We start from the raw sequence: 107,541 nt of genomic DNA on the forward strand, positions 1-107,541 counted from the left end.
TGTGCACGCGGAGCAAAGAGTACAGCATCCAGCCGGCTGCTGTGTCAGTGAAGTGAGAATCACTAAGCCCCGCCCATGAAAGGCCCACTAAGCCCCCCCCCCCCCCGAAGGCCCGCTAAGTCCCGCCCACCACTTCCGGGACGAACAGCAGCACCAGCGCTACTATGAAGATGAGAAAGGTAAGTATGATGCCTTCCCCCCTCCCCTATACTATCTAAAACCGGCAGTCATGCTGACGCTCTGCTAAGGAAGTGCCGGCATGACTGCCGGTTGTCATAAGACGTCCCCCGAAAATAAGATAGGTCCTATATTTAGGACAACAATTTAATATAAGACACTGTCTTATTTTTGGGGGAAAACTGTAGATTTCGCCCCTGACTGCCACCCAGCTCCACCTCCATTATTTGAGAAACATCGCCCACTCTGTCTGCAGTTAGGAGTTGTTATCTGGGGCAGGGGGCAAACCCCTCGCAGGAAAAGAAAAGCCTCTAAACTCCTTTTAAGATAATTTTTATAAGAATAAAATCCTAATTTTCATAAAAATGGAGCTGCAATGCAGAATAAGAAAAGCATTACGAGAAGCCCCAGGGATTGAGAAGTGAGTATTGATTTATGGCTCTGTTCCCTGATCCAGGAAGAGAAGAGAGTGTGGAGGAAAGCCAAGAATAATGAATCACTGCTTACCGCTTGCTCCCAAGAGTGTAACGACACTGAGGGGTCATTATCCTGTGTGAGAGCACTGAAGGGGGCATTATATTGTATGGGAACACTAAGGGGAGCATTTTCTTGTGCAGACACACTGAAGGGAGTATATTAATGCGTGGGGCACTGAAGGGGACATTATTTTGTGTTGGGGCTCTAAAGGGGGCATTATCCTGTGTAGGACCAACAATGGGGGTTTTATACTATGTGAGGCTACCTTAGGGGACATTATACTATCCAGAGGAGCTATGAGGGCATTATACTGTGTAAAGTAGTATATTTTGGGGTGCAGCATAAGGAACATGGCATTTTACCAAGCTAAACGTACATCATATTACACTATTTTGTCAAGATTTCTTGATCTCTAAGTAGTGGGTATTGCTTGTAAACTGGTGTGTAGTATGTAAATAAGTGGTTTGGTATGTAAAAAGTGTGTGTCCTAAAACATTTACAGTGTGCTCTACTTCATTTACTGTCCATACCAATTGTATATTTTGTGACATCCTGCCTACTTGAAGACACATTGCCTGAAACCATGGCCATTGTCTATAGAAACAATTTTCAACAGTTTGACGCTATGAATTTGTGCTGTAGTGGACTTCACAAGATCATACTGTATCTTAGTTGTCCGCAAACAAAAGTTTGGGATCCACATGTGGCTCGTGACCCCATCCGTGTGGTTTACCATGGAAGCCACCAGTTATGGCAATAAGCACTGGTTACAATATGGCATAAATACTGACAATATTGAGCATGTAGCCCAACCTCTTGGAAGTGCCAATTTAGATGGTATAATACCACTAGTATACTTAAAGTAAAATATTTGCAATTTCAAAATTTATTTCTTGAATATATTTGAATATAGCAGTGGGGTACATAAACCTTGCATACCCTATGTTCTGGAAGCGTGAAAGGCAGGGTGATCACATCAATTACCTAGGTCATGCGTGTCAGACAGAAAGTAACAATTGTTTCAGGACTGTGTCAGTGTTTTTTGGCCGAATACCTTGTTTTCTTCTGCTGCCAAGAATAAAGGAGGAAACGTAACAAATGTTTATTTCTGCAATTAATCAGACCGGTGAGATATTTCTGCACTTTTATTTTTGTAATTGGCCATTCCATTCATTTTCCTGATATTAGATCTCAGTCCAAGAGGGCCCTTATGGTTTGGGCACAGTGGTCTAAGCAGGTGTGAAGTGGCCGCTGCACATATGTAGAAAGAGGGATCAAACCTTTCACACTGCAGTTGTGATGAGAGCTCCGCATAGTCTATATTCAGTAAGGATTTATTTTGGTAACCTAACTTATGTTCTAATAGGGTGAAATGTTGGTTGACTTGCCTTCAACATCACTTACCAGTTGTTGTAACCACAAAGTGAATAACAGAATGAAAAAAAAATACAAGATGGCATCTTTTACAGACAGAAAACAGATTAAAAAACCTGTTTAAAGGCATAATTGAATCCAATAAAGATTTAATTGCAATAACGCACCATACAGAGGAAATATGTGCCTGACTATTAACTATTTAGTGTAAATGGCACAAGTGAGACCCAAGGTGATCAGCCGATTGGCAGGATGGCCCTTTAGGATTATTCTAGTCTGAATCATCTCCTTTGTGTTCTTTCCGCTTTACCTTGTTCATTATTCACTGTGTTTTTCTCCTGTATACAACAGGGCAGATTTATTATGACTGGCGTTTTGTACTCCTGTCTTAAAGGGATTCAATCATTAAAAAGCTATTTTTTTCCCTAACATGTAGGAATAGCCTTAAGAAAAGCTATTCTTCTCCTACCTTTAGATGTCTTCTCCGCGCCGCCATTTGGTAGAAATCCCGATTTTCTTCTGTATACAAATGAATTCTCTTGCAGCACTGGGGGCGTCCCCATTGCTGCAAAAGAAATCTCCAGCGCCGCCTCTATCTTCACCTGGAATGGCCTCTACCTGCGTCGGCTTCAAACTTCTAGGTATGCACAGTCGGCTCTGCCATCAGGCCTCAGACAGAGCCGACTACGCATGCCCACAGCAAGTTTCCATTGGCCGTTTACACAGCCATTTGTGGCTGCTTACACAGTAAGCTGGAGTAAGCGGCCACGAGAAAATGGCCACGGGCATACGCAGTCGGCTCTGCCCAAGGCTCAACGGCAGAGCCAACAGCGCATGCCCAGTGGTTTGAAGCCAGCGCTGGAAGAAGATGCAGGGAGTGGCCGTTCCAGGTGAAGATAGAGGCGGCGCTGGAGATTTCTCTCGTAGAATTCGGGATACCCCCAGTGCTGTTTGAGCACTGGGGACCGCCCCCAGTGCTGCAAGAGAACTTATTTGCATACAGAAGAAAACTCAGATTTCTACCAAACGAGAGCGCAGAGAAGACTTCTAAAGGTAGGAGAAGAATAGCCTTTCTTAAGGCTATTCCCACATGTTAGGGACAAAAAAATAGTTTTTTAATGATTGAATCCCTTTAATAAAGATCCCAACAGGCACAGAGTACAACTGATTTATGAAGAGGCTCCGGTGTCTTCATAAATCAGATGCACCCCCAAGCTCCAAAATGGAGACAGCTGGTGTGAGTTATAATAGATATAATGGGAACTCCCACCATGGCCTGCCCCTTTCACATTTGCACAATGTGGCAAGTGAGGCGCAAATCAGGAGTTATGGCACCCCACCATTATTGTATTCACTATTCCTGATCCCCTGGTAGCTTTTCCCACTCCCATAATTAAAATGTAACTGCACTTAGATCATTTACTTGTTGCCAAATCCACTGACTTTGGTGAGAACAGAAGACCAGCTAGTATGTATGGGGGTATCCTGACTTTCTACTGACAACAGCTGTCTAGAGAGAACATGGATGGGGCATGTTAGGTTTCAGTCTGTAACATCCTTTTGCTCCCATGGGAATTAAGACATGAGCATTGGTTCCTTCTTTCTATTGTTGGGAGAAATAGTCATTGACCAACAACTATGAAATGTGTATAGCCACCTTTATATAGTGGAGTGGGTGGATAGCTTCATCATCATTATGTATTTACATATTTTCATAACCTAGCAAATATTCTGTCAAATGTAACAAAATGGTGCTTATGGCACATTATATTTGGCACCACTATGTTATATAGATTTCCCCTTCCTAACATCACTACATGAAAAAATGGTGCATGAGGTTTAATTTGGTGTATTTTATGACCCCTCTTAGGGTCCCTTCACACGGAGTATACGCTGGCTGATTCTGAACGTGTAAACGTTCCAAATCAGCGGCATTTAAAACAGATCCCATTGCTTTCTATGGCAGCCGACATATGTGCGCTCCCCATAGAAATGAATGGAAAAAAGCAGCCCATTCATTTCTATGGGGAGTGCATGTATGCCGGCTCCCAAGAGAAAGCAATGGGATCTATTTTAAACGCCGCTGATTCGGAATGTTTACACGTTCAGAATCAGCCAGCGTATACTCCGTGTAAAGGGGCCCTTAGACCTCATTCACTTGGTTGTATCTATGGTATGTGTGTACAATGAGCTGCACATAGACAGCTCAAGAACCCATAGTAGAGGATGCTGCAATGTACTCTAACATTTTTACTCTACCAAGTAAGTGGCCATTTTCTTGTGGACTGTGGGCATGCACAGTCGGCTCTGCCCGAGGCCTAGAAGTTTGACATGTGAAGAGGCCGTTCCTGAAGAAGATGGAGGCTGCGCTTGAGATTTCTCTCGCAGCATTGGGGATGTGCCCAGTGCTGTTTGAGCACTGAGGACCGCCCCCAGTGCTGCAAGAGAATTCATTTGCATACTGACAAAAACCGGCATGTCTACCGAACGGCAAGAAGACATCTAAAGGTAGGAGAAGGATAGCCTTTCTTAAGGCTATTCCTACGTGTTAGTGAGAAAAAAAATGATTTTAATAGTAGAATCCCTTTAAAGAGTGAGAAAAGTGTGTGAGAGCTGTACATGGGAGAAGGAAGAAGAGTGGGACTTATATGGATGGTGTGCACTGGTGGGAAAGATGGAGGGGGAAGTCTGCAGGAAGACAATTGCTAAGATAGTAAGCTCCATGATACCATGTGTTAAAGCTTGTTGTTTTAGGTTGACATGTACTGGGTGTTTTTCCATGGTTTGCCTGTTTTGTGCCCTGTTTAAGTGCCATGTGTAACTGCACTTTGGTTTATCTGCACTTCGATTAAGATGGATGCTGCATTGGAAATGCTTCTCCCATTAACTGTATCTACTTATATAGAGAAGCAGAGCTTTAGAACTGGCACTAATTTAAGTCGTTAACTAATTAATCTACAAAGTGTGACACATGAGGAGACTGGGCTGTGTGGATCCAAATAAACAATGATCAGAAACAGTCATAAAATCAGTGGGCATCAAAAGGCTGACACTAGTACAGATAAGAACATATGGAAATGCATAAATACAGCCTGGATGAAATGCTAGGATAGGATTCAGTAATCAGTCAGGGCTCGTTCACATCTGCGTCCTGGCCTCCGTTCATGCAGGTTTCCGTTTCCTACACAAAGCAGAGCAGGAGACGGAAACCTGCAGGACTCTTTCAAACCCATTCAATTGAATGGGTTTGAAAGATGTCTGGCCGTGAGCGTTTTATGCTCTCCGTCGCGAAACCGTTTTTTTTTAAAATCGGACACAGAGTCGGACATGCAGTACTCTGTGTCCGGTTTAAAAAAAACGGTTTCGCGGCGGAGAGCATAAAACGCTCACCGGTGCACATTGCCGGACTCGGTCTGAGCTTTACGACTTCTGCATGCAGAAGACAGAAAGCTCAGAACGGACTCCGGGCGCTAGTGTGAACCTAGCGTCAGAGTTGGGTGGAATAGAGGATCATACACCATTCACTGTTACATCAGGAGTTGAATGGAGATGCACAACAGCAAGCAGAGTTGGGTGGAATAGAGGAGAATATGTCTGTGTGATGAGAAGAAGAGTGAAGCTCATATCATGCTGTGTGTAAATGCACTTTGGTTAATCTGCATTTCGGTTAAAATGGATGCTGCATAAGGAAATGCCCCCTGCATTGGAAAAATGTAGATTAGAATACACTTGAATGTAGATTATAATACAGTTGTATATAGAATACAGTAATGTACAATGCTCCATGTATATAGATTATAATACACTTGTATATAGACTGCAGTCATGTACAATGCTCCTGTATATAGATTATAATACACTTGTATATAGACTACAGTAATGTACAATGCTCCTGTATATAGATTATAATACACTTGTATATAGACTACAGTAATGTACAATGCTCCTGTATATAGATTATAATACATTTGTATATAGACTACAGTCATGCACAAAGCTCCATGCAGTGTGTCACTATTACATCTTCCCCCGACCCTGACAGGACTGACACAGTACAGAATGGACTAATCCTGTCACGGTCAGCAGCAGCCCAGGTCTCATTGTTGCTAGTGAGTGGCGACCTCTGCACAGCCATCCTCGGGCTCCTTCCTATACATGGCAAAGGCCTACAGCCAATTGTTAAGAGTACTAGCCACCTTGGGCTAGAACTAAGAGCTGCTGGAGCTGCTGCGAGTGCTCTATAGTGTGGTGTTGGAAGGCGGCAGGGCGAGGGTTAGGGAGAAAGAAAGTGAAAGCAAGTAGTTTCGTAGCTGCTGGCAGGGCTCCATGAGGACTTCCCCGCCCAGCGCTGCATTGTTACTAGTGAGTGCACAGCCGGCCCCGAGCGTCTGCCTATGTATTCGTGTCAGTGCTGTGCACAGCGGACTCATCAGCGCCACCTGTGGCCGTGCTCCGCAGCTGTTCTCCTCCTGTCCCTGCTCTTAGGACTGTGCTCGGCTCCAGCTCCGCTCCGTCTCAGCCATGGCATCAGGCAACAGGGGATGGGACAAGGAAGATGACCTGCCAGTGTACCTAGCCCGCCCGGGCACGGCAGACCAGGTTCCCCGGGTCAAGTATGGGGGCATGTTCTGTAATGTGGAGGGCGCCTATGAGAGTAAGACTATAGACTTTGACTCCCTCAATGTGGGGCAGAGAGGGGGTAGAAAGAGCAACTCTGCCCGCCAAGGGGCAAACAACCAGACTTCGGAGAAGGTGACCGGCAACAAAGAAATGGAGAATCACGGAGTGGAGATTAAGACTTCTGCTGGGAAGGAGCTGCTGCAGAACCTCAGCGAGGACAAGGTAAGCCGGCTGTGCCCAGCAGTGTGCCCAGGATTGTGTCCTGTCTAGACATTAGAGTTTCTAGCAGTGTACTTAGGACAATCCTGGTTATTGTTATACATGAATGATGTGCCCCCTATGGCTCAGGGATGGAGAGCAAACTTTCTGCTCTGTGGATTCCTTCTGCAGGCAGCTCTGTGCTCGAAGCTTCACTCCTACCATGGTCACTGAGCTGCTACACAGTCTTAAAGGGGAGATTCACTAAAATCTTAGCACATGCCCCATAACTATCATGACCCCCCCATGGATGCCCAGAGTGCAGACCCATAACTCTCATCATCTTCCTGAATCCCTAGTGCATGCCACTTGTACAAAGAGATGCCACATCTAGCACCTGGCACCCAGCATCCTGTGGTCCACATACTCCTACATTGGCAGCGCCCTGAGGAAGCAGGGTGTGCGAAACACATGTCTGAGTGGTGGTCGCAGCGGTGGGCATCTATGTTAGTATTATGCTTGGTATCATTTGGGTCGTTGCGTATTGCTCTATGACTTACTAACATGACAGGTATGAAATTATCAGGCCTTTTATGAGTTATCCTATGTATGTTGTGGTACTGTTGTGACGTATGAATCATGGTAATGACTCCTTTTATTTAATAGTCACTCCCTCTGGGTGGTCACAATTACATTTCTATATAGTATTTTACTTAACCTGCCTATTTACTGGCTTCATAGCTTTATTATATACCATATAGGATCATTGTATCGTTTGATCATGGAGAGTATATAGTGACCATGAATTGTATATTACAGCACATCTATAGTGTTAACCATGGATTTATGTTGTATATTGTTCCGATGCTACACTGTGACCTCCACTCTCCCAGTCGTTTGTATGTTTTTACTTGATTTTATTGTATGTTTTTTTCTTGTTTTCTCTCTATCTATATGTCATGTAATAAAAATTATATTTTGAGATAATATTGATGTGCATTTTTTGTTAATTACCTTTGAGTACTGATACCAGATAGGATTATTAAAAATTTAGGTAAGTTTGGGAATGTCACCGATCATACCCATGTATGGGAATGTCAGCTATCCTATCCATCTATGAATGAATGGTCATCTGATAGTCTGTTTAACGTGTAAGGTTCTTTTATCACAGCTTCTGACATGTCACTCAGCATCATGTCCCCTTACTCTTGAAGACCTATCATAGACTATCATGCTAATTTATGTCTTCCCTTCATGTCTCGGAAATAAAATGAAGAGAAAGATGCATGTCACTCAATATAGCATCATAGCTCCTATAGACTAGCCATTGATGGGGGTCTTACATCGTAGACATGTGACATGTCGAAAGTAATGGGAAATACAGGGGCAACACAGTGGCTCAGTGATTAGCACTTCAGACTTGCAGCGCTGGAGTCCTGGGTTCAAATCCCGCCAAGGACAACATCTGCAAGGAGTTTGTATGTTCTCCCCATGTTTCCGTGGAATTCCTCCCATATTCCAAAAACATACTGATAGGGAAATATGTACATTGTGAGCTCTATATGGGGCTCACAATCTACATTAAAAAAAGGGTTATGGGAAATATAATTTCCCTTTAAGACTGACACTTACTAAACACTGTAGCTGGTAAGCCTAATAATAACCAGATTGATCATATTATTTCATTAGATTTTGTCTCCTGCATCATCTTTTCTTACTTGAGGCTCAGGCCACATTTTCCGAAAACACAGTATTTTTGGGTGTTGCTGAAATGTGGTGAAAAATATGCAGCATTTTGCAGTCCCATCAAAATGAATGAGATTTAAAGTGGTTCTCCAGGATTTAGGTTTTTATGGCCTATCCTTTTCTGATAAGTGGGCCCTGCACTGATCAACTGTGTAGGGCAACTTCCAATACCCATACTATACAAAATATGGGCTCCTTTTGACTTCAGTGGTAGCTGAGTTGCAGTACTGGCACCCAGCCACTATATAAGGAGAGAAGCTATCTGCTTCAAGCCCCATGTTGTGTATAGTACAGGTGTCACAAGGGGTTGTGTATAGCTGATTGATTTAGGACCACTTTACAAGCCCCCAACAGATCAGATATGGCCTATCCCAAGTAAGTCCAGGGTGCCACGGGACGTAAACGCTGCGATTTGCCCGCAGCGGAGACGCTGCGGGAAAAATCACAGTGTTTTACAGTGCAAGCAAAGGGGATGGGGTTCATGGGAATCCCATGCCCACTGTGCGGAAAAAAATGCAGTACAGACACGCTGCGATTTGCAAAGCCGTTGCGGCTTTGCAAATCGCAGCATGTCAATTATATCTACGGAAACACCGGCGGCTTTCCCATAGATATAATGGGAAGAGAAAGTCCGCGGAGGAAAACTCTGTGACCTTTCTCTTCAAAGCGCTGCGATTACGACCCATGGGGCCTTAGCCTAAAGTAGGAAAGCAAGCGTGTGTGTTTTTTTTTTTTTTGCATTTTTCCCTGCTGCCTTTTACCTTTCCTTCAGAGAGATCCTAAATATTTAAAGAGGACCTTTTATCAGATCGGGCACATGCAGTTTTATATACTGCTGGAAAGCTGACAGTTCGCTGAATTCAGCACACTATCGGCTTTCCCGATACTGTGGAGCGGGGAGGAACTCCCCCTCCCGCTCCTGATAATACTCGTCTATGGACGAGCTGTGTGAGCAGAGGGAGGGGGCGTTCCTCCCCACTCACACAGTACAGCGCGATAGGCGCTGCTGGGCAGAAGGGCGTCCGTGGCTAAGTGTCAGAAACGCCCTTCTGACTGTAAAGCCCTACGGTACCGGGACCGATAGCGCTTTACCCGGGGCACAGATCAGGAAAAGCGATAGTGCGCTGAATTCAGTGCACTGTCAGCTTTCCAGCAGTATATAACACTGCATGTGCCCGATCTGATGAAAAGTCCTCTTTAATCAGTGTTGATCCAGCATCTGGCACCACCATCAATAAGTCAACAGCAGGAGCTGTGGTGATGGAGGTAGCGTACCATGTGGAGCTGGAACAGAACAACTTCACCCACTATATTGTGGCTGTGTTTGGTTACTGCAGGTCAACTCCAATTCACTCAAATGTGAACTGAGCTGCAGTAACCCAGCACAGTAGTCACAAGTGCACGGGAGCTGTGCAGCAGTAATCTGACCACTACTTAGTGGATGGAGTTGTATTGGCCTGGCTCTGTTCACTGTGCTGAGTCTGGTATAATAGCTCAAGCTGTTGAATGTTGGTCCAGGTTTTGAATTCCCACTGATCTGATATTGATGACCTATCCTAAGTAGTCTTGGAAAACCCCTTGAATTGAACTATAAAAAATGAGATGGCTTCTTCACGTTCGTCTGGCTTTGTAGTCTAGCATTTTCTTAACTACCTTTTAACAGCAGCGAGGGTCGAAACAGACTACAGATTTAGACTTATATCTAACAACCACCTCATGTCTTATTTTACCTAGCAGGAGACGAACAATGTTCAAAACTAATGAAAAAATATTATTAATTGGTTTAATCGTCAGTTAAAGAGGACTTTTCACCTCCTGGGGCACATGCGGTTTAATACACTGCTAGAAAGCCGACAGTGGGCTGAATTCAGTGCACTATTGGCTTTCTCATCCTGTGCCCTGGGTGAAGAGCTATAGGTGCCGATACCGTAGCTCTTCACTGTCAGAAGGGCGTTTCATACAGTCAGTCAGGAACACCCTTCCTCACAGCAGTGTCTTTAGCTCTGTACTGTAAGAGGGGGCGTTGCTTACCTACCACCTAGCGATGATGCTAAGCGCTCTCACAGTACAGCGCAATAGACGCTGCCGTAAGGAAGGGCGTTCCTGGCTGACTGTCAGAAACGCCCTTCTGACAGTGAAGAGCTACGGTAACGGCACCTATAGCTCTTCACCCAGGGCACAGGACGAGAAAGCCGATAGTGCGCTGAATTCAGCGCACTGTCGGCTTTCTAGCGGTGTATTAATCCGAATGTACCTCAGATGGTGAAAGGTCCTCTTTAAAGGGGATCAAGAATTCAAGTGTTGGATCCCATGTGAGTCTGACTAAATCATGGTTTTGGTATACTTTTAGAGCCCATTCACCAGCACAGAGTCATAAAGCCTGTGTTCAATCTGTCAAATGTAATAAACAAAATGGACTGGCATGATCTTCCATTCATCAACAGTGGTCAGTATTATAACTGCTTCCATCTGATGTCCATACTGTACATGTTAAAGGGGTTGTCCAAGCCTATCATACTGAGCTCTACTGCCTCTTCTCACGAAGTGATATCTCGTACATGGCCATGCTGAAGCTCAATTCCATTTGACATGAGGTCACTTCCTGAGAAGAGGTAGTTGATCTTAGTATGATAGTCTTGGACAACCCTTTTAACATGTAGAATATAGATATTAGATGTAAGGAACCTAGACAACCCCTTTGTTTAGCAGCTAATGGAGAAACAGGATGCCCATAGAACTTTTGGGACAATAGCTTAGGCTACACCATCAGTTGAATATGGCTAATAAAGTCATATTTAAACACACTTTTACAGACAGTTTTTTTAACCTCTTAGCGACCCTTGACGTAACTGTACGTCATGGGTCGCATGGGGATGTATAGAGCGAGCTCACACGCTGAGCTCGCTCCATACACGGCAGATGCCGGCTGTATAATACAGCCAGGACCTGCCAATAACAGCAGCGGTCGGTGCCCGAGCCGATCGCTGCTGTTAACCCTTTACACACTGCGGTCAAACGCGACCGCAGCGTGTAAACAGCGCAGGCGGCATGGACGCCGCCATGTTTCCCCGATCGCCGCCCTCCTGAACGTCACATGAGGGCGGTGATCGGTTGCTATGACAGCCGGAAGCCTATTGAAGGCTTCCAGGCTTGTCTCTGCCCGAGATCTATTAGACGATGCCAGAGGCATCGTCTAATACAAGTGCTGGGATTCTGCTATTCATTGCAGTACTGTAGTATTGCAGTGAATAGTATGAGCGATCAGACCCCCTAGGTTTCAAGGTACCTAAGGGGTCTGATCATAAATGTAACAGAAGAAAAAAAAAAGTTTTTAAAAGTATTAAAAAAATAAAAAAAATATAAAAGTTCAAATCACCCCCCTTTCCCTAGATCAGCTATAAAAGTAATTAAAGAACATTAAACATAAACATATTAGGTATCCCCGCGCTCCAAAATGCCCGAACTATTAGAATATTAAAACATTTATCCCGTACTGCGAACGGCGTAGCGGCAAAAAAAATAAAAACAGCCAAAAAGCGTTTTTTTCAACACTTTGCCTCCTATAAAAAATTGAATAAAAAGTGATCAAACCATCAGATCTTTCCCCAAATGGTATCAATAGAAACGTCATCTTGTCCCGCATAAAAAGACACCACAACCAGCTCCATAGAAGGAAATATGAAAAAGTTACAGGTGTTAGAACATGATGACACATAAATTTTTTTCTATTTTGTAAAGTTTATCATTTTTTTAAAAGTATCAAAACATTTCAAATACTATATAAATTTGGTATCACCGCGTTCGTACTGACACGTAGAACACAGGTAACATGTCATTTGTACCAAACAGTGAACGCTGTAAAAATTAAACCCATAAGAAAATGGCGCAAATGCATTTTTTCTCCAATTGCACCTCATTCTGAATTTTTTTCCAGCTTCCCAGTACATTGCACAGCATATTGAATGATGCCATTACAAAGTACAATTTGTCCCGCAAACAATAAGCCATCATGTGACTCTGTGAACTGAAAAATGAAAAAGTTATGGCTCTTGAAATGTGAGGAGGGAAAAACGAAAATGCGAAACCAAAAAATGGCCTGGTCCTTAAGGGGTTAAATCCAATTTTACAGGATTTCTAGGACTTTGATATAGCTGTCCTTAGGATAGGTCATCAGTTACTACAGGAGATACTACTATAGTATGACAAACAGTTTGTTACTGGCCTAGTAAGCACATAACAGGTGATAACATCTGAATAAGATCCTGTTGCTCCCCTAACCCAATGTTCTCCAACCTGTGGCTCTCCAGTTTTTACAAAACTACAACTCCCAGCATGCTTTGACAAAACACTGCCCTCAACTATATCCCCCAGAATGGAAGCAATACCATTGGGTAGCTGGCATAAACTATAGCAAATTTGCTAGGCTGATGGGCCCTTGCCTTAGCCTAAAAAGTAAAAGGTCACAAATCTGTTAATTTACTGGCAGAAAAACGGTGTTGTCATCTTAAATTCCCCCCAGTGTGTCTTGGAGTAACTTTCCCAAACTCTAAGTTTATTTAAAAGGGTTGTCTCATGCTGTATTAGGGCACATGGACATCATGGAGTGAGGTACCTTTCTCAAGAATTCCCTTTATGAGTCAAAACAGAGCTTTCCACAAGAAGATGCTACTACTGTATACCAGATCTGTTCTTGTATTTGATGGATGGCTATCCACCTATATGGCCATTAAATAATACAGACCCTATAGCACTCAGGGAGTTCTTATCAGGTATACAAGCACTCTGAGGACATCTCTGGAGTTTAGCCATATATGCTCTTTATATACTGCTATTATATTCTGTGGATAGGAAAAAATGAATTTTTAAGGACATGACTTCTTTAGCCACAAACCTCAATTATAGGGCCAAGCAGTTCTAAACATGCAGTTCCTCTACAAGATAATGCAGATGTATGAATACACTACAGCATAGTACACAAAGTACATGAAGGCTGTGCATAGAAGTGACAAATACATTAGCCTAAAATTAATTTTACAATTGTTAAAAAAAAAACCCACAAAAACATTGCAAAGTTGTAGTTTAGTGAGAACTTTTGACCGCACTGTATTGTGGATAAGTTTAATACTGGAGTTCACATACTGTGACAAAATGAAATACATTAGATTATACGGCCAATAGAATCTAATTTAGATCAACCCAAAGGCCTCAAGGTGCATGGCTGCCATCAGAAATTTTGGGGCCCTATAAAAGCAAAAAAAACCCACACATTAAAATAACACTATGTTCAGTCATGGTCAACCCTTTGGTTCATTAGTAAGGTGATTAACTCAGCTGGTTTAACACAGGATACTACTGAATATGGCTTCATCTACTTTGCTGTCAATGGCCTTTATAGATCCTAAATAAATAGAAAAGGTCATGTTACCCAAAAAGAATGGCAAGCACTTCCACTCATCTTTCTACCATATGCAATTCAAAGAAAGGAAGGAAGATTTGCGGACCTTCTGCACAACATACTTTAAGAGGCCATCAATCAACAATCACCACATTCTGAGCTCATATTTAGAAAAAGAAAACTTTTAGCCCCATGGATCTTTCTAAACTTCTTTATTAAAAACTGATGTTATTTGCTTGGTAATAGAAGCTGTATTGAAGGTGTACACAGTGTTATAGATGTGTACTCTCTACTTCATATATGACCCTATGATATTCTGATGATAGTGGAGATTATAATGTATGTGGGGTATACACTCACTGGCCACTTTATTAGGTACACCATGCTAGTAACGGATTGGACCCCCTTTTGCCTTCAGAACTGCCTCAATTCTTCGTGGCATAGATACAACAAGGTGCTGGAAGCATTCCTCAGAGATTTTGGTCCATATTGACATGATGGCATCACACAGTTGCCGCAGATTTGTCAGCTGCACATCCATGATGCGAATCTCCCGTTCCACCACATCCCAAAGATGCTCTATTGGATTGAGATCTGGTGACTGTGGAGGCCATTGGAGTACAGTGAACTCATTGTCATGTTCAAGAAACCAGTCTGAGATGATTCCAGCTTTATGACATGGCGCATTATCCTGCTGAAAGTAGCCATCAGATGTTGGGTACATTGTGGTCATAAAGGGATGGACATGGTCAGCAACAATACTCAGGTAGGCTTTGGCGTTGCAACGATGCTCAATTGGTACCAAGGGGCCCAAAGAGTGCCAAGAAAATATTCCCCACACCATGACACCACCACCACCAGCCTGAACCGTTGATACAAGGCAGGATGGATCCATGCTTTCATGTTGTTGACGCCAAATTCTGACCCTACCATCCGAATGTCGCAGCAGAAATCAAGACTCATCAGACCAGGCAACGTTTTTCCAATCTTCAATTGTCCAATTTCGATGAGCTTGTGCAAATTGTAGCCTCAGTTTCCTGTTCTTAGCTGAAAGGAGTGGCACCCGGTGTGGTCTTCTGCTGCTGTAGCCCATCTGCCTCAAAGTTCGACGTACTGTGCATTCAGAGATGCTCTTCTGGCTACCTTGGTTGTAACGGGTGGCTATTTGAGTCACTGTTGCCTTTCTATCAGCTCGAACCAGTCTGGCCATTCTCCTCTGACATCAACAACGCATTTCCGCCCACAGAACTGCCGCTCACTGGATGTTTTTTCTTTTTCGGACCATTCTCTGTAAACCCTAGAGATGGTTGTGCGTGAAAATCCCAGTAGATCAGTAGTTTCTGAAATACTCAGACCAGCCCTTCTGGCACCAACAACCATGCCACGTTCAAAGGCACTCAAATCACCTTTCTTCCCCATACTGATGCTCGGTTTGAACTGCAGGAGATTGTCTTGACCATGTCTACATGCCTAAATGCACTGAGTTGCCGCCATGTGATTGGCTGATTAGAAATTAAGTGTTAACGAGCAGTTGGACAGGTGTACCTAATAAAGTGGCCGGTGAGTGTACTCTATACTTTATATATGACCCTTTGATATTCTGATGATAGTGGATATTATAATATGTATGGGGTATACTCTCTACTACACATACCTGTACAATACTATGATAGTCTGATGAGAGTGGAGATTATAACATATGTGGGGCATATTCTCTACTACATATAATCTCCACTATCATCAGACTATCACAGTATTGTATAATATGTATGGGGTATACTCTCTACTTTACAGTCCTATGAAAAAGTTTGGGCACCCCTATTAATCTTAATCATTTTTAGTTCTAAATATTTTGGTATTTGCAACAGCCATTTCAGTTTGATATATCTAATAACTGATGGACACAGTAATATTTCAGGATTGAAATGAGGTTTATTGTACTAACAGAAAATGCGCAATATGCATTAAACCAAAATTTGACCGGTGCAAAAGTATGGGCACCTCAACAGAAAAGTGACATTAATATTTAGTACATCCTCCTTTTGCAAAGATAACAGCCTCTAGTCGCTTCCTGTAGCTTTTAATCAGTTCCTGGATCCTGGATAAAGGTATTTTGGACAAACAATTCAAGTTCAGTTAAGTTAGATGGTCGCCGAGCATGGACAGCCCGCTTCAAATCATCCCACAGATGTTCAATGATATTCAGGTCTGGGGACTGGGATGGCCATTCCAGAACATTGTAATTGTTCCTCTGCATGAATGCCTGAGGATTTGGAGCGGTGTTTTGGATCATTGTCTTGCTGAAATATCCATCCCCGGCGTAACTTCAACTTCGTCACTGATTCTTGAACATTATTCTCAAGAATCTGCTGATACTGAGTGGAATCCATGCGACTCAACTTTAACAAGATTCCCGATGCCGGCATTGGCCACACAGCCCCAAAGCATGATGGAACCTCCACCAAATTTTACAGTGGGTAGCATGTGTTTTTCTTGGAATGCTGTTTCTTTTTGGACGCCATGCATAACGCCTTTTTTTATAACCAAACAACTCAATTTTTGTTTCCAAAATGAAGCTGCCTTGTCCAAATGTGCTTTTTCATACCTCAGGCAACTCTATTTGTGGCGTACGTGCAGAAACGGCTTCTTTCTCATCACTCTCCCATACAGCTTCTATTTGTGCAAAGTGCGCTGTATAGTTGACCGATGCACAGTGACACCATCTGCAGCAAGATGATGCTGCAGCTCTTTGGAGGTGGTCTGTGGATTGTCCTTGACTGTTCTCACCATTCTTCTTCTCTGCCTTTCTGATATTTTTCTTGGCCTGCCACTTCTGGGCTTAACAAGAACTGTCCCTGTGGTCTTCCATTTCCTTACTATGTTCCTCACAGTGGAAACTGACAGGTTAAATCTCTGAGACAACGTTTTGTATCCTTCCCCTGAACAACTATGTTGAACAATCTTTGTTTTCAGATCATTTGAGAGCGGGCTGTCCATGTTCGGCGACCATCAAACTTAACTGAACTTGAATTGTTTTGTAGAAAGAAATGGTCCAAAATACCTTCATCCAGGATCCAGGAACTGATTAAAAGCTACAGGAAGCGACTAGAGGCTGTTATCTTTGCAAAAGGAGGATCTACTAAATATTAATGTCACTTTTCTGTTGAGGTGCCCATATTTTTGCACCGGTCAAATTTTGGTTTAATGCATATTGCGCATTTTCTGTTAGTACAATAAACCTCATTTCAATCCTGAAATATTACTGTGTCCATCAGTTATTAGATATATCAAACTGAAATGGCTGTTGCAAACACCAAAATATTTAGAACTAAAAATGATTAAGATTAATAGGGGTGCCCAAACTTTTTCATAGGACTGTATATATGACCCTATGATATTCTGATGATAGTGAAGATTATAATATGTATGGGGTATACTCTTTACTTTATATATGGCCCTTTGATATTCTGATGATAGTGTAGATTATAATATGTGTGGGGCATACTCTCTACTACATATACAATACTGTGATAGTCTGATGATAGTGGAGATTATAATTTGTATGGGGTATACTCTCTATTTTATATATGACCCTATGATATTCTGATGATAGTGAAGATTATAATATGTGTGGGGTATACTCTCTATTTTATATATGACCCTTTGATATTCTGATGAGAGTGGAGATTATAATATATGTGGGGCATACTCTTTACTACACATACAATACTATGATAGTCTGATGAGAGTGTAGATTATAATATGTATGGGGTATACTCTCTACTGCATATACATCCTTACGATTGTCTGATGATAGTAGAGATTATAATATATGTGGGGCATACTCTCTACTGCATATACAATACTATGATATTCTGATGACAGTGGAGATTATAATATGTATGGGGTATACTCTCTACTGCATATACAATACTATGATAGTCTGATGAGAGTGTAGATTATAATATGTGTGGGGCATTGGCGTAACTAGGAATGGTGGGGCCCCGTGGCGAACTTTTGACATGGGGCCCCCCCCGACCGACACCGAAGACCTCGACCGACTCCCTCCTCCGCATTCCTGCGCGCTGTCCCTTAGTGGCCCCTGCACACAGTATTATGTCCCTTAGTGGCCCCTACACACAGTATTATGTCCCTTAGTGGCCCCTGCACTCAGTATTATGTCCCTTAGTGGCCCCTGCACACAGTATTATGTCCCTTAGTGGCCCGATAACTGAAAAGTACCTTTATTTTATTTTTTTTTTAATTCCCCCCAGGGACTTGAACCTGCAATCATTTGATTGCAAGTCCCATAGACGGCAATACAAGTGTATTGTCGTCTATGGGAGATTCTATACATTACTATTGCAGATGGTCATAGAGACCAGCCGCAATAGTAATATAGCGATGACAGGCCTGGGAGCCTTCATTATCATCTGAACAGGTCGGCTCCTGCAAGCTCGTCGCGCAGGAGCCGGCCTGCAACTTTAAAGGTACGGGGCCGGGGGCTAACTTGACCCTTTTTTTTGGGGGGGGGAAGGGGAAGAGAGAAGACATCTCCTGAGGCCAGGTCATCTCCGCTGTTAACTCTTACACTGGAGATGCCGAAGCTCGCTATTACATACCCGGCATCCGGACCCTCCGATGCATTATACAGGGGCAGGTCATGCTCGTCACGCTCCTGGCAGAGTACTGGAAAGTGAACACGGGGTGTTCGCTTTCCAGTACTCTGCCTCTGACTCGGATGATCCGGATGCCGGGTATGTAACAGCGAGCTTCGGCATCTCCGCTTTAAGAGTTAACAGCGGAGATGCCCTGGCCTCAGGAGATGTCCCCCCACCCCCCCCCACCCCCCGAAAAAAAGTTTCAAGGTAGCCCCTGGCTAACTTCTTACAGAAGTTAAAAAAAAAGAAAAATTCAAATTGACACGTCGGGGGCCCAGGCCTCCTGACGTGTCGGGCCCTGTGGCAGCTGCCTCTGCTGCCTCAGCGGTAGTTACGCCACTGATGTGGGGTATACTCTCTACTACATATACATCCTTTTTTATACAGAAGATGTGTATAGGAGCCATGCTGCTCAGTGATCTATCACAATTCCTGTAGTAGGTGCCAGGGTGTTTTCCACGTTGCTAGTTCTAGTTTTTCAACAAGTTTGATTTATTCTATTCTCTATTTCTTTGCTAGTAAAGTACAATAAAGAGGTTGGAGCTTTATGATGGGGCTCCAAATGGCATTTGGCCAGTGTTCCAGTAAAATTAGAGGTTGTGTGAAATATTTCCTTATTAGGGACTTTAGTTGTTTCTTGTCTCCACTATATGACTGAAGAATAGCACTGGTAAATGTTTAAGCAATGAGCAATATTCTATGTATTGTTTCCAGAACTACTATGAATGTCGTCTGCTTACTGTTACAATAGGATGTTATTTAAAGTTACACCTTTCAGCCCAGTTGAAGCCATATCACCAATTCTGTAATATATCTGCTGTGTACATTGTTCACCTCACAGACACAACCGAGTTTAAGGGGTTGTTCAGTGTTTTTATTTTTTTTAGCAAATACCCAATCCATTTTGAGCCATGGTTGCTCCCATTTTGAAACTTGATTCCTGCTGGTGTCTACTTCTTGGTCCGTCTCAACACACAGGAAGTGACCACTCAGCCAATCACTGGCCTCAGACGTGAATTAACTCAACCATTGATTGGTTGCGCAGCATTGCCTGAGTGTTGCGAGGGACCAAGGTACACAACAGGGGACCTAGGAGTAGAGATGAGTGAACACTGTTCGGATCAGCCGATCCGAACAGCACGCTCCCATAGAAATGAATGGAAGCACCTGTGACGCTGACTTTGCCGGCAGCCGGCGTCACAGGTGCTTCCATTCATTTCTATGGGAGCGTGCTGTTCGGATCGGCTGATCCGAACAGTTTTCGCTCATCTCTACCTAGAAGGCATCAGAACAGGCTGGGGGGGTATCTGTGAGGTACATATTGCCTCTTTCATTAGGGTCCATTCACATGGAGGAAAATGGTGCTTTATTTGGCGCTGAATTTTCCACGGTGAAAAAAAAGCCTCCCATTGAAGGGGTTCCGCTAGCTTTTTTTTTCCACTAGCAGAATACTCTTTGTAGTGTGTCTGGACAGCTCTTCTTCAACTGTATACAAACTATAAGGTGTTTATATGTATCTGCATGTGTTCTATTATATAATAATGAATAAAAAGAAACAATGTCAAAATGTTTCAATATAAAGTTTTACATAAACAAACAATCAAAGGAAATGAAGTCAAAAGGCCACAAGACTATACATAAGGGGACCCAGTAATACATTACAAAGTGAAGGGCGACCACAGACTGGGACCATTTACTCAATGATAAATTTAATAGGTTTTTTTTTGCATATTTTTGCCTTTAACTGCTTAATGACCAGGTCTGTTTGGTGCTTAATAACCATTTTTTTAAAATTTTTTTGCCTCTTCACATTTCATAAGTTATTTTTCATTGGCATGACAGGCTATGTTATGCATAAGGAAGTTGTTTGGGGTACATATAAATGACTGTCATTTGTAGAGTTTAGTGTTTTATGTCACATACAGCAGAATTACTGAACGGACAGCCCTGGAGTCCTTTGTAGGTCTGCATTGGGGTTCCTCAGCTTTGCTTAGAGCAGGAGCACTTACTTCTTTGCTAAAGCCATGTCATAAGATGTTGCTGCATTCTGAGAATCTTCATAGCCAGCTGGCAAGATGCAGCAGGCAATGTCTAAGGGGAAAGGGTGGCCTCTCATTACTGTTATTAATGTCCATTGCTCTCATCCGTCATAGGACGGGAGTAATGGACATTAATGACTAATGCAGATATAATAACCATCTGCACTCACTCTCATGTAAAAAAAAAAATAACAATAATAAAATAAATGACAAGACGGTGTGAACATGCCCTTAGAATGACTGATTGAAACAACTTAGAATGCTAGAAATAAGTAAAATAATCCTGCTAACCTCAGCCATCCCCAGTTGCTTTTGTTCTGATGTCTCCCAGGTCCAGGCTATAGTATACAATATTTCCTTCTATGACTGGCTACAGAGGGGACCTGAGTTGTATTTCCTGAGTGTCAAGAAGACCTGGAAGTAGAAACTGGTAGGAACCTGGAGAGTGTCAGAGTGGGAGCAGTGGAGGATCTATGAGAGGAGTATTATATAAAATATACACACGTTACACATATGTATATATATATATATATATATATATATATATATATAGATAGATATATATCTCAACAGCATTCTGTTCGAAAGAACGTTTCAATCTCATTCTATTCCATGAGCCTTTTCCAAATATTGTTGGATGTGTTTACAGCACCATTGTCATTGATATTGTAACTTCAGGTCTGTTTTATTGTAAAATTCTATAATCTAATAAGAGTTTTACATGTTTACACTTTCTCTATATGTCGAAATGAGCTAAATAAAAAGTTTATCTGATCTTTTTGAGACAAGTCCCTACCATTTAATAGGGGGAACACTGGCAAGAAGTCTCCTTTAGTGTCTATAAAGAATGATTAGAGTGCATTCACACAGAGGAAAATGGCGCAGAACTTGGTGTGGAATCCGTGTCAGATTCAGCGCTGAAAAAAAGCCTCCCATTGACTTCAATGGGTTCCTTTTTCTGCTAGGAACCCACTGACGTCAATGGGAGGCTTTTTTTTCAGCGCTGAATCTGATGCGGATTCCACACCAAATTCAGCAACATTTCCTCCGTGTGAATGCACCCTTATAATGGAAAACCACCCCTTTTCTCAGTTTCCTTGTATTTTGGTATCGTCATCACGTTGACTGGTATTTTTTATGTATAATCGGGTTTTATTGAAATTTTTACAGTTGAACAGAATAAGATACAAGAAAAAAAACAAGGGTTGACAAATCAGGCACGCAGGCCCCAAACAGTATAAATGGGGAGGGGGGGGAGGCCCCCAGCCCCGCAACTTGAAAGACCACATGGGCCGCGTGATCACAAAAATAAGGGAAACAAAGTAACAAAAACAGGCCAAATCCAGGCCACATGTAGAAGAGCAAAAAAGAGAAAAGAGGTGGAGAGGGAAAAGCAGCGATAACCGCTATATGGGAACAGAAACGACATACACAATGACGAGACAGCCACAGAAGGGAGGGAAAAAGCAGACACGAAAGGAAGGAAGGGTAGTCAAGAAGAGGGAGGGGGAAAGAAAGGAAAGAGCAGCCAGAGACTAGTCAAGGAAGAAAGACGAGAAGGCAGAAGATTCCTGAAAGATCATCCAGGGCCGCCAGAGCCGGTCGAACCGGGAGGAGTCGGGAGAGTCCTCCGCAACCAGAGCCTCCATTCTCCGCATGAGGAGAAGCTCCTGAAGGAATTCAAGCATCGAGGGCGGCGTAGAGCTCCGCCAATGTCGCGGGATTGACAGCTCTGGCGGCCATGAGGAAATGGCCCAATAAGTTCTTTTTAATCCGGGAGAGCTTACCAGGTTTGACTGGTATTTTTAACAGCAATTCTTGCTGTAATCCTATTCTGTAGACTTTGTTGTCTGCACAGATGACAGACTAGTCATGAAGACGAACAATTGTACCAGGCTCCTTTATAGACCTATCTATGGCCATACCTATGGAAGACTTCAGAACAGTTGTTGTACATGATACTGCTGATAACTATGAACATGTATAGAGATGTATTAGTAAGAAGAACGGTCGAATAAGTCACAACTAATAATTTAATAAGAAACACAGACAATTTATTGTTGGCTTTTGCTATTTGGGAAAAAAAAAAACAACGGGGAAGATTTATTAATATTGGCTTAAATAAAGAGTCTAAATCTAGAAAGGCTAAAGATGGGCCAAGTATAGCACTGAAGTACACACTGTTTGATAGATTTGGAGCAACATTGTACATACTAGACTCCCATTTAGGTAGTACATCTGAGACCAGTATTTTGCAATAAAAAACTTGTACACACATTGATAATTCCTGTACATTTTACCACTAGATGCAACATGTTCAATGTTTTTAACGTGCAAAGGTTTGATAATTGTTCAAAAATCTGGCACATCACCAGCATCAGAATTGGGGCACAAAATCATTGTAGAAATGACCGAATAAAAAATAAATAAAGGCCTTTACCCAGTAAATCTGTGGATAGGGAAAAAGTGTCTCTCATCAATGGGCGGTCCAATCTCTGGGATCCCCAGGTATTAGGAGAACAGCCACTGCTCCATTCCCTTTTGTGGGACGTGTGGCATAGCCATCTCCTGCAGTCCTATAGCAGGCACATCGCTGGTTTATTCACATGGGGCACTTGTGAGCCCCTGATATCTGGGATCCCAGCAGTTGGACTCCCAGCATTCAGACACTTTTCCGCTACAATGGATATGTACCTATAGTGGGAAAACTCCTTGAGACTAAGGCCTCATGGGACGTCCCACAGCAATACAGCGCTGCGGAAAAACTGTTGCGGGAACGTATCACGGTTCTTTTCGCAGCACTTTAAACAGAAAGTTTGCAGAAAGTTTCCCTCCACGCACTTTCTGTTCCAATTATATCTATGGGAAAACCGCCAGCGTTTCCATAGATATAATTGACATGCCGCAATTTCCAAAACTGCGCTGGTTTTGGAAATTGCTCCATGTCCACACAGTGGTTTTTACTGTAAAGTGGGCATGGGATTCGCTACAATCCCATCCATTTTGCACTTACTGTAAAATGTGATTTTTCCCTTAAGCCAGGCGCCACGGGTTGGAAATGCCGTGATTTGCCAGAGAAGAAAACGCCATGGGAAAAATCGCAGTGTTTTACTTTAACTGCAAAATGGATGGGGTTCTTGCAAATTCCATGCCCACTTTGCGGTAAAAACTGTGGCACAGACATGTAACGACTTCCAAAACCAGCGCAGTTTGGAAATTGCAGCATGTCAATTATATCTACGGAAACGCCAGCGGTTTCCACATAAGGATAATTGTAACAGAAAGTCTGCAGAGGAAATCTGCAAATTTTTTGTCTCAAGCACTGCGGGAAGAACGGCAATGAGTTGCCGCAGCGGTTTTTCCCGCAGCGCTTTATTACTGCAGGACATCCTGTGGGACTTTAGCCTTAAGTTAAAAAACGAAGATTTTATCCATCATACATTTGGAATATTTCAGGGCAGCTCTCACACTCTTTCATATGTTTTACATTTCATGTGTTATCAATTCATTGGCTCCATTTATATCACTTGTCATCATTAAAGCATGAAAGAAAAAATTGTAATATATAATAAAGTAGGTTTCCATGTCTGGTTTACATCAATGTAGAAAACCATATAACAAGGAGCTGCTGTGAAACATGGAGGCTAGTTCACACTATTGAAATGCAAATAATCCTATCTGACATGTTAATAGGTATTTGCATATCCATTGCTTATTTGACAGTCCTGGGGTAGACGGAGTCCCCTTGGGGTGGAAAACAGTTGAAAATAAATGTCCGGTCTTTGCATCGCCCTAAATGATGTCTATTCTCTGTGCATTTGGAAGCAGTTAATCTGAACCCTGAGCTTTTACTGAGCAGAAGAATATGGAAAGCAAAGCTTTGTCTGGGCAACTTCTCATGACCTGTAGTCATTTTGTGTTCTTTCTTCGTCCGTGACTTCTTACATGATACATTAGGTAATAGTAACAATATTTATCTGCGATTGTGAAGATCCCTTTGAATGGCGAACAGCTTGTACATTGTTCCTATCCCTGATGTATGTTGTCAATGAGTGACATAGTAAATGCAGGCATGGATTTATCATGTTAATATTATTATCTTGTTTCTTCTTCATGCTTGCAATATAGATGGTCTCCAGGCCAAACAGGCCAGGTTAAAAACCAGTAGTAAACGCAAAAATACATTCTGGTAAATACACCCATTGGGAAAACATATTGAAGTTTACAGAATGGTAGATTTTATGTAGTCTGTAAAAGCTGTCAAGTGACAATAAGTGAAGATAATTTCTTGGAGTTCCAGATGTCTAACAGTAAGGGTGCATTCACACAGAGGAAAATGGTGAGGAATTTGGTGTGGAATTTCAGTGCTGAAAAAAAGCCTTCCATTAACTTCAATAGGTTCCTTTTTCTGCTAGAGAAAAAGGAACCCATTGAAGTCAATGGCAGGCTTTTTTTTCAGCGTTGAAATTCCACACCAAATTCCTCACCATTTTCCTCCATGCGAATGGACCCTAATGGTTAAAAATTGTTGGACACTAATGAACTTCAGAAATGGTAGTTTCTCAACCCAGAATACACACTAAAGCCCATGTCCGTGGGTCCCATGTGTAAACAATGCCCGTCTCCAAAGATGGCATCAGTCAAATGGGTAGTAAGAGAACTGTGTCCACTTGTGCACCAGCATTAAAAGAATTTACTACCTGCGCAGATATAGGCAACATAATCTGTATCTGCGAATGCACTATATACAGTACATTTAATGCTAACACTGAAAAGTATAAAGCCAGGGTGGTGGTCATGTGGGTAAATCACCTGTTGCCATTTTGACAGCTATAGATCCATGCAGCAATTGACCTATGGTGTGAGTTTTAAATCCACAGCTTGTCAATTCTATGGGACTGATTTTCACACTGGATTTCTCTCTTTAGCTCAGGACGAAGATAATGACAAATCTGCATACGAAAAGTGAATTTTTCAGGTATTCTGATAGTGAATCCATATCAGCTTTCCTCAAGGGTGGGTGTACAATAAGACTGGATTTAAACAATGTAAGGCCGATTTATCATGCGGGGATATATCACTTCCCATGCCAATCCCTTTCTAGAGTGAGGGCGGGTTCACACCTGCACCCAGTCTCCGCTTTGCAGGTTTCCGTCTTCTGCCCGAGAAACTGGACAGGAGACGGAAACATGGCAGTCAGTTGTTTTCTAACCCATTCATTTGAATGAATTTGCAAAGAGTCCACCCGTGAGCGTCTTCTGCCTCACCGCGGGGAAATCGTTTTTTTTTAACCAGACACAAGATCGGACATGCAAGACTTTATGTCCAGTTTAAAAAAAGACGGTTTCGCCGTAGAGACCAGAAGACACTCACGGGCGCTCATGGGCGGACACTTAGCAAGTTTTTTTTTTACATGAGTTTTCATATAAAGTAATTTTCCCTCTCCTCAATTACTTCTCGGTTATTGTTCATGCTTTCATGCTGCTAGAAGTTCTTTGTTTAATGAAAAATGTAATAAAACTGACAGCCGGAAAAAGAAAGGAATTTTCCTTGAGATGTTCATTTCTACAGAAGATGCCGCTATGACGATTTTTATGTGGCCTGTCGTTGTGAGAAACATTTCACCTAGACTCAAGCAGGCTTCTGTATTTTTCGCTATGCATGGGCCCGTCATAGTAGCTCAGGGGTTAAAAGGGTTGTCCATGCATGGATTCTGATGGCCTATTATTAGGATAGATCTTCACTATAAGGGTCCATTGAAGGTCCATTCACATGGAGGAAAATGGTGAGGAATTTGGTGTGGAATTTCAGCGCTGAAAAAAAAGCCTCCCATTGACTTCAATGGGTTCCTTTTTCTGCTAGCTTTGAAGTCAATGGGAGGCTTTTTTTTTTCAGCGCTGAAATTCCACACCAAATTCCTCACCATTTTCCTCCGTGTGAATGGACCCTTAGATTGGTAGGGGTTTGACACCTCCAGCATCAGCATAGTGTACAGAGCTGGAAGCAGACGGCTCTATACACTACATAAATAAATAAATAAAAGTCCTTCTTTAATATCAAAAATTGACTCAAAAACCTGCTTCAAAAACTGGGTCAAAAACGTACAATACTGTAAACATTCTGTTTCAAGGCTTAGAAGAGAAAGCTGAAATAGTCACTGTCAGTGGTCTATATACACAGGCAAACATACTGTAATACATACTGTAAGGGTAAGTTCACACGTTCACAGTCCCGCGTGGGGTTTGACACAGAGAGAGACGCGGCGAGCTTTCCCCTCCTATGTCTGCTCAAATGAACGATCCGACACAGGAGGGTGCTGCCGCTAGGCGGAAGCCGCGGTCCAGCGCACCGCTGTTTCCGCCTGAAGAAAGGACATGTCGCTTGTTTTCTCTGCTAGCAGCAGCCCGCCGCTAGCGGAAAAAAGAGGCCCGGCGGTCTGCATAGACCACCATTGTAAAGGGGCGGATTTTGAAGCGAAATCCGCTGTCAAAATCCGCCCCTTTGCCCACGTGTGAATGAGCCCTAAGACAGGGACCCTACAAATCATACCCTCACACAGATTCCATGGGAATTTTGTCACTGAATTCTTAGTTTATTAAAAAATTCACCCGCTATTATAAGATCCGCCGGGAACAAGTAATATTAACCACTGAATATTAAGTAGACTTTGGAATGGGATGATGGGGCCGTCTTTTAACCACATTCTAGAAATTTAGTGGTGGGTGAAAAGGAGGATAATTGATACATTATGCAGATAAAGAGAATGATCTGCTCAGCTGGCATCTAAGTCCGATGGTGAATCACACCCTTCTAGACACTGCTGTGGTTTGGGATTACTAATTCTTCTTTCTTGGTAGGATATATATACTGGACCTCAATGGGATTTACTGGCTACGTTAATCATAAAAAAGTTTGTGTATGGAATACTAAAGAACAAAACTACTTTTTATAGGGTGGATAAATTTACACCGAGAGCCAAGAGGAAGATCATCTTGAATTCCTTGCACTGCGTGTGCTTTATTTTAGTCTTTGTTACATGGAGTTACATTTTACTTCCATTGATCCCCTCCCTTCCCACTTTAGCCAACATCAGTAGGAATGTAGAAGTTGGCTCACATACAGTATATACAGCAGAGTTGATCTTTGGGAACCTGAGTGAACCATCATGTACCAAAAAGATCTGGCTTTTTTTTTTTTTGCTACATTATAAAATAAATATATATCTTAGAACTTCATCTTCACATATGTTGGTCTTACAGCTAAATAAAAATATATTTAGAACCTAACATTAAAATGGTACTTATCGATCCCAATGCTATTTTGAAGCTACTGTGGTCTCTACTTTCTAGCATCTGGATACCTACCAAGTCCTTGGCAATGCCCTCTTAGCAGCCAGTGGTACAGTAGTAGCCCATTTGGCTAAGCAGGAATTGCTTGTGTTTTGAGAGGAATGAGGAAATAAAGATCAGATGGTACCCAGGAATAATATATATTTCTTTAGCTGGAATAACCGTATTAAAGGGATTCTACCATTTAAACACTTTTCTTTGCCGTTCACATGTCGGAAAAGCCTTAAGAAAGGCTATTCGTCTCTTACCTTTATAAGTCGTCTCTGGCCTGCCGTTTGGTGAAAAATCCGTTTTTTGTCAGTATGCAAATGAGTTCTCTTACAGCACTGGGGGCAGGCATCAGCGCTCAAACACCACTAGGGGTGTCACCAATGCTGCCAGAGAACTCTCCAGCGCCACCCCCATCTTCTTCTGGAACGAGGTCTTCACTGCGTCTTCTTCTGGTGGTGTCTTCTAACTTCTAGGGCAAGCTGACTGCGCATGCTCACGGCCACAAGAAAAATGGCCACTTACACAGTATTGGAAGCGGCCATTTTCTCATGGCCGGTGGGCATGTGCAGTTGGCTTGCCCTAGGCCCGAGGCCTAAAAGTTAGACGCTACCACCGGAAGAAGACGCAGTGAAGACCTTGTTCCAAAAGAAGATGGAGACGGCGCTGGAGAGTTCTCTGGCAGCATTGGCTGTAGGAGACGAATAGCCTATCTTAAGGCTATTCCGACATGTGAACAACAAAAAAAGGTGTTTAAATGGTAGATTCCCTTTTAATATTTAATTTCAAAATCATGTTTTAATATTGAAAGTTCAGTGGGGTTATTTCCGTACCATGTTAGTGTCTGTCTGTGGAGATGACATTAGATGGAGATTCCTCATTTTCGGTTTATAACATTGATATGTTGGATTCAGATGATGCACAACCTGTAATTCAAGGCTCAGTATTATAGTACCCAGTAGTTATTCCCGCACATGCAATATGCAGAAAGTGTTACAAGAGGCTTTTTTTTTTTTTTTTAAATGACCACTATGTGGCACCCTATTGCATCACATGTTGTACCCAGGCATTTTTACTAGAAATAAATATGGATCAACAGAAAGGAAACAGACATGCATAATAATATGTAATGTGCAGTGTAAAGAATTACAGGAAGCTTTATAATAAATGTAGAGAAATGATCAACTCAGTATGAAGAATGCCAGCTGATGTAACTGCATTTACATATTCCTGTGACCATGAAGACATGGCAGTTTTGGAACATAGATTAAAGAGTAGTCATCCTACACTGCACTGCACTGCACTCCAGCTGCTGCAAAACTACAACTCCCAACATGCTACATTCACTTCCATGGGAGTTCCAAGAACAGCAGAGCAAGTATGCATGCTGGGAGTTGTAGTTTGACAACAACTGGCATGCCGAAGGATGCCTACCTCTAGAGCAGGGGTAGGGAACTTACGGCTCTCCAGCTGTTGCAAAACTACAACTCCCAGCATGCATACTTGCTCTGCTGTTCTTGGAACTGCCATGGAAGCGAATGGAGCATGTTGGGAGTTGTAGTTTCACAGCAGCTGGAGAGCCAAAGGTTCCCTACTAGAGATGACCAAGTACTATTCGAAACGGCCGTTTCGAATAGCACACACCCATCCATTCATTCCTATGGGTGCGTGCTATTCGAAACTGGAGATACGAATAGTACTCGCTCATCTCTATTCCGTACCCCTGCCCTAGAGTATATTACAGCTGACCCTCTGCTGCAAGGCTTCGCTGATCCTGGCTATTTATTCATCTAGATAGTGTAGTCAATAGTGACCTTGGTTAGGGTTCTAAGAGGCTGGACAGAGTGGGGAGGCTCCCAAAACCTCACCCTGACCCCACACAGATCACCTGTTCTGGTACCCTGTAGGCGCCAGAGGTTACAGCAGTGGTTGTAGAACATGTGCAGGCTAATCCTGTTCTATTAATATTCATGTACTATTATTTGGATAGGAGACCCTGCACGTGCTCCCCATCCACTGCTATAACTTTCGGTGGCTGGAAGTTGTCAGAATAGCTGATTTGTGTGGGGCCCTGGTGTCAGATCTCCATAGATCACATATCAATATTCCTATGGCTAGGTCACCAGTATGAAAAATCCTTCACAGATCTACACAATTTGTGCCATGTTCCTTCCAATTTTCTCAGATAAAATATGAGAATACTCCTGAAATATACATTACATTAATGACTGCTGAACCTGCCAGCCTTCGCGAGACCCTCCCTTCTCCATTAATGGCAGATGTTGGGGAGAGAAGAATCAAGCAGTGATCCTTTCATCTAGGGAAGATAAATTGCGGATATACAATAAAACCTTGGTATTTACATCTAAAAAAAAAATCTCATGCAGTTATGAAGACATGCAGCCCATAGAGAAGGAATCCCTTGCTCAGGACCCCCCTGTATGAGCATTAGAGAAGGTCACGTCCATGACGTTGCAGACCTATATGGGTTGTTGGTACAGTATGTACTACTACACTTCAGATACAGCGGCAGAAACTGATGGTAGTTGGTTTTTAGAGAAGTGATTATGACGGTGACTTGGGTGCACAGACTCCCTCCATTCTCTGTAAGCAAACAAAGCAGATGAGAGCGAAGGAGTATAGTACTGATCAGTGGGGAGAGAAAGCAGACCCCCATGTCATCTGACATGTTACCATGACAACAGTAATGGCGATTTATTGTATAAAAGTCACTTTTTGTAATTTTGTACAGCCAATTCTCAATAACTTCTCCCAGACATGTTCTCTAACCTAATTGTCAGACATGAGATATATTTCTCTTGTACTGTGTATAGTTTTCTATATGATAAAACTAAAGCTAATAGAATAATGCATGTGCAGTTAATAGAAATGTCTGTCCAGAAATATACCGGTAAGCAAGCTCATTCTGGAGCACAGATTTTCACTGCAGATTACAGATTATAGGGTTAATGCATAGGGTGAAACGTGGATTTTACAGAGATTTGCCGCAGATTTGGAAAAATTTCCAGTATGTCTTAAGAGTTCTTTGTATTTGAGAACAGAACAATGGTAGTACAGTTGCTGTTTTTGGTGTGACAAATATAAAACTTGCTTGAAAGCCAATTTCCACCAGTTATCAATGTGTTATAAGCTAATAAGAAACTAAGTTTTTAGTGACAGGCACTTTGTTATTTTGATACAGAACACAAAACCTTCTACATTGACATTGAGTTAAAATGGATCATCCTGCCTGATACTAGAGGGACTTCCTTGAGTGTGTTGAATAGGGTATGCAGTAAGCGCCCTCTACTGGTGGCTATGGACATCCAAAAAATTTTCTTGCAAATTTTAAATCTGTACAGTGGATTTCGGTCTCATTCTCTTTATTATAAATAAATAATAATTATAACTTTCAATGGCCAGTAGTCAATGGATATCTGATTCTTAGCCACTGACTTCTTGGTGTGATTGTGCTTATTATAAACATCAGCAAAGCACAGCTTCAGTGTAAAGCATGGAGGCTGTACATTGTTCATAGACCAGGCTAGACACTGTAGGGGATAAATAATAAAGAGGCAGAGTGACATCCATTAACAATGTTAGAAAATAGCACAATGAATGAATGGAGACTGAATATTGTCAGATGTTATAAACAGCAGGTGGCTTCTAGTTTACAGTGTTTTCGGCTTTTCCAGCTTAAGTCACATAATAAATGTGGTATTTACAGATATGCTATACTTTACCAATTACATGTTCTATAAAGAAGGCTTGAGAACCGTCTCGGCACATCTTTGTGTCCCTCTTTGGAGAAGATTAATGAAAATGACATCTGTCTCTCGGTAGGGGCTCAGTATAATTCTTTTGTTCCCTATGCTAATGTTCTTAAGTGACTGCTTTCCAGTAGGTTTCTCCAAAGGAAATGCCCATGGCTGTAAGTTTTCTTTTAAGTGTGCATTCACGCGGAGGCAAAAACTGAGGATGACACCCAAGTGTAGAAGTGTCCTGTCCTGCTAGTATGCATTCAATAATTCATCTTCTATGGCCCCTCAGATCTTACAATGCACTTCTTGTTGTCATCATAAGAAGATAACATCACTTGCTCAAGGACACAAGATGTTGTCTGGCACTAGCAGATGAAATTGGGTCCTGTTTTTCCAAGACTTGGGCACTTCTTTGTAGGCCAGCTGTTCTTCCTAAGTATTAATCTTATAATCTGCTAATTCTGCTAAATAACATATGTGTTTGTTGATGTCCAGAAGCAAGTGCTAGTTTCTCTATGTCTGTTTAAAATGGAAGAAAATGGAAAACTTGACTGATGGAAAACCAGCACAAGCAGCTGCTACTGTGGAGATTTCTAGACCTTCGATTCCATCTCTTCACTAGACACATGTCCTACAGTCTGCATTATTAGGCTGGAGACCCGTGAGGTGAAATACAGCTAAAAAGTGCTGCGATAAAAGTAATTCAGTGAGAGTGTGCTGCTTTGTATAGCGCAATTTATTTTGTTGAATTTTTGTGCATTTTTCCTTTCCCTATTAATTATATGGGGAAGATGCTGGAAATGTCACTGCTAAAATTAAGGGCCCATTCACACGGAGGAAAATGGTGAGGAATTTGGTGTGGAATTTCAATGCTGAAAAAAAAAACTCCCATTGGGAGGCTTTTTTTTCAGCGCTGAAATTCCACACCAAATTCCTCACTATTAGGGTCCGTGTGAATGGACCCTAACACGCTGCATTTTTCAAAACCACACATGTTCTTAAACCCACCAAAAAAACAGACAGTATAATATATACATTAGTATCAGTTAGGGCGGGTTCGCACCTGCGCTCGGTCTCCGCTTTGCAGGTTTCCATCTTCTGCCCGACAAACTGGACAGGAGACGGAAACCGGCAGTCACTTTTCAAATCCATTCATTTGAATGGGTTTGCAAAGTGTCCCCACATAAGCATCTTCTGCCTCTCCGTGGCGAAACCGGGTTTTTTAACCGGACACAAAGTGGGACATGCAGGACTTTGTGTCCGGTTAAATAAACTGGTTTCATCGTGGAGACCAGAAGACGCTCAGGGGCGGACACTGACTGACGGGTTTCCGTCTCCTGTCCAGGTTCTCAGGCAGAAGACGGAAACCTGCAAAGCGGAGACCGGGCGCAGGTGTGAACCCGCCCTAACTGATACTAATGTATCTGTTTTTGTAATTGATTCATTAAATGGATCAGTTAAAAAACGGACATATTGACATTAGTTAGTGTCCGTTAATGTCTGTTATGGTAAATGTCCGTCTTTTTTTTTTTTTTAACAGACACTATCATAACGGATATACAATGGTGGTGTGAATCCGTCATTACAGTACTGTCATCTCCCCACAGAAAACATGCATGCTAAAACAAATCATGCGGGGACGCTCACAAGGAAAAGCTGTTAGCTATGCCTATTGGGTCATCAAAAACAGATCCATCACACTAATATAACTGTATACTTATTATGGATACACAAGAAAATGATACATCTCTTTTTGTGGTGCATTTTTTTCCCCTAAAAAGTTATATTTGATAAAGAACACAAATATGGTGAGAACTTAGCTCAATGCAGTAGGATAGATGTAAGATTTGTCTTTGTCTAGCACGGAGCAAGTTATCCGGCTCATTTCTAGTGTTATACCTGTCAGTGCTGTGTTTATACATGGAGAGTGTATTACCATTCATTTTCATCTGCTTTGCATTTGCTCAGGATCTGTTCGCTAAAGTTTCCTGTTATGTTTCTATTGCTCCTGTAGTTATGTTGCCTTCAGTTTATGTTACAGTTGCTGACTCCAGTATCCATTAAAGAAATACTCCAGATTAATTTTTCCCCATAGTAAGTCCCATGCTTCCAATATCCAAATGGAAAGTTGCCCGGATTCTGACGTGGAACCTGTGTTTGCAGAAATCAAAGCATATCCAGTCAAAATTACTAATACCCTGCCGCACATCAAGATTTCCAGTTTGCTATGTTTTTTTCTTGCAGTAGAGGGGGCCTAAAGAATAAGATTTATACTTTTCATGAAGGCATAAAAAAAACAAAACAACTTGTTTCAAATGCAAAGTGTGGACTGGTCCTAATATGCATAGAAAAAATAAGGTACACTGCACATACAACCCACCGGTAAACAATATATTACTACAGTGTGATGTCTAGCAGGGGGCGCTGGAACTACAGTGTATGGTCAAGGATTCAGTCCAGTCCAGACAGTAAGTGTATATACAGAACTATTCCTAAGATACTGAGTGATGTATGCAGAGAAGCTGAACAGTATGTGCCAGCAATACCAAGAACTACAGGAGTGGAACCAGAGCCTATCAGAGACTGGTGATTCAAGCGGTGGTCAGTGCCGGACTGAAGTGTCAAATAGGGTCTGGAAAGATCACCTGATGCCTGGAACATAATGGAAGCTCCTTAGCAGTGGCATAACTAGGAATGGTGGGGCTCCGTGACAAACTTTTGACATGGAGCCCCCTCCAAGAGGGGTACATGGGCGTGCAGGCTGTTTGTGAATAAGAGGATGACGTGGCGTGCAGGGTGTGTATAAGGAAGAGGGGAAATGGGGGTGCAAGCTGTGTGTGAGCAAGAGGGTGATCTGGAGGGGGGAACCCCCCCATTCCACCACACTCTTGCTCACCCACAGCCTGAACCCCCATTCCCCCTTCTTTCTCACACACAGCCTGCACCCCCAGGTCACCCTCTTTGCTCACACAGCCTGCATGCCCATGTACCCCTCTTGCTCACACACAGCCTACACCACCCATTCCCTCCTCTTGTTCAATTAGGGCAGAATGGGGGGTGTAGACTGTGAGTAGGAGGGGTACATAGGTGTGCAGGCTGTATGTGAGAAAGTAAGGAATGGGGGTGCAGACTTTCTCACACACAGCCTGCACACCCATGTACCCCTCTTCCTCACAGCTTATAACCCATTCCCCCCATTGTACATTGACCTGTACAATCCGGGAAGCTGGGCCCACAAAAGACACTGAGTCTATGTTAGTAGGTTAAAGGACCTTTGATGATGTCATGTCTCAGGTCCTTCAATCTACTAGTATAGATGCCGGCACAGGGCCTGGGGACAGCGAGCAGGAGATAGAAGTTTCTCTTGCCCGCTGTCACTATGCAAGTTCCGGGAGGCAGGGGCCCGGACAGTAGGCAGCCCCTACTTGGGTGCAGTAGTAAAGGCAGCAATTGCTGACTTTACTATTGTTAAAAGATGGACTGTGGAGGAGGCAGCTCCTCTCCATCTTCAGGCAGCCCCCGCCACTGCAGTAAATAGGACCCTTTACATGCGGGAGTTACTCCAGCAGGTACCAGCCTATTTAAAAAAAAAAATAAAAATCTACAGCAGTAGCAGCTGTCACCAGGCCCCCTAGTGTCCCGGGCCCTGTGGCAGCTGCCTCCGCTGCTACCATGGTAGTTACGCCCCTGCTCCTTAGGAACCCGCTACGGATGGCCAAACTTTGTGCCTTATAGGTGTGGCGTTGGATAGATAGGTTGGTCATGCGCTTTGTATTAACAATTAGTGTGTATGGTGTTATCCGAGATCCATGGGCAGCGACCACTGGCTTCTTGACTCAGCAGAGTCGATGGAACGCAGACTGTAATTTTAGGGAATTGGATTCCCAAAATTCAAACCAGAATGTGCGCTCTCTCTTGGTACAGTAGGATGCGGTACACACAAGTGGTAATGATGACACGTTTATTGGTATAAGATAACGCGTTTTGGGGTGTTCGGTGTTATACACAACACCACCTCTTCATCCGATCTAATACAATGAGACAATACAATTAAATAAATACATATAAAATTTAAAAGGAAAGTTTAGGAAAGTCAGTGAAAACTCCCAGCAACTATGATGCAAGAGGTATGAATTTACAATGTAAGTTCAAAAACAAAGTTCACATATAAATTGGGTAAAAAGGAATGGAGAGGTTATACAGTAGGTGTTTAAAAATTCATATTGACGCTTATTTTGTATTTATTTATTTGTATTGTTTCATTGTATTAGATCTGATGTATTTATTTTATTTTATTGTTTCTTTGTACAGGGTTAGGCAGGGAGGTATGATGATTTGAACGGGGTGCCACGCAAGGTGGGGATAACCTTGGTGGATAAAGAATTGGGGTATCTGCTCATCAGGAGCTGCCATTTTCAGTAGAAATGGAGACGTGGTCGTTATTGAAACGACCGTTCTGTTATTCAAACACATAGACGTTTCCAGAATCATTTCAACGTTGGCCGTCATGGTGGTGTTCCGAAGTTTGACACAATAATGAAGTGGGTGAATCACTTTCAACGAACAGGTTGAGACCCGGAACTGCACGAGGAGGTGACCGAACGGTACAGACCCCGTAAAACATTGAAAGGGTGCGTCAAGCAGTTGAAGCCAGCCCTCGACGTTTGGCCGTAATCAATTTTTTAATTTCTTTTTTTCTTTTGTTTTTCTTTGATTTTTGTAATAGCAACATCCAAGCAACACATTGAAAAAATAAAATTTGAGTTTCATTGAAAAATGAGTGTGTAACTGTTATTTCAAATCATCCATACCTCCCTGGCTAACCCTGTATTAGATCTGATGAAGGGGTGGTGTTGTGTATACACCGAACACCCTGAAACGCGTTATCGTTTATCAATAAACTTCTCATCATTACCACTTCTTGTGTGTACCGTATCCTACTGTACCAAGAGAGAGCGTGCATTCTGTTTTGAATTTTGGGAATCCAATTCCCTAACACCACAGTCTGCATTATTTTGAGTGAAGAAAGAGTTAATAGCATCATTTCTGGTCCAAGTCCCATTTGTTGTCCATCACCCACACCTTACAAACACCATACTTGTCTCTGCATTAGCTTTGATAAACACGTGAGGACAGACAAGCAGTAGGTGATATCCAGACATTCGGGCATTTGCTTATCAGAGATGAGGTCACCCTCCTAACCATGTAACATGTATGTGCTACAGCTGTTGCTAAGGGTGCTAAGGCTGGGGAAATAAACACATCACAAGCTGATTTCCTGGAGACAGACAACATCCAAAATATAATGTGTAATGAAAATCCTGTTCCAGGCTGACAGGGCAAGGACTTCATATCCGGACTCATTTTCCAGGGATGATTGAATCCCTTGGGCTGCAGAAAGTGATCATCAGAGAGAACAAGCTGCGTTTGCACTCTGTGGTTTTCATAGGATGCTTAACATTTCTTAGACCGTTACAGAATATGGGCTTTTACGAAATCCTTGTACTGTATAAATGCCGAGGATTTAGGATAATTTAGCTGGCAGAGCTGTGCTTACAGCAATAAGTATCTTGTGCTTCTATCCAGCCATGCCACACCTTCATTATCAAAAGCCAGAACATTTTCTAATGTTTAATACTGGAAAGTGTAAAATATTTAAGATACAAAATAATTAAGATGCTACATTGTATAAGGAAAAATATATCTTACACCTCTGTATTTCACACTGGTTTACCTCTCATCTTTACTGTATATTTATCTGTACGGTCAATGTCAACTATCAGGGGTTGACCAATATAGTATTTACATATGCCAATGGATGTGACTATGATCCTGCTCATACAAGGTTACATTTCCCTTCATTGAAGCTCACATTTATTGTTTTGTAATTGGAACTATTGTTATAACCAGATTGTTGTTAAATCTCTTGTCCACCAGAGTTTTTACCAGAAGTGATGACTTTCCGTTCTGTAGTGCAGCGACCCTGCTGCAGTAGTGGATCATAATATGGCCATATTGGGTGGCCGTCTGGGGTCTGGTCCATGGCCACCCAGATCTCACCAGCTTTAACAAATGTATGCCACTTAGAAGTGGCCTGTGGTGGCATGTATCTCTAAATACATGCATGACGGCAACTAGTCCCATTAGCAGGACTACTAGCATAGCAAAGTAGCCTGTTGCTTTTTCAGAGTGAAGGACTTGCTCTCTTACCCTGTGGGCAGTCAAAATAAAATTTTCTTCAGCTATGTTTATCTGCTCCCTGGGTTTGGCAGCATCCCGGGTACATGTTGTACACATTGCATGCAGAGTGTATAAACCCAACCTAATATTGGCCATGAAAACGTTAGATTGGTGGGGTGCCCCCAATCTTCAGCCTATGGCAGTCTTAATCCACCCTGCACTTGCTAACGGAACGTCATCAGTAATGCCTAATTCAGGGGCAGCCCACTCATTTCTGACACTGATCCCCCAAACCAAGAATCAATCATGATGTTCTTTCATTGCACTTCTCCTATATATTCTAGAATTGATTGCCCCATCCACATTGTTTACACATACGCAACACCATGCATATACTTCTACTACTGAACGCCAATGACGTGCATACTAAGCTACAGTACAGGTCTTAGCCAAAACTGTATGAATGACACTGTGCTTGGGTGAACAATTGTAAGCCAATCATCAGTGGCAGTAGTCAAAATACATTTAGGTTTAGATGTATTAATGTCACAGAAAACTCCTTTTAAGGCCAGGGCCTAATGTGAAGTAAATGTAGAAAAAAAAAAAACGACGCTTTAAAGTTGTTGCAAGTTGGATATCCCTAACCAATGGATCCTTCCCCTCCGTCTTCAAGCATGCTACCATCACAACTATACTAAAGAAACCATCCCTCGACCCGTCATCTCCAGCCAACTATCGCCCCATCTCACTGCTCCTGTACGTCTCAAAACTGCTTGAGCAACACGTCCACTCCGAACTATCCTGCTATCTCGTCCAACTTACTCTTTGACAGACTATAGTCAGGCTTCAGACCCCGTCACTCCACAGAAACTGCCCTTACCAAAGTAACTAATGACCTATTAACTACCAAAGCCAAGCGTCATTACTCTGTCCTCCTCTCCTTGACCTCTCCTCTGCCTTTGACACAGTCAACCACTCCCTCTTGTTAGAAACTCTCTCATCCCTTGGTATCTCAGACCTGGCCCTTTTCCTGGATCTCCTCATACCTCACCAACTGCAAATTCAGCGTCTCCAGCTCGCGCACCACGTCTTCAGCACCCCCTCTTTCTTTAGGTTTCCTGCAAGGCTCTGTCCTAGGACCCCTTCTGTTCTCCATCTACACCCTCGGCCTGGGCTAATTCATAGAATTCAATAACATTGCTATGCCAATGACACCCAAATATATCTCTCTGGACCAGACATTACCTCTCTGTTGGCCAGAGTTCCAGAGTGTCTAGCGGCCGTAGCCTCCTTCCTCTGTCCTCCTGCTTTCTCAATCTCTACATGGAGAAAACAGAGTTCATCATCTTCGCCCCACCTCGTATGGCCCCTCTACTTGACCGATCTATCAAAGTTAATGGAACCACACTTGCCCCATCTCATGGGTCCGTTGCCTTGGGATAACCCGGGACTCCGACCTATTATTTAAATCGCACATACAACCCCTCAACACCTCCAGCTGCCTCCAACTCAAGAACATCCATCGAATTTGTTCTTTCCTCACACCTGAAACTACAAAGATGCTAGTCCATACCCTTATAATCTCCCGCTTAGATTACTGTAACACCATTCTCCATGGCCTCCAAGCGAATACTCTCACCCCCCTCCAGTCCACCTTAACCTGTGCTGCTCACTTATTACACCTATCCCACCATTCTTCATCAATATATACACTCACCGGCCACTTTATTAGGTACACCATGCTAGTAACGGGTTGGACCCCCTTTTGCCTTCAGAACTGCCTCAATTCTTCGTGGCATAGATTCAACAAGGTGCTGGAAGCATTCCTCAGAGATTTTGGTCCATATTGACATGATGGCATCACACAGTTGCCGCAGATTTGTCGGCTGCACATCCATGATGCGAATCTCCCGTTCCACCACATCCCAAAGATGCTCTATTGGATTGAGATCTGGTGACTGTGGAGGCCATTGGAGTACAGTGAACTCATTGTCATGTTCAAGAAACCAGTCTGAGATGATTCCAGCTTTATGACATGGCGCATTATCCTGCTGAAAGTGGCCATCAGATGTTGGGTACATTGTGGTCATAAAGGGATGGACATGGTCAGCAACAATACTCAGGTAGGCTTTGGCGTTGCAACGATGCTCAATTGGTACCAAGGGGCCCAAAGAGTGCCAAGAAAATATTCCCCACACCATGACACCACCACCACCAGCCTGAACCGTTGATACAAGGCAGGATGGATCCATGCTTTCATGTTGTTGACGCCAAATTCTGACCCTACTATCCGAATGTCGCAGCAGAAATCGAGACTCATCAGACCAGGCAACGTTTTTCCAATCTTCAATTGTCCAATTTCGATGAGCTTGTGCAAATTGTAGCCTCAGTTTCCTGTTCTTAGCTGAAAGGAGTGGCACCCGGTGTGGTCTTCTGCTGCTGTAGCCCATCTGCCTCAAAGTTTGACGTACTGTGCATTCAGAGATGCTCTTCTGGCTACCTTGGTTGTAACGGGTGGCTATTTGAGTCACTGTTGCCTTTCTATCAGCTCGAACCAGTCTGGCCATTCTCCTCTGACCTCTGGCATCAACAACGCATTTCCGCCCACAGAACTGCCGCTCACTGGATGTTTTTTCTTTTTCGGACCATTCTCTGTAAACCCTAGAGATGGTTGTGCGTGAAAATCCCAGTAGATCAGCAGTTTCTGAAATACTCAGACCAGCCCTTCTGGCACCAACAACCATGCCACGTTCAAAGGCACTCAAATCACCTTTCTTTCCCATACTGATGCTCGGTTTGAACTGCAGGAGATTGTCTTGACCATGTCTACATGCCTAAATGCACTGAGTTGCCGCCATTTGATTGACTGATTAGAAATTAAGTGTTAACGAGCAGTTGGACAGGTGTACCTAATAAAGTGGCCGGTGAGTGTATATATGTGCACTGAGCTGATCTTTGACAGATGGTATGGCTATTACCATAAAAAGGTCAGGTTCTTTAGAGCAGCAGTTCTACTCACTACCCCAATTAAAGGGAAGTGTATAATAAGGAATACAACCAATGGGATCACACTTGAGATAAAGATAGATCCAAACTGAGAGACTGCGCTGAACCAAAATGTAAAATCTCCATTATAATAAAGCTTGGAGATTTTGCATTTTGGTTCAGCGCAGTCTCTCAGTTTGGATCTATCTTCATCTCAAGTCTGATCCCATTGGTTGTATTCCTTACCATTCTTCATCAGTCGCTCCCCTCTGCTAATCCCTTCTCTGGCTACCCGTTGCCCAGTGAATAGAGTTCAAAATACTAACGCTGACATACAAAGCCATCCACAACCTGTCCCCTCCATATATTTCTGACCTAATCTCTCACTGCCTGCCCACATGTAATCTCCGATCCTCACGCCACACCACCACCTGAACAGTCTCTCCCCTCACCTTCTGTCTCTATCCCTCCTTCCTCATAGATTATAAGCCATTGCAGACTGTGCCAGTCGGTCATTGTTAGTATTATATTTGTTTTGTATATTTTGTGTACCATATGCAAATCCTCAAATGTAAAGCACCATGGAATTAATATAATAATGTAAAGCACCATGGAATTAATGGTGCTATATAAATAAACAATAGGATTTTAGTGAATCCCATCCACCCTTGTGGAAAAATCCGCGCAGCAGACATGCGTGATTGCCAAAACTGACATAGTGTCAATTATACCTACGGAAACACCGGTGGTTTCCTTATAGGTATAATGGAAACGGAAAGTAAGCAGGGGAAACCCACAGTTTTTCCAGCAGCCCGCTACGTGGGGCCGTAGCCTAGCTCTAATTTCTAATTTTCTGCACCTGGTAGTGGTAACCAAACTAAACTTGGGGGGTAGATCCTTAAGGAATTAAATCTTACTTTGTTCTTACTTAAGGAACCACAGGTGTACATCTTGAAGATTCCACTAGCCTGTGCTGCATTTGAAGACACTTGGTTAGATTGTGTAACAAAGCTGTCAGACTTGCTATGTCTTTTAGAGAAATATTCACATTAGATCCCATTTCAGTTCTAGACATTCCCTTTCCTAAATCTCCTTTACTTAAAGGGGTAGTGTTAGAGACTTTGTTGTCTGATGCACAGACTTCACCCTTTTCAAGCCTGGGCAGAGAATAGGGTCTACACTTTTGCATTGACATAACTGACGACATGGCATTTTATACCCAAAGGCAGGAAATAGTCACCTTTATGAGTCTTTAGAAGTCTTCAGAATGTTTATGGGATATTTGGATCTGCAGAAGTCAATATATTCCAATGGTAGATCTGTATCCCAATTTAAATGTCCCCTGCCTTCGGCCCTCAAGATCTGTCTTAGGGCCCATTCCTACGAAGTAACATAACCACGTGTCAGAGTGAGCACTTTAAAGGGGCTCTATCACTGGGAAAAGTCATTTTTAACTAAACACATCATTGCATAGGCTTTAGAAAGGCTATTCCACACTTACCTATAGTATGTAGATTGCTTCAGTGGTCTCTGAATAAGTCCGTTTTTATTCATATGCTAATGAGCCTCCAGCCAGCTCAGGAAGTTCCCAGCAGCCTCCTCTCTCCTATTATCTTCTATGTGTGTGAAGCAAACAGGAAGCGAGTCATCAGCAGCAGCAGGAGCCGTCTCCCATAGAAGACAATAGGAGAGGTGTGCACCTTCTATCGTGCACTAGTCTAATTAGCATATGAATATAAACGGACTTATTCAGAAACCACTGAGGCAATCTACATACAAAAGGTAGGTGTGAAATAGACTTTCTAAGGGCTATGCAAAGGTGTGATTAGCTAAAAATGACTTTTCCTAGTGATAGAGCCCCTTTAAAACAGAATCCCATTGACTTCAATGGGTGCTGTCTTACGCGCGCTACATATTGAAATCAATGGGTTAAAAAGCCTCCCATTGATTCCAATGTGTAGCGCACGTAAGACGGCACCCATTGAAGTCAATGGGATTCTGTTTTGAATCACCTCACTCTGACATGTGTTTACTTCGTGGGAACGGGCCCTTAAGTTAGAAAATCTCTGGATGGTGCAGCAGTGAACACTTATATCCTGATGCCTCATTCAAGCTAGGTGGGTGCAAAACACCCAAGTTTTCATGATCATTGGATAGAGGGAAATAGCCATATAGCTATAAACTCTCCAGAACATTTCTCCATTCTCATCTACAGTATCTTTCTTCCATTGCAGCACATTTCATGCATCTAATTTATATTATTTATCCTCTGCAGCAGATCTCATCCCTCTAATACACAGTACCTCTCCTCCTCTGCAACACACCTTCTATTTTCACCCAAACAAACTATGTGCTTGAAGAGTTCCCTCCTTGCAGCAGTAAGCCAAGAAGAGCCATTCCCATTCCTCTGCTGTTCTTCTGTCTAGCTGCTGGTGTGATATAAGTGATATCACTACATCACACTCACTACTACCGGAGCAGAGACAAGAGAGGAATGGTGAAGCAGGCAGCAGGCGGCTGCCTGCTTCACCATTGTATTTTAATCTGGACACAGATGAGTTAAAGCCGGAACATATCTCTCATTGACCGGGATGGTGGAACGGCACTTGGAATCTGGGACTGTCCAACGGAATCCGTAACGGAAGGTATGCTTATATAGAGTATGCTAAAAACTGATGACAATGGTCATCCAAATTGCAGGTTTCAGTTTTTCAGCAGCACCCAGACAATGTGGGGGGATTAAAATGTATTTAACTTATACTGTACTTGCCAACTCTTTCAAAATGTCTGGGATGCCCCTCAAAATACATACCTCCCAACTTTTGGAGAACAGAAAGAGGGACAAAATGTGTGGCGCGAATAGCGCTACATGGCAAATTTAGCTCCGACCACTTTATGTTGAAACCGCCCATTCCCGCTCATTTTCCATGTGCCGTGACACAATATAACCCTCCTACATTCACCCGTATATGCCCCCAAATTGTAATGTTCCCTTCCAACTGCCCCAAGTCTCTCTCCTGGTGTCCCAGTTTAAACATTAAACTGGAGCAGCTGAAGGGGGACATTAGCAGTAAGGGTAGTTGGAGGGGGACAATAAATTAATGACAGATGAAGTGGGACATTAAACGGGGACAACTAGAAGCAGACATTAAACCGTAGGGGTAGCTGTAGGGGGACATTAAACTGGGGGCAACTAGAGGCAGACAGGTCCCCCTCCAGCTACTCCCACGGTTTAATGCTCCCCTCCAATTGTCTCCAGTTTAATGTCCCCCCAGTTTAAGTGCCCCACTTCATCTGCCCCATTTCATGTCCCCTCTTCCATCTCTGCCCCCATTTTCATGCCCCTCTCATCTCTGCCCCCAGGTTCATGTCCCCCCTCCATCTCTCCCCCAGTTTCATGTCTCCCCACCATCTCTGCCCCCAGTATAATGACACAAACACACACTCTCTCTCTCTCCACCCTGCATCTCACAACCCCCTCCCTTCTCAGTACCTTACATGCATCTCTTCATCTCTTCACTGCACTGGACACTGACACGCCCACCTAGTCATGTGACCGTGTGATGTCACACAAGGTCCTTGAACCATAGTGAAGTGTTCCAACGATCACCAGAGCCTTTCATCTGTTATAAGAGCAGGCGGTGATCGGAGGAATGATTGTTCAGTAAAGCATTAAAGGGGCATAGCGGGACATGCAGGGAGCTGCGTGGGACCACGGGAAAGGGGTAGGAAAGCAGGACTTTCACACTAAATGTGGGACGGTTGGGAGCTATGAAAATGGGACCTCATGATATCCCGGAGGAGTGGGCCGCCAGGACTCCCATGGTCATAGTATGTGACATAGGTGGCATTTATGTGCTGGTCACATCACAAAAAAAGGGGCGTGACTGGCACATTTCATGACCAATGGGGTTTCACGCTCCAAATAGTTACGTGACACAATTCCAAAGGAGTGAGGCTTCAGTAAATGGGTTATGGTCATGCAAAAATTTTAGCAACATGCTCCAGGAGCTGGAACTCCCAAATCTGGGTCAACAAAAGTTGTCAAGTATGTTTTTACTTGGGATACATTTGTGGCACAACATTATGTGCAATAACATCAGCAACATGTAGAATGCAAGAGATACTGTATATGCATATACTCATATACTAGAGATGCTGCATACAAACACAGCGCCATCTGCTGTCAGCTCAGTGTACTGCCTCCAGTTTTAAGCTGCAGCTGTTGCTGCATACTCATAAACCCCTTGTCAACTGCTAAGGCTTAAAGGGGTTTTCCCACAAAAAGAAATGATCCCCTATCAATAGGATAGCAATGAACTGCTCAGACCCCCACTGATCAAGAGAACGAGGGACTTACATCCCCCTTTCTGAGTGGAGGGGTAGTCAGGCAGCACACGCGTTGTTCCATTCATTTTAATGGGAGTGTCTGACCACCTTCTCCATTTGTTCAGGAGACATACAGATAGTCTGAGTTTTCTGTTCTGGTCTTGATTCCAGTGATATCATCACTGTACAATGTAAAAGAATTGTTCATAAGGAAGTAATGTAAACTAACCATGTGTTTTATGGGTGAGGTAAGGTCCTGGCTGTGATTATTTAACAAAATAATGTATGTAGACAGAGGAAAGAAATGGCTCCGTCTAAGAAGCAGGCAGCCGCAGCCGTCAGTCCACATGTATACTACACATGTTCACCTAAGATCAGAAAAAGCAAAAAAAGGCTGAGGAAACACATTGTGCTTTTTCTGTAGCATTTTTCTTTGGTGTTACCGCAGGTAAAATTGCTAAGTAATCATATATCTTATAGTGTTTTACAGTGATATATATTGGCCCATCACACATTAACCTGTTCCTCCAGTGGATCCTCAGACATGAACCTGTCACCCCAAGAGGCCTCCTAGACTTTATATCATAATGTCCCACTCCAGTTGGCCCAGTTACCCCTTAGTTTGTTGTACCCTTTAGTATATATTGTCCTCCTTGTCCTCCTCCAGTTGCCCCTACAGTACATATTGTTCCCTTCCAGTTGCCCCCCACTGTTTGGTGTCCCCCTCAGTATATATTGTTCTCCTCTAGTTGCCCTCACAGTATATTTTGTCCACCTCCAGTTGCACACACTATACATTGTCCACCTCCAGTTGTCTCCAGTACAATGGATCAAACAAAGAAAAAAAAAAAAAAATTCAACCTTTGCACGTCTTTCTGTCCTCTTCTGTTTCTGGCCCATTCCAGAGTTTTCAGGGAGCAACAGACATGATGTAAGTGATATTACCACATCGTGCCTATTGCTCCAGAGACAAGTGCCAAATAGTGAACAGGGAGGGGACAGCTCCCTACTTCACCGCTTTCTTTGGAGTTGAATGAGTTGGAGTCGGGGCAGCCTGGACCCACTGCAAAGGACAGCAGTCTAAAAGGAGGAATGTCCTGCTCTTACCATAGAGTCAACGGTGCAAATAAATCTGCCCTGCTGTATGTGGTGACAAAGTATACAATAAACAGAAAATTGCGACAAATGTATACGATAATAAATTGTATACTAAGAATACCATATGCCAGTAAGAGATACAGGGTGTAACTAAAGGCTCACAGACCCTGAGTGCTAAAGCTCAGCTTGGGCCTCATATATGACTTCTCCTCACTACCATCATCCGTGTCCCTTTAACTTTACCTTCTCTATCTGACCCCAGACTGCCGTGCACATCTGTGTATACAAGTTTCCTATTATTCCCATCCACTGTCAGTGTTACGCACATGGTCATTGTGCTCCTATTTGTGTCACAGACTTGAATCACTCCTTGACCATATGCTGACCAACTGCTTATTGTCATTAAAAAGTTATTTTTCTCTTTTCTGACAGTGGAAGACTGGGTGTCATAAATCTTAACAGAAGGCATCTTCATACCATAATAAATTGTATACTATGAATACCATATGCAAGTATGAGGTGCAAGGGTGTAATTAAAGGCTCACACGTCCTGGTGCAAAAGCTCAGATAAGGCCTCCTGTGCAGGGTCTAGCCATCCAGCCAAGGGAATCCGGAAAGAAGTTTAAACAACCTTAGTTTTTGTTTGTTTGTTTGTTTGTTTGTTTGTTTGTTTTTGCCACAGCATTTCTGCAGCTGTAAAAATGCTGCATTTTTGCAACATGGGGCTTCAGCCTAAGGGAGTCTTCACACGGAGTTACGCTCCGCTCTTCTAAACGTAAAACTTGTTCAGAATGAGCGCGTAAAAACCAGATATCATTGATTTCTATGGGTGCTGGCATACGCACGCTACCCAATGAAATCAATGGGAGGCTTTTTTACCTATTGCTTTCAATGTGATACGCGCGTATGCCAGCACCCATAGAAATCTGTGGGATCTGGTTTTTACGCGCTCATTCGGAACGAGTTTTACGTTCAGAATGAGCGGAGCGTAACTCAGTGTGAAGGCTCCCTTAGGGTGAAGCCCCATGTTTCAAAAATGCTGCATTTTTGCAGCTGCAGAAATGCTGTGGCAAAAAAAAAATGCTGTGTTTTACAGTACCTGTAAAGTGAAATGAATTCTGGTTAATCCCATCCACACTTTGCAGAAAAAAAATCGCTGACATTTTTGAATATTGCAGCATGATACCTGCGGACATGCTAGCATTTACCATATATTAATAATATGGGTAGAAAGTCCACAGAGGACAACTCTGCAAAACACAATAAAAAATGCTGTGGGGAAAAATCTGATGGGTGTCTGCTGTTTTTTGTTTTTTTTCCCCCTGCAGTGGTTTTTTTTTTTTGCTGCGTTTCTCTATGTGGGGCCTTAGCCTTAGTGTGATCATGGTGACCCCTGGCTTCTGTGTCCAGTTGCACCTACGACTCCTATAGTTACGCCAGTGATGGGGTGTGGTGTGAATTTTACTGTATTTATGGACATACATATCTTACAACATGTTACTGAACACATTTTTCCTGTTCACTCCCTGCTGGACTCTTTCGGTAAGGAAGTTGCATATTCAGAAGCTTGTAAGAGGATTTCACTGGATACCCTATCCGAGCCCTAGTTATGGGATTAATATTTTAACAGTGTCATGTATATATAATGTAATGACCATAAAGCTGTTGCCTTCTGATCAGTGGCTGCACTTTGTTCGCTGTCTTAATAGCCGATTACAATGTGTATCTGTTAATGTGTTTTCGGCGAAGAGCTGCAAATCCGTAGGTTGAATTTTAAGCAGCACATTGAAATAATGCAAGTGTTTTCTTGGCTCCAGGCGCTACATCTGTCAGCCCTTCCTATTGTTTTCACAAGCAAAACCCTGGAGTGCATTTCAGAGGAAAAGTATGCGGAGCTTCTAAGGGCAGTCAATGTTTTTGGCAAATCACCCATGTGTGTCTGGATAAGAGGGTCCCTTTAGCGGCTGAGCATTATGGTATTATGGTATGGTATTTTGTACAATATATTATCACAATCTATTCACTAGTGGGATAGAAGACGTATGACCCACAACCCCACCATATATGGACTCATAATGTATGGTAAAATATACATATATTACAAATATAACAAGACAACACACAATTGTATTATCTGTGATTTAGTATCAGCAGATGGGGCTGGAAGATGTAGTCACGTGTATCAACTAAATTATATATATGTTATGGGGCCTGTATCTTGGCCGCCCTTCTTGCCTCTTTATTTGTTTTTTGGATGCTGCACGGTTTACCCTCTGTCTGTATGTCATAATTTTTGAAAAATCTTCAATAAAACCCTTTTATACATAAAATATATATATTACACACACGCACACACACATACACTCACCGGCCACTTTATTAGGTACACCTGTCCAACTGCTCGTTAACACTTAATTTCTAATCAGCCAATCACATGGCGGCAACTCAGTGCATTTAGGCATGTAGACATGGTCAAGACAATCTCCTGCAGTTCAAACCGAGCATCAGTATGGGGAAGAAAGGTGATTTGAGTGCCTTTGAACGTGGCATGGTTGTTGGTGCCAGAAGGGCTGGTCTGAGTATTTCAGAAACTGCTGATCTACTGGGATTTTCACGCACAACCATCTCTAGGGTTTACAGAGAATGGTCCGAAAAAGAAAAAACATCCAGTGAGTGGCAGTTCTGTGGGCGGAAATGCGTTGTTGATGCCAGAGGTCAGAGGAGAATGGCCAGACTGGTTCGAGCTGATAGAAAGGCAACAGTGACTCAAATAGCCACCCGTTACAACCAAGGTAGCCAGAAGAGCATCTCTGAACGCACAGTACGTCGAACTTTGAGGCAGATGGGCTACAGCAGCAGAAGACCACACCGGGTGCCACTCCTTTCAGCTAAGAACAGGAAACTGAGGCTACAATTTGCACAAGCTCATCGAAATTGGACAATTGAAGATTGGAAAAACGTTGCCTGGTCTGATGAGTCTCGATTTCTGCTGCGACATTCGGATGGTAGGGTCAGAATTTGGCGTCAACAACATGAAAGCATGGATCCATCCTGCCTTGTATCAACGGTTCAGGCTGGTGGTGGTGGTGTCATGGTGTGGGGAATATTTTCTTGGCACTCTTTGGGCCCCTTGGTACCAATTGAGCATCGTTGCAACGCCAAAGCCTACCTGAGTATTGTTGCTGACCATGTCCATCCCGTTATGACCACAATGTACCCAACATCTGATGGCTACTTTCAGCAGGATAATGCGCCATGTCATAAAGCTGGAATCATCTCAGACTGGTTTCTTGAACATGACAATGAGTTCACTGTACTCCAATGGCCTCCACAGTCACCAGATCTCAATCCAATAGAGCATCTTTGGGATGTGGTGGAATGGGAGATTCGCATCATGGATGTGCAGCCGACAAATCTGCGGCAACTGTGTGATGCCATCATGTCAATATGGACCAAAATCTCTGAGGAATGCTTCCAGCACCTTGTTGAATCTATGCCACGAAGAATTGAGGCAGTTCTGAAGGCAAAAGGGGGTCCAATCCGTTACTAGCATGGTGTACCTAATAAAGTGGCCGGTGAGTGTATATTACATCACATTATTTACATATTTATTACATAGAGAAGATGTCCGACTTCTCAAGCGGACAGAAAAACCCTGCATGCAGGGTTCCTCTGTCCGCTTGAGAAGTCGGACATCTTCACTTGCGGACAGGAAAGGACGGGCACGGAGTGCAAAAGTACGCACCCGATGCCCATTGAAATAAATGACAGGTGTCACGGACACAGCTAGTGTCCGTGACAGATTTTGAGCGGACACTAGGAGCGGACACTACCTGTCGGACACCGACGGTAGTGTGAACGCTCCCTAACTTGTGCGCCACTCTGAGTTATAGGCTTGGTAGCTGTAACCTCTATAGTTACTTCATGTAAGTATTCCTTGTCTTCTTCCATATATCTTCCTATAACTTTCCTGTATCATGACAGTTTTCTGACAGCTTTAAGCCCACCATTTTGTTTATGACCCGATGGTTCAAGAAATCTTAAGCCAGTGTTCCAAGAAGTAGACTGTGGGGATGCACATTACTCCGTTCTCATTGTGTGTGTTACCCTGCCACTGTTTGCCCGTAGCTGTGCCTGTGCCCCTTTTTTGGTACTATACAGAGCCATAACATGGATGACCTTCTTAATTAGGCCTTGAAAAGACTTGGTCAAGTCCAAAATGTCACCCAAACCAATAACAGTGCTGTGTAGGGGTCTCCTCTAGATTAAGAAAACCTCTTTGTTTTTGGTTTTGTTTTTGACCAAAACATACAACTCCTGAACAGAGGATCATCCTCTATCAGCTTATAGGTTTTCTAAATCTTCCAAGTGATGTGTTTTATCAGTGACGTAACTACTGGGGAAGCAGCGGAGGTAGCCGCTACAGGGCACGGGACATTAGGGGGCCCGGAGACAGCCACTGCATTTTAGTTTTTTTTTAATAGGCCGTTACTGGCTGGAGTTACTCCAGCCGGTAATGGACCCTACTTACTGATCCTGGCAAGGGCCGGGATCGGTAAGTGACAGCGCGGGCCCCGCAAACATCATTATTATACTCAGGGGTCTTTTCAACCCCCCGAGTATACTGATCGGAGGCCCGGGAGAGGTATGCGAACATAACAAACAGTGTTACTTACCTCTCCACGCTCCGCGAAGGCTTCGGGGCCTACTTGTGTGACATCTCAGACGTCACATGACCGGAGCCTGCGTCATTATGCGTTGCGACGCAGGCCCCAGGTCACATGATGTTCCTGACATCATTGAAGATAGCTGACAGCGAGGAGCGCAGGGATAGGTAAGTAACAGTGTTTATGTTTGTATCCCCCTCATGGTCTCCGATTATTATACTCTGGGGTCTGAAAAGACCCCAGAGTATAATAATTGTTAATGGGTGTCCACAATGGAGCATAATACTGGGTGATGAGGCCACTATGGGGCATAATACTGGGTGATGGGGCCCCTATGGGGCATAATACTGAGTGAAGGGGCCACTATGGGTTATAATGCTGTGTGCAGGGGCAACTAAGGGGCATAATACTGAGTGAAGGGGCCACTATGGGTTATAATGCTGTGTGCAGGGGCAACTAAGGGGCATAATACTGGGTGAAGGGGTCACTATGGGGTATAATGCTGTGTGCAGGGGCAACTAAGGGGCATAATACTGGGTGAAGGGGTCACTATGGGGTATAATGCTGTGTGCAGGGGCAACTATGGGGCATAATAAATAGAAGGCGAAAAATCATCCAGCAGCGAGATAAGGAAGTATAATATAAATCTTCTTTATTTCATGTTTCGCAGTAAAAATTCAAACAGCACGCAATGCACAGGAAAAAAGCTTTGCGTCAGACAGACGCGTTTCAGATAACGATCCTTCCTCAGTGTCTGAGCGCTACTGAGGAGTTTGTCTCTATTTGTAGCCACTTCAAGCAGTAGGGTAATTATGTGTAGATTCACAACACATGATGATCTAACACCGAATGTGGACTACAAATGATATCAAAATCCCCTATACTAAACATACAACACAATAATTTAAAATTGAGAGTTTCTCAAAAGTACATAGAATGACACACATTATAAAAACAATACCCAAATATTGAACTATAAAAAAGACATGACATATGTATCTTCCCAATATTAATTATATTCCTATTTAGCCGATCCGTATATCCGTATGCCTGCAGGATACAAACTACAACTCCTAATATCAAATGTAAACACTGGACAAGAACCTTACACAGATACCCACGCAACAATAGTGTAATATATTCTATATCAACTGTCCTACACCTAGCTCAAAAGTTCTTATATGCCCATGTAACAATTTATTATATGCACATAACAGAAGAAAAGCTTTCTTTCGGACTCCGGTCACGTGGTGTAGTCCTTATCATTCATTGGTTGACTACGCAGGTTCTTGCCCTTAATAAAGATGGAACTCCATGTTTCAAATCTGTATATGCGCATGCTCCAAATTTGATCACAAGTCAACATTCTAAACCTCTCATTGGTTAGAAGTATGCCTGTCGTTCTTTCACTAGAAGATAAGTAAGGTAAGAATATATGAGTTATGTAAGAATGACAAATACATTGTTGACACATTCATCTAGCCATACTATCCACACTAATACACTAACCATATAGTTTTTTCACTTTTTTATGTTAAAGATGATATATATATGAAACATCATTCCTCTGATTTAACCCTTTGGGGAACCGAGTATCCACATTCCAAATCCAATAGACCTCCCTAATTCTAAGTTGATGTTCCCAATTCCCCCCTCTCTGGGGTCTATTAACCTCCTCTATACCTTTGAAGCTGAAACTGGTTATATTACCGGCATGTTTCTCTTTGAAATGTCGAGATACACCCGTACTCCTGAGACTATTCTCATTCACTATATCCTGTATATGTTCAGAAATACGGGCTTTCAGCGTTCTAACAGTACTGCCTATGTAATGCAGTTTGCATGATTCACACGTAATCATATATATTACATGATTGCTCATGCAATTAATAAAGGTCTTAATATTATGTTTACGTGTTAAATCAACATTTTCAAAGAAGGTAGATTTTTTTTGCCCATTTACAAACACCACATCTCTTAAATCCACATTTGTGAAAACCTGCCAGCTGACTCCATGTGTCAGATTTAACTTTTTTATCATCCATAATAAGACTTGGTGATATATAGTTACCTATAGTTTTACCCCGTAATGAGGCAAAACTACACCCCTCTCTTATTATATCTTTCAAAATAGGATCCTGATTCAGGATCGGTAAGTTGTTTTTAATTATGTTGACAATTTTTTCGTATTCCAGACTATACTTGGTGGTAAAATGTATATCTGTTCTTTGTTTTCGTTCTTTATCTCGAGTCTGATATAGTAGTGTCTCCCTGCTGGTATTTTCAACTATATTTCGTGCTCTTTTAATAGACCAACCTGGATAATCTCTCTGTTTTAATCTTTCCGACACTACTGCTGCTTCTCTATTATATGTATCCAAAGTTGTACAATTTCTTTTCACTCTCATAAATTCGCCAACTGGCAGAGACTTTTTAGTATGTTTAGAGTGCATACTGTTGGCATGCAAAAGGGTGTTACCGGCTTGCGGTTTTCTATAATTGTCGCAAAAGACCTTTTTATTCATGATGTCTCCTCTCAAGGTGATGTCCAGAAAGTTGATAGTATCTTTTCCGACATTGAACGTGAATTTTAGATTATATTCATTCATGTTTATGTAGTCTATAAACTTTTGGACATCGATGACATCTCCTATCCATATGAGGAGACAGTCATCTATATACCGTCCGTACCAGTGTATTCTCTCTCTAAACGGATTTCCACAATGGTATAGGTGCTTCTCCTCCCACCATGCCATGGTGATATTAGCTAAAGATGGGGAGAAACATGCCCCCATTGGTGCCCCTTTGATTTGTAAGTAATACCGTTCCATAAACATGAAGTAATTGTGGCACAATAAATATTGCACCACTGAAATCACATACTCATTAAAATCAGGGCTAAAGTCTGAGTAGGTATATAAAAAATATGCCAACGCATTAAGTGCTACATCGTGGGGGATTGACGAATAAAGGGCTTCTACATCACAACTAACCCATGAGAAATCCCCCCTCCACTGAAACCCATCAAAGGTTTTTAAGACCTCTTTGGTGTCTTTTAAATAACTCGGTGTATTTCTAACCAGGGGTTGTAACAGCTGGTCTACCCAGATGCACAATCTTTCATTTAATGAATTAACCCCTGAAATGATGGGTCTCAGTGGAGGGGGGACAACCCCCTTGTGAACTTTCGGCAACCCGTAAAAAACGGGAGTCACTGGATGTTGTACTAAAAGGTACTTGTGTTCCTTTTCTGAAAAGATACCTTGACTTACTCCCTCCATTAAGATTTTATCCAATTTTTTGGAGAACACACTGGTAGGGTCTTCATTTAAAGGTCTATAAGTTTCCAAATCATTAAGAATAGAAAAAACGGAGTCTACATAATCTTTTCTGTTTAGAACAACCACACTTCCTCCCTTATCTGCTGATTTAACTATTAAATTGTTGTTCTCCTTTAACTCCTTTAACACAGCTCTCTCATTTTTACTCAAATTGTCCAAAACAGGTTCATCTCCATGTATCCAATACAACTCCACAATGTCTCTTTCCACTGCTGTCTGAAACAAATCAATAATAGGAACTCTAGATTTCAGAGGATAAAATTGTGGATTCTTTATATCAACTTTAGAATTCAAACCCTCTACTTTTAGACCGTCTTTCTCATTAAGACTGGCTAATTCCAGAAGACTACATTGTTCTGGGTGATGGGGCCACTATGGGGCATAATACTGAGTGAAGGGGCCACTATGGGTTATAATGCTGTGTGCAGGGGCAACTAAGGGGCATAATACTGGGTGAAGGGGTCACTATGGGGCATAATACTGAGTGAAGGGGCCACTATGGGTTATAATGCTGTGTGCAGGGGCAACTAAGGGGCATAATACTGGGTGAAGGGGTCACTATGGGGTATAATGCTGTGTGCAGGGGCAACTATGGGGCATAATAGTTTGCGCAGGAATGCGGGGGGGGTGTTGGTCGGGGTCTCCGGCGTCCGTCGGGGGGGGGAGCATGTCAAAGGTTTGCCACGGGGCCCCGCCATTCCTAGTTACACCACTGTGTTCTATGTTGCCATTTTTATTGACATATTATAAATGCATATGGTATAAAAACTCCTTTACACACTTCAGTTCTCCAAGAGACTGTTTAGGTTTTACTATCCACTGTGGTTCTTATTTCTACTTCAATCCCATATTTTATTTCCATTGCTGCCTCTGGATGATCTTATGTGGTTAGTTTATAAGAACCAGAAGCTGCTATTAAAATCCTAGCAACTGCCTGGGGTTATGGTGATGAGCAGAGGGGGCGCTGTGTTATATACAGTGTGTATTGTTTGCTATCAACACTGTGGTCACTTTGTAGTGTAGTGAAGTTGTTGCAGCCAGACTGTGAATTGCCTAACTTCAGTAAAGGGTTTGTACATATACAGTATATCTACAAAGATCGTTATAGAGATTGATATATATGAAAAAGACTTCATTTACATGCTCATTATGGGGCTGAATTTTAACATCCATATTGCAGGAAAAAAAAAAGAGGACAACATTAACAACAACGTAGGGCTTAGACTTGCTGCCTGCTGTTAGTTAGGATCATTAGACCTAAGGCACCAAACACAGTTTTCTGAATGAGTGATCTATCCATTGATAAAAATGTAAGGTGGTGGAAACCACCAACTTTAGAAAATTCGGCCTTAGGTGGGAGACTTTGACTGGTTTCTCACGATGAGGTAAGGAGACCGCATATACGTCTTATATGCTGGTTATGTTTTGTTGGTATATTGTACCTGGTAAGTATTGTACTGAGCACACTGTGTTTGCAGATCTGCTTCATACTATGATTAATGAACTAGGTATTTTGAGCCATTGCACCTTGTTTAATTTAGAATTTTCTGGACTTCCATTTTTTTTAATTCAAGTTTTCACCATTGTGGCCACTTCTTAGTGTGTACAGTGGCACAAACACACCTTAAATAGATGGCTGCCTGCCAAATGCTATACACTGTATAGCAGGGGTGCTCACACTTTTTCAGCATGTGAGCTACTTTATAAACTGACCAAGGCAAAAGATCTACTACCCACTTATTGTGGGCGGGACCGGGGCGTGTCTGTGAGCGGGGTGTGTCTGCGGGCGGGGCATGTGGGCGGGGTCGGGCGGAGCGTGAGAGCAGGAGACAGCGGCGTTCTGTGGCCGCCCAGGGATCCCCGGTGTCTGCTTGTTCAGAGCGCAGGCTGAGAGTTATCTCTGGACACTGGCAGGCTGAGTCCAGAGATGACTCTCAGCCTGCACTGTGAACAAGCAGCACCCCGGCTCCCTCCATCCCTAAGAGCGGGGAGGCGTCATCCCCCGCAGCTTCTGCTGCCCGGCCTGCAAGTGTCCGGAGTGCTTGTTCACAGCGCAGGCTGAGAGTCGACTCTCAGCCTGCACTGTGAACAAGCAGACACCATGGATCCCTGGCTGCATCCCGCAATCGACCCATACGTCCTTTGCAATCAACCGGTAGATCGCAATCGACGTATTGGGCACCCCTGCTGTATAGCATTTGGCAAATCAATGCTGGATTTGCAGCAGGCTCGTTCTTGCTAGTCGGGAGAGCTGTCAGCTTGCGGTTATGTGGGAGCTGACTTTTTCTCATAGGAATGCATTGATTGGCCAAATGCTATACAGTGTACAGCATTCGGCCAATCAGTGCTGGTTCTGCCGGAGGCTCGTTTGTGAGGAGGCAGAGTCTAAGATTGGACCAAATGGAGACTGCTGTGGTCCGATCTTAGACTCCGCCTCCTCACAGACGAGCCTCCGGCAGAACCAGCGTTGAACGACCGAATGCGGTACACTGTATAGCATTCGGCCAATCAACGCTGGTCAATGCATTCCTATGAGAAAAAGTCAGCTCCCGCATAAATACAAGCTGCCAGTTCTCCCCACTAGCAAGGAGGAGCCTGCTGCAGAACCAGCGTTGATTTGCCGAAGGCCAATCAATGCTGGTTCTGCAGAACGAGTAAGGGCCGATTCACATTAGTGCTTGCCTCCTGTCCGGAAGGAGTCTGCAGGAGGACCCCTCGAACGGAATATCAGCGCAACTGCAAGTGCTGTGCAGTTAAAGCGCACGGACCCCTTAGACTATAATGGGGTCCGTGCGCTTTAACTGCACAGCATTCCTCCTAAACACTCCTCTTGCTACTCGTGGACTTGGTGACTCTCCTTTAGTCGAATAGTGGTTTCCCCTGTGTGAAGGATCATGCCTCGCCATAGGCAAGAGAGACCTTAGTCCAAGGGATTAGTTTCCACAGTATCACAGCACATTGAGACACATCCTAGCAGTCCAGGAAGAACAACAAGAACCTGGGGTCTTGTCATGTGTGACAATATATATCCACTCAGCCCCCTCCCACGATGAAGTCAGCAAGGTGGGCTGCTGTCCCCCTCACCTTGTACCAGTATGACTATATATGGTCATAACACTTTGAAAGTCTCCTATGGAGTCAGCTTGTCTGCTAAAAGGTGATAGCAAGGCTCTCAGTCCACTGATCCCAGACACCCCCTGCTAAGAATAACGAAGTTAGCACAACAATGACAATGCTGTGCCCAGGTTGAGACAAAGGGATGAGCCAAGCTACCTCCAGGGAGGAATTAGGCTTGGACAATTGGACACTACCTCTGGCATCTTGCTAATAAGGTTGAGTAAATTAACAGGGCAAAAGGAAAATATATCTGAGAAGGCAGTGAAAAAACCCCATAACTCTGGGCCATTCATCACACCCTGAAATGAGCATTTTTCCCATAGACTATAATGTAATTCGATATTTGATCGAGTAGTCGAATGTTGAGGCTCTCCTAGAAACGAATGTCGAATATTTCACTACTCGCTCATCTCTAGTGGCTTGCTATTTGGAGGTCTGCATGTAAGGCCTGGTCAGGTTTGGGTGAGGAGGCACATCGGTGACCCTGACAAGTCAGCTGGTTCCTGGAACTGGGGCACCAATCGCACTCTACTTTGCAGTGACAAGGGTTATTGCACCCCAGCTAGCGGAACTGCCATGTCTGTTGCTGGGACTGAGAGAACTGCTTGCTACTGTCCAATACAGAACCCTGTAGTGATGTCTCTTTTGTGTTAAATGTCTGTCTTCCATTCTTTGCTGGGAAACAGCTTTGGGAATGAACCTGCAGAGGGGCAGTGTGGCTGGGCGGCTGCTCTATGTGAGCCAAACAGGGAAGTGACAAACGGTCTGCTGGAGACCACCTAGATGGTCACAACCATATGAGTGCCATATTACTCACCATCTTATCGATGCAGTTGGCAAATAAGTACAGAGTAGAGGTAACTTTATCCAAGTGCATCTAGATTTATCCAAAAGTCAGTGTTGGGAACCTTGCTGTGCATCTAGTTAAGCGGAACCCATATGAGCTGAGATCAACACCCGTGTGAACAGGGAGAGTACTATGTGTGGCCATGGGACTTCATCTCTCACACTGTTACAACGTTGATAAACACTGATATTTCTTTTTTGTACAGAGACAACCCCTTGAAATATTGAAAAATTATTGACATTTTAGAGCATGCCCAGACATACCATAACTATATGTTAGTGTTTAGAGATGAGCGAGTAGTACTCGATCGAGTAGGTATTCGATCGAATACTACAGTGTTCGAAATACTCGTACTCGATTGAGTACCACTCGCTGTTCGAATGTAAAAGTTCGATGCAGAACCAGCATTGATTGGCCGAATGCTATACAGTCGGCCAATCAATGCTGGTTCTTCTCCTACCTTTAGAAGTCTTCTCCGTGCAGCTTCCCCGCGGCGTCTTCCGGCTCTTCATTCACTCTGCCAGGTATTGGGCCTGGGCAGAGCCGACTGCGCATGTCCACTTGTAGTGCGGGCATGCGCAGTCGGCTCTGCCCAGGCCCGATGCCTGGCAGAGTGAATGAAGAGCCAGAAGATGCCGTGGGGACGCTGCATGGAGAAGGCTTCTCGGAGGATCCAGCCCGACCCTCACTCATGGACTTGGTAAGTATAATTTGATCAAACGTTGCCTACCCCTGAAACGAGCATTTTCCCCCCTTAGTCTATAATAGGGTTCGATATTAGATTCGAGTAGTCAAATATTGAGGGGCTACTCGAAACGAATATCGTACCTCGAACATTTTACTGTTCGCTCATCTCTATTAGTGTTGGTTTCAGCCTTATATAGCAGCGTGAGACCATATAAGTCAAGACCTTGAGTCATCACCGTGTCCTGAAAAATCATTCCAGAATTCTCCCATATGGTGTAGGTGACTCCTCAGAAAATATGACACCCATGTCTTCCCTCTCCAAATATTTTAATATTTTGTCTGACCAGTTTATTCTGAAAATGAAAAGAAAGGGACTTTACAATGAGACAGTCCTGAAACATTGAACATCTTGTTCTTCACCGCATCCTTCGGCAGATGTTTATTTGTGGTGGAAAAGCCATGTCTAGTCTGACAAAGACTCAGCAATGAAAAACACATTTTGTAAAAGTGATAATGGGAGCATCCACGTGGTGGCAAAGAGGAGCCACATCTTGGGTTCTTTTAGGTGACACATGCAGAAAACTAGACTATAAAGAAAGAAGCCAGTCTAACATATTTCAAGGAACACGCCATAAAAAAACTCCATGTCTGGATGGTAGCCGAGGCAGATGCTTGTGATACGCACCAGGATTAGCCGTAATTTATCTAAACATTGTGATGAAAGAACACCGCCATTCATTGTGCTGCTTACACATATATGAAAAATTACAAGCTTAAATCCAAACCTGAGTTATGTGCGTGGCATCCAAAGTGCTCATGGGCACTGGTGTACGAGCAAGAGGTCGCTGTAAACACTCACATATTTGCGGCTTGTATGTATCTTGTACCTTATTTGTACATACCAAGAATAATTAATTTTATGCTCTTGTGTACACTAAAACGCTTTAGACTTTATTACAACTAAGGGATAAAGTTCCCATACAAAAGGCCAGTTGGCAGCATGGTTGAGTGGAGGAGCCAAAAAACACGACTTGTTTTCAGCCTAGAACCACATTTAAGCACTGATCCATTCGGAAACATTTAGCCACATTTGCTTATTTTATTATGGGTTTTTTTTTTTAGTAATAATTGGAGCCATAAGGCATGTAAAGTACAAGGCATGAAGTGAAAACTGTGGGAAAAGTTGGAAAATAGCTCATTAAAGTAGAATTAGAGCCATATATACAAATAAACAGTGAGTCTGATCTAGTAATAAGCACTTCACATCAGATCTCCTTACTTGGAAAGATTGCAGCTGATGTACAAGTCATTGGAGTTGTGCAGGTAGATGGGTGCTGGACTACGGGGGTCTTCACATATAGGAATTTGAAGCAGATTTTGTCTTTTTGCCAAAAACTGATAAGGATTTTGACGCTGTATTTGAAACTCATTTTGACTCTGAATTGGAACGCAAAGTGCCACTGTATTTTGCTTTTATCGTGCAGGGCCAAATTCCTCATTCGTATTTTGAGAAATTCAGCGTCAAATTCTACATTCAATTCAGCGCCGCCAGAAAAGGTGCAATTTCTGCCTTCCATTAATTTCAAACGGCGTTCTCAAGCGAGATCCACATGAATAACAAGCTAGATCCTTAGGGTCCATTCACATGGAGGAAAATGGTGAGGAATTTGGTGTGGAATTTCAGCGCTGAAAAAAAAAGCCTCCCATTTACTTCAATGGCTGCACCTAGCTTTTTTTTCCACTAGCCAAAAATTCCGCTAGTGGAAAAAAAATCTAGTGGAACCCACTGAAATCCTCACCATTTTCCTCTGTGTGAATGGACTCAAAGGGCCCCTTCACATGGCGTATACGCTGATTCGGAACGTGTAAACGTGAATCAGCGGCGTTTAAAACAGATCCCATTGCTTTCTATGGGAGCAGCCCATTCATTTCTATGGGGAGCGCACGTATGCCGGCTCCCATAGAAAGCAATGGGATCTGTTTTAAACACCGCTGATTCGGAACGTTTACACGTTCCGAATCAGCCAGCGTATACTCCGTGTGAAGGGGCCCTAAGGGTCAGTGCACACATAGTTTTTTGGCGCTGATTTTGATGCTGAATCAACCTCAAAATCAGCTTCCAAAAAAACATTTATGCCACATGTCTAAATAATAACTTACTTTTTAACATTGGACTGTAGGTCGAAAGTTTTTTTGTTTTTTTTCTCCTTTTCCTCTACACTCTTCATATAACCAGCACCACCGTTGATCCCAGATTTTGCAGTGTTTTTTTTTATTTTGTTTTGTTATTTAAATGCTAATTTTTCATGAAAAACATCATATCTCCTGTAATTCTACACCTAGCTGTTACATCCAATTGTATAAAGAAATATACTAAGGGCTCGTTCACATGGAGTAAACGCGTGTGTATTTTGGCAACATACACATGTAAAAATAAGACTCCTATAAACTTCAATGACATTTTTTTTTACACATGTAAAAAAAATATGTCAAATACACATCAAAATACATGTCAAAATACACGTGTAAAATGTCATTGAAGTCAATGGGAGTCTTATTTTTACACGTGTATTTTTTACACATGTATTTTGCCAAAATACATGCGCATTTACTCTGTGCAAACGGGCCCTAAGATGCACTACAATAAAAGAAAAGAACCCTATAAACACTGTTAAAATGCCACAATTTTTTTTTTCCATTCTGAAAAAGTTGTGTTCAGAGAGCCCCGTGTGAGGCTTCAAGCATATAATAGAGTTCCATCAATATTCTGTACTACAAAGATAAGGTATATATTCGAATAAGCCAGGTGCTTGCCAGAAGGCTGCCCCTATAACATACTTAGGGCCCGTGCACACGATGTAACGCGGCACCAATTCTGACACGTAAACTTGTGTCAGAGTCAGCGCTTCAAAACAGAATCCCATTGACTTCAATGGGTTCCGTCTAACGCGCGCTACACATTGAAATCAATGGGAGGCTTTTTAACCCATTGATTTCAATGTGTTACGTGCATTAAATGGAACCCATTGAAGTCAATGGGATTCTGATGAGCGCCGCGTTACATCGTGGGAACGAGCCCTTAGGCTGCTGGACAGTAGTGGCGGACAATGGAACCGTCTTCTTCAGGATTTCCGGAATTTGTGGATAACCCCTTTAAAAACCAGTCCAAATTAAAACACACAGGTGCATGGCTCGTTACAGTCATAGCACAGTAACGAGCTGTGCACCTGTGTATTCATCACATGACCATGGACTTTTCAATATACAAACAATAACATTTCTTTGATGAAACTAGACAACCTCTTTAAGGCTAAGGCCCCACGTAGCGTCTCACAGCAAAAAAGCGCTGCAGGAAAACCTGTGACAGTTCTGGAAATCGCAGCATGTCCGGTGTGTATTTTTCTACAAGATGGGGGTAGGATTTGCTAGAATCCAAGCCACATTGTAGTGACTGTAAGCCCTGGGCCCCATGTGGTTTAAATGCACTGATCTGACCGCAATGGAAACATCACAGGAAAAAACGTGATTTCCAAAACCGGCGCAGTTTTGTGAATCGCAGCATGTCAATCATACTTACGGAAAAGCCAGCGGTTTCCCCATAGGTATAACTGAAACAGAAAGTCCGCAGAGGAAACCTCTGCAAACTTTCTGTCTAAAGTGCTGCGGAAAGAACTACAATGCGTTGCCACTGTGGTTTTTCCCGCAGCGCTTTTTTGCTATAGGACATCACGTGGGACCTTAGCCTAAAACGCGGGGCTGTTTACCATATGTGGGGCTCCTTATGTGTATGTGCGGTTCCTACACCCTTTATGCACCAGAAGCTAGTGAAGTGGAGGGAGAACATGTGCAGGATGCTCTTTTGCAAGTAATAGGAGGAGCCCTGTCCTCTGTATAGGATAGATAGATAGATAGATAGATAGATAGATAGATAGATAGATAGATAGATAGATAGATAGATAGATAGATAGATCAGTGGATCTGGAGGATTGCTTTCCCTCTCCTCTCACCTGCATAAGAGCAGCTGCACACACCCCATCCACTGCACCAGCTGCTGCCCCCTGCAGGCTGATCTGTGTGTTGTTCACCATTGCTGTGCCTATGTCGCCCCTCCATTCTCTACCCTCCACCCTGTGACTACCCTGTTCATCAATAGGAAAGCTCCACTTGGGGTCAGAGAATCCCCTTGTTCGTGCTGTAATATATATAATAGTATACAGATGCAGTGTGCTGTATACAGTGGTCCTGCAGAATGTGGCGCTGTGACTCTAGTCCCAGATAGATCTACACTACAGCAATTCCCAGGCAGGAAGGCTTTCTCTCTTGGTGTTCCTATCATTCCCATATTAATAAAGGGGATCGCACCGGTGACACCAGGGATCGGGCCATGTTCACATCGCATCGTCCTGGGGTTTGTTTCCTGAAAAGATGACATGAAATGCTTTCTAGTTTTTTGATTCGGCGGTGAAGTCTGCAGTGTCTCTGGCGCCCTCTGCTGCCTGTAGAGCAGCGGTGCAGATGCAGAGCTGAGGAGTGGGTGAGGCCAGTGCCTAGCAAGTCCTAGTGAGGGAGGAGCCGGATCAGCTCGTTCTCTCTCCTTCTCAGAGTCCCAGCTGGCACTGCAAAAAGGGATTTACTATTGTCTAAGGCAGCTAAGAAAAAAATAACAACACAAAATCCCCTTACCTGATCTGCTGTAACACAAAGGGAGCAGGCTGCAGAGGCAAGAGCATGAGCATCATGTCTTACCAGGGCAAGAAGAACATTCCTAGGATAACAGTGAGTCTATGCATCTCTTGTATATTCTTAGCTGTCATGTCTGGGAGCCTGGCCACTGTGCTGGGGCTCTCACCGTATACATCCTTTACGGTCTGTATACTGTCATGGACACTTTATTTTAATAGTCCCTCTGTGTCCAGGATTAGCCTAAGAAGGTGAAATTGACCTGAGTGTGTAAGGATCAGTCCAAGGGTTTATCATGCCCTTACTATAATCTGGCACAGACTCCCTGACAGGTGGACGCCTCTATCAGTGTGTGTCTTAGAACTACATGCACCTTGTAGACCTGTCATACATTGTATATTCGGCACTTGACATTACATAGTTTAGTAGTGATTTCTTATTATTGCAGGGGTTCTTACATCAAAGCTAAAGGATGACACCCTATTTAGGGGTGGTCCTAACTGCACCACCCAAATGTACACAGGAATGGACTTCCATGTCCTTATCTATCACTATTTGCAATTACCGGTCATTGTACTATATATAGTATGGAGCCTACTATTAGATATGACCTAGAAATGTATGAGGCTCCGGTCATATGAGCAGATTTCAGGGCAGTATATTGTTGTGAACCCTTTATATTTTCTAGCACTTAATAATAATTTGCCTTTAATTTAGCATCTGTACAGGTTTTTATGTGCAAAATGTGGCTAGACATAGGATTGGGAATGGCTAGGAGCCCACACATGTATGTGCTCAATATGGTCGAACAACCATGTGTATGTGCAGACGTCTTCATCTTCTCCAGATCTTTGGACATTTCAGCCATTTGTCGCAGGTGCAATGCAATGCTCTGCAGACAATCCTCGGCCTCCTTCTGCTCAGTAGCAGGCCTGCCCTTCATTGTCAGATTGTAGATGTGCAGCTGGGCTTTGTCTGTGCTGAATTTAATTAGACCTTTGGTGGGGTGATGGGTGGGGGATGCACAGGGAGTGGAATAGGTAGCAGCTACTCCATCTTTACCAGTCAGACAAAAGGAACATGGGCTGACGGGGATCACACACCACTGCTTTTCTATGGAATTGTTTTGATGTTATTTGTTACAATGTTACATTCCCTTCATATGGCCACATCCATCGCGATGCAGGGAGACTAATAAATCATATGAAGCTGAATGGAATGCACTTCTGGGGAGATGTGACATGTGAGCCGGGGACTGCTGGCACTAAGCCGGTGAGGTTTGCTGGGCATGTGTAGGGCTAGGCAGGTGCAGTCATCCAGAAGAAGTCTCCATCTCTGCAGTATTTTGACAATCCTTTGCATTCTTGTATCTCTAACAAGTGCAGAATGAGTACAAAGCATTTGGGGGGAGGGTTCAGGATATCCTTAGCTGCATCCATATTTTCCTATAGATGAACACCCAGCCCTATGGACAGTGGCTGCTTCTGTTAATACAATAGCATTTTTTCAGGGTAAGCACACAGCCTTTTTGGACAATATCATACTCGAAGTAGTTATACAATCCAGGATGGTATTCATACCCTGCAGCTATTTGAATACTTTGTGGATTTTCCATCTTAAAAGAATGCTTGGCATACAGGTGGCATTTCTGGAAGAGCTATTCAGTTATATGTACAAGAAACAACTGGATTTGGAGGTTTAGAAAAGCAAAATATTCCCTATACAATTTATAAATGTGTCATTCCTGCAAGTGGTCAGTGTTGTAAGGCTGTTACTATTTAACGTCCAACTGAACCAGATTTAACGTGTATACAGTAGAGCCATTTTGCCCTCTATTTTCTATGAGGAAGGGGAGGGCATTTCGGAGGCGTGGCATCATGGGACGTGCCATTTTTTTCATTTTATTTTCTGTAATAGTGTACTGTATATGTACAGTGGATCAGGACTGACCGACATTTGCTTAATGTTAATACTGGTATTCCATCTGAATAGTATCCTTGAATGTGGTCTAGGTGTAAATCAATAACCATTTGGGGTTGTTACAGCTCTGGAGCTCCACCAACACAATTACATATGTCTATTAGTGGCTTCATAAATATGGTCCGGGGGTCCAAATGCTATATTGTTAATGCATTTACATTGAGAAATCGGTCTCATTTTTTCAGGTTTTCAGATGTAGTTTTTAAAACCAAAACCAGTTGATTGTGGGAAGGAAAAAAAAACATGTAGAACCAGTTCTCCATTTATGATCCACATCTGATTTTGGCTCCAAAATCTGCATTTAAAAACCTGAATGTGTGAACCTACCCTGCAAAAGGTTGTTCATCTGCTAAAAGTTAATTTACATGAGGTTAAAAACATTTAACAATGTTAAAACAATATTCTCTTCATTGAGTTCCAGTGTTTAAGCTAGGTTCCATGGTCTCCATCATTAGGCCCTTAGGGGGGCGCTGGACCGCTAAAACAGCCGTTACACATGGACACTGCCAGACCTCATTGACTATAATGGAGCCCGCCATTGTAAAACTGAAAGTGGCAGAGCAAAAAGTCCTCATGCAGGATTATCGGGATTACCTTACTAGGTCCTCCGCTGGTCTTTACTTTCAGGGTACAGGAATTAAAGGCCAGTGATGCCCGGTGTATTTTGTAAAACAGTTACTGACACTGGGCCCTTTCACATGGCTGTATTCAAGCCAAGAAATATGATTTGTGTGCTGGCTCCATTTACTGGATTGACCGAGGCCATTTGAATAAAACTATGGCCCTTTTCACATGACTGAATTTGGGGAGGATTTTGACACAAAATCAGCTGCCATTTCATTGTTTTCAATAGGAGGCAGCAGGACTCTAGAAAAATAAGCACCCTGCTTGAGCTTGACGTGGACTATACCCATTCTTCCGGGCCTTATTGGTGGCAGAGGGGGGTAGAAAATGATAGAGAAAACCAAATTTCTCTTTATTTTTGGCCATGTGAACTAGTAGTGAGTTACGGCAGTGAACTCCCGAATAGTCAGAGCTCTACTGCACCAAATTCGCAGCTTTCTGTCCATTCATTACAATAGCACTCAGGGTGTTACGATGTAGTGAGTTCCATTCACATTATTGTGGTCAGTCGGGAAAGTCCATCCAGCACACGGACCTGAGCAGAACAGTGCCGTATGAATACACCCTAAGACCCCATGTACACGACCATAGATGTTTTCATTATAATGGTCACAAATACATAACTTCAGATAGTATAAAAACACATTTATTTCAGCGGGCGCAGACACTTGTGCATAGTATTTACAGATAAGTGTCTGTTTAGATCTGTAAAATATAAGAACGTCCTATTCCTGCCCAATTTGTGACTTGCCAATTCAAATACAAGTCTTTTTTGTGGATCTGTGGTTATGGATGACATGCTGATGCACCATGGACGTGTGTTTTGCAGTATACAGATCCTTTTTTGCAGACAGTAAAAGCCACTATGGCCGTGTGCATGTAGCCTAACACTTTAGGTAATCACAGATTCTCATTTCACTCTGTAACACACGTCTCTTTTTGGTATATAACAATACCACACCCGGTCCCTTGGGCTGGTCTCTTGGGAGAGGTGACAGTTCCGTTAATTTCAACTCAGAAAACCTTGCTGCTAAGGGAGTCCTGCTTATAATACAGACCACACCCTAGGATATTCATCTCTGCATGGCTAGACATTATACCGCCACCTGTCACACGTGTGTGTGTGTGTAAATATATGTATATTCATGTATCAGTCATTAGGACATACAACACTAGAACTAGACCATGCTTTATCGTATAATGAAATATCATGCATCTTCTGAAGGAAGGTTATAGTAGATTTTTAAGTAACGAGTACATTTTACAGTAAGCTGAGGCCCCACATTGCAGAAACGTAGTATTTTTGGTGCAGATTTTGTTGCGCTTTTTTTAATCAAAGCCAAGAATATCTATAACAGGAATGGGAAATATTTAGGAAGTTCTTATACTTCTGCCTTCTGCTCAATCCACTCCTAGCTTTGGCTCAAAAAACCGCAGCAAAATCTGCAACAAAAAAAAAGCTGCGTTTCCGCAACATGGGGCTTTAGCCTAAAAGTTTCCGTCGTTTACATGTACAAGAGCTCAAAAATAAATCTTGTGGTGTATTTAGATAGTACAATTGGGTTCCATTAAAACTATATTTACAAAAGCACCATAAAACGCACATTGTATATTTGCCATGATGACACATTTATGTAATGTGTTTTCAATATTGCAGACACAACAATCATATCATTTGTAATGTCTCTAAGCATCATATGGGCTCCCTAAGGCCTCACCCAGGCCGCTGGGGTTAGGTCTGTCTGTGAGGACAACACACTGCACATAGACTGCAAAATACATCCAGTGATATATTGTGCTAAAAAATAGCAACAGGCCGTGTTGTGAGGACACGGACATGCTGACGGCACACGGTGAAACAAAAAAAACCCAAAAAAACATTTGTTGAGGAAGTAACTCAGATAGTGAATATCCCCTGTGCTACTTATATGTGGCCGCTGAAAAATAGTGTCCAGATACTATTGTGGTGTCAATAAATAGAATATATTGGCCTTTGGTGGGTACTATATTTCTGAAAATGCCTTTTCTGTCACTGAATGGGACATAGATACGTAGTAGTGTACAAATAACAAACGTCTCACATCTGCGCCCGGTGTCCGCTTTAGCCAATCCGGTGTGTTTCTGTCTTCTGCCACAAGAAACTGGACAGGGGACAGAAACCCGGCAGTCAGTTTTCAAACCCATTCACTTGAATGGGCTTCTAAAGTGATCCCCTGTGTCCATCTTCTGCGTCTCCATGGTGAAAACGTTTTTTTTTCAACCGGACACAAAGTCAGATATGCAGGACTTTGTGTCCAGTTAAAAGAAACCAGTTTCGCTGCGGAGAGGCAGAAGATGCACACAGGCGGTCACTTTGCAAACCCATTCAAGTGAATGGGTTTGAAAACTGACTGCCAGGTTTCCGTCCCCTGTCCAGTTTTTCGGGGCAGAAGACGGAAACCCGCCGGATTGGCTAAAGCAGAGACCGGGCGCAATGTGAACCTGCCCTAAGATGGAAACAATATTACCTTATGTCTGTTATAGAAATGGCTGTATATGATTATTAGGACATCATAGAGCGGATAACATTGCTCAGCACGCTTCTATTAGTGTACTTGTCTGTATTTTTATCACACAGGCATAGGTGTAAGTTGTATATGTAAAAAAATAAAAGGTGCTGGATATTTCTGCCCAAATCAAGTTTAGTCAGTTCTTGCTCCTTTTGGGGTTCCATCTAAGCCTTATAGAACGTAGACAGAGTTTATTTATTTTGAGCCAAAGTCAGTGGTGGCTTGGAAAGAAATGGAAAATATAAAGGAAAGATTTAGACAATTCCTGTCTGTCCAATCCACTCCTGACTTTGGCTCAAAAATATGCAGCAAAATCTGGAATAAAAAAACTTTTTGCAATATGGGACCTCAGCTTGGTAATGTTGAGGAAGCAAAGCGGTCCGCGCATCGGCTGTGACCTGAATGCTACTTGGCAGAACTGAACCGACATGCTGGATTCAGTTCAGATGAGCCTTGTTTGGGGCGGTAGATGAGGATGATACACATAGAACCTCATGCATGTACGGGTCCATGAGAAAACGGAACAGATGGCACAGAAATGGTATGCGCTTTCCATGAACCCATACACTTCACACGGGTCCATTAAAACAGATTATATATATATATATATATATATATAAAATATAATATGGATTAGGCCTTAATATCCCTATTCAAAAGACATATTCTATCCAAGTGTATTTTTAGCATTAAATTGGTACCTTAGCGTTATATATTCACTTCTATTGTCCCTTTCTTTCTGCAGTCAGGTCTTTTATAGCTAGGCAGGTGTACCTATTGCCTTTAGTAATAGACCTGTGTGAGAATAGAAAGGAAATGTATAACATTGGGGGAAGGGCACATGACCAATTAGGATATAGCTCATTACAATGGGGGGATGGGTGCTGTAGAGTTGTCATGTTGGGTTGACAAGGCAGGTCTTTTATCCCCTATAGAATTCTTATGTCCCCTTCTGTGTGTCACATGTATGAAGTCTGTGCTAACAAAGGACCACAAGCTGGGTCTTTTAGACAATAATTCATGAATATACATATTGGTTAAAAATAGTCTGCCTGGTGGGAGAGTTTCTAAACCAAAATGACCACAAAGGGAAGATATGTCTGTGTCGTGTCACCAGGACCACTAATCTCCTGACAAGAGTCCATGTCTTCCAGCACAAAGATGTGTTTGAGAACATGCAGGCGGGTGCGGCCCCGCGAGCTGCTCTTGTTTCATGAGTTAGTAATTAAGATTTTCTGACTCACCCGTCATAAATGGGAACTTTATACGTCTTAAAATGAGCTGAAAATATGATTTATTAGAATACGTGGCTGACCTGGTTTCATCCTCTGACAACCAGACACACAACCACAAATGCCAGACTGATCAAACTCCTTGTATTGTCCTCCTGACATTAATAGAGAGATATGAATTATTACCAGGGGAATGACACATTAGCTACTGATGCTCAGCTGGGATATGGAAGATGCTGCAATTCCCTAGCGGAGTAGGTATTATACGTGGCCATCTGTTACCTTATAGGTAATGGTCAGGGCGAAAAGTGAACCTTTCATTAGGTAAGAATGTCAGAGTCCCAGTAGAGAAAAATAAGCTGCAATTCCAATTTTTGGTCATTATTATAAGTAGTAGTAAAATAGGTGTTCATTATGTTCAACCATTTGGTTCACATTGTTCGGATATCGCATTGCGAGTAACAATAACCGATCAATTAACTATCTATAGCAGATTGTGTTGGGCCAAATTCATGTTCCCCAAAATTTCCCAACAATGGGGCCAGTTTTCTAACAAAAAAGACATGAAGTGTCACAGATTTTGTCACACGTTTGCTGTTTTTTTTTTGTTGTTGTTTTTTTCAAAAATTGTGACTTTTCCATCTCGTGATCCACTCACCACTTTTCAAAAAAGTTTACAGAGATGAATACAGGCTGGGGCAGGAACCCCCTGAGTTTACAAGGGCACTATTGGCATTACATTGGTAGAATATTCAGGACTTCATATGGTTATACCTGAAGGCATGAAAATGTTTGCACTACATGTTGTAGGGAAGGCAGCTCAGTAGAAGCAATGGTGTGGACCCAACCTGTCAGAGACAGAGACAATCTTGCAGCAAACAGGTTTATTTAAAAAAAAAAAAAAAAAAAAAAAAAAGGTGAAATAAATAAACCTTTAAATCAGGCACAAAAAATGAGGAAAATAAAATACAGCCTTAACTTCAGGCAAAACAGTGAGAAACAAAATCCTGCTCATCTGAGCAACTAAGTGCTCGTTCACACGGGCACCAAGGGGGCAGATTATGGCGCGTAATCCACGTCATAATCTGCCCCCTCACATTGGTGGTCTGTGTAGACCGCCAGGCTACTTTTTCCGTGAGCGGCATACTGCTGCTCACGGAAAAAAGAAGCAGGCTGCCCTTTCTTCAGGCAGCTTCCACGGATCGTTCTGCCCATTCATATAAGCCTGCTTCGGAGGGGGAAGCCGCAACAGTTGTGGCAGGCGGGTTTTGACCCAAGAGTGACACGGCTTCCAGCATCACTCTCGGTGCCAAAATCCATCCCACCTCCCCCTGTGTGAACTTAGCCTAACTATACAGTAACAACAAACTAACTATACATGTGGCTTACTAACAGCCACATGAGCAAACAAATTAGCACGGTATAGTCTCACCGGTCTCAAAGTATCAGGACAGATCCAGATGCCTCCTCTCACTCCCTGGATCTGCCCTGAAGTGTAGAATCTTCAGCCTTTTATGGCTCAGTAATGAGGCTAGTACCCACAGCTGGAGCTAAGGCCTATTCCAGACCTGCCCTGGACTAGACGCAAGTCAGAAACCTGGGGCTGATCTAGCGAGATTCCAGCACTCTGCCTATCACCTTCTCACACTGTTTATAGGATAAGTACATCAAAATTGGAATAGTATTTGTATTACTAAGATGAGGGCCAAAAGGTCCCAGCAGATTTGGCCTTACTAGTTGTTGCTAGTTTTCGTGACTCCTGGAATTGTTCAGATGTGGAGGAGGTGAGATATATAGTATACATTCTCCTAAAAGCCTTCTATAAACCTCATAGTAAACCCCAGTCTCATAATTTTGTGTAATGCGGTCTTTGTTTCCTTGTCTTCTGCTGTTTTTTTGGCCATTGATTAGATCGCAGAGTTTTTGGCATGTTGCCCTTTGGCCATTGAACATACAGATGATACTTGGCACTATTCACAGTGTATGCGTTCTATTTTCCTGACCTCAGAAGAGGCTGGTGAAATTCACCATTGATAGTCCAATCTCCAAGGGACTATTCTTATTCTGCGTTACTTTTTCAAGATTGGGGGATTTTCCAGATTACTAAAATAAACATGAGGTTGTTTTACTTTTAAGTAATGAACTGGCATGTACTTGTGTATTGAGATTTATTTTTAGGTTGGTATTACATTACTGCTTATTTACAGACATCTGTATTTGTAAGATAACAGCATTAAAAATAGATACGGTTAAATCTATCACCATATCACTTCTATCAAAATCGAGATGGACATGTTATTCCAGGTAAACCCCAGTTATACTGTAGGAGTCAGGGACCTGATATGTGGGAGTCTGAGGCAGCATTAGTTTCTATGAAATGTGTAATATAGTATATGTAATGCATAGAATAATTGTATAGAATAATGTATAATACTAGTGATACCTGGCAAATACGGTGCAGAATTTATCATCATTTGAGATATTGCAGTGAATTTATCAATCTGTCGGGCTGTGGAGTTGATAGGCCAAACCACTGATTCTGGCTCCAACTCCTCATTTTTTCCACATGCCATCACAGCTCCTTCATAAATGAAAGATCCTCTAATTCATGAAATACGGATTGATTTCCTATAAAAAATAAATATGTAACAAGCGATACATCTAATTAATTATACAATATTAAAAACTGTATAATAGAATTAAAAATAATGAATCCTTTTATTCTGAAGTTGGAGGAAGTAAATCCACCCAAACGTTGCCCAGACTCCAACTCCACACTCCTGATTCATATGCCATAAATGCCTTGGGTCGTTATACCGCTTTAACTGTGCATAACATTTTTGGCCGGATATGAAGCCTTATACCAAGGGTTATCTTGGGTTTCATATTTGTGAGCCACTTGTAAGTAAGGAATGTCCTTCCTATTTACATGACAATCCTCTTATTTGCACAGTTGTTTCTTATCATCTTGTCCTGACTGAATATAAGAAATAATGCTGCCAAGATAAATTAAAGGGATGGCCATAGGAACCAGTCAGATTGAGTTTTACAACCTTTCCTAGAAACTATACCGCTATAATATGGCCGGTGCTATGGGCGCTTATAGTTGCACTTATCTGTCCTATGTGGTAAATTACCGTACGTTGTATTAACACATTGCTGATATTCAGCTCTTGCCTACTGTGGGTTTTACATTTGCTGTAACAAGCAAAGAAACGCTGGTAACACATAATTATCTGAGGGAAAACATGGCGTGCGCTGTAATTTCTCCAATTCTATCCTCCTTTGTGTCTCTTACAGACTTGTATAATTGGCTGCACTGCTTATGTACTAAGCGACGGCTTTGTATGAAAATATTGACAAAAATAAAAATGACGTACCAGGAAGGAATTGTAGGAATGGAATGAAACTTGTGTGTAAATGTGATGATGATATACAGTATGTTAGAGTGAAAGAAAAAGTTTATTGGGGAAAACTGGAGAATTGAAAGAGGGTTCTAGTTCTCACTTTGCCCACCTCCTGCCTGGATCCAAGAGGAGATACTGTTAGTCATAGGGATCCCATATGCTATCTTACATATGTTACATCTGGGCGTGTACATCCTGCACACTTGTAGGTTGCTGAAGCTGGCATCCCAGCTGGTCCCATAAGTGCCGATTGGCATAACCAGTTCAAAAGGTAAATGCTCTTTTCAATAGTTTGGTGATGTCAAAAATACTACATAAGAAACGTAAAGCTTACCACAAATTTATTTATTTTTTTAAAAAAAGGTCTGTGAATGCTATTAATGGGTTAGTACATGCACCCATATACTTTTAGCATTGTTTTGAGTGATTTCTGGGTTTCTTTGGGAGCCCCTGGCATCCTCTGCATTTGTTTACACGGTGTAGCTTATGCTGTCTCCGCTAATGCAATGCATCATGGTAGTTTTAGGCTAACTCATACTACCTCCCTCTCACTCCCCCCCACCCCCCACCATAACTCTTTCACTCCCTCACAACCCCTCCCTGTCTCCCTAGCTATCCCGCCCGCTACTAGCCCTTCCCAACTAACAAATTCAGCCCACCCCTCCACCACATTATACTTACCTGTTGTCTTGTCCAGACTTCCCTTCTGCGTGGGCAGCTCCTCCTCTTTTATGATTCTGCCGGTGCACTCGCCTGCAGAGTCAAAGAAGAGGAGGAGCCATCCCCACAGAAGGGAAGTCTGGACAGGAAGACACGTAAATATGATGGGGTGGGGGAGGAAGTATTGGTGATGTTCCAATGGGGAAACAGAATGTTTCCCCCGGAAGAAGGCTTTTAGCCGAAACGTGCGTAGGGGCCTGGTGTGTGGGCTGGTCAGCATACATGCATGTTGTATCTATGGGTATGTAGAAAAACTTTTCAGCTATTATGTTTCCTGCTCCATGCAGTCTATCTCTTACTGGTGTTTTGTTTGACCATATGCATTTGCTTTGTGACTATTTCACCCTTGCTGGCTGGACTAGCCAGCTATGAGTATATAGATATGACTGTGGATACATCTGATATCTTACATATTCTATACAAATTGGATTGTCCCTTTTTGCACTAGCCATGAATTTGTCACTTTATGACATATGTTAGGGATTATCTAATTATTTTTTACTTTGCCTAACTTTTTCAGATGCATTGGAGCATTTAACCCATTGTTTGATATATACACACCCTTTACTTACTGAACCTGCCCTCATACCTACCTGTTGGTAGAATATGTCCTGTCACTTTTTAATATGTTGTCCCTTGTCTTTTGTAACTAATAAATAATAAATTTTATGATTATTGGTAGCATTTTCTTTCCGTTTCTTTTGTTTACCCCTTGTGTTGGGCTTGAAAATGCATGCATACTATGACCTCATACTGGGTATTCTCACTAGATGTGTCAATTATTGATCTTTTATACCCTTTCCTCATGCTTGTGTATTTATAGACACGTAAATATGATGGGGTGGGGGAGGAAGTATTGGTGATGTTCCAATGGGGAAACAGAATGTTAATGGATAATCAGAAGATGTGCCATGTGACCTACCCAGGGTTTTGGGTTACTATACATTTTTGATAAAGTATGCAATTTAGAAAATAGGCAGGGGGAGGGTGTTCAGATTAGTGTCGGAATTCCATTTTATCCCAGTCCTACATACTGAGTTATGTTGAGTTGGCAAGTGTGAGTTGGTTTATGGGCAGTTTTTTCTTTAAGAGATTGTCTACCTCACTTTGTAGCTCCTTTCATTGACTTAGAGAGTCCCACAGGCAGCAGTTACCATAGTGAGAGCCGTTGCTCAGTCTTGGAAAATAAAGAATTACATGACTCAAAGGGAAATCAGTTGGTTGACACCGGCAAATCTCCAAGCCTAAAAGCTTACTTGATGTGGTCTATGGTTACAGCTAATTAGGGGTGTGGGGGAATACTTTGAAACCCACCTCTGTCAACTTCCAAAACTAGTCTGTGGATTTGTGCACATTAACTTTCTGCATTTAGAGCATGTCTAATGTTGAATATGTCATCATTGTAGTAATTGGTAGCTTTTTGCCATTTACACTTGACCAGCAGGGGTATGTTTGTCTCTGGGCACTCTCCTACTAAACTGGTATATTTCTTACTCTGATCTATAGTACTTTAGGTGATTGGCTGTTTACAGGTCACTTCGTGAAGGGAACAAGCAATGCTGAATCTCAGTTTATAGGACAGATTTTTTTTTTTAAAGGGGTTGTCCTATCACAAGGATCCTATCTATACTGCTAGTTTATGTGGATTTAAGACTTTTCCTAAATGCATTGCTTTATCAAAACTGCTTTGTTTGGCCACTATCTTAATTTATTCACTTCATTGTTTACACTCCGTTTCTATGGCCCTTGGGTTTATCTGCTCATTTGTCAAGTGATGTAGCTGCCTGCTCTCAGAGGGGAGGGAGGGGCTGGGAGCAGCTCTGAGCTGTTTGTGGCTGATAAGTAGTGGAGCTTCTCAGATAGGGGAGGTGAAAGCTCCAGGATTTCTGAGCTCTTATCAGTCGGTTTAATTGAATTTGGCTGATAAGGGCTGAGATAGGGAGTCCATTACCTCTGTATGTAATGCAAACTGACTCAAATCCAGCTCTGCTACATCAGCCTCACACTGTGGTAATTCATTTACAACCAATCCTGTGCAAGTGAAACCCCGCCCACCATTGTGCTGAGAAAAGCAGGAAGTGAAGAGAGCACAACAGCGTGCAGGTTAGTGAACAAGCGTCATGGGAATACCCCTTTAAAGAGGACCTTTCACCATTTTGCCCATAGGCAGTTCTATATACTGCCGGAAAGCTGACAGTGCGCTGAGTTCAGCGCACTGTCGGCTTTCCCGATCTGTGCCCGGTGTGAAGAGCTTACGGTCCGGTACCGTAGCTCTTCTATGGTCAGAAGGGCGTTTCTGACAGTTAGCCAGAGACATCCTTCTTCACAGCACAGCCAATCGCGCTGTGCTGTGAGAGCCGGGAGGAACGCCCCCTCCATCTGCTCGCAGTACTCGTCCATAGACGAGCATTATCAGGGAGGGAGGGGGGAGTTCCTCCCGGCTCTCACAGCACAGCGCGATTGGCTGTGCTGTGAAGAAGGACGTCTCTGGCTAACTGTCAGAAACGCCCTTCTGACCATAGAAGAGCTACGGTACCGGACCGTAAGCTCTTCACATCGGGACAGCCGACAGTGTGCTGAACTCAGCTTTCCGGCAGTATATAGAACTGCCTGTGGGCAAAATGGTGAAAGGTCCTCTTTAAGTTACTGTTGTTAGATTGTTAAGGCTGTAACTATCATGGTAGCATTATTATGAAGACCCTTTTGTTATTGGAACACTGTAGCTGTCACTGTTGTTGGTGGAGACCACTCTCAAGGCAGGAACCCATCATACTAGCAGTGCAAGATTGTGGCAAGTATTCAGTCTGTTTGCTGATATGTCTATATAGGAGCCAAGTGTACAAGTGGTATTGTGTTCCTATATGAAGATGCCATGTTCAGCCAAGCATGTTAGTGCATGGGCATTCAGTCATTGAGCCTTCACCAGCAAAGAAATTTGCCCATTTCACAAAAGGTCACATTACACTGTAGGTTTTATTCGTAACATGTGTATGGTATTTGCAGACCTAGCATTCATTTTGCTGTTACAGTACAGTGGATCAGCTGCCAGAGATTTCATCAAGGCTAACTCACTGACATTACCACCTATATACAGGCTGGGATTGTCCCATAGGTGAACAGGTGATTCCTATGGTGAATCCCCTTCCCATTCTGGCATGGCAAAATACACTCTGAGACCGCTTGGTATATTTTTAAATACTGTAGACACATGGGGCAACTCAGATGGTGTCTAAAATCAGACTTGCACCAGCCAGTATCCTTCTGCCCTGGGCCCTATCTTCTCAACCATATTGCAGGGACCATAAACCCTAACCATTTATGAGACCCCTAGTTGAAAGCAAGAGCCAGGCAAGAGGCTACTGACAGGATCACAGGGCAGAAGTGGCTAGGTTGGCAAACTACTATTGAAAAATAAATGTAAGTTGCCAAAGCTTTAGGACTTTGTGGATAAGTGTCAGGTAATATTTGCATGTAGCTGTATAGTTGGCCCCCAAAACAAATTTTACTGGTGGGCCCTATGCAATCCAGTCCCACACTGCCCTGAATATAAAAGTGGGTTTACTTACCATGTGTGATACTAGTTTTGCTAGAAATACTCATTGCACTTTCTTGTAACGGGGAAGATGTACTGTTAAGAAGAATGGGTTGGTAAGAAGCAGATCACTTCTAAAGCACGGCCTCTCATAGTCTTTGCTCATCTTTTGTAAGTCATATATTTCATTGCCTCTAATCTCTTCTAATCCCTGGCTTCTATATGCCCACTTGAAATAAGAAATTCAGTGGATTTCGAGCACAAAGGTTTGGTTTGTTACTTGAAACCAGCGAAGTTTTCCAAGTTTTTTTGCAGCATGACCAGCTCTGTATAGTGTCAGGACATGTGAGGGGAATCAAAGACTTATTTGTTTATATGGATAAAAGAAGTGGCATGCAGTGCTGTTACCAAACTTATCAGAGACCCATCTCTCGCCTCCATACCCACAGACGAATGTCAAAGCACACATGTACTGAGCAAAACCTTTATGTGCCATGACGTACGTGTGAAGATAAAGATATGAAGTGATCAAAGAATCTACATGTCTACTAAATGGCTGTAGGGTGGAGTGTGCAAAAGAAAGGAATGCAGTTAAATGAGAGTCAGTTTAGGTCACTGTGCCCACTGCAGTATTTAGGGAGGGGGGATATTTGGCACCACCAAGTATCTCACATTTTTGTTCTTATTGTATATCCTAGAAAGTAGCTCATAAAAAATGTTAATTATTTCCTATATAAAATATCAGTATTTTACAAAAGAAGAAAAATGTAATTCTATGACCAGGCAGTGTTTCCGAATCACATGTACCACTACCAATGCCAAATACCTCATTCATACTCCTATTATAGACTGCACTGCATTCTACATACTTAGGTCCTCTATAAAGACACAGCACTTTCACCTCTCCTTAGGGTCAAATCAGAGTGGGTACGTCAATGGCAGAATCAGCAAGCAAACAAATAACCAGAAAACAACCCTTCTCAGGTTAACACAATGACCTTAAAGGTATAGCAGCTGAGTTGAGAATCTTGACACATGTCAGAAGAGACGCCAAGTATGCTATGAACATGTAGATGTTTTTTAATGTTGTATAATAATATACTTAGAAATTCATAATTGTTGTGCGATATCTGTGGACATCATCATCTACTGTCCAGCATTCCAATGGATTTAGAGGAAAATGTCCATTGTGGTTTTGCACTGGTTCACATTCCTAACTTGGGATCTGGAACTTTTTGTGGCATTTTGATTAACCATACCTAGTATTTCATCCAAATAGACGTATAATACCTGTCTTCCCCCTATATTTTTCCTTTGTTTACTCTTGTTGGGAACCCCACTGAAACTCAGATAATGCAGTCGTACGTCCTGTGCCCATCATTTCCAGATCCGCGTTATACAGACTGCTTGGATCCAGTAGGACTCTGCATACACACAGACCTCATTTTGCTTAGAGAATGATGTGATCCTGGCTGCGTCCCGAATATTTTCCCCTAAGCTGTGAGTCATGAGGCAGATGAGTCCTTACTGTGGAGTAGTTCGCTCTCTGTACTGTTCAGGAAACACAGCATTAATTGAGAAACAGACTTGAGTACACACAATGTGTACCAGATGTGCTCTGTACATCCCAAATGGTGATGTAATAGACAGTTAAGAAAATGAAAGAGTACATTGATATACTGTATTACCACATTGGATGTGTCAGTGTATGAATTGCATTACATCTAATGTATGAGAACTCTGGAAGGAAGATGTTACGAGATTGGTGTGACAGCCCACACACCTATAGATTTGCTACCATTGCTATCTTCATTTTTTTTTTTTTTTACTAAAGTGCATAAAGATTCTTCTTACAAGGGAGGGGGGGGGGGGGGGTAACATTCCTAAAAGTGTTCTTGAGTCTCCAAAGTCTATCATTGTGTTGAACCAGGTCTCACATTATAGCAATAATGTCACAAATATCCATCACAAAGCACTTACCAGAATTAACAAAGCGAAATAAACATTACACAGGAAGAGAGGGAAGGGACAGAATCTGTAGATTAGCACTGCACAACCAAGAGGATCCCCAAGGAAATAGTCTAAAAAATGTCCTAAAAATATAGTCTGGTTTATCACAACACGGCTTCCTCTCTCCCCTGACTGTTTTCTTCCTCAAGGCTGCAGTGAGGACATCTGCTTAAGGAGACGTCTAGATAAAATCTGATGAATGTAAAGCAAAATTCAGGACTCCTTTGTAGTGGAGCAATCGTCTTCTTTTTAACCATCAAAAACAGAAAGGGATCCCAGAAGAAGGAACATGTGAAAATGTTCTCAAACTTTTCTTCCAGGATCCATTCATCCGTAATAATGAAGAATTCACCACCACTGTTGTAGTAAATACCTACATACAGGGCCCCGGTGGCGAATACGCAGCATTTGGGCCCACACCAGTACTGGCAACGTGAATGGGATTCTGGATAATCCCATCCATACATTGCAGAATAAAATCCACATTGTAAACGGTGACTTCAAAAATGTAGCATGTCAATTATACCTACGGAAACACTGGCGTTTTCCATATAGGTATGATAGAAGCAGAGGAAAATTCTGTGAACTTTTTGTGAAAAACACTGCAGAAAAAACTCAATGCTTTTCCACAGCGTTTTTTGACTGCAGCTCGCTAGCTTGGACCTTTGCCTACCATTGGGTTTTACCATCCCATTGTTTAAAGGGTCAGCATTGATTGGACAGTGAAAGAATATTTAGGGCCAACTTCTCCCCTATTTCTATTAATTGTATAGGGGATGTTTATATGGATAAAATTATTAGACTTAAAACCACTAAACCACTACTTGTAAAGCAGGGGTCTCAAACTCGCGGGCCGCATGCGGCCCCCCGAACAATTTTGTGCGGCCCGCACAAGCCTAGGGACGCCGGATCAAAGTTGAATCCGGACGTTTCACCATTTTGCCCACAGGCAGTTTTATATACTGCCGGAAAGCTGACAGTGCGCTGAGTTCAGCACACTATCGGCTTTCCCGATGTGGGCCCAGTGTGAAGAGCTTACGGTCCGGTACCGTAGCTCTTCTATGGTCAGAAGAGCGTCTCTGACACTCAGTCAGAGACGTCCTTCTTCACAGCACAGCCAATCGCGCTGTGCTGTGAGAGCCGGGAGGAACGCCCCCCTCCCTCCCTGATAATGCTCGTCTATGGACGAGTACTGCGAGCAGAGGGAGGGGGCGTTCCTCCCGGCTCTCACAGCACAGCGCGATTGGCTGTGCTGTGAAGAAGGACGTCTCTGACTGAGTGTCAGAAACGCCCTTCTGACCATAGAAGAGCTACGGTACCGGACCGTAAGCTCTTCACACTGGGCCCACATCGGGAAAGCCGACAGTGTGCTGAACTCAGCGCACTGTCAGCTTTCCGGCAGTATATAGAACTGCCTATGGGCAAAATGGTGGAAGGTCCTCTTTAAACATTGAGGTGGAATGAAGGGGCTCATGACACTGGGGGCAAATGAAGGGAGGGGGGAGAACGGCATGACACTGGGGCAGAAATGGAGGGACATGAATCTGGGGGCAGAGATGGGGGGGGACATGAAACTGGGGGCAGAAATGGAGGGACATGAATCTGGGGGCAGAGATGGGGGGACATGAATCTGGGGGCAGAGATGGAGGGACATGAATCTGAGGGCAGAGATGGGGGGACATGAATCTGGGGGCAGATGAAGGGTGTATATGTAACTGGGGGAAAGATGGAGGGGGGACATATAGTTTACGGGTGACTGTAGGAGGATTATACAGTGTGTGGGCACATGAAAAATGAATGGGCGGAGTCAACATAAAAGTGGGTGGAGCTAAATTTGCCGCGGTGCGGCCCGCCGACTGGCTGGGATCTTGCTCTGCGGCCCACATGCTGAGTTGAGTTTGAGACCCCTGTTGTAAAGGCTTAGGTTTAGCAGTGAAATTCTGAGGAGTTCTAATTTCCAACATCTATGTCCAACCAAAAAAATCTAAAACCCTGCATTAGTGTAATGACAAAGTTTAAAGCGTACCTCCACTTATAAATGACTCTTTAGAAATGAATAGTGCATTTGAATATAAGAGACTTTGTAATGTATCTTATTAAAGGGGTATTCCCATGACTCGTGTTCACTAACCTGCAGGCTGTTGTGCTCTCTTCACTTCCTGCTTTTCTCGGCACATAGGTCGGCGGGGTTTCACTTGCACGGGATTGGTTGTAAATTAATTACCACAGTGTGAAGCTGATGTAGCAGAGCTGGATTTGAGTCAGTTTGCATTACATAGAGAGGTAACGGTCTCAGCCCTTATCAGCCAAATTCAATTAAACCGACTGATAAGAGCTCAGAAATCCCGGAGCTCTCACCTCCCCTATCTGAGAAGCTCCGCTACTTATCAGCCACAAACAGCTCAGAGCTGCTCCCAGCCCCTCCCTCCCCCTCTGAGAGCAGGCAGCTACATCACTTGACAAATGAGCTGACAATCCCAAGGGCCATAGAAACTGAGTGTAAACAATGAAGTGAATAAATTAAAACAGCGGCCAAACAAAGCAGTTTTGATAAAGCAATGCATTTAGGAAAAGTCTTAAATCCACATAAACTAGCAGTATAGATAGGATCCTTGTGGTGGGACAACCCCTTTAAGGAGCTCTGTTTCCTTCACCATTTGTTCAACTGTTCTTCTGCTCCTCATCTTCAATCTGATTGTTGCTTACATGCGATTTGTCTCTATCAGCCTCATTCTCCTCCCTCCCCTCTACATAGAATAACATGTAGAAAGTGACATGGTCTTCACAAGATACATCTGGCCCCATGTTCCTTCCCAAGTCTATCTTTTTCTTGCCGTCAGCTACATACTTCATGCAGGCATATGTAAAAGGATATAAGTCCATAGTGGTCATCTTACCACACCATGAAGTCAAGTCCAGCTTTTCTTTACTCTGCAGATAACCAATAATTCACAGCCAGTTCTGTGTGTCTCAGTACGAGATCCTGTATACAGCAGGGACACACATACGTGGGGGAGATATTCCTCACCCTGCACTGAATAAGCTCTGTTACTTGGACTGAATTTGAGATGCAGGCCCTTTGTCTCCTAACAGAAGTGCATTTTCCTCATTGAATGTTCATTGAATTGAACTGAATAGTCTTAGGGCTTACAGATCTATTGCTAGTTTACTACTGTACACTGGTTGGCACTATAAAAGCTTGCACTACGGTCCACTGACATTTGGTTTTTCTAAGCTTGTGAAAACAAAAAGGATACACTCAGATGATAATTTTGTATTTATTCCATCTGATGGATATGTTTCCCACAAATTTGTTTAAAATAATAAATAACTAAAAAATGTGTGTGTGTATATATATATATATATATATATATATAATATATATTTATGGGTTAAGAAATCCTTCTTTTTTTCCTCCCTCGACAGACAGATAATCCATTGTATATTCAAAAATAAAAAAAATGAATCCCTGACAGATCTGGCTTTTTTTTTTTAACATTATAGTCAATGCATATCATATCAAAATGGATTGCGTGTCTATAGCTACTGAAAACTAAATGGCCTGCTAAACGGACTATGAAAATATGATCTTAATGGGCCCTTATGTGTATGAGAGTGTCTTCTGTTGCCACTGACCCCTTGGTTACATTGTGATCTTGGCTGAGATGAATGATGTTCGTTCTTGCTAATTTCAATCAAGTATTGTGACAATATGAAGGGTATTGGGGCCTTCCAACAGGTCCACAAATGTCAGGGAACAAGGATTTGGTTGGGGTTTTAACATGCCTGATCCTGTGTGGTGTCAAGATATAAGACCGATACTTCTGTTTGTGATTTACCTTCTGCCATTGAGACAAATATGTTGAGCTTGCATGTTTATTGGAGTTATGGTGGCCATTGGCTTTCAGTCCTCAGCTTTCTTATGTTTTTGGCCAGTTTTCTTATTGAAGCGCCTTGGCATGCTTATAGCTGCAGAACTGTGGCCACTTACTTAGATGGTGACATCCAGAGCTCCGGCTTTGATGTGATAAAATGTCTTGTACAAGAAGTCTGTTCCTAAGCGCTCCTGTCATGATACCAATGTCACCAGTGTTTGTTCCAGGACATTATGCCCTCTGATATTGTGATGTTGACTGGTGAGAGGAAATGTGATGGTAGGCAGAATGTTCTGCATTAATGTTGTCTTTTCCAATATTTTTTTCAGAGTGATCGTCTTCTAATCAAAGGAGGCCGGATAGTGAATGATGACCAGTCTTTCTATGCAGACATCTACATGGAAGATGGCCTCATCAAGTAAGTCTCATGAAGTTACCAAGTTGCTTTCCATCCTTTAGATATCTTGTACATTATATTGTTATGTTCTCTTTAGTTATTCCTTGCTTAGCTATTGCTTTTTGTATAAAGAAACACTGTACACACTTATTTGTATATTACACATTTTTACTATTATTTTGCTATGTGCAGCTTTTTTATTGCCACTAGAACCAATTTCAGTTAGAATAATTCCTTACAATGGTATAACTACTCTGTAACAGACCAAGAGAGTGTGATAGAAAGTCTGCTGCTAACTATTGCAAATGGTTTCAATAATTCTAGAGAACGTCCATTAGCAGGGAACATTCTGTACTACCATAAAGTCAGATGTAATGCTTAATAACAATTTATTATAGTTCTATTAGTGATTAATACGTATAAAGGTATTTTCACCACCTCCACTAACTCCAGTTCTTAGCATATGTTGATAGCTGCTACCCCACTGATTCCAGCACAGTTGGAATTTTTTCTCTAGCTCCCATTGTTCCCGAGCAATCAATGCTGTTAGTTCTGGTGGTATACTTTTTAAGCTCAATATTTTCAGGAGGGCGGTGTCAGGCAGGAGCAGGTAAGGGGTGTGATTCTGAGCTCTGACACTGGCTGCCTCTGATGGGAGCTCTGAACCACACCCCCTGCCTGACACCGCCCACCTGACATTACAGAGCTTAAATAGCACATCAGGCACCAAAACTACCTGAGCTTGTTGCTTTAGAACCATAGTGACTAGAGAAAAAATTCCAACTGCACTGGAACCAGTGGAGCAGTGGCTAAGAACTTATACTGTGGAGGTGGTGAAAGGGGTTTTTCAGGACATATTAATTTATAATCTTAGGACAGGGAAATGTGCTCATCCCTCAAAAAGCTATGTTAGACTGCCAAATGAAAACATGGTATCAACCCCCCCACCCCACCATTGTGTTAGAAGTGGCATTAGATGATAGGTTGCTAACTGCACCAATTGAAATAAATAGGCTAGCCATGTAATTTGAGGATCTATTTGGTCGTTAGTGAGAGCCTCCTCATTAACCCTTTCTTTTAGAACTCACTAATAGAGTAATCGAGTCAACCCTTTAAGGACCCCTGTGTGGGTTAGCATGGACAGGAACCCACTAGAGTTAATCTTATGTAACATACAGAACATCCTTTGTTCTCCTTATTACAAATAGGAAAAGCATCTTTTTCATATCTATTTCAGTAAACTTGCATTTGTAATGAGACCTGTAGGATGTGAGTAGGATCACAAGGTTGTAACAGCCAAAGACACATGAACATCTGCACGTCTTTATACTCTCCAAAGCTGGGGCTGTACTTCACATCCGCTGTACAGGAGCCCCAGGGGTTTGTTTGCTTTCTGAAATGTCTCCGGTTTCCACAGTTTTTCTTTATGTCAAATACATCCAATACATTCGCCATATTCCTGCCTAACACTACATAGCAGAATTGATTTTATTTATCCCATCAAGGTCCTATGACCACTATGTCAAGTCTGTCAAGTCCCACTATACTTACTGAATCACCATAGACACTTGTTTAGTAGATATTACAAACCTCCTTATAAGAACCATTATACTTTCCATCATTGCTGCCGGTCCTGGGTCGGTTATGCCCTTGTTGATTCTTCAATTGCCTGCAACTTTTTTTGACATCTTCAGCAATTAATTGGGTCATAGGGTAAAACCCAAGACATTTCTGTGGCCAAATCCATTGCAGAAGATCGGTGTGAACACACTTTACTCTGAACTAGTCAGTTTGTGGCTTTTTGAGCATTTTTGTTATATGTTTATACAGTAGTGAAGTTTTCTTCTGGCCACATTGATGATTTTCTCTTGACCACATCTAACAATCTTATGCTCGGACTCTAAATCACAGGCAGATCGGAGACAACCTGATCGTGCCAGGAGGTGTAAAAACCATTGAAGCAAATGGGAAGATGGTGATACCTGGAGGAATTGATGTACACACCCACTTACAGATGCCCTACAGGGGAATGACAACTGTAGATGATTTTTTCCAAGGGACCAAGGCTGCTATTGCAGGAGGAACCACCATGATACGTAAGTGTCCTTTTTACTATGATTAAAACATCTCTTTCATTGGCTTCATGTTTTTGTCACAAATATATCCAAGGCGTATTTCCATCTTAGACATTCCATACCGCAGGGTATGCCATAAATGTCTGATGCATGTACCACCTCTTGAGACCACACCTATCTCTAGGATGGGTCCGAATTTGGCCGTTTCTGTAATCCAGACCACTTCTCCTACTCTACCTACTGACATAAACATGCGCACTCTGCTGAAGTGGATGCACTTCTTTATGGTGGAGGTTGGAAGTTGGGGGAGAACCTCTTCATTCATTCATTCAGGTACCAACCAGCAGTGCAGGGCAGAGTTATGGAGACTTGTACCTAAGTCTCAAAGGTGGAACCAGCATCCACCAGCCCCTTCTGGCACATCATGTAATATTCCATTAATGCCTAAGGGAGAGGAATACCCCTTTATTACTCTAGCCTTGAATATTATATACAAGCTATATAATATTGGCTAATAGATTACAAGATCTACAGCCATTGTATGGAATGTTTTGACCAGAAACAGTATAAGAAACACTGGGATCGCATTCCAGATCCTGATTTATCTATTGCCACTAGTATGATGTGGAATCTGTTAGTATGTTCCTGCCACCGTGACTACAAGTAGCATTATATAGCGACAGGTCCCAGGATTACACAAACCTATGGTATGTTTTATTCTAAATTACTGCGCATTTTAGAGAAATCATGATGTTAAGTTCCAGGCTTGGGAAGATGTGTCCGCGGGGCTATTCCTCTATCTGGCACAGCTCGAGTGAGCGGTCCCTAGCTCTGAATGTGCTGACAGATTATCTTTATGTCTAAGGGGCCTCCTGCCTTAAATTGATGACAAATTCAGGTTCCAATTGTCCTCCCTATTCTTTGTTCTCGTAGAAGATAAGCTGCTATCATAGTAGCCAATTCCACTCTTCCCCATGTTTCTGCTGCTCAAGTCAATGTGCTTGTTTTTGGTGGCATTGGGTGAGGAAACCGGTGGACAAACACCCTGCCGACACTTAATGCATTTCATGTAGGACTATATTTTACAATATGATTAATGTCATACAAGTGACTGGCATACTGCACATTCTAACACACAAGATCTACTTCTTTGTTTGCTCCTTTCTTAGTTGACCATGTCATCCCAGAGCCAGAATGCAGTATCATTGAAGCCTTTGAGAAGTGGAGAGAGTGGGCCGATGGGAAGACATGCTGTGACTATTCCCTGCATGTAGATATCACCCACTGGAACGACAGTGTGAGACAAGAAGTGGAGACGCTTGTGAAGCAAAAAGGTGATGCCATGTAGTTTGTCTTATAGTAGAAGCTACAAATGTCTTTTTACATTATTAACTACAATACAATGAAGGGATTCGCAGGCGGTTGTACAGTAGACAGTCCACCAACTTGACCCATATTTATGCGAGTAGCTGGGCTTTAGGTATCAGATGCTATTTTATTCATCCATGACAACTCCAACCAAACTCAATGTTTAGTACTTTTGTATTGTAAGTTTAGATATAAGTGTCAGATGAATATGATTCCAGAATATTTAGACAAAATTATTGCTCCTAAAGATGCCTCAATACATAATGTGCTGCTACAAGACTCCATTTACCCTTGCTATCAACACAATGACAATGGAGGTTTTTGTGTGGCAGTAGTTGTCTAACCATAAGTGATAAGACTGCCTAACCATAAGTGATAAGACTGCCTAACCATAAGTGATAAGACTAACTAACCATATGTTATAAGACTGCCTAACCATAAGTTATATATCTGTCTAACCATAAGTAATAAGACTGCCTAACCATAAGTTATAAGACTGCCTAACCATAAGTTATAAGACTGCCTAACCATAAGTGATAAGACTGCCTAACCATAATTGATAAGACTGCCTAACCATAAGTGATAAGACTGCATAACCATAAGTGATAAGACTAACTAACCATATGTTATAAGACTGCCTAACCATAAGTTATATATCTGTCTAACCATAAGTAATAAGACTGCCTAACCATAAGTGATAAGACTGCCTAACCATAATTGATAAGACTGCCTAACCATAAGTGATAAGACTGCCTAACCATAGTGTTTTCAATAGGATTCTCAGGCAGTGCGTCTCATGCAAATAGTCTTTTACATGACTCAGATTTATAGAGTTGTCACTGCAAAGCTTTATAGGGAGGGTACTGTGAGCTGATGATGGAAATTTCTTACCTCCATATATAGATGTTATCTAGTGTGTTATACAGTTCTTGGCATGAATAAGTTCTGTGCCAGTTCTATATATTGAGCTTGTGTATACATCCTGTATATAATAAGATCAGATGTCTCTTCAAGTTGTACAAACTCTTTACCCATACAAAAGACCCCTTGTTATTTTGGAACGCATCTATAGGTGCGCATAGTGTAGTAGTCCAGTGTAGATCTACAGTATTCTTTTTTACAGTGTAGTGTCCAAAATTGTCCAATATTCAAAGGAGTTATCCAGTGTCCAATATTGATAACCTATCCATTAAGTCATCAATATTTGATCTGGCAACTGGGATCCTCGCAGATCTGCTATTTGAGACCATGTATATAACATCAGGAGCTGTGTTGTCCAAGGGCAGTAGATCTGCAGAGGTCCCGGATGTTGGACCCACCGCAATCTAAAATTGATGGTCTCTCCTAAGGATAGTTCATCAATATTAGAAACTAGATAACCCTTTTATAATGCGATATTAGAATAATATAATATAGTGACATGTTTCTGTTCCACTCTTCTGTACCCTAGAATTGTATTTGTTTTTATAGCTGCTGATTTTCCCTGTTATCCTCCTTTGTCTCCTTGTAATGTGTACCCAGCCATTCTTAGGGTCCATTAACATGGAGGAAAATGGTGAGGAATTTGGTGTGGAATTTCAGCGCTGAAAAAAAAGCCTCCCATTGACTTCAATGCTAGCAGAAAAAGGAACCCATTGAAGTCAATGGGAGGCTTTTTATTCAGCGCTGAAATTCCACACCAACTTCCTCACCATTTTCCTCTTGTGTGAATGGACCCTTACTCCAGCCTAGGTGCAGTACGTTCAGGATTACATTATATCTGCCATGTACCTATATGGAGGCTATAAGGTATTCTGTTTAGTTTTGTATTATTAGTACTGCTGTACTGGAATTACAGGAATGAAGTAACACCACATTTTTGGGTGTATTTCCCTATTCCCCGCAGCTGGAGTCCTTGTCAGACTTTTCAAGTTCTTTTTTTGTGAATTGTGTATTTTGGGTCCTGTATAGGTTTTTTTTCTTTCTTCGACCTTTATGTTTGGGATTAGAGGGCTAGATTCCATTGATATGCTGACTTTTCCCTGTCATTGGGTCTGTCATCATGTAAGATGGCCGTGTCAAGCCTTTAATAACAGGTTAAAATTCTTTCTTGCGGTACCATTCTGCTGCAAGTGAATGAACCTGTGTTTTCCCTTGTCACCGTGCCCAGGCTTCCCGCTTCCAAGCCCATAATTCTTGTATCTAAGGAGGTGATAATGACTTATATGTTCTGTCATAAATGTGTTATTTTAAGCTGACTTTTAAAGAGGACCTTGCACATTTGGTTTTCTTAGCGCTCTAGTGCATGGACGTTACATCTGGGATATCTCTCCTACCTTCTCGGCTCTGTTTTTCTGGAGCTAAATACTTGGTCGCGATGCCAAACAAGACCTTTCCTTACATGTTTAAGCTCTGCGGCCAACTCCTTCCATTCCACAGGAGTGTAATAATATCACATGTCCCTTGCTATTGCACAGGAAAAATCTGACACTGAGTTTCCATCTTTGCTTTTTATTCCCAGGTGTTAACTCTTTCATGGTTTACATGGCCTATAAAGATTTGTATCAGATGTCCAACACCGAGGTAAATTCTATTATATTTCCTTCCTCTCTGGGCTAGAATCCAAATAAAATGAATGTTCTTCTTTTAGTTTGTGTCTGTTGGAAACAAGACTCTGATCTGGAGAATTACTACATGTTTACAATCTTTAAGCAATAATATGGGACCTGTGTTGTCTCTGGTATATATTGTTTATTCATATAATGGCGTCATAGCTGTTATTCAACCGCCAGAAGTTCAGCTTTTTGCAATGAACGTGGACGTTTTCGGGTTTTGCATGCTAACATTGTGATTGTGTGTATTTCAGCTTTATGAGATCTTTACTTTCCTGGGAAGCCTGGGGGCTATTGCCCAGGTTCATGCTGAGAATGGAGACATCATTTCCCAGGTAAGTGTCAGCATTATGGGAACGCATGCAAGAGTAACAAACCTAAACAATAGACTTCTATCATCATACACATCAGGTATACATATAATATTTACAAGCTGGTTCCGTGAGCTTAAAAAGTGCAACCCTTAATGGTAGATGATGGCAAACATCCTAAAATATAGTTGCCTTCCTGATCTAAATAATTGGCAATCATTGAGGGGGGGGGGGGGGGGGGGTTCTGGGGAGGATGGAAGCAAAATTGTGGGAATGTGGGAGTGTATCACTAGGTGCCCCACACAATATAATGGCCACAGGTCCTACATACTATAGTTCCCGCACAGTAAGGGGCCCAGGGACTCTCTACTCCTCGGACTCCCCACTTCCTCTGTGGTCCGGACACCTACATCAAAACAACTCTGGAGCCCCATAAAGGCAATAAGTACTGAGAATCGTGCTCATTGCTCACTCTCATGCCCTGCCAGGAACCAGTGAGCACATTCATCACAACTAATGGAGCTCTTGTTGGTTATGAGGCCATTGCTCTCTGGGATCATCATTCAGGAGGGGAGTGCTGGCCAACTTCAGCAGGAGGACATTTTTAAATGTAAAACCATCCCCTTGTGTACGCCCCTGCCCCTGTAGAGCAGAACATTTCATTGTCGTACTGCATATACAGTAAAGAATACCGGTCTCTGGTGATGGTGAAACCTTCTAGAAGTAGAAGTACACGTCCCCTTGTCATTTTTACAGTCCTGGGTGTAAACTGATTGTTACAAAGTTGTCTTTACTGGTCTTTCATAAAATTACATGTAGTAATTAGACTGTGAATGATATGGTTAACGTTTTAGATATTGATAATTATGGTTTATATGGCAGAGGCCATTTATAGGCACCCACAGTAACTAGCTCCTGCTTTTCCTAGGTCCCAACATGGCTGCTGATGCCCAAAATTGTCTCTCCAACTCATTTTCTGTTACAAACTTATAGACTGCATACACGTACTTAGAAATTGTTCAATTGATGTAGATTTTAAGACATTTTATATGATTTGTGAACCCAACATAAGATTGTGATATATGATATATGTCTAGAGGAGCCACCTGTACTACACAGGCATTGATGCTGTTCAATAACAGACAGTGGCACTTTTGGGCTTACTATGGTGTATTAGGAAATGCACATAGTTCTCTTTTCAGCCCATTTGTAAACAGTTATATAAGTGGCCATCACCTTTAAGAGACAACACTGTGATTCATTTTCTGAATTACCATTAAATGGGATCAGAACAGTGAGATCCATAATACTAACAGTATTCCTATGAAAAGTCTCAGGGACCTCAAACTTATACCACTCACCCTACAATAGAGCAGCCTGGTAGAAACAGATGATCTGTATCTAGCAATAAGGAAAGTGGTTGATAGTATGGAGCAGAACCGGATCATGGAGATCAGTTAAAGAACACTTGTGGATTCTACTTGGATCTTGAGATTTAGAGCTAAAAATAAAGTAAAATATCTCCAATAACTTTCCCAAGTAAGGAAACAATCTTAACCCGCTACATTAAAGTACACAAATATATTTACTAAGCTGAATTTTCCATAAATAGACAATACATATTTAGGGATTTGATTGTGACAATTTTGCCAGTTTTTGCTAAGACTCTCGCTTTTGTAACAAGGGATTGCAATGATGAAAAGAGTCAGTTTTGGCCTGTGTGTTAATAGAATCCTAACCAGAGTCCCGTCCAAGCCCTGAACTGCAGTCGTTGGCTCGCATTCATCTATCCCTTTTAATTGATACAAAATGTTAGCAAGAGGTCAAGAATGCAAAATGGAGAAGATGAAGTCATTGAACGAAAAATCAGCTTCCTGAAGAAAGGACGGAACATTTACAAAGATTAGAAGCATCTTGTTAGCCTAATACTTGTCGTGAACATCATATATTAGTTTAGAATGCATGACGCATGTGTCATTGCAGGAATTAGGAGTTCTGGCGCGGTACCCTTGTATTGATGTAGGTGGTGCCTGGTGTGTTGTACTACAGCAGAGTATTTCTGTTATAGTATTAAGCAATGTCGTGACACTGTTAAATGTCATGTTCAATGTGATGTACAACGCACACTACCCCCTGAAGGATGATGGGGAAGCTGAGACAGGGATCGGTAAGATAATAGTGCTTGTTACCTGCTGGAGGGATCCAGTAAGTAGCAGCCTAAAGTCACCATGGGGGACACTTGTTACGGGGGTTGTGAAAGGGGACACTTACTGCATGGGGGCCAATAACAGGGCAGTATATTGTGTGCGTGGGGGGCCATGAAGACGGGATTTACTGTGTGTACACCAGTAAAGGGGGCAGCATATTATATGGGACCATAAGGAGGCAATATACCATGTGGGGTTAAAAAAGGGGGACCTTATACCATGTGCGCCCACTAAAGAGGGCTTTATACTTTGTTGGTGGCATTATACTGTGTGGGAGTCAGGAAAGGGGGCGCTATACCTTGTAGGGGGTTGGAGCTCCAGTCAAAAGTTTGCTATGGGGCCTGGTCTTTACTATAAACCTTTGGTACATCTATAGAATTTCCTAGATGAATATACGCTCTGTATGACCGCTTCATTAATAATTTCTAACAAGGTTATTCATGTCAGTTTATTATCAGAAATAATTATTTTCCCTGCTGAAAGACAGATTGTTCTGACATTGGATGTCACATTGTGTCGCAGTACATTAGTAGAATTATATACAGATAAGGAATGGCCATTGGTCTGGAGCCTGCTTTACTCTTCCTGTATACTCATCTTTATGTACTCGAAGACATAAATAATAAAAGTTATAACTGAACAATAAACTCCTATTTCTAGGTGATAGATATAGTTAGGATCAATGTCCGTGTCTTACTGGACAAACTTCCCAAATAGAGCACCATGTTGCAGCACTATTGCATGGCACCAGATGGTATTATTTTACATGTTGTAATTATAAAGCAACATAATGTCTTCTTTTCCTGAAACAGGCACCTTTTTTTACTTATAGTAATCCATAGACATGCAGAATAATAAATGCTGAATTATAATTTATTAACGATCCTTCATTTCATTATAGGAACAACAAAGAATGTTAGAAATGGGGATTACTGGACCAGAGGGTCATGTTTTGAGTCGGCCAGAAGAGGTAAGTGAATGGACTATCAGTCCCAAAAACCTAGAAAGCTTGTCCTGGATGTAATACTTGATTGAAAACTGATAGGAATGAATTTGGTCACCAATGTCTCCTTCCCAGGTGACGCACATGCCAGCTAACATATTTTTCTATCTTTGAGAAATCTTCTTCAGCCTTCCTGCCTAGTAATATTCCAAGTGGAATGACAAAAGAAGGGCGTGGGGTACACAATGAGGGGTTCTCCCAAACAACCAGTGAACCCCATGTGCTCCCATAAGTGTCAGTGCTGTACATAGACTCACATAAATGTGGATCTAGACCAGGGGTAGGCAACCTTTTCTGTTCGGCGTGCCGATTTAAATAAAAAAATTAAAGGTGAGGTCCTCGGAGTGCCGGGCAATAATTGTAAAGCTGACGACACCTATACTAAAGTCATATAGCACAAACCACAACATAGGGGTGCTGTCATACTGCGCTCCCAGCCACATGCGCTTACCGCTATTTGCCTGGATACACATGTTCTTTTCCATTAGAAGCAATGTAAGTACATGTGTAACCCACAATTAGTGGTAATGTATGTGACTGGGAGCAGAGTAAGGTCATACCTGTAAAGAGCTGACACACAATGTACCTGTATGCTCCATCCAGTCCTTGGCCGTTAGTAACTTCAGTTTTCTGTAAGGGAGCGTTCACACTACAGTTGGTGTCCGACGGCTAGTGTCCGCTGCTAATGTCCGTTCAAAATCTTGTGCGGATATTAGTATCGGACACTAGCTGTGTCCATGACATTTTGCATTGATTTAAACGGACACCGGGTGCGTTCTTTTACTGTCCGTGCCTGTCCTTAACTGTCCGTTATCAAAGATGTCCGACTTTTCAAGCGGACAACAAAACCCGACATGTAGGTTTTTCTGTCCGCTTGAAAAGTCGGACAGCTTTGGGAACGGACACTTAAGGACACCCACAAACAGTAAACTAACGCACCCGATGTCCATTTAAATCAATGCAAAATGTCACAGACACAGCTATTGTCCGCTGCTAATGTCCACACAAGATTTTGAACGGACATTAGCAGTGGACACTAGCTGTCGGACACCAACGGTAGTGTGAACGCTCCCTAAGTGAAACGCAGATTAATTTGTCACTTTTAGTTCCTGGTGGTGCAGTAACAGCAAAACCCCAGCCAGGAATAAATGGGTGTCACACTTTCAACAAAGTGGCCGCACTGGTGCCCAGGAACTGGATTTGGCTATAATTGCATCTAGTTACAGCGTCACCACCCAATAGAATCACACTAAGTCTGAGGCCCCACATTACAAAAATGCAGCTTTTTTATTGCAGATTTGGCTGGGTTTTTTCTTTCCGTCAAAGCCAAGAATGGCTAGAAAACGAACGGGAAATATATAGGAAGCTTCTTATATGTCTCCCTCCTGCTCAATCTACTCCTGGCTTCGGCTCAAAAAAACCAGCAAAATCCGCAACGAAAAAAAGCTGTTTCTGCAACGTGGAGCTTTAGCCTAAGGCCCCCACGTTGTTGGAACACAGCTTTTTTTGTTACATATTTTGCTGTGTTTTTCAGAGCCTAAACCAGGAGTGGATTGAGCAGGAGGGAGACATATAAGAAGCTTCCTATATATTTCCCATTACTTCTGTAGCCATTTTTAGCTTTGGTTGAAATAAACCGCATCAAAATCTGCAACAAAAATGCTGCATTTCTGCAATGTGGGGCCTCAGCCTTAGGCCTCCTGCATACAAATGGCACGGATGTGGTTTTCACTGACCTATACATTAAAAATGAATTGACAGGGCTGCAAATGCAGACAGATATAGGGGACGTATAGGACAGATATAGGGGACGTATAGGACAGATATAGGGGACGTATAGGACAGATATAGGGGACGTATAGGACAGATATAGGGGACGTATAGGACACATATAGGGGATGTATAGGACAGATATAGGGGATGTATAGGACAGATGTAGGACCTGTTCCATAGTTTTCAGTTCTTCAATTCGGCCCAGATACACAGCCACAAAAAGAATGGCTGTATATACGGGTCAATTGAAATGTATAGGTCTGTACTTTTATCCACAGTTGTAGATAAAGAGTCTGGTCATGTGCATTGCAGGTTACAACTCCATGTGCCTCATATTAATAGCAGTTAACCCCATCATGTCCCTCATATTAACCCCCCTGTGTGCTTTACATAAGGGACACTGATATGTGAGACATATGGAGGTAATAAGTGAATATCTTCATTTTATAGGTCCTTTATTAGTACCCCCATATGTCTCACACATCAGTAACCCTTATGTGAGCCACACAGGGTTAATGTGAGGGATATGATGGGGTTAACTGTTATTAATGTGAGGCACATGGAGTTACTAACACTAAATTAATAACCCCAAATGCCTGACAGTAATAAGAATAGTTAGTAACACACGTACTTGGTGTTTTTACTTTCACTTTGCTCCTCTCCTCTTCAGGGCTGCAGACGGCAGGAGCTCCTCACGTGTAGCAGCAGGTCCAGGGAGCCCTTATCCTGTGCAGTGAGAGGCTCACCTCTGATTGGTGGGCAGTGAGAGAAGGGGGCGTGTCCTACACCGCAGCTCTACCAGAGCACTGAAAGGACGCTCTCTCTCTCAATTTAGTGTGAAGTCTCAGGCTGGCTGCCGTGCCAGCAAAATATGCCTCGCGTGCCACGGGTTGCCGACCCCTGATCTAGACTGTAATGTAATATTATAATAATACAATAATATTGTATGGCGTTTCCAAGATGGTCCCTGACTAAAGCAAACCCTACAATGACATGTGTGGTCTTCCAAAGACAAAAGTGGACAGTTATTAAGAGAGCTGGATTCTTATAGTTCCTATCGACAATTCTTCCACTTCCCCTGCACTAATTTTGCTAATACCCCCATGTGTGACCTATGGAGGCCAGATGCTAATGCTAGGGGGTTTGATGTGCTGTGTCTTTGGATGGTTTGTGTATTCAGGACTGTGTGTATTTCTCTTCCATGTTCTAATGGAAGTATAGGTTTCAGATGTAAACTTTATGCTACGTTTGATTGTTGTGGCGCCTAAACAATTGCTATATCTGTGCGTCTTCATCCTGTTTGTATCTGGTGCTGGTTAGCCATTTCCTTGTGCTTATTGCTAATGTTAGGACATCATAACCTAAACCTTACCATACATTAGCAGCCACATTTCCTTGATGGACAGAGTAAATAAGCAGCAGATAAAATATATATATATATATATATATATATATATATATATATATACAATAGATAGTATATACAAATAAATAAAGGTATATGGAAGCAAAACCACACATACTGTACATGCTACAGAAGATAAAAGCAGTAGGGAATGTTTCATGCCTGTGACAATGTCTGAGCGTGAGCCAGTTCTCCAGTGTAATGATTATTTTAGTAATGGGAGAGGAAGTCATATGTAATGAGGAAAAGATGTGCACACGTAGCAGTGCAGCCTCACGTCCTGACTATTGAGCGCGCAGGAAGTCGACCTCCCTCTTACCGAACCGTTTGAATAGTGCATTTGCCAAGGATTTATATAACTTGAGCTCACAGGCTTTACTGGCTGTGATGTCCTGAATAAGAGATGCGCTATGTTGACAGGCTTCAGCCATAAAACCTCACAGTCCAGCAGATCTTATGTGGACAAAGTGCACGGCCCTGATTGGAAACAGATCCGCAAAACGCTATGATTTACGAAAGGATGAAGCGTCTGCATAGCAGCTGCACTTAATGTGCAAGATTTTGTGCCCGTAGTTCATAGTCAGGTTTATGGAAGAACACCTGCTCGACAAATTGGTGGCCCTTGTGGTAGAATTGGAAGTGATAGCTTACTGTTATATTCCAGTGCATTACATTGTACATGTAATATATCCAGTACATTGATTCCTACAAATCAGACTATGGCATTCTACTAATATATGCTATAATAAAGATATATAATGGAAAATATTATAACGGGTAAGTGTGAGATACTTGGAGGGTCCAGTGTTTAGTCATTTCTCCTGTTGTTCTTGTGTACCATTGCTGTTTTTCACTGTTTCTTGAGGTTGCTAACGCTTCTCGTGCGATGTTCTTCAGCGTCCTGTGTCTCTTTGTTCTTTCAGCTGGAAGCAGAAGCTGTTTTTCGTGCCATAACCATTGCAAGCCAAACAAACTGTCCACTATATGTGACCAAAGTGATGAGCAAAAGCTCAGTAGACCTCATCTCCCAAGCCAGGAAAAAAGGTGAATGACCAGATATCTGTAGTCTAAATTTAGTGCTTACAAAGTGATAAGGATGAAATGAAGGTGACAAATAATATCTATTTTCTCAAATATATCTCTTTAAGTGGCTGAAACCTCCAATTCTAGTGCAGTGCAAAGGCTGGACATACACATTAGATCAATGTCCGCCACCATGCCGACTTTGGGGTTGGGAGGAAACACAGTTCACCATTTACTATGTGTCGCAGCTTCTGCCGTTTCCCCAGTGGCAGATCTTGGGAAAGATAAGGATCTCGCAGTGCCTGGCAGTGGTGTCTTGCCCTCTCCACAAACATGCATGTGTATTGAGGAATCAAGCAAGGTTCCATCATTCAGCCACCTTATGGACTGTAAGGAGCAGCAGAGATCTTAGGTTAGGGATCACATTGCATCAGAATGATCCTAAGAGCTAATTTACTTCTTAAAAATAAGAGAACACGGTACAAAAGCTATTTTCTATTTTCTGTTCCTTCTTTATGGTGCAGCAGTCAGTTCCTCCTCGACACTGAATGCCACATGGTCGTAACCATTTATTGACATGGCAACTGTATTCAAAGCCCTGTACAATGGCACTTGCTCTAGCCCAGGCAATGCTTGATGCGGATACAGAGGCCCTTTATGGAATTTATACACAAAGTCCAGTTATTATGTATCATACAATGCCAACTATAAAGGCTCCCAGCTGCGTGCCTTCCTACCCACTCTGGTGTAAGCTTTCGGGGCATGAACAGCATGAAGATTGGGGCCCTTCTTTATGAGACATTCCTCTTTCAAGCTAAGGACTTCCTCCTGAACAGCCCTGTATTAAAACTTGTGGATGTTCATAGATGATAACGGACATGTATACACTGCGGCTTTCACAACAACAACAGCTTAAAGGCAGTCTATCACCAGGATGAAGCATGTTAAACCAGCAACAAAGTTAGGCCTGGTTCACATCTGTGTTGGGTATTCAATTCGGGGAGTTGGCTTGGGGAACACCTGAACAAAATACTGAATGCATTAAAAAAGTGGTTCGCTAAGAAACCACTTGGACCCCATAGACTATAATGGGGTCCCTGTGTTTTCCGCGTAGTGTCTGCACGAATCATGCGCAGAGGAAAGTGCTGCTTGCACCAAACGCAGATGTGAACCAGGCCTAGATAGGTTGGGCTCAACTGAATGTATCTCCTTTTTCTCCATGAAAATTCACGTATCCATTGCTGAGATATTCATTTATTTTACAATATGCAAATTAGCAATCTGGGCCACTGAGGACGGCTCTGTTGCACCAAAAGGTACACTCCTCGCTACTACAATACGGCTGGTGATACTTGGCATAGTAGAGCAGTTTGGAGCAATGGAGCCACCCCCGAAGCTCCAGATTGCTTATTCACATATGGTAAAATAAAATAATATCTCGGCAACAGGCAGGAATTTTTATAGGGAAATGTGTGTTACTTTCAGGTGAGCCTGACCTATCTAGCTGTGTTTAATATGTTTCATCCTGGTGCCAGACTCCCTATAATGTTGATGCCTTATGATGTGGAAAAACTGCTTGTTTTGTTGCAGATTTTACTGCGTTTTTTTTTTTTGTTTGTTTTTTTTTAGCCAAAGCCAATAGTTGATTGAAACAGGGAAATATATAGGTAGTTCTTATACTTTTTATACTTTTCCCTTCTGTTAATTCGACTCCTGGCTTTGGCTTAAAAAAACACAGCAAAACCTGCAACAAAACCCAGCAACTTCCAGGGGTCGCAGCAGCAGCCCCCCAGAGTTTGGCTTGTTTCCCTGGTAATCCTTTTCCTCTTGTGCCCAGTGATGACATTGATGAAATTATGTAATGAAAATGAATAGGACTTGTCTGTGCTTGTGGCATAATGTGCATTATTTTCTCTGTCATTTTTCTCAGCTTTGCCATTTTTTTTTTTTTTTTTTATTTTAAAAAATGCCATGAATAGAAAAAAAAGTATAGAAAGTGTTCCTGTTAACTGTTGCAAGGCCAGTGAAGTGACCTAGAACTACACGCAATCACATCACTCTGCAAAGTTAAAGTAAAAATTAGTGCTTAGTGTTTTCTCATACACTGTATGTTGCATTAAACCCCTGGAGCAATGTCTGCAATGTAGCTACAGTGACCATTGTGCTTCTTTATGTGGCGTATATATTCCTGTACACGGAGTGAATATCATTTTATAACCCTTTTTTGGATAAACCAGCCCAGGTTACATTTATTGATCCCATAAATTTGACAGCGGCGTTAACATATCAATGTGTCAATTTTCAGGTAATGTTGTTTTTGGGGAGCCAATCACGGCCAGCCTGGGCACTGACGGTACACACTACTGGAGCAAGAACTGGGCTAAAGCTGCAGCTTTTGTGACTTCACCACCACTGAGCCCCGATCCCACCACCCCTGACTACATTAACTCCCTTTTGGCCAGGTAAGAACAAGATGACCACAGAGAAACAAGTTCACAAATGCAAAACTGCAGCGGATCGCCAAGGCTTGGCTTCAGCTTTCCACAGGACCACCTTTCCAAATTATTCTGTGTGAACATACCTCAAACACGACAAAATACACATTGCATCATCAATAGTACCCAGCATATCAGAGCATTTGGGTAATAAATGAATATAACATTGGTACCTATATACAGCTTACAGCTGGGTAGGGACTTTGTGTATGGGCATCTAAAGACCCCCACCTAAGTTTGCCTAACTAAAAAGGTTATCCGTCATCTCCTTACATATATACTAATTGAGATAAGTGCTCTGATGTAATTGCTTAGCTGCATGCTGCAAAATACATGACCTCATTACTCAGTGCCATTTAGTCGGGCCGCTCCTCGGAGAACACCCTATGATGTGGTGTTTCTCAGCAGACATTTGATATGGTTTATCACTTCTTAGGAATCGTACAGCTGCAGGATTACTCCAGACCTGCTGATAGTCCTTCCACTCAAATCTCATTACTGCCACCTAATGGCCATATGTCAGACAACAGAATTAGAAATAGTACGGTATAACAAGCAAAACTTTTGGGCTGTCTTCACAGTGGTGACCTGCAGGTGACCGGCAGTGCTCATACTACATTCAGCACAGCACAGAAGGCTATCGGGAAGGACAACTTCACTCTTATTCCAGAAGGAACAAATGGTATCGAGGAGAGAATGTCCATCATCTGGGACAAGGCAGTGGTAAGACCCTAACTGTTCCAGGAGGCTTCTGTACTTGTGGCACATTCACTTTAAAGGGATTCTATCATTAAAATGACATTTTTTCTCAATAACATGTAGGAATAGCCTTAAGAAAGGCTATTCTTCTCCTTACCTCTAGTTGTCTTCTCCGCGCTGCCATTCAGTAGAAATCCCGGTTTTCTTCTGTATGCAGATGAGTTCTATCGCAGCACTGGGGGCGGTCCCCAGCACTCAAACAGCCCTTGGGGCGGGCCCCAATGCTGCGAGAGAACTCTCCAGTGACGCCTCCATCTTCGGCTGGAACAGCCTCTCTCTGTTTGTTCTTCCAGCGCTGGCTTCAAACTTCTAGGCATGCGCAGTTGGCTATGCCGTCGGGCCTTGGGCAGAGCAGACTGCACATGCCCGCAGCAGATGGAGGCTGGAGAGTTCTCTCGTAGGGAAACCTCCAGTGCGGTTTGAGCGCTGGAGCCCGCCCCCAGTGCTGCTAGAGAACTCATTTGCATACAGAAGAAAACCGTGATTTCTACCGAACGGCGGCACGGAGAAGACATCTAAAAGTAGGAGAAGAATAGCCTTTCTTATGGCTAATTCATACGTGTTATCAACAAAAAAAAATGTCATTTCAATGATTGAATCCCTTTAAATAAATAAGAGCACACCAACCCGTGAATTGAAAAACATCAACCACCCTCCTTGTGTTTTATTAGGCTACAGGCAAAATGGACGAAAATCAGTTTGTTGCTGTAACCAGTACCAATGCTGCCAAGATCTTCAACCTGTACCCCAGGAAAGGCAGAATAGCCGTGGGCTCAGACAGTGACTTGGTTATCTGGGATCCAGACGCAGTGAAAATTGTGTCTGCTAAAAGTCACCACTCGGTAAGTGACAGTAAAGCTCTTAGGTTCCTAATATGTGGAGCACATAATGTCCCGCTGTGATTTACTACGTGGTTATTATATTGGCTTTTATATTTCGGAGTATCAATGATCTAATTGTATGATGACGTGTCTTGGATCTGTATAACAGCAGGAATAATAGTCCAGCAATGACTAAGCCAGATCATAAAAACTAATAAACCGACTCCTCATTATCCCACAATATGTCCGACACGATATAAAAGAAAGCATGCTCTTATATTTTTATGGCCACAATATTAAAACCCGTGCATTACAAGGATATTCTGCTTTGTTATTCACCAGTTGGCCCTGTTAGCTTGGGTATGTATGTACAATGACTTACTGTATTAATATATCTTGGTTTATCAGAGTTATATCCAACGCTATCCGTATAGATCAGGAGTACTAAACTACGTTTAGTAAAGATCCACTGACTGGGGTCTGCCATGACGTGAAGGTCCAAGCTGAATAGTAGCTGAACATATCCAGGTTTAGACAAGAAAAACTAGGAAAAAACATATCAGATTAAGTTTACCTTCCATTAGGTAGGGTTTCTGAAAGCAGAACTCCAGTTCTAAACAACTTTTCATAAATGAATAGTACAGATGAATAGAAGAAGCTTTGTAATATACTATTAAGGAGATCTGTTTCCTTCTCCACTACTTAGTCTGCTTGACTTGGAGAAATAGGCCTCCCTCTCTGTGAGTTACTCCTAAGTACCATTGTCCTATACCAACCCCCTTTTACTTCCCAATGAAGACACATACAACGCACTGGATTTAAGTTGGCCTGGAACAGGCCGATTTATTAACATATTACACAGTAGTGAACAACAAGCACCGCCTAAAACGGGAGGTGCATATATAAAACCCCCATAATTGAAACATAGTAACAGTAATAAACGACCCCTGATAAAGTGCTTCAACTATAGCCTGTCCCACCCTCGGAAAGGCCACATCCCCATCTGCCCAGGCGCAATAACCCCGACCTCGGGCAGAGCTACGAACAATTTAAACGTAACACAAGACTGAGACCCCTAAAGGGACGAAAACCCAAATAGGGGACATCCCAGGCTTCAAACAACCCCCACCAGGGACCACATACTAATGATGAGGTCCTCCAAACTGCCCGCTAGGCCTCTATCCCCACTAACCCCCGACTAACACAACCCTCTAAGAAACTCTAAATTAAGGAAGGGCAGACGGGACACTCGATGCTTGCTGCTACTCACTGACCCCGGACCAACTGTGGCCCTACCTTTAATAACCCCCGGCTCCGCCCCTAATTTTTGCGCCTAAATTCGCCCAATCGAATCCCTTCCTTTTGTCTCATCCTCCCCTCAGTCATGGCGTCCCTATTCCTTAAGGCCTAGAGCCTTATCTTCCCTTCTCCTTATCTTCAATCCGACTATTTACATAGAGATCTGTTTGGGTATTCAGCCTCACACACAGATCTCTATAGGGAAGGGAGAGGAAGGATTGTTTCATTGCCACATTCTGTGCAGTGGTAGCCTCTTATCTACAAGCATAGCAGTGTTAAAAGTACTTCCTGGCTCACAGAGTAGCAGTGTGGAACGGCAGCAAATATGTGGGGTGTCTTTTCCATTACCTTCTTTCTCCCCTTCTCTCTTCCTAGACAAATAGCGATACCAAAGAGCTGTATAATCTGTACACTGTCATAACTATCTTTGTTAAAGAGGACCTACTACCACAGGTTTAGTAAATACCTGATTCCCTATATAATAACAAGTCACTTATTCCTCGCGGAAATCTATGAATACATTGATAATTGGGTGTTACGAGTTTTCTTGTCCCTACACCAGGGATCAGCAATCGTTGGCTTTCCTGCTGTTGTGAAGCTCCCAGCATGCTCCAGTCACTTCTGTGGGACTTCTGGGAACAGCCAAGCAAATGTGCATGCTGGGAAGTGTAGTTTCACAATGGATGGAGTGCAAAAGTTTGCTGATCTGCACAGCCAGACACTGTATGTAGGGACTCGCACGCAACTGGTGTGTCAGTTTTATACTGACACTGGACTGGTACGAAGCAAAGTTCTAGGAAAATGTTTTAGTTTTATTTTCTGGAGAATATAAATAATTCTTGAAACAGATATTAATAGATCATATTAAAAAGTTCTCTATAGGCAATTGAACCATAAAGTGAGAGGACAGTGAGATGTAGCAGGGTTGACATTGCCCTATCAGCTTTGGCTGATCATTGTAAAAAGTGTAATAAGTTCAATGCAATGCAAGCTCTTGAGAAAACCGTGTTAAAGGACGGTCCAGTTGCATTCACAGTGGTTAGTTATTAGAAATGTCCAGTAACCGAAATATAACACCTCGTGCTCTGTTGTGTATTTTAGGCCGCAGAATATAATATCTTTGAAGGCATGGAGCTGCGAGGAGCACCACTGGTGGTCATCTGCCAAGGCAAGATCATGATGGAGGACGGTACCTTACATGTGACCCAGGGAACAGGGCGCTTCATCCCCTGTAGTCCATTCACTGACTATGTGTACAAGCGAATCAAAGCCAGGACTAAGGTAAGATTATGTCTTTATAGATTCTATAATCTGTGGATAGGTCTCCGGCCCTCAGACCCAGAATTAGGTTTTAACTGATCCGATCTCCTCATGTGTTAAAAAGCATCAGCCAGAAGAAATTATAGAAGGCTTTGTGATATTTTCCATGCTGAGATATGGCCACTTCAAAATATAAACCTGAGGCTGCACTACTGAAACACTCAGACAAAGTATCTGCGTCCGATTTCGTTTAGGTGCAGTGTTTTCACAGAAACCTTGTTTGTGCCTGTAGAAATGACTAAATATATTAACAAGAGCCACTATTCAAACCAGTAACATGTAAATCTGTGTTTGTATGTGTATAGAGAATGATGACTCTGGTGCTCGGGATCTGCTCATGACAGATACATATATATTTCAAGTAAGCCGTTTAGGATGGTCTATGTTAAACTTTTGCCTCTTAGGGCTAGTTCACACTGGGGTCCGCGTGAACACATTCCGTCGCGGCTTTTCGCTCCGGATTAGGCCCAAATGAATGGGCCTAGTCTGGAGGGTGGTGTCGCGACCCCACCTGAAGAAAGGGCATCTCGCTTTTTTTTCTGCGAGCGGGAACAAACCGCTCACAGAAAACGGAATTGACCGGCTCGAGGCGGCTGGATTTTGACGTGGATTCTGTGACTATTTTGCCCCGTGTGAACTAGCACTTAGTAGAACCTCAGACAGCTTTTGGACATCGCTGGATAGACAGTGCGAGTGTTTAGTGTTACTATTTGTTATAAAGCGCCATCATACTCCAGAGCACTTTTTAGACAGTAAGTCACTCTTTGAAGTAGGGGTCACAGGCTCAATTTCATTTATTTGGGGAGTGGGAGGAAACCCATGCAAATACAGGGAAAATAAAAAAAAAATTCAATGTAGATATTGTGCTTGGCTGGATTCGAACCTGTTGTGACCCAGTGCTGTCCAATTTATACTATATGATCCAAATACATTCGTGCTTCCTCCACAGATCGCAGATTTACATGCTGTACCCCGGGGTATGTATGATGGACCAGTCTTTGACTTATCATCAACTCCTAAAGCTGGCACTCCAGCCGGCTCTGCTAAGGGGTCTCCAACCAGGCAGACTGCACCAGTCCGAAACTTGCACCACTCTGCATTTAGTCTAGCAGGTATGTATATAAAATGTTTATATATTTATTATATGTAATAGGTTTTCCTAAACTAGAAGCTTTTTACTGTAAGGGTCGCATAAGATTCTGCAGTTACTTGTATCTGTCTTGACTACTGAGTTTCTGACAGCAGTAGTAATGAAGGAAGCCATTATTACCTTGTACCGTTCTTCTTGGTATGGGCAGCATGATAAGGACTACATACTTGCCAGGATCCTCAAATTTGCTGGGACAGGTTTTAAGCAAAGCTGCTCAAAAGTTGGGGTTCCTGTTGAGTCAGTCCAGGGTATGAACTTAAAGGGGTTATGTGTAAAGAATATCTATCCTCTATTCATAGGATAAAGGATGATTAGCTGATCCATGGGGTCTGGTCTTTGAGACCCCCACCATTACTACAACCATTGTGAATTCAGCCTGACTCCATGTAGACGTGTCCCTTGCTGGACAGAGCGCCAGAAGCCCCTTGCTTCAATGGGAGCACTTAGAGATAGCCGAGCACTGTATTTCAGCCATTGGGATTGATGGGGATCTCGCCAGTCAGACCCCTATCCTCTATCCTATGAGGAAAGGATAAATATTCTTCATGGATAGAGAATATATATATATATATATATATATAACCCCGCTAAATAGCTCTGTTTCTGGGAAGAATTCCTGGTTTATATGCAGCCTTTTGAGTAGAGAGTTATGATAACCCTGTGCCCATACAAGTGCCCCTCTGTGGTGCCCATGACAATAGTAACCACCCCCGCACCATTATACCTCTGTGGCCTGCCTGGGTTACATCCAAAAAAAGCATTTGTCCTCCTGTTTCTGCAAGTTACAGCTTCTTGCTCAATAATTTTTAATAAAGTAGCTCACCATATACTTAAAGCTGGCATAAATCTTTTATTAGTGCAGAAACTGTAATAACATACGAAACAAAACTCATCATAAAATGAGAAAGCGTTAAAGGTATTTAATTTACTTGCTGGCGCTGTGCTTCACGTCAAAGCTAAGTACAGGATTTCTCACGCTGAGATTTCACACCTAATATTTCAATCCGCTTTGTTCGCAGGGAACCAGGGCGATGAGAGCGGCGTACGTTCTGGTAGCAGGAGAATTGTAGCTCCCCCTGGTGGACGCTCCAATATAACATCTCTCAGTTAAACAACCAAGAGCCATAAAAGTGTGGGAAACAACCAAATGGTACAATTGGTATTTAAGAGAGAAGTTCAAAGATAAATTAAAGTGAAGTTCAAGCTGAAGAATTCTTAACCTTCAGGCCTTATGTTTTACAATTGCTTTTTGCTACCTAGCTTTAAAAGTGTCGCTGTTTTATTTCTCCATCATTGCATAGCCTTAAGTTTCAACCAGTGCATGCAGTTCAGTCCGTGCGGTTTCCAGAGAGTGTCTGGAGAGGTTTCTTTCTCCTGTGGTTATTTTATGATTTTTTTTTTTTTTTTTTTTAATGAGGCATTGAACACAGACATCTGTTGGATAAATTCATTAGTTGTGGAAAATTCTGGATCTTCTGTCAAGCTTTTCTGTTTTTATACAAGAATTGCAATAAAATGGAGGTCCCACCAAATGCCTTGTCTTCCTGTGTCTTATTCTTAAACATGTTTTATATACGGTACTTATTGCCATGTAAATCGACCAAACTGGGAACGCCATGCCCTTTTAGCGTTGACCACTCTCAGACATATCACTTTGCGTCCACACACAGTATAATGCCCCTTCAGTGATCCCAACATAGTTTCGCACCACTTGTAGGCTCTTCGGTATAAAGTACAGCTCATATAAATAATGCCCTTTCGTTGTGACCCCAACATTACTAATGATACCAAGTTCACTGTGGCCCCCAAAGTATAACGCCTCTTTAGTGACTCTTACATGGTATCATGCCACTACCGTGTAAGGGCCAGCTCATTGCAGCCTCCAAAGTATAAATAATG

At 42.5% G+C, this 107,541-nt stretch overlaps 1 protein-coding gene and 1 long non-coding RNA gene across 3 annotated transcripts; both read left to right on the forward strand.

Moving 5' to 3' along the window:
• Nucleotides 1-6,499: 6,499 nt before the first annotated feature.
• On the forward strand, nucleotides 6,500-107,174 carry DPYSL3 (dihydropyrimidinase like 3). 2 transcript variants are annotated; one of them, XM_075274722.1, is made up of 14 exons: nucleotides 6,500-6,870; nucleotides 83,975-84,063; nucleotides 85,954-86,138; nucleotides 87,287-87,451; nucleotides 89,986-90,047; nucleotides 90,331-90,411; nucleotides 93,496-93,564; nucleotides 97,699-97,819; nucleotides 100,104-100,260; nucleotides 100,875-101,016; nucleotides 101,724-101,894; nucleotides 104,274-104,453; nucleotides 105,442-105,604; nucleotides 106,662-107,174. In XM_075274722.1, the coding sequence occupies exons 1-14, from the start codon at nucleotides 6,550-6,552 to the stop codon at nucleotides 106,751-106,753; spliced, it is 1,998 nt and encodes a 665-aa protein (XP_075130823.1). In that variant the 5' UTR covers nucleotides 6,500-6,549; the 3' UTR covers nucleotides 106,754-107,174. The 2 variants fall into 2 exon arrangements, with proteins under 2 accessions (XP_075130823.1, XP_075130824.1); XM_075274723.1 differs by lacking the exon at nucleotides 6,500-6,870 and adding an exon at nucleotides 63,592-63,812.
• Nucleotides 87,715-88,337, forward strand: LOC142205020 (uncharacterized). The gene is made up of 3 exons (XR_012716168.1): nucleotides 87,715-87,819; nucleotides 87,912-87,926; nucleotides 88,249-88,337. It is a non-coding gene; the product is annotated as an uncharacterized LOC142205020 (long non-coding RNA).
• Nucleotides 107,175-107,541: the final 367 nt, after the last annotated feature.

The sequence above is a fragment of the Leptodactylus fuscus genome, chromosome 5 (genome assembly GCF_031893055.1).
Source record: "Leptodactylus fuscus isolate aLepFus1 chromosome 5, aLepFus1.hap2, whole genome shotgun sequence".
NCBI lineage: Eukaryota > Metazoa > Chordata > Amphibia > Anura > Leptodactylidae > Leptodactylus > Leptodactylus fuscus.

Excerpts from the sequence above, each read along its gene's own strand:
- DPYSL3 (XM_075274722.1), top strand. The coding sequence starts at position 6,550 with ATGGCATCAGGCAACAGGGGATGGGACAAGGAAGATGACCTGCCAGTG. Across the intron at positions 93,565-97,698 it reads TTTTGAGTCGGCCAGAAGAG|CTGGAAGCAGAAGCTGTTTT; the intron begins GTAAGTGAATGG and ends TTGTTCTTTCAG. Across the intron at positions 101,895-104,273 it reads CTGCTAAAAGTCACCACTCG|GCCGCAGAATATAATATCTT; the intron begins GTAAGTGACAGT and ends TGTGTATTTTAG.